Below are 144,179 nucleotides of genomic sequence, written 5' to 3' on the forward strand. Positions count from 1 at the left end.
GTCATACAGCCCACGGCCAAAGTGATATTGGAAAAAAGAAAGGGTACTGATGGTTGAGAAATGCAATATTAGCAGTCAAATGGCACTGCAGTGCAATAGGATAACTGCAATGGTAGCTGTAATGTACTGGGTGTTATTATGTACAACAAACAGCAATAATGAAAGAAAAGATTATATGTTTATATCTCTCTCTCTGCAATAGGAAAAATGCAATATTAGAAGTAAAATGCACTGATATTATTAGAATAACCAATATTATTAATATAATAAATAATACAGTAATAATAGAAAACCAAATCACAATTTTGTTTACATTTTAAAACGTCATAGCTAACAATATCAAAAAGTTGTGATATTTATGTAGATTTTTAGAAAATCTATTTAACAAAACTATTTAGAAAAAAATAATAACAGTAACATATTGCCCAACATCAGTCACTATATACTTTGATCTTGTAAATTCAAATGCTTATTCTTAAAATTGAATCTTATAAAATCGAATAATTATTCTTATAATTAAATATTGTAATAATCTCATAAGAATCGTTAGAAAAAACATCATCGTCATTTCCTTTACTTTCACTGCTTTGGACATCGGTTGGAATACTAAAGTACTCATAAGTCTCTAAAATGTCAGGTACTTTGATATCGGCAAAAAAAACGAACTTTTCAGTACTTCCACGTTAATTACCGAAACCTTCGGCAATTGGACAATGTCATAGACTGGTGAAATGTGCACGTTTCTTTCCGTGAAATGTGCACGACTTAATAGTTCTACTCTCTGTCGCACTACCTTATCAGCGTTTCGTTGGCCGGTCTTAATTTTGATTAAAATAGACTTGGCAAGTTTTTATTTCGATTTAAGGCCGAATTAATCTGTCTATTTATGTATAATCCAATCAGATGGGTTAGTTTTAAGATATTGTGGTAACCTTTCAAAGACTTGGTAACATATTTAAATAGGTTTATATGTGTTTTGTATCATTATTATACTTAAACGAATCTACACAAAAATGGTTAAATTTGTTGAAGAGATTTCGGTACAAGGGTTTGGTCACGGCCGTTAACAGATAATTTTTCGGGAGTTGTGTGCACATATGCATTTAATGTGAATCTCTCAAACAATCGCATAACTCGTGTTTGGTCATGGGAAAACCAACTAAATTCAAAAACAATAATGTTAATGACAAAATATTAAAATAGCTAATGGAAGTTACATCCTTATTCAAATGATCGTTCATGTTTGTTTGCTCAGTCCCATATGGCTGTGAGTATCGACAGTCACACGAGATACGTTACAGTTAATAGGTAGAACGTTTTGGCAGTGGAAATAGTGGCGTAGTGGCTCGGTTGATGAAGGAGAATGAGGCACCACAGGCGCGGTAGAGGCTCCTCAGAAAGGCTCCTCAGGTCATGTTTGACAGGAGTGGCAGATTTGTATATAATTATGTGCATTCATTTAGTCTCTAATGTTTCTTTGGTGGTTTTCTGGTAACACTGGTTGGTAGTTTTATTTGCTACAGCATCTCTTTGGCATGTTCTCCATCTGATGTTGACGCAGTTTCCATGATTAGTTCTTCCAATTTTGAAGTTCCTAATTTGCTTTTGACATTTTTTAATTATTCGATCTTTTGATGTCTTTGGGCGTCTTACTGCTTGTAATATATGCTTATCCTGTGGTCTGGTTTGCATTCTCTGTAGGTATGTTGTTTATGCAATATCTTCATACAACGCTCTACAACGACTTGGGAATTACTCAAGTTTATTGAACGCAGATGAACTGCTTAAGCAATTATTGCTAGCAACTCCTAGACAAGGTCTGACCTTGATTAATGGCTATTTTCAACCGATCTATCTTGTTGATTAATGCAACCACGATCTTTCAGTTAACCCTTCTGGGTGTGATAATCTAGAACTAGAGTCCCAAGGAGAACTTCCGAGGGTAAAGAATGTAAAGGGGTTTTCCCCAGGGTCTTATGTTTATTTTCAACAAGAAAAAGATATAATAGGTTATATCTATAGACCAAATTATAAGAATGGAAAATAATATCTGATACTTAAAATATAATCGTTCTCTCAAAATCGACTCTTTCACTCGATCCGCTGACACATCTGTATGCTATGAAGAAGCTGTATTGGAAGAGTGAAGAATATAGGTGAATATTCATCCTTTTATATTGAGTCAGACCTAGCCTTAGTGTCCAGGAGTGAAACTATATGTTTCAGATCTTTGATTGTAAATCTTGTAGTTTTGGGGGTTTCTGGCTGCTTCTTGTTGTTTTTCGTCTGCAGAGATTTCAACATGTGTAATCTCTAATCATGATATTAGGTCCGGTATAGATTGGTGCCAGATCTTAATATCGCATGACACAAGTTGTCATAGCTTGTGCTATGACTGCAATCTTTTGACTGAGATTTCCTTATGCCAAGTTCCCATTGTCCTAGTATTAAAATGGGTAGGTTGGAACAGGAAATCGATTTGTAATGGTGATCCTCCCATCTCCGGAATTGGTATATGTTGTCTTCGTGAGGATCTGTAAGGAAAATTGGAATAGTGACGTAACTAGTTATTCCCTTTGTATATCTGTAAATGGCTATGTTAAATATAACATTATTGCCAGCTTTGAGAACATTGTCCTCAACGTAGTAGTTCCTAGGTGGTAGATGTGTAAGAGAAAGAAGTATGTATAATGGATTAACAGAGTTATAAAATAATAATAGTGACAAAGCAAGAAAATTAGCTAAATGTCTCGGTAATGCAGTACATAGTCATCGCGAGGCATTCGTCCTATGCATACATATTGATCTGTCGGTGTTTCTAGAATAATGTTAATCTCCTCTCATGAGTAAGAAGTGTGTCCTCATGCTGTAGATAGTTGGTAGGGCAAAGTGATCTTGTTTGCTTCACGACAGTGAAAAAACTAGCCATACGAGTGTTAAGCAGCATGAACATATACCATCACTGATTTATAATAATAAAAAACCTGAGTACTACATAAAACTTCCATGTCTGATTAATTAGTAATCTTATCAGTGTCTTTTTTTGTTTTACTAAAAAAGTTTTATTTCCCATTTACTACCCAAGAGTGTGGTTCTACTCTAATGGTTGTTTTTGTGTAACATTTCTATGAAGAGTTTCAATGATTGAGAGAGCCAGCACCGCACTCATCAAAAGTCGAAAGCGTATGTACAACATATTCAGACAAATACTGTTTTACCATTTTTGGCCCAGAACAGACAGGACATCTGATACCCATCTGGATAATCCTATTAACAACTAATAATGTCTATTTATATAACTTTTAATGATTTTGCAAAACCATAAATGTTTTTGTTGTAATTATGTTCCCACAACTTACACACTCACCATGGGTCTCAGTGAAAAAATATCTAATGAAATCAGTTGGAAACTGTCATTAACTTTGGTAGTAGCAGTGAAAATGTAACACCTCTGCTTACATTGATTATCACAGCTAGCTATTGTGGATGGAAGAATTCAAGGCAACCACCTCCTAATCAGCTGCGAAGCCTCATTAATGGTAGAGAGTGGTAATTTCTGACTACTTGTCAGTATCAAGTAGCTAAGAGTTTTCATATGCAGAATTTTCATTTATGCTCATGTGATAGATGTCTTAACAACTAATGACATAGACAGCGATATGCAATACATTGAATACAACATTAAACATAATTTTTTTCAAATATATTAGACTTCAGCATGCTTGCAAAAAGAATTTTGGATTTTATAGCCGACCTATCAATCTTTTACATTCAACTTGGAATTGGTTGCGCTGTAGCATATGTCCTTGTTGGACTTCAGATGATGCATCAATTTTTAATTTGTTCCAGCTAGACTTGATCATTTTTCAGTGTTTTTTCTAGTTGGTATACGTAGGTATCTACATTATGTTTCCTCAAATAGAGGGCAACTCCAAACTCACCATTCTCAGATAAAAATATCACTTCCCCTGTGTCTGACATGAAGAAACAACCAATGGCAATCAGCTAATGCTATTGATGCTCCTGTTCATCAAATTTACTTATGGAAGGACTGTTCCGAGAACTGCCTCTGTTTGGTTATGTCTGACACTACGACGTGAAAACTACCCAGTATGTAGGGCAGCAGCTATTGTTCAAATTTAGTGTATGTAGTTGTTTTGTTTTTGATCCTTAAACCTATAAAAAATGATCATTCCGTTAGCATCGTAAAAAGCCAGTCAGAAGTAATTGAATTGTAACATTTGAGAGCATTGCTATGCTAAAATGACATTACTGTCAATGACTGCTTGGAGAAAATATTCTCTTTTAAATACTCAATAATCTGGAAGCTGCCAATGATTTTGTGCAGTTTAGGTAAAATGGATACCGAGTATTGCAAAACACCGGAATCTGCTGAATATACTGCTGTAGCAGATTGTTTACAGGTTTACACTGCCCATTTCCTTTTTAATGTCCCCTACAGCTACACACTGATTATACTAGTTTTTGTATCGATATGAATTTAAGCTTAGTTTTTGCCTCTATGCTGGTCTTTGGTTTTTGGTCTGGGATGTAGAAAGTTGGCTTAAATTTTGTCTTTCTTGACTGAATTTCGATTTGAATCAACAACAGCATCAGCAAGGCTACTAATGATAAACAGAGATGACAATTCCCTATAGGTTGTTTTATATATCGTCATTATTTGTTGCACTCTCTCACTACTTAACTAGCTAACCAATATGTAGCAGTAATAAACCATTTTTGTGTACTGATAAAATTTTGACTTACATGCTATATTTTTACATATGATGGGTTTTCCAAAAGTTATGTTTGTAGAAAGCACACAAAGTTTGTATCCTGTTTCTTCAACTGTTCAAGCTCTCATTCGACGCCATACTTATTTTTGAGATCCAACCTTAAATACCCCTTTGCAACTGGACATGTCTCTAGTTGCTGGGGCTCCCTTACCACTGGACTCAGACATGTAAGCCAAGATCGCAGAGTCATTTGTACAACAATGCTTGTGAAACACTCGCACAGCCTTGGCTTGCAGTTGGCTTAACAGACGTACTTGATCTTGGAAGGATTGCTCACACACTTTGTCAAAGCGTGTGTACCCCGTGTTGCCCGGGTATTAAAAATCAGCTCATAAACAATGAGAGCTAATGAGACTTGTCTGCCACTTGCTATTAGCCTGGCACAATGCCAATGGATAATTTGAGTAAGTTTACTAATAAGAGCTACCCTCATAGCTGCCATCACATTACTGCATGATGGAGAGCGGTAGCAAATTTGCTCCCATATAGCAACATATATCGCCCAATGAATACATAAAGCTCATGTGGCTGAATTGATGAAGTGTCGGACTGGTGAAGCGGAGGGTCCGATGTCAAATCTTCGGCGGTACGAGTTCTTTATTCCAAGATTTCATAGCTATAGATGAAACTACACCCATACCCACATACACAAGACCAACTTTGAAAAATATATATATAGATGGAAGAGTTTAACACTTTAGAACGGCTCATTAATAGGACATGTTTACATCACACAAGATATTGAATGTATAATTATAAACATGTAACCTATTAATGTCTGGAAGTGTTATTGATTACTATAAGTAATTGGCTAGTAACTGTAGCCAATTACGTATGCTCCACCACCATTCCTTGACAGTGCTGCATTGAGAAGGCTATTTAGATGGATGAAACCATCTGAATAGCTGGTTTTGTTTCATCCAGTGTGCATGGCTCAACCATCTCAGGCTTTTTTTAATAGGGATGTCAACTGTTGATGATAGGCCGGCTCGTTTTAAGATTTTTAGGTTTGTGATCTTGTCCTGCCCCTCGATTTTCATGATCATCCTTAAGTATCTTATCACCACCACAGCATGTGGTGTCATTGCTTGAGCACCATATAAAGCCTGGTTCCCATATACGCAGTAAGCACCGATGACGGCACCGCAGGGCTATCAGCGGTTAAATGCGAACCTGTGCGACGAGTGCCGCTGGTAGTTGCCGGCTGTCAACGCAAGTGTTCAACACTGTTCAACTTTCATGAAAAGCCGCAGACATAACCTTTCCAAAATGCACTGTACAGGTGAAGGTCAGCACTTTCACGACAGCTTGGCTAGCGGCCATTTTTATGCCATCACCAGCGACGCAGCTTCAGGTAAATATTAGCCGCCAAGCCTAACTAACACCGCAAGTGTTTTGCTGCGTGAGATTATTGCATTCGATATGAGATCCAGGCTTTAGTAAATAAACAGAACCCTTAGTAGTAACAGTAAATAGCCAAGTAATTGGCTACTAATTGTAACAACTCCATTCCATGACTATGCTACATTGAGAGAGCTATTAAGATAGATGAAATCAGACGATGTATGAGATGTTCAAGTGTTACTGTAAATTGCTTGCATTCGCTATGCTGTCTCAAGTCACTGTTTATTCTGGTGGTTGAAACATCTTGCCAGATAGACAAGTGAGATGACGCAGTTGTAGCAGCTTTCTATGACACAGTGCTGTATTGGTGAGAGTGGCACAAGGAGAAAGAGCTACACATGCTTCCCATAATTTCTCCAGTGGTTGGTTGATGATGTTGTAACAGTAGAGCCTCGTGTCTGATCGTCCGCATGACCGATGCCGCAGCCGATCTCTAGTCTCCATGTTTATTTGTTTTAGTTTTTTCAAATATTACCATGCTTTCTAACGCTCTTCACCTACCCCATGGTAAATAAGCATGACAAAATATTGAAAAAAAGACCTATTTTAGCCTGGTTACTATTATTATAACGATTCGTAATGTCATTTTTATAAACTTTGTGTTGTCTACAAGATGTTCACTGTATTGATGACCTACTACTAAATCTGATGTAAAATATTTTTAGCAGAACCGAATGCGTTTGCTATGAAGCAGCAGATTGGTTACGGTGACGTAAAAACGTTGAAACATTTATCAAGACCTTTGACCACAGCATTTGCTGATACATTTGAGTGATTTTACTATTCACTGCCAACACCAACCACGGCAAAACCTAATTGACTATATGTTAAGATTGGTGGTATGACAACTTTATATCGGGTTAATTGAAGGTTTACTTGCAACAAATTCACATTACAGTTGTTTGGCATTAAAAGATTCGTCATGTTTTACTCCGCTGTGTTGTAGGTGCAAAAAATGTGGAAATGAGATTACAAACTTTTAGAAGCTAAAAAATGAACAGTCAATCGCAACCATCACGAAAACGCCGTAGATTGGAGTTCATTTCCAAAATGGCACAAATGGGACATAGTTGAACAAGATGGCTTATGTTTACACTTTCATGCAATCTCATTTGTTGAAATATTTTAACAAATATACTTCACGCATTCAATGAACGCATTCAATGAAACCATGTCTATTGTCCTTACGTGTCTATTTCATCATCATTGTAACGCTGTCACTTCGAGCACTGATACCTCAAAACCTACCGTAAAAATTTGTTTAATTTTTTAACCTTAGTTCGAAGGAATGCATATCATTTTCTGATAAACATAGTCACATGTGATGGTCGAAAAATGCTGCAGAAGTTGTTCGCGCTATTTGGCAAGATATACAGGTCACATGATCAGATTACGACTAGATGATTAGATCAAGCCGAAACAAAACTGTAACATAGCGAGCATCTATATTTGATATGGTTTTTTTGGTAAAACCCGAAGTGTTTGTCATGAACTGGTGCTACGAGACGTTTTATATTGAGCCTTTTACTGGCCTTTCATTTTACGTGATAACATCACGGATCAAAACATTACCCCCGTCGAGTTGAGTACGTCATCGAAATAAAGGGATTTCAACCTACAGCGTTTTCGTGATGGCTGCGATTAACTGTTTGTTTTTGAGCTTTTAAGAGCTTGTATTCACATTTCCACATATTAATCACTTACAACACATCAGAGTAAGACATGGTGAATCTTTTGGTACCAAATAACTGTAATGTGAATTTTGTTGCAAGTAAACCTTTAAACTTGATGAGTTGGAGTGTTAATTTGGTTGTACATATTATAATTCTGTTCCAGGCTTACACTTTGAAACAAAAAATGTATCTATAACATAGCAAAAACACAGTATGTATTACACAGGTCAATCTTGATATCAACAATTGTGATGAATCTGTATATATATATCTCAAACATACCTGCCAACTCTCACGCATTGGGCGTGAGACTCACGCAATCACCCCAAAGAAAAAATGAAAATGCGTGAGATATTTGCCCAATTTCCACAATTTTATATATACTGTCATTGATACATCAATTGCCCCAAAACTAAATCTCACGCATTGCCCCACTCTTGGGTTGGCAGGTCTGATCACAAAGTATGTCCGTGTGTCGTCGTATATCTGTCGGTTTTCCGGCTATAGCTATTATTACAAGAGCGGCGCTGGGCAACAGTGCAGACGCAAAGTCATGAAAGCCTTATTAACTAGCTTAGTGGAATTTTCCATTGGCAATATGCCAGGCTACTAGCTTGAAAGGTACAGTTGTTTGACAAAGTTTTAAAACCTTTACAGTTGTTTTTATTTTCACCTTATTTTATTTCAAATACACAAAACACTTCTCTTATGACATGTAGTTTGAAAGTAAGAATGGGAAACGTTGTTATATGTTAAATACAAATCAATTTTCTGTCCAAAGACTTTTTTATTATCTGGGAAACGCTGAGTGGTACAGCTAGTATATATATAAATCAGGACAAAATAAACACTTACTCTTAGCACCTCGCTAAATATTACGGCGCTTGAAACACAAACGATCTGTATAAACATGACACAAAGTTAATACAAGACTACGAAATCACAACTCCAAATATAAAGTAACAAATAATAAGGAGAACACAATTATTAATTGTATTATATCAACACTACATAAAATTACCGTATATGTAGGACGAGTATCGATTGAACACCAAATATCTCGTGCGTACCGCAATTGCTTAGGGATACAAAATCACAATGAAATCGGGTATACTTTCAGTAAATTCTTATCACCTTAAGGTCGTTGAGTCTTCAGGAATTGAAAAATCTTATTAAATTTAACCATTTAGGTTATCGAGTTCTTCGCGAGTTGAATGCAGTGGTCGCAACCTCGCTCTACAAGCTCTCCTTCTTTTATTGATTTGTTATCAAAGCTATAGCAGATGCATTTCTTCATTTTGATTGAATGTTTTGTATTCTTAGTGAACCAAAACAAGTACACGGAAGCAACTAAGTGCAGGACACTTGGCTTTGTGACAAGTTGCTAGTGTTGTTGCTCAAAATTGCTGTGTTTGTCCTAGTGCTGGGCACGGGTAATGAAATCCGTTGAACTTGAGGGTTTATCTTCTCTCAAGTCTCCGGTAATAGAAATTTTGATCTTACAGGTTTGGGTTTTGACTTGCGAGTTTACGTTTTGGTACACGAATCCGTTGAGTGGAGGGGACAAAAACTCAGTCTATTGCATCCTGCGCTTTAAGCACTGTTAAACAAACCCGTCTGTCAACGCTGCGAGCACGAATATCGGTCAATAGCAAATAGTAAAAATAATAAATTTAATAGTTATAATTGCATTGTAAATTTTAAGATATGGCTGACGTTTGGAAATTTTTGACAGAAAACCCGTATCAACAAACCTCGATACCCGAAAAACCCGGTGGCCAAGATGTACTCGTGCCAAGCACTACTAGCTACCCGATACTCGAAAAGCTCGAACGAAAAGGGGCGGAGTCTAAACTCGGTGGCCAAGAAGTACCTTGCCCAGCACTAGTTTGTACCACTTCCATTTATTATGAGCAAGTTGTATGTAGCAGGTACAAGTTAAAAGTAGTTGAATTTATTAAGCAGTGCATTAAAAAAACAACTAAAGTGTTGATTTTGCGCACTGAGCAAAATAGTAATGGATGGTCGAAATGATGAATAGATGGTAATTGAGGACCACTTGGTGATGATCAGTGGAACCACCAAACATATTTTGACAGCGGAATCAGAGTTGTATATTTGCTTACGAATTTGTAGTTCTTAGCGACCTATGTAAACCTGATTACTAGTAATGTTAAATCAATTCAATCAATTAAAAAATAGGAAATAGGAATTATCAAAGAAAGCGGAATGTTATAAATAATTAAAAAATTATGGTAAAATATTGTCAAGTATAGCTTGCAATAAATCACACCTCTGACAGGAGGCGACTACCATTGAAACAGTTATATAATAAAGTAGTCAATTAATATTAGTATATTAATGTCATATTATTATATAATTAATATATAATAAGGTAGTCAGATTGAGACACAAATCGAGCTGTCTAAGACTTGGCGATATCGATATCCATGCTCAGGATGCCACGACCACAGGCAGCACCAAAAAGCTTGCCTTCGAAGGCAACAAATCCGCAGATATATTCGATATCTTTTGATTTCACTGCCTTGTTGAACAGCTTTTTACTTGTTTGACCTGCAATAACAACAGAATCAAAATTTACTGGTACATTAGAGCTTTGAAATACTCTCAAGACAAGGGTTGATGCAAGAGACATTTTAGCCCTCACCTCTTCACAGTCCTAAACAAACTTAACCAGAAGTTGACAAAGCGGTAAAAATATTATATACTGAAAAGCATATATTACATGACAATGTACATATATATAACGCAATAATATAATTCTATATTATATAATCATAATAAATAATGATAGTATCCAAATATATAATAATATCAATAATATAATTGTATACATTGTTAACACGGAAATCTTTCTCCATGAGCTAGAAAAACTCATAGATGCATTAGAACTCTATGTACCTCTACTGTAGCTTGACAAGCAACTGAATAAAAGACTGGAAGCAATGCCTATAACACAGGAGAGAAAACTTCATATACAGTAGACGCTCTTAAAACGTAAATCCCAGATAACGTAAGGAATTTATGTGAAGTCTTTGATTCGTACTACGTAAAAAACTCCATATGACGTAAAATGACAAGTCAGGCAATTCTCAAATTTCACCCGAGTGTTAATCTATCTCGCAGCACTTGTGCGTATACGGTATACATGTATCTATTATACATTTATATAAAACATTCGCGGCATTCTAGTGGGCCATGATGGATCATCAGATGTGTCAACAAAACAGAGAATAGGGTGGCTGTTGCAATTGTTTCTTTAATATAAAAGCAATTGATCGGTGCAGGAGTTAGTGTCGGTCTACCAATCTGAACATCACGAGTTGAAGTATCGTCGAAAGTTCTCTTTTTTCCTAACCTTGATCCCTGGGTAGAGAAAGACGATGAACAGGTAGCACCGCATTTTTACAGGAAAATATTTTGTTATTTTGCCTTATTGTAGACGTATAAAATACTTGTTATTAGTTTTACTTTGCAGAGTAGACTTTGCTGTTTGGAAAAAATAAGCAAATCGGTGTAAATAAACGTCAAAGATATGCGCTCTCCATCAACTTATTGTAGAATTACCGCAATCATGATCTATAAAACCAGTGAGATTGATCATAAAAAGAAATGTTGTCAATGCAAACTAATAATACTGCAGTTACGGTCCACCCCACAAATTACAAAAATTTAAGTCAAGTTTTTCCTTTTTTTACGCCCGAAAGGGGGAATTTGAAAAGTTCTTGGAACGGGTTAGGCTATTTTCATGTATTTTACTGTTCGTATAACGTAAAATCCCTATAACGCTTACGTTTTTAGAACGGATTATTTACGTTGTTGTAGCGCCTACAGTACAAGTAGCTACACTTAGTTACTAACCATCTGCCGAGCGAAGATACATTGACCGATCCTTTGATGACCAGACCCACCAGTTGCCGAACTTGTCACAGTACACACCCCTCGGTGATGGAACATGAAACTCATCATCGATTGTTTCATTGGTACTGTTGATTTTGAATACTGCTCCAGTTGACCAATCAGCAACCAGTACTCCATGATCAGCAACCGGACACATGTAGACAGGATTTTTGAAGGCAGCATGACTGATCGATTGCAGAAAATCACCATTCAGGCCATAGACATTAACCTTTCGGGCAGCATTGTCGATGACATAGACCTTATCATTACTGACAGCGAGCATGCTCACAAATCCGTATTCGGGTAGATCCCAACGTCGCTTTTCCTGGTATGTACTCTGTAAAAACACGATGACCCGTCGAATCTTGCTCGGTTTTGGTTCCTTGAGCAAAGCATAGACGTGACCTTTGTAAAACTGGATGCTTGTGAAATCTCCCTCTCTTGAAAATATTGTGCGCACAATTTTGCATGTACGATCACAGACATCGAAGCTCCGATTTCCTGCACAGAGGACGTGACCAGAAGGTAGCACATCCATATCATAGCAGGTTTTCCGGCTTGCAATCTCACAGCCAATGATGCTGACATCATCTGGCTCCATGAGGTTCAATTTCTCCTCAAACAGCAGAGCTAAAATGGAACGGAAACAAATTTAAAATATCTGTTTCAGCCATAACAATGACTGTTTCGACATGGAATTCCCTCAACGTGGCCTACAGATGATCGACTATAAATTCATGGTAGTAACTCATGAAAACGAGTCGACTTGCTACTTTTTAATTTGATGACTGTACAGTAACTGTATATAATGTAAAATAATATAATGTGTATAACTTTTATATTATATATTTATTACATTATTAGCAATAATTTCATTTTAAATAGAAATGTTTTTTCAAATGCCATACAACAGTAATATAACAAAAAAGAAAAAATGGCAGCAGTTAGCGACTAAAATCGAATAAATACGGAAAACTTTTCTTTTTTTTATCACTTTCACCATTTTTTTTATCTTTTTTTTCACCATTTTTAGGGTTCATGATTACTAACTCATGGTTCATGGTAACTTTATGTTAACTCTTTCGCTATCACGAGCCGATGTATCGGCTTTCGCTGTAATATAAGTCGATGATAAGTCGATGACTTTAAGATAAGCCGATGTATCGGCTTATCAATAAAGTTTCACTTTTCTTTTTATTACGAAGCCCACACATTAGCTAGACTAATCAATTTTTGTATCCAATGAAACAACCTTGTTGCCAAGCACATGCAACCAATAGAAAAGATTTTGGCTCAACAATTCCATTTATAATTATTTTTTTAAACGGCAAAACCAGATGTTACCGTCATGGGAATAAAAACATACCGCAATAGTTCAACGCAAAAAAGTGTTAAAAAAATTGCGAGAGTGAGAGTAACTAGACAATTTTATACTTATTTCGTAGAGAATTTTTTTGTGAACAAGATGTATTTTACAGTAAAACGATATACATTTTTATTCTCGAGATATCGCTGAAATACTAGCGGTATATCGGTTTTTCGAAAATCTGTTTGAATTAATTTAAGCAGAATGATCGTTCAGTCAGAATTTAATGCGGTAGCGAAAGAGTTAAGTTAAAAGGACACCTTCAACGTCAATTTAAATCTATTATTTCACTTTTTCTAAACATCTATAGTCGTATTGCATACGTCTGAAATAATTTTAAACAAATACATGTATATATACATGTATATATTTGCTGTCGAAAGAGCAGTGTCTGCGCATCCGTTCGCTTTTTCTTGGTTAGAGGTCAGGAAGGGTAAAAGATTGATTTCAATACAACTGCCACTCATGACATTCAGTTTGGTAGAATGACACTCTAACACTCTGGCCTTTCTACATTTGGTGCTTATGCACACTTTATAGAGTTTCCATGAAATTTCCATTCTATTTTCATGTTTGCATTGCTGGAAGACAGAATAAATTTACTAGTAATACTTTAGTCTGTATCTCAGGTTAAATTGTCTGCCTTGGTAATATTTTTGGTGGAATACTAAAGGTGTTATGCATTCTTTCTCTCAGTTGTTAAAATATAACTGTTAGCGCAATTCAATATAAATATTGATCAGACATATTTCTGACATATTGCCCTTGGTCATGGATGGAATCATTATTAATCTCAACTTGTGTTCACATTTTGCAAGCCGATTTGCAAACAGAGTTTTTGCAGCCAACATCTGAACGGATTCATGGGAGCTAGCAGCTCGATTTTTTCCATTCACGTCGGGAAAAACTATATTAAGGCTGGTAATTCATCTGAAACCACGTTTAGATGTTGAGATATAAGAGTGTTATAAACAGGATTTGAACTCGTGACATGCAGCTTGGTAGCTCGTGACATGCAGCTTGGTAGAATGATCCTTTGAATCCTGCACCAATCAATTGCCTTTAATATTTCTGAATAATTGTACAGCTAGTTATTCTGTGTGTTTTAAGGGTACACCTGACTATCTTTCACGGCATTCTCACAACTATCTCTCACATGACTACAGTCAAACATGGATAACTCGAACTTCACGGGACCGAGCGAAAGTGTTCGAATTATCAGAGCGTTCAAGTTATCTGAGCACTGTCACAAGTCCATGTATTTACTTATTTATTAGTAAATACATGTACATATACAAACTATAATATAAATCAAAAGCGCAAATGGCTTGTTTCAAATTAAATGCTTCTAATGTAAAGTTTAAAACCTTTTTATCAAAAAGTATAGATTTTTCTATCACTTGAGATTGGTTTGTTGTTTGAGGTGATGTTATTGCCAGGACTTTTTTAGATTGACATATGCAAAACTTGTTGTTGAAATGCTCAAAAGAAAAGACATCTTTTTCTTTTGAGCGTTTTACCCACGATCAAGTTTGCCGATTTTTCTTGAAGTTTATGCAAAGATTACCTCACTTTACCTTGCCTCCGAAGGGTGATCGCTAAGCGGATGTTTGGTATAAATCAAAATTTATCAAACTTTTAGAAAAGTCGTTGACAAAAATATTTTGCCGATGGTGGTAATAACGACGCTTATGAATTACGAAAAGTTGAGGTTTACCTCTATGGCTTGGAATAAAGTGATTTTCTAAAGCGATAAAAACCGTTTCGGTAGCCGTTGGGCAAAAAACAGTTCGAGTTAACAGTGTTGAGTTCAAGTTATCTATAGCAATTTATCATTACGTGGGAACGGACCAATGAAACCGTTCGAGTTAACCATGTGTTCGAGCTATCCGTGGGCGAGTTATGCATGTTTGACTGTATCTCTCACGGCATGCTCACGACTATCTCTCACCTGACAGTCTTTCACGGCATGCTAGACAGCGAGGGCACTAGCATATATGATAAAGATATCCTTACACGTTGTTTTTTCTCCAAAGTACAGCAAGGGAAAAATATTTTAAGAATAAATTTCCTAAATGCTACTTGTTTAATTTGCAAATTTGCAAATGCACTCACTCAAGCTGTGCTGCTAGTACTTGCTTGCAGATTTCCACCAGTAATGTCGGTGATTTTTTAACACTAAAGTGATCTCTCGAAGGACTAAAAAATGGGTTTATCCTAACTAAAAAAAGACAAGAATTGACATCTCTTCAAATGAAAAATTTATAAACACTTCTAGATCAAAAGACTAAGTCTGTATCACTTAACTAAATAAAACCTTTCTGGAAGGTACTTAAATGAATATGTCAGGATGCAGAAACAGCGGTGAGCCTTACACTCGACGGGTGGTAGAGTATAGGGCTCCAGCACACACGAGCCAAGCTCTTCCCCGAGTTGCTGTCTCATAGCATCTGTGATCTGCTTCCTTTGTCTGATCTTCTCTGTCACACTACCATCTCTCATCAAGCGTCGGGCTCGAGTCCTCATTTCGTCAAGCGCTTCCTTTTTCTTACTCAGCGCAGCAGTGAAAACTTCAACCTTCTCCGTCGGAACATCCTGATCGTACTTGACGCGCTCTACGATCTTCTCGCAGAGCAAATTTTGATATTCAATCTAAAAAGTACCCTCATTAGTAGAGAATATCTCAATGGCTGAATACCAAATAAACAAGCAAAAAGAAGGTGCATATTGTATTTCAACAATTCATATATAGTTTTGATAGAAATATCCCTGATGTAGGACTGGTAGTTTTGATGAACCAATCACATACTGCAAACATTTGAATGGGCCATATAGGCGCCATAATATTCCAGTATATACCAACTATATACTGGTTACACCAACTAGTATATACCAACCCTTAGTACATACTAGTATATGCCAATGGTTATGCCATAAAACATCAATTTTGGGCATACCTATTATTGCCCCGTCAATAATTTTGACATTTTCATTACATTTTATTAAAAATTTGCCATATTTAAAAAAATAGCCAATCATATTGATTCTTTGCTCTGTCATCAACCAATCATCGACCAACACAACCAGAGAGTCCCTCGCTGCCATACAGAACTAGGGAAGGTTTATTAGATAAAGCAACCGTGTCTTTATCTGTATACTGTTATAGTGTCTAATATAAAGCTCAGAAACTGCTGATTACTGTAAAACCTCTATTTTAACGCCATTCTATTGCATCTAAAAAATTTAATATTGCTCCACCTAAAGGAGAGTGCGAAATATAGGCGACATTTACTTTGCCCATGAAAGGGTTAAATTTATCTTCCCAAAATTCTGACAAGCTAATTGAAAACTACAATGCCCCCTTTTATTTGAACGTCACCTTTAATAAAGCGCCACTCTAAAAGAAGGGTTGAAAAATAAAGCTTAAATCATATCTTGTGAACTCTTTATTTGTTGACTATTATCAAGTCTAATACAAAGCTCAAAAGCTGTTGATTACCAAAAAAATCTATTTTAACCTCTATGACCTCAACTGTAGTAAAAAGGGTTGAAAAATAGAGTGTTTAATTGAACGCCACCTTTATTTGACCGCCACTTTGAGATTCTTTGATCTTTATGACGAACCCATAAGAGCAAATGGTGAGTAGGAAAGTGTCCACAAAATCGTACTAATAATGACTGGGTTACATCAGTAACAATTAATTCATTGTTTCTGTTCGGATTGAAGCACATTTTTTTAATCCAAAGCTTTACATTCATCAAATTAAAACTTTGAAAGCTATACCATAAAAATGATTAGCAACTGTATGAGGCTAACGGTAGTTTCTTCTTTGACGCAGTCTTGATACTTCTAAGTATGTGAAAAACGGTTTAACAACTACGATGGAATCCATAGAATTAGCTGTACTACTAAAGTTTACTGTCTATAGTCTACTACTGCCTGCTTAGTGCGCGTGTGCAAGATTACACATCTTTCTCTTTATTTGCGTAAAAACTTTATTCTAAATAACAAAGCGTAAACGATTTGCTCTGCAAAAAAATTGTTTAGATGCAAATGTTGACTAGTTCAGCAGTGCAGAAGTGTTGAGATCAGCAGACACTGTAGAAGGTATTAAACAGCCAGAAGAGGATGAAATAGTTTCAAATGAAAGCGACAATTAGAACGCAACTGGCCGAACTAATGATGAAAATTTCTTTGTTTCAAAAATGTTAATTTTTGTTTTTGTATGTATTATAAATATGGTTTGTTTATGTCACTTGTTCTGGAATATATATTTGTAGCGTTTGATTGATTATTATTATATAACTTATAAATTAGCAAATTTATGGCGTATTATTTGGTAGCATTATTTCAGTTACCTAAACTTGGGTTACAACGGATCAACACTCATAACTCCTTTTCTATTGCGCATAGAAAGCCAGTCTGGGCTGCAAACTGTAGCAAATATATCAATGAGTGCAATGACCTTTAATGACCTTTCAATGACCTGCAATGAGTTTTAAGCAACGTTTTCAAATCTATATATAGAAATCTCAGTCTGCCGTATGCCGGTGTATTTGTTGCTGTAATAATGGTGATTTCAATCTAGCAACAAAAAGCCACATAGCACTGATTATGCAATCTAGATTGCATAATGTAGAATGCAATATAGTGCAATGTAGATTGCTCAGATGCAATCTACATTGCACTGATTAGAACTCATGGCATCCAAATGGCAGTTCTTCAAACACCCACACCTAACAACTAGGCTAAGCCATTCTTATCGTTCTTCATTGTCTCGTCTATTCTTATCACGATTAAAGATAAAGATGTACTTTTTATTATTAATATTACTTTTGCATTTGTTTTGCTTTTGAAAGTTTTTTAAAAACCATTTCAAAATCCATTAACTATTTTTTTTAAATTATAATTTTTAAATACGCTATTTCAATTTAAAATTTCCCGGCACACTCTTTCAATTTTCGGTTCTTCCTTATGGCAATCGCTAAATCTGTAAAAACTACCTAAAGACTTTTAGCGTGGACAGTTGTATTATCTTGAGTAAGAAGTGCCCCATACATTTTCTCTCTGTTGGGTTAGACAAAGTACACTTATGCGCTTCACCGCTATACGTTTGTAGCAGTATCGTCCATCAAAACATTGAATCCAACGAGCTGCAACAGTAACCTTTTTATACACTTCTATGTACTGATAGTTATTATTAATTCTACATATACAGATTTTTATTTTGTTTTCTCAGTTCGTATTATTTGTGTCAGTATCAAATCATTCGCCAATCATCGGTATAATCGGTAATCATTATAGCAAGTCTATTTAGTCATTAGTTGCCAGTTATTCCCATTTACAAACCTTTACAGTTGTTTTATTTTTTCTCTTAAATTATTTGAACTGCACAAAGCTTTTTTCTTATGATACAAAGTTTAAAAGTTAGAATGGCAAATGTTGTTATATGTATGTTAAATACAAATAAATCTTTTGACAAGACTTTTATATTACCCGGGCAACGCCGGGTACTACAGCTAGTGAACGGTAAATGTTGTATATGTTCAATAAAAATAAATGTTCTGTGCAAAAGATTTTTATTACACAGATGGCCCTGCGGGCAACACCGGGCATTCTGCTAGTATAGTTATAAAATGACAATGATAATATGCCTTCAAATTTAGAATGAAATAAAAAATAGAAAGATCCAACCAATTGCAACGCAGGCTAAAAGATCATCGTAGGTTACGTCAAGCAACAAATATCAAAAGATATCTAGCTAGTCAAAAAATGAAGTGCCACCTTCTATTTGAACACCACCTCTAATAGAACGCCACTATAAAGGAAAGGTTGTAAAATACAGCGCCATGGCCCCCAAATATAGGTTTTACGGTAAATGCAGGAATGTTGCAACTAAGTAACCTTCTAAATCGAAAATTATGTGATTCATTTTGTGATACCTTTGCCTTTCTTGCCCTCTCCGCTTCCTCAATCAGATTATTTCTGTTAATTGCATCATCGTCAAGATAGCCCCAAGTCTCCTTCTCCAGCTTACAGATTTCTGTCAGCTTTGCGTCAGCTTCTCTAAGAAGTTTCTTATATTCATCCGTCAGACCTTTCTCCAGTTCATCAAATTTGTGATAGTCGTGCTTCTTGTCACCTGAATTTCATTAATTAACATTGAACTTTCCTCATAAAATATTAGTGCTAGAGTTAACAATCTTTTTCAGCAGAAATCGAAAGCAGTTTGAACAAGCGACCTGATAAGATTCACCGTAGGACTAAAGACCTTTTTAGTTAAATCTTGAAAGAGCTTTGAGAATATTTCTCCCTAAAACTATCTAACCAATGATGTCCATGTAGAGTATGTAATGACAGGTAAGAAAAACCAGAGATACTGAGAACAATTGTAATGAAGGGCACAGTTTTTACTACTGCTACCTCTGATGCTTTAACACGGTTAAAGCACATAAACTACATAATTTTTTATTGTATATATATTATATTTCAATACATCAGAGTCTTGGCTTTCGAATGAGCTATTGTTTGCCATGGTGGGGCAGATATTGGTTGGTGTTCATAGGATTTCCCCAGAGCTTTGCCGCAGAAATGTTTACTGGCATAGGCTAAGAAATTGTGATGTCACAATTTTCATATGCGGTGTTGTGCGCTCTTACCGCATATTTTATTGCTTACCGCTTGCATTTATCAACTACGATAATGACGCTAGTGTCAGGCAAAGATAGGACAACTCCAGAAAACCAATAAAGATGACAAAGGAATCAGTGTCATTAGCTCTCCATGTACAGATTATTTCTATGATAAGTAACTCAGATTCTCAGCACCATACTATGTTTTCCCGATGATATTATGCACTAGCTCTCTCATTTTATTGTGACGTTGAAGGTCGCGACTGAGACTAATTAGTTTCAAACATTGTGTGATATTGCGAAAGTGCGATTGACATATAGTCCTAGGGCCACGCAACCGCAAGTCACAATTTAATCGATGTGATTTCATTACCTTTATCAACAACAGTACATTTATTGAAGTATAATTAATTAACCCAGAACATGTGTTTGTATTGGTCGGCGTTAGCATGATCCCCGGGCATTGTTGATTATCTAGAATCCTAGTTTATTATTAACGCTCTCTGGGTTTAACAGCACCGATAGTCACAGAAAAGCGCAGCCTCAATGGCAGCGAAAGGGATCGACTATCTAAGGCTAAATAATAATTGTGACATCACATTTTGAGAACCTGAACCAAGTGTTTTTTTGCAGTACATACTTTTGACACCCTGTTTTTCATAGTTCTATTATTCTTTGTGGATTGAATATAGGCTCATTCGAAAGCCAAGACTCTGATGTATTGAAATATATAATACTAGAAATTCCACTGTCATACAGCCCAAGACCATTTTCCAGAAAGAACCATCACCAGTGTGATGGGTGATGGGTGAAAAAGGGTGATGGGTCTTCCAGAAATTAAATTCAAAGTCAATTATGCAAAACAAAAGGTTGTAAAAAAATCACACCTAATCCACTACTGTCCCAAAGATATGCTCTACAACCCGATTTTACTGAAAATCGCCACAAAACGTTTAAAAAACCTGGTTTAATACAACAATAAATCACACCTAATCTACTACTATCTCAAACCTGTTTCACAACACTAAAAATATTAATTAAAGCTGTAAGCCTAACCTACTGTAATTTAACAATAAGTAACTTAACAATAACGTAATTTAATAATTAATTTAATAATGTTAATGGAATTTCTAGTTTAATAATGTAACTTAACAACAATTAGCAATAAGGAAATATGTTTATTATACATGTAACTCTGAAATGCAAAATTAGAAGTAAAATGGCAAGCTACTGTGTACTATACACAGTTTGAAAGTTGGTTGTGTTGAATGTAGAATGGTACTGATAGCGATCTTTAACAGAAAGCAAGTATGAGCTTTGACGCGTCTGCAAGTTTTCTGCAAACTGCAGCAAAATGAAAGCTGTTATAAAAGTGTTATAAAGCTGTAGGCCTAATCTACTGTATTGTATGTAATTTAACAACAACAATAAGGAAATATGTTTATTATAACTCTGAAATGCAAAATTAAAAGTAAAATGACAAGCTACTGTGTACTATACACAGTTTGAAAGTTGGTTGCGTTGAATGTAGAATGATTTTGATAGCGATCTTTAACAGAAAGCAAGTATGAGCGTTCACACTTCTGAAAGTTTTCTGCAAACTGCAGCAAAATAAAAAAAATGTTATCGTCATAAACGGGCGTTGTAGTTCGGCCCTAGCTGGTACGTAAGTTGTAAAGAATTTCGGCTAACGTTTTAAATAATGAAACCTTCGGTGATTGGACAAAAAACATAGGCTGATAAACGGTGTACCACAATTTCGTACCTGTAAATCGGTCTACGCCTCAAACGGTCTACGTTTATTACAAAAACCTTCGAATAAATTCGATTACAAGTAAACAACACCATAGACTGGTGAGATGAGCACGGTTTTCTTGTGAAATACGCACTACTAAATAGTTCTACAATCGGTCGCACGGCTTTATTGGCGTTTCAATTTTCGGTCTTAACTTTTATTAAACCGAGCTTTTCAAGCTTTTTGTGGCAATTTTCGTTCAAATTAATCTGTCTATTTGTGTGTAATCCGATCAGATGGGTAAGTTTTAAGATGTTATCGAAGGTTTACAAAGACTTGGTAACATATTTAAATAGGTTTAAATGTGTTTTGTATCGTTATTATACTTTAACGACTTTACATTCCGATGCTTAAATTTGTTGATGAAATTTCTTGACGAGGGTTCGTCTCATTGTTGATGAATAATTTTTGTAAGTTGTGTGCACATGCATTTATCATAAAAACTCCCACACTTTCGCTCCGCTCGTGTGGTCGTGGGAAAATAATTATGTAATTTATGTGCTTTAAAGGTTGACTTGCAACAAAACTCAAATTACAGTTATTTGGTATCAAAAGGTTCACTATGTCTTACTTTGCAGTGTCATAGGTGCAAAATATGTGGAAACGTGATTACAAGCTCTTAAAAGCTCAAAAACGAACAGTTACTCGCAGCCACCACGAAAACGCCATAGGCTGAAATTCCTTTATTTTGGTGATGTACTCCACTCGACGTAGTTATTGTTTTGACACGTGATGTTCTCACGTGAATTGAAATGCCAATAAAAGGCTCAATATAAAAAGTCTCATAGCACTAGTTTATGACAAACACTTCGGGTTTTACCGGAAAACCCTTATCAAATATAGACGCTCGCTACTTTACAGTTTCGTTTCAATTTGGTCTAATCATCTAGTCGTAATCTGATAATGTGACCCATACTTCCTGCCAAATGGCGTGAACAATTTTTGCAGCATTTTTCGACTATCACAGGTGACCAACAGGCTCCTCATGTTTATCATAGGATGATATGCACTCCTTCGAGCTAAGGTTAAAAAATTAAACTAACTTTTAGGCTAGGTTTTGAGATGTCAGTGCTCAATGTGGCAGCATTACAATGATGGTGAAACAGAGGCGTAAGGACAATAGACATGGTTTTATTGAATGCGTGAAGTATATTTGTGAAAGTATTTCGACGAATTAGGTTGCATGAAAGTGTAAACAGAAGCACATCGTGTTCAACTACGTCCCATTTGAGCCGTTTTGGAGAGGGATTCCAACCTACGGCGTTTTCGTGATGGCTGCGATTAACTGTTCGTTTTTGAGCTTTAAAGAGCTTGTAATCACATTTCCACATATTTTGCACCTACAACACAACCGAGTAAGACATGGTGAACCTTTCGATACCATACAAATGTAATGTGAATTTTGTTGCAAGTCAACCTTTAAACCATGCAAGTTTTGAGCGGAGACAAATCAAATAAAGTAATACAATCATGACCATGACGAGGTGTAGTTTTAGCAACAACAAGAGTAGATGAATTAGATAAAGCAGTGTACCCAATACAAGATAGGCCATGAGAAACAACAGAATGAAACAGATTTTATACAACAGTAAAACACTGACCAAGACAGGGCAGGTTGAAGCGGTCACACTCGTTACAGACGAGCTTGTCACAGACACTGCAGGCAAGAATCATTTTCTCAGGGTACTTATGATCATTGCAGATGGGCTTCCTGAAGTTCTCTGGTGACTCATCATAAACACCGATGGGTATCACTCGATGCTTGCTGCCGAAATGCTTCTTATGAGTCTGGAAAAGCAGATATTAAATTGTTAACTGTATTAACACAATTACAACAAAACTCAGCGAGTTATTTGAAATCTTCAAACTAGAACTAAATCTAAAAGCGTAACTATATAAAATAATAATAGAGCTACCTACAAATAATAGAGCTACCCAAAGACAAGTGCCATACATATGCTAACACTAATTGCATCACAACCTATATAGATGATTAAAATATTTGAACATTTTGAACAGAGCAAGAGGGAGAGAGAGAGAGATGGAGAGAGAGAAAGAGAGAGAAGGAGGGAGAGAAAGAAGGAGGGAGAAAGAGAAGGAGAGAAAGAAAGGGAGAGAGAGAAGGGGAGAGAGAGGGGGAGAGAAGGGGAGGGAGACGGAGGGAGAGAAGGAGGAGGGAGGGAAAGTGAGAAGGAAAGAGAGGGTGAAAAAGAGAGTTGAGAGAGAGGGTGAGAGAGAGTGGGTGAGAGAGAGAGAGGGTGAGGAGAGAGGGGGAAAGAGAGAAGGGGGGGGGGGAGAGAGAGAGAGAGGAGAGCGATAAATCCATATAACCTACATTTGAGATGTGAGTAACATTTGCTGCCTAGATAGCCATTGTAAAAGACAGTGGACGGCCATGGAACTGTTGTACAACAGTTGTTGGAGTTTTGTTCTTCTTTATCAATTACAATATAAATAACCTGCCTTACACCGATGTTACGCTTCACTGTAGTGTATTCAACACTGATGATGCAAGAGTCATCAAAGACAATTTACTAAGCAAAACAACGAAACATAAATGAGCAGTCGTACAATTCATAGATATTCGATTCTACAATAAGAATCCCGAATTATTTGGTAGAGCACTTCTTGTCTGAGTTAGATAAGTGCAACATAGAGTTGTCTAATCATGCACCATAAAGCAATTCTAATGATCAATATGTGCACGAGTTAGTGCACAGTCAACTGTTGGATATGTCTATGAGATGTATTTAGTCATGAAAAGAATTGTGCTGCAGTAAAGGCTATAACGAAACCATTTAAAAACCGTAAAACCAAGAACCATCTACAGAATTCCCAGCAGGTGTTAAGGAGAGAAACACTTTCCTACCTCCTCATGCTCGGGGCAGGCCTTCTCTCCGCACTGAACGCAGTAGCTAATAGCCAGTTTTTGCGCACAATCCGCTCCGTCACATTTTGATTGGCTGACGGGAGCAGCCTCCTCAGTATTCTCATCAAGCACTGCCCTTTTCAGGTTGTTGAAGTCAACAGTCGTATATATCTGCCTACAGAAATAGCAGAAAGCTATAAGTTGAACCATAACTGTCACGTATAACTGTTATCGTATTTTCTAGGTAAATCAAACACGCTGATTCCGATTTTGTACTCAAAATAAAAATTGGTCCACTAACTTTCAAAGTATTGAAGGCTTTTTTACAGGGGTTTAATATCGATCTCGAAAATAACACAATCGGCACAACAAGCTACGCCCATAAATATGTGACAAAACCTAGCTTTTTCAGGAACGGAAGTTAGGGATGTTTAATCTGATTTAGAATAATAGAGATGGGTGTCTTAAAACCCGTTATTTACTAAATCCAGCCTGTAAAAATAGTTTCAGTTTTTTATGAAAGGTATATAAACTATTTAAAATTTAAAATACCGGGGAAATCTCAATTTTCGAACATAAACTATCCACGAAGGCCATTTGAAAACAATTGTTTCGAAATCAAAAACTGATTTTCCAACTATAATTAATGTGAATAATTTTAGTCGAAGTGAAAAAAACCACTTTTGAAATCAATTTTTACTATTTCACACCATACACTGGATCCAAATGTAATGTTTTACCATAAATAAAAAGTGTACAAAAAGACTTTTATTTTAAAGGTTGACTTTATTTTTACTTTAGGAACTAATATTGTTGTCCTGTATTGTGCAATATTTTTCATCATTAAAAGTTGACTTGCAACAAAATTCACATTACAGTTATTTGATATGAAAAGATTCACCATGTTTTACTCTGCTGTGTTGTAGGTGCAAAATATGTGGAAATGTGATTACAAGCTCTTAAAAGCTCAAAAACGAATAGTTAATCACACAGCCACACGAGACCGCCGTAGTTTGGATTCGCTTACAAAACGGCTCAAATAGGACGTAGTTGTACAAGATGGCTTCTGTTGACACTTTCATGCAACCTCATTCGTCGAAATATTTTCACAAACATACTTCACGCATTCAATAAAACCATGTCTATTGTTCTTACGCGTCTGTTTTATCGTCATTGTGATGCTGTCACTTTTAGCAGTGATATCTTAAAACTTACCGTAAAAAATCATTTAATTTTTTAACCTTACCTCGAAGGAATACATATCATTGTCTGATAATCATGACGTGCCTGTTGGTCACAAGTGATAATCAAAAAATGCTGCAGAAATTAATCGCGAAGTATGGGTCACATGATCAGATTGCGACTAGACGATTAGACCAAGCTGAAACAAAATTGTCAAGTAGCGAGCATCTATATTTAATACTGGGTCTTCGGTAAAACCCGAAGTGTTTGTCATAAAGTAGTGCTACGAGAAGTTTTACATTGAGCCTTTAATTGGCCTTTCAGTTCACGTGAGAACATCACGTGACAAAACAATAACCAAATGTAATGACTACGTCAGAGAAATAAACTGATTCCAATCTACGCCTGCTTTTCATTTTTGAGCTTTTAAGAGCTTGTAATCACATTTCCACATATTTAGCACCAACAACACAACAAAGTAAGACATGGTGAATCCTTTGATATCAAATAACTGTAATGTGAATTTTGTTGCAAGTCAACCTTTAATAGAAATATATCCTAAGATTATGGAAAAACAAAAAATCTTATGCTGCGGTTTTTATCAATTGTAATGGAAACACTAAAACACTAGCCTATGCCATAGTTGCAATATAAAAAATTTCACATAAAAAAGGACAATAAAATATCCTAAAAAAATTGTATGAAATAACAAAGCGAAACCAAAAAAATTTTCAGTCTTCTAATTTCAGCAAATGTAACAAAATATTGAAGTACAGCAAAAAATTCCTGCAAAGGCGATATTTGATTTTGAAGATATAGAAAGCCAATTAATATCTTTACTGGCCAAAATTGCCTTCCAACAGACAAAGGCTTCGTGAGAGTTTTACATATCACTTATTAAAAGGCGAGGTTTTCAGATCTTACATTTCGTACAAGCTAGTACAAAACTGATAAATTTATTATGTCATTTATGTCCTAGCTGTTTAGGGAAGTAACGGTATTAAATCATAGAGCTATGCTATGATTATGCTATAATCATAGAGCTATGCTATGATTATAGCATAATCATAGAGCTATGCTATAAAAACATGAGTTTAATGAATAATTGAATTCGTGTGAAGATTAATAAATTTCACTGCTTGTTTTATTTAGATTCTAGAACAATAGCTAAATTCAGAATCTGAGGCATGCCATCCGAAGAGTAAATAATAAAAAGAGCAACTTTAGTTTTTTTGCATTTAAAAACTCCATATAGAACGCTGTAGTGTAGTGGTTAGCGCTCAGAACAACCAAGCTGCTGGTCAGAGGTTTAAACCCCACTACAGGATGCCAAAAATGATACAAATTCTTCATTGTTTCTGTCCCAAAGTCGCTTTCCATTGCGTGACAAAACACCGATAAGGTTTTACATAGAACTTCTTTCACCAGTTTTGAAGTTTGGAAAAATTCCCAGAATAAGCTGGTTACAAAATAATTCCTGATCACTTAATAATTTATTCAGAGTTGATGCTTTAAAGATGGACTTACGCAAAATTTTAGTAGAGTTGATCTGTAAATTTCAATAGATTTAGAGATTATTTTTTATGTTTGAAGTGATCTGAACGCCAGGATGTTTCAAGATTGATATCGACAAAACTTGCTTGCGGCTAAAACACTCAGAATAAAAATTTTTGCGAAATGACGTGGCTAGTTGCTATCAACTATTGCGGTCAAGTTGCAGCATTATGAGTCTCTATTCTGTCGGTCTCTTTGTAACTATAGACATCATAATCACACTTTCTCTTGATCTGAGAATTTTAATCGCCAAGTTTTGTCGATTTGTATCTTGAACAATTGCAGTTGATAGAAAATACCGATACTTTTTGATAATATCTAATGAAATTGTGTGTAAGTTTATGTCTAATGTGGTTGAACCATGAAACATTCAAAATAGCCTAACTACCTACTGGCATATAGGACATTCAAGGATGCCGTTCTTGCGGTCACAGTCTTCTTTCAGACAACTCAAACAAAAAACATGGCTACAAGTCAGCTCCCGTGGATCATCGAGATTGTTAAAGTCTTGCCAGCAGAAGCCACATCGAATATCTTCTGTTACAGCAGCTGCCATCGTCAAGCCTAGAATAACCAAGACCATCAAATATATGTAGGTATACATGTAACTGTGAATTTATTCCCAATGTCTCAAGTTTATCAACAACATAAATTTGATCTCTACTGTAAAAAGATGTAGTAAAATTGCATAAAAAAATTATTAGAAATATAATAAATTAAAATAATCTACTATATAAACGGCAATCGTTGTCTGTCTGCGTGTGTATTTGTCCGCCTTATAGAGTACCGTACTTTTCAGAATATTAGCCGCTACTAGGTATCTAGGGCGCATTAACGGGAATCTCCGGTTAGTACGCTCCTCTATACTTAACCTATTCATCATTTGCCGTTTTCACACAAAAATGACGTAATAATTTCAACTCTATGGCTTTCTTTTAGCTTCATGACTCGCGATGCTTTTTTGTCCTCGACGTATTAGGGCCAATTTGTTTTCGGCAAAACGATATCGACAATAGACTCTCTCGATATTAGAATTTGGCAATTAACTTTATTAACTCTATGAAACACGATGCCGTTTTTGTGAACCTCTATTTCTGGCTTTTCTTAAGGTTCAATTGCTAAATCGCTGTCAAGGTCACTACTTTTCACGCGGACAATTGTACTATCTCAAGCAGGAATAGCATCTAGATTCTCTCACCTTCGATCAGACAAAGACACTACAATGTATTATTTTTACATAACGTATTGTCGTACCAGTATCGTTGTATTCAGAGTTTTGATGGATAGCTGTTGGTAGAACAGTAACTTTTTTATACACACACTTCTATGCAAGAATTGTTATTATTAATTCAACATACTCACAAATTTTATTTTGTTTTCTCAGTTCGTATTAATTGTATCATTACCGAATCATTTCATATTGTAATCGTAGCAAAACAGACTCAATTTAGCTATTACTCGCTAATTATTTCACTGTTACATCTAAACCCTTTTATAGTCGTTTTATTTTTTAAATTTATTTGACCTGCACGAAACATTTTTCTCATGGTATGAAGTTTAAAAGTTGTTTGAGAAAGTAAGTTTGGAAACCTTTACAGTTGTTTTAGGTAGAATGGCAAACGTTGTTATATATTAAATACAAATCAATTTTCTGTCCAAAGACTTTTTTACTACCAGGGTAGCACAGCTAGGCTTGGGGCCGTGGCGTCACTCGAGGATGCGCGGGAGACCTTTTTCGCCCTGAGTGCAGTGAGAGTCTCCAGGCGCGGCTTTCCGGATGAATGAGTTGGCGAGTGCGAGGAGATTGAGTGGTAGGCGATTGATCGCGAGGTGATTGATTGCCAGTGCGAGGCTATTGGTTGCGAGATGATTGATTGTGAGGCGATTGAGTGCGAGGCGATTGAGTGCGAGGCGATTGAGTGCTAGGCGAGTGGGAGGTGATTGCAAAGCGAGTGCGAGGCGATTGATTGCCAGTGCGAGGCGATTGGTTGCGAGACGATTGATTGTGAGGCGATTGGTTGCGAGGCGATTGAGTGCGAGGCGAGTGGGAGGTGATTGCAAGGCGAGTGCGAGGGGATTAATTGCGAGGCGATTGATTGCGAGGCGAGTGCAAGGCGATTGATTGCGAAGCGGGTGCGGGCCGATTGATGGCGAGTGCAAAGCGATTGATTGCGAGGCGAGTGCAAGAGCGCGATTGTCAACTGCGAGGCGGGTAAAGACTGGTCAGCCAAGGTGGGGGTTCGGTGGCAGAAGTGCGCGATCGTCAACTGCAAATATAGACGGGTATGAACGGATGCATGAATCTAAAATATTTACTAGATTTTACACGCATCTAGCTGTAAAACACATTGCAGATTTCTATTGTTCTCTCCAACATTATTGACATGTATATGCGTATGCATATTCAGGGCAACAATTTCAGTAGACATTTTCCATAATAATACATCAGGGCAACAATTTCAGTAGACTGCATATTTGGAGTTGGTATACAGTATGAAAGACAACTCTCAATAAACCTTATGCTGCACGTGAATCTGTTTCTGTAGGCGGGTAACGCATCTAGTAAATTATAAAAAAGACTTGACACCCTAAAAGCGAAGGGACAACTCCCTATTAGATGTTATTTACGCTGAAAAGGGCCGACAAGAGGATGGGAGCACAGGCTGAAAATATACTAGCGAACCAATCTGGACTTTTGTACAAGCCAGAGGATTCAAATTATGACATAATGCAGCGGCTAACAGAGACCAAGGCGCTTGCTGGAATAAATACAGGTCAGAATGCGTCCACTAAAAGAATTATAAGGCACCCGCTACCCTGGACTTACAAGCAGAAAATTCTCTGAAAATAGAGAAGGAATATTCATTTTTTTTACTAGCTCTCTTCCCATTTTAATTAATGTATTACAAAAATGTAGCCAAACTTTAATATTGTATATATAATTGTAAATAAATTTATATATTGTAATAAGGTTTGTTCTTTTCAAAATAACTGTCACTTTGACCTAGAAGTTTCAAATACTCGTAGCCACCAAGCATATGTTGACAGCTGTCGATAGCAGACTGCACGAGTTTGTTTCTGCTCACATAAACAGCTGTTTTTGCGTTTGAGAGTCACTCGGAATTGGGTTAGCATGGTGAGACATACTATGATACTATAATAAATTTATAGTATCATAGTATGTAATGTTGCTGTAGTTGCTGGTTGTTAGTAGTTGCTGGGGTTGCGCTGGCATATACCAGCGCAATCCCAGCAAGAGCCGACAATTCAGACTCTATATCACAACTGATAATAAACTACATGTATGTATTAACCAGCGCAATCATGCAAGAGCCGATAGTACATATTCTATAAATCACAGCCAATAGCAGACTGTATATACCAGTGCAACCCTTCGATCCGGGCTGTCAAAGTTACTAAGGAAGAAGTGTTATACTTAAATAAACTTATTATAGTATCATAGTATGTTTTACCATGCTAACCCAAATCCGACTGCTCGGATTTGAGTTAGCATGGTGAAACATAGAAACTCTCAGACGCAAAAACAACTGTTCATGTAAGTCAGCAGAAACAAACTCACACAGTCTGCTAGCGGCTGTGATATGCAGAGTCTGTGTTAACGGTTTTTACGCTGGTAGCGTCAAGATGTGGTTATTTATCGGAGGTGTCTCGGCTACTATAACCCAACGTCAGTTCCTGCGTCAGTTCCTGCTCGGCCAGGTACGAGGGTTGACTTGATTTTACTACAGGAAATATATAAGTTGACTATTTTGTACGGTGATTAGACAAGTTGGCTTTTACATAAAACACAGGTTCGTTATCTATAGCAAGTCATTCACATATTATTGAGATATTTCACATTACAAACATTTTACAAACACAAAAAAACATAGTTATAAAGGAAAGCGTAGGCAAAAAGTATATGAAAAGCAATATTTATTGTTTTGTTGGATATCAAAAACGCCATTTGAAGCGATCACAGGCTGTTACCAATAGCCCTCTTATCTGTGGTTTTGCAATTAGTTATATATCTTTTATTCTCATAGCACATTGAACATGGTGAGAATTACAATCTGGAGAGCGCAAGACATTGATTATATTAACTAAACTCATTTACCTAACGTTCAGAAGTCGACCAAAGCTTCCAAATACCAGTTGTTTTCGGACTGCGTTTAACACCTGTTTATGTTAAATTGGAGTATCAGAGAAAAATAATGCGTGCAGTATACACTTTGCGCGCTACCATTTCAGGTTTTTCCATCACGGCAGTTTCGTTTTTTTACGAAATTACGGTACAACTCCGAAGATGTGTTAGTTATATATGAGCAATCTTTATTGTGGTAATCAATAGTTAGTAATATTTTATTTTGCTGATAACAAAATAATAAAAAGGCTCTATTTGCAGGCATATTATTCAATAAAATGGAAAATGTAGAAATATCCTGAATGCAAGATAGTAGTGAACAATTCATATTTAGTTTGAGATTATTGTGTGAAAATTAAAAGAAAATTTACATGAGAGGATGACTTCAAATGAGTAATGCAGGATAACTTATACAAAAATAAATTGATTGATACTATATTGTTTCTATTAAATAGCTTTCTAAGAAAGCTATTTAATAGAAACAACACAAAGATTGGCTACAGCTGCATGCCTAACATCAAACAAACCATCAACAATCACAATAAGAAGCTCTTGAACAACGCCTCGACGCACCAAGCAAACAACAAAACATGCAACTGTCGCGCACCAAATGAATGCCCTCTCGAAGGAAACTGTCTTAGCAAGTCGCTCATTTACCAAGCTGTAGTCACCGCAGACAACGGTAGCAAACCTACAGAAAGTTATATTGGCCTCACAGAAAATATCTTTAAGACACGACTCAGCGGCCACATATCATCTTTCAGGCACCAGTACAAGCAATCTGCCACAGAGCTTAGTAACTACATCTGGCAGCTAAAAGGCCTGAACACACCGTATACAATTAAATGGAAAATCGTTCAACATGCAAGGCCATACGACCCAGCCACCAAGCCTTGTAGCCTGTGCATATCAGAAAAGTACATCATCCTCACAAAACCAGAAATGAGCTCACTCAACAAGCGTAACGAGCTAGCTTCCACATGCCGACATTCTACTAAATACACACTACGAAATGCAATTACATAGCTATCAGTCGTTATAGTAATTACACCTCTCTTACATATATAACTCAATTGGACCCATGAAACTAATAGTAATGAAGTTGTTTTTTATCTAAGGTTTTACATGAATAAATTTTATATTTAAGCTCTGACCACTCATTGAGCACTATCTGGCAGCTTTAACACACTACATTGGAATATATATATATATATATATATATATATACATATATATATATATACATGTATATACATGTATATACATGTAGATATATATATATCTACATTCATATACATGTATATACATTCATATACATGTATACATATATACACTAGCAGAATGAATGATGTTGCATGGGTATTAAAGATCAGCTTATGAACAGTGACAGTTAATGTAGTAACCTGCCATTAGCTTGACACATTGTAAATAGTTAAATTGAGTAAGCTAGTTATCTTTGGCTCTTACTAATAAGACCTGTGAGAGCTTGCATAACTTAATGTTGCACCGTAACGGACAGCGGTAGCGTATTTTCATCCACATAGCGACCTATATCGCCAAATGAATCCATCAATCTCGTATAGCTTAATTGGTGAGATATTTGCCCGGTGAACGAGAGGTTCCGATATTGAATCCAGCATGAAATGGATATTTTTTTCTCAAATGTTAATAGCTATAGCTAGACAAACGGAACTGCACACATACATACAAACTTTGAGATTTATTAATACACTAGTAAAATGTCCGGCATTGCACAGGTATTAAAATTAGCTTATAAACAGTGACAGGTAAAGTAGTCGCCTGCCATTAGCCTCGCACATTGCCAATAGCTAGTTTGAGCAAGCTAGTAATTCGAACTTACTAATAAGAGCTGTGAGAGCAAGCTTTATTGACATTGAGCCGTAACGTAATGCTATGTGTATTTTAATTGAGATAATCGCTCATCTCACCCCATAAATCCATCAATCTCGCGTAGCTTAATTGGTAAGATAGTTGCCTGGTGAACGGGAGGTTTTGAGATCAAATCCAGTATGAAACAGATGATTAACTCCTAAATTTTAATAGCTATAGCTGGACAAACCAAAGCACACAGACGCACGAACAGACGCACGAACAGACGCACGAACAGACGCACGAACAGACGCACGAACAGACGCACGAACAGACGCACGAACAGACGCACGAACAGACGCACGAACAGACGCACGAACAGACGCACGAACAGACGCACGAACAGACGCACGAACAGACGCACGAACAGACGCACGAACAGACGCACGAACAGACGCACGAACAGACGCACGAACAGACGCACGAACAGACGCACGAACAGACGCACGAACAGACGCACGAACAGACGCACGAACAGACGCACGAACAGACGCACGAACAGACGCACGAACAGACGCACGAACAGACGCACGAACAGACGCACGAACAGACGCACGAACAGACGCACGAACAGACGCACGAACAGACGCACGAACAGACGCACGAACAGACGCACGAACAGACGCACGAACAGACGCACGAACAGACGCACGAACAGACGCACGAACAGACGCACGAACAGACGCACGAACAGACGCACGAACAGACGCACGAACAGACGCACGAACAGACGCACGAACAGACGCACGAACAGACGCACGAACAGACGCACGAACAGACGCACGAACAGACGCACGAACAGACGCACGAACAGACGCACGAACAGACGCACGAACAGACGCACGAACAGACGCACGAACAGACGCACGAACAGACGCACGAACAGACGCACGAACAGACGCACGAACAGACGCACGAACAGACGCACGAACAGACGCACGAACAGACGCACGAACAGACGCACGAACAGACGCACGAACAGACGCACGAACAGACGCACGAACAGACGCACGAACAGACGCACGAACAGACGCACGAACAGACGCACGAACAGACGCACGAACAGACGCACGAACAGACGCACGAACAGACGCACGAACAGACGCACGAACAGACGCACGAACAGACGCACGAACAGACGCACGAACAGACGCACGAACAGACGCACGAACAGACGCACGAACAGACGCACGAACAGACGCACGAACAGACGCACGAACAGACGCACGAACAGACGCACGAACAGACGCACGAACAGACGCACGAACAGACGCACGAACAGACGCACGAACAGACGCACGAACAGACGCACGAACAGACGCACGAACAGACGCACGAACAGACGCACGAACAGACGCACGAACAGACGCACGAACAGACGCACGAACAGACGCACGAACAGACGCACGAACAGACGCACGAACAGACGCACGAACAGACGCACGAACAGACGCACGAACAGACGCACGAACAGACGCACGAACAGACGCACGAACAGACGCACGAACAGACGCACGAACAGACGCACGAACAGACGCACGAACAGACGCACGAACAGACGCACGAACAGACGCACGAACAGACGCACGAACAGACGCACGAACAGACGCACGAACAGACGCACGAACAGACGCACGAACAGACGCACGAACAGACGCACGAACAGACGCACGAACAGACGCACGAACAGACGCACGAACAGACGCACGAACAGACGCACGAACAGACGCACGAACAGACGCACGAACAGACGCACGAACAGACGCACGAACAGACGCACGAACAGACGCACGAACAGACGCACGAACAGACGCACGAACAGACGCACGAACAGACGCACGAACAGACGCACGAACAGACGCACGAACAGACGCACGAACAGACGCACGAACAGACGCACGAACAGACGCACGAACAGACGCACGAACAGACGCACGAACAGACGCACGAACAGACGCACGAACAGACGCACGAACAGACGCACGAACAGACGCACGAACAGACGCACGAACAGACGCACGCACAGACGCACGCACAGACGCACGCACAGACGCACGCACAGACGCACGCACAGACGCACGCACAGACGCACGCACAGACGCACGCACAGACGCACGCACAGACGCACGCACAGACGCACGCACAGACGCACGCACAGACGCACGCACAGACGCACGCACAGACGCACGCACAGACGCACGCACAGACGCACGCACAGACGCACGCACAGACGCACGCACAGACGCACGCACAGACGCACGCACAGACGCACGCACAGACGCACGCACAGACGCACGCACAGACGCACGCACAGACGCACGCACAGACGCACGCACAGACGCACGCACAGACGCACGCACAGACGCACGCACAGACGCACGCACAGACGCACGCACAGACGCACGCACAGACGCACGCACAGACGCACGCACAGACGCACGCACAGACGCACGCACAGACGCACGCACAGACGCACGCACAGACGCACGCACAGACGCACGCACAGACGCACGCACAGACGCACGCACAGACGCACGCACAGACGCACGCACAGACGCACGCACAGACGCACGCACAGACGCACGCACAGACGCACGCACAGACGCACGCACAGACGCACGCACAGACGCACGCACAGACGCACGCACAGACGCACGCACAGACGCACGCACAGACGCACGCACAGACGCACGCACAGACGCACGCACAGACGCACGCACAGACGCACGCACAGACGCACGCACAGACGCACGCACAGACGCACGCACAGACGCACGCACAGACGCACGCACAGACGCACGCACAGACGCACGCACAGACGCACGCACAGACGCACGCACAGACGCACGCACAGACGCACGCACAGACGCACGCACAGACGCACGCACAGACGCACGCACAGACGCACGCACAGACGCACGCACAGACGCACGCACAGACGCACGCACAGACGCACGCACAGACGCACGCACAGACGCACGCACAGACGCACGCACAGACGCACGCACAGACGCACGCACAGACGCACGCACAGACGCACGCACAGACGCACGCACAGACGCACGCACAGACGCACGCACAGACGCACGCACAGACGCACGCACAGACGCACGCACAGACGCACGCACGAACAAACACACGCACGCACACACAAACTTTGAGATTTATATATATAGAGAAGTGAAATATGGACAATAAAATTCAATGTTGAGTTATTAAGTTCATTAAGAATACATTGGCCTAAAATACTTATTTGGTGCAAAAAGAAACTTAGTTTTTCAAAAAGTGACCAAGTGCCATTTTAGTAAAAACATTTAGTTGACAATCTCGAGCCAAATCATAAAGCACCATGTGCCACTATCAAATGCTCTATTTTGCCATTGTTAGGCTAATTGCAGGTGGCAGGCAACTACATTACCTCTCACTGTTTATAAGCTGATTTCTAATACCCGTGCAACGACGGACGTTCCGCTAGTGTTTCTATATTTGTAAACCAAGTGAACAAGGGTCTTTTTATTACTCATGTACTTTTCACCAACTGTCATTTATGTTACATATTCACCAATAGCTATTGCTTACAAGTACTGTCTCTTTTTAGCTTTATCCAGACTCATATAAGAAGTTGCCAGGCTCTAAAGAGAGCAGATTGTTCTATGCTTACATCACAATACAATTGCAAAATTCACTACCAGCTCTTATTTTCTACAAGTAATGTTACAGGCACCAACAATATTCAGCATACATAGTAGATTCATACACTGCATTTGATTGACTTGGCAGATAAGAAATTCGCCAGCATTGATCTATGCAACTGTGCACAAGCTTGTTTTCCAGCGCACTGTGAGTTCACTCAGATCATAGCTGGCTGCACCAACCGATTCATTCTGTACCATTCTTGCGCTGTTCAGTGGTTGCAACAGCAAGAGGCATTACCATGTGGTCGCTTGCTTTTGGTTCCTTCTTCCTTTTATACCCGAGAAATGTGGCATACAGTAGACGCTCCTACAATGTAAATAATCCGCTTCGAGAGCCTTTACTTTATAGAGATTTTACGCTATGCGAACAGTAAAATACATGTAAATAGCCTGATCCATTCTAAGACTCTTCATATAGGAAAAAACTAAACTTAGCTTTTCAATTTAATGACTAAGCAGTAATTGGTATCATTGGTTTGTATCGATAAATTTTCTCCTTTTTCTTATCACCTACGCTTGGCTTAGGATTTATGATAACAGTAATTTTACATTAAGTTACGGGTAGCACACACCTCCAATTCCAATGTGAATCATTTTTTTATATTTATTCAACACAGCAAGATCTATGATGCAAGAAAGTCTGTCTATGTTGTTCATCTTAAGAAGCAGTCATTGACAGTTGTTACAAAATATGATAAAGCAACCGTAGGATACACTAATTCAAAAATCAGCAAAGGTTTCTTCAGCAACTGTGGTCTGTCACATAAGCCTAAAAAGTGCCCAGAGTATGAACAACAATGCTGCAACTGCGATAATTTCAACCACTGCAAGTTTCAGCGCAGATCTAGGAAAGACGTCAAGACAGTTAAAAGAGAGAGTGATGAGTACAAAGATTCTCTACTTTGGGTTCAGGTTGTGTACCAAAACAAAAGGTTTATGGCAAGCCTGACATCAGTTTGGTGATAGTTGCAAACAGATCAAGTTTCAGCTAGATACTGGAGCGTCCTGTAGTATCTGGAAATTTTCAGAATATGTTGATCTTGGCAACCCAGAGCTTAATAACAACTATCGCAAGCTTCAAGAGTTTGATGATTCTGCAATGAGAGCACTGCGCTATATAAGTAGAAAGAAAAGACTTCAGCTTTCTGGTCCGTAAGCACCAAAATCTCAGCCTACTGTTCTTGGATGCCTCTTTAGAGCTTCAATTGATTTTATTGGAAAAACTTTGGGTAAATCTAGTTAGCAGCAGCTGCCGAGAGGACATTTTGAACAGTTACGAAAACGTGTTCTCTGGTATTGAATGTCTGCTAATAGAACATCATGTTAATCAGGACAAAACGGGGGATCTCGCCAGTAGTCCAACAACCACGACACTCCTGTGTTTATGGTCACAGACTTAAAAAAAGGCTTGAGACACACTTTGAAAAGAATATTTACCCCATTGACTACCCAATAGCCTGGATCAGCAACAATATGTCAGTCCATAAATCAAATGGTACCTTGAGGGTATGCTTGGATCTTCCAATCTGAACCAGACCATACAGCGTAATCACTTCCCCCATGCCCAACTTAGATGACATACTCAGCAAGTTGGATGGTGCTGGAGTGTTCTGTCTTTGCAATGTCAAAAATGGCTTCCTCCAAATGAAGCCCAGCAATCTCTCAAGTGATCTGACCACACTCTGGATGTCATTTGACAAACAAAAATGATTGAAAATACGATTTGATAAAATCTTCAAGTGTAGAAGAATTTCAAAAGAGGGTATTCGGTACCCTTTGTGGTCTCAAGTGGCCTCATTGGTCTATATTGTCGCTGTGAACTGGATCTACCACTATATATGTATCTTCTTTTTAACTTTTAACCTTGTGTGTGAGCTATTTTTTGTTGGTGTAGAGCTTGAAGTTGTGTATGACCTACATGTCGTATATATAACGATGCGCAGTAATACAATCATCTAAGTTACTATGTTGCACATGCCCAACTATGAAATAAATAGGTCACCTTTATAGCTTATAAAGGTTTTTGCCGAATCCATTACAAAATTATAATACCTAAATACCTTATTGGCCGCATGCATGAAATTGATTTTGTGATAAGTTTGGAAATGAACAATTATAAAGAGCCATGTAATTTTGTGTATTTATGGTTTCAGGTTGCAACTGAGCAGCATTATGTTGAGCACCAAAAACTATTCAACATGCTTTAAACTGAAGTTGTATAAAATTTTGTAAACTACCATTAAAATGCACTATTTTTATACTGTTTATACCCATGGTACATCAACAAATAAATGCTGTTGCAATTTCAGAAGCATTTACACATGACACCTTACACGTTAAGCCCATGACAACTGTAGTAAACCTAATAATCGTGAACGACATTTTAGCGAGCAAACGCTATGAAATGAGTAATGGTCCTTAAAAGGGTCAACTCTTTCGTGGGTATTCATTTCTGATAGACGGATGAAAAGACAAAGCGATCGAGTTACTGTTTATATACGAAGGACTTTTGGAATTGAGGTTGACACAGGAAAAATGAAAAATGCAATTTGCCGAAATTTATAGATGTGTGTACGCAATTGACAATCTTTAACAATTTTATTCATACTGCTCATATGTTAGTAAAATTTATTTATGTTCATGGTAGCATGTCGGAATAATATAAATATATGTCCGTCCCTATTAGTTGCTAGCTGTTAAAATTTTTGAAGGAATATATTCTCGTTTTGCTTATACGTTTTCTCGTGATAAGATTCTGTATTTGTCACTTTTTGTCTTATGTCTTTCTATAACGTAAGAGTACTTGCTCGTACTGCTCACAACTTATTGTATGCAATATGTTGTGTCTTCATATCGATAATTGTCACTGGTTTTTATTAGTGTTTAGTTTATTGCACCATGATGGTTAGTTGCAGCGGAATAATGTTTTGTTTTTTCAGATGCGAAAACTTTGCAAAGTTAGCAGATAGCCAAGTAACATGATTGGTCGGGTCACCCAAGAACTGTTAAGCTTTAGTCCATCCGCTTAAGCAATATCTAAATACATGTGCCTCTGCAATTTTTAGGCAGGTCAGCTTGTGTTTTGCTCCTATGAGAGACACATGTATAATTGTATATGCTACGTTAATATAATTGTTTAATCGTTGGAGAAATGTTATAAATTTTTGATTGTCAATTAAATAATTGTCAACAAGCTCGGAGAAGTTTTATCCCCTCCTGTTAGTTTCAGCAGGTTGTCTTTTACAAAGCATCGGGTTCAGCGCACTCTGTTGGCTTTAGCAGAGCACAAGTGAGTTGGTTTCAGCTCGCTCCTGTTGTTTTCAACAGGCTGTATTATAGGAATCATTTGGTTCAGCATACTTTGTTGGTTTCCACAAAACACGACTGAGTCGGCCTTAAAAGCATATCAGTAATACGTCAAAAGGGAGAATTGTCTCCACCCCATTTCGAGTTTTCTTTACACCTTACAACATCAAAGCTACATCCACATATTTGTAATATTTTAATTTTTAATGTTTTTTATATTTTATAAAAAACATTTATTTATTATTTTATTTGTAATGTACATGTCATATTTTATAACGCATGTTATTAAAATTTAAATCCTAGTAATATAATCTTATGCAGTGAAGTCAAATATGACATATATACCAGTTGTAAAAATTACCAAAATCAGAAGATACTGTAGTAGCTGCAAACATTGTAATAGTAATAGCCTACTTCAGAGTCATGCTCTCTTTAAGAACTAATACTTTAGGAAAGTGTTCAAATACTTCGGCCAATAGTCTTCTACTTCGTGAAGACTATTATTCATTGACTAATAGTCAATGAATTTGTCTAGTAACCTTCTATTTCGACCGATGGCCTGTCGGAAACAACTGTTTCCACCATCGACTAAACCTCTATATTCTCAATGAACACTATAATTTTGAGCAAGCTTTAAAAATGAAAATGCGTAGGCATCACTAATTTGTATAAAAGTTGTGAATAATGCCTTCGATAATAACTCAAGAAAGCTGTTGAGGACAATGAATAGATGCTATTTCTGACGATTTATGGTGATTTTGCCGAAACTCTATTGATCAAAATACTCATTGGCTGAAAGGCAATTTGTCAGAATAAAAGCCTTTCGTCGAAAATTGTAATTTTGGTCGAAAATATAGGCTATTGGTGGAAAAAGTGATTTAGTCCAAAATAATAACAATGGACAAAATATTATGGAACCTCAATTCCAAACTTTGAGATTTAGTGTATCTAAAAATCTCAAAAGTTTGTGTATACTTTGGTTTGTCCAGTTATAGCTATTAAAATCTTGAAATGAAAAGCTCACTGCCTGCTGGATTTGAACTGAGAGATTGCAACCACAAGTTTCAAATCACGCATTTAACCACTGAGCTATACAGCCCTTAACATTCTATTGCTCTTATCATTTACCGTATACCGTGCGCACATGCTAAATATTCGCTTTTGATTATTAACTAATTTTACTTTTTGCATTTGCGATTTTTTTAAATTGTAAAACTAAGTTTTTGCTACCATTAGCTATTTTTTCAATTTTCATTTTTTAAATGTGCCTTTTTAATTCCAAATGTGCTGTTACAGTTCTATTTTTGGTCTTTTGTAAGGTTCAATTGCTAAATCAGTAAAGGCTAATGCGTGTACTCTTCATGCAGACAATTGCATTATCTTAAGTAGGAATAGCCTCTACATTTTCTATCCGTTTGGTCAGACAAAGTACCAGACAAAGACAATATGATATCTCATTTTTTCATTTGTACCAGTATCAAGAGATACTAGCATCATCGTATTAAAGTTTTGATGGATAGCTTTTGCTGGAACAGTAACCTTATTTATACACACACAGCTCTATGCACAAGATATTATTATTAATTCAAGGTATTTAGGATTTGTACTTTGTTTTTTTTTTCAGTTTATATTAGTTGTTTCATTACCAAATCATCTTTTATCATATTTGTAGCAAAACACACTTATTTTAGCTATTACTTGCTAATTATTTTACATTTAAATACTTTTACAGTCGTTTTATTTTGTCTCCTAATTTATTTAAACTGCACAAAACACTTTTCTCATGATATGAAGTTTGAAAGTTAGAATGGTAACTGTTATTATATGTTAATAAAAATAAATTCTCTGTGCAAATATTTTTATCACTCGGGCATTTAGCTAATGGTCTATTAAAATTATATATGATAAAATTCTGGGTTGTCTTACCTCGCAATATTTTGACTTTGGATGGTTTGGTCTGCATCTCTTTCTCTTATTTCATTGGCCATGCTAATTAAATTCTGTTTTGAAAAGTTGCTGCTGGTTGGTCATTTTGCCATAATTTTTTTAAATTTAAGTTTTTAAATTTTCTATCAATATAGCATTCGCGAAAAGTTTTAGTAATGCTTTTTCTTTAATTTATAATTTTATTTGCAATTTTATTTTAATTTTATTTTCAAATTTGTAATTTATAATTTTCTTCTCTTACCTTTTTATTAAAGTTCTGGTAGGTATTCTTGTGACAGACACGTGTGGAAACCGGATGCCTTGTATGCAGATTCGAAATTGTTGCCCTGAGTAACCATGGCTCTGCATTTTGTTTATTTGCTAAAAATCCATTAGAATGTCTATCTACCATTTATCTTTTTAGGTTTTATTGATGACATACCTGTAACCATTTGATGGTCCAATTATGTATCCTTGTTGCTAGCTCCCAGCGCAATACATCTTATACTTCACCTCATTAAAAAAATAAATTTTAGTTGTGGTTATCTTTATAAACCAATAAACCAACGTCATATTCTCAAGCATGTGAGACGAGGCAGCTATATTACATTACAGCCATGAACATATAACACATGTAAATGGTACTTGATGTTTTTATTTCTGTTTCAGTTCTGCTCTCTGTTGGTTTCTCAGATGTTATTACTACCATCTGATAACACGACGATGTAGATGCTCATCTCAATCGATGCTGATCAATAATTCCATAGTTTAAATCGATTTAGAAACTTTGTGCCTCTAGCCATAAAATTTGTATTTTTTTTTATAAATAATTGATGAGTGAATCCCACAGACATTATCGGATAGTTAGTGTATGAAAACTATTCATTGTTGTAATGATGATTCATTCGAGAAACGATTGAATTTTTCGGCTATATTTATTGTATGGTTATCTCTAATAAAAATTATATTTGTCTAAACTTACTTATCAATGTCACTGTTGTTGAAGTCATCAGGTCCTGGATTAAAATGCATAATTGATGACAATAAATTTAACCCGCTTTAAACAGAATGCTATTATCATATTGTATGCAGTGCTATGTGATATGTCATAAAAAAAACGTATACTTACTACTGTGGTGTACTTCCACTTGTAATAAAAAAAGTGGACGACAAGTACGACACCGAGTTTCCACCATTGTCGTCGCAGAACAAAACCCTTAAAATGGAAATGATAGCCCTGAAAAGGGCTGAGGTGGTTGGTGAGACTACTGGCACTCAAAAATCGATTTTGACTGGTGAGTCCAGTAGCCCGAGAGGGTCACTGTCGTCCCCGATAGGATCTACCGATGGGCGAATGGTCTTGGACCCCACTTCACGCTTGTAAAAGCGAATGAGCTGTCAATCAGTGTATACGACGTGTGTTGTAGACGTCAGAATGCGTAAGAGAGTTAATGACGTCTTTTCTAAGCCTATAATCCGGCAGCTTCAAATTGCTAACTCAACGGATCTATATTACGTTCATCACAATTCAGACAAATTTGAATAGTCATTTATAAGGTGCCCGCTTAACACTTGTCCAATGTAGAGTGTATGTATGTGTGATACTATCTATTTTTTTATGTTAACCATTTATTACCATATTGTTCTAAGATTTGCATGTTACTATACAAACACTAAAAAAACTATTAATACTCGTATTGCGTGATTAGTTAGTGACAAATGTTATTGTTTTTGTATTCGAAATATGTTATTGTGGAATTGGTTGACCTGATTACTGTGCAGCCAATCAATTGTGGATTTTTTTTGGGATTGCTATTTAACCTGCCGGTTTGATCATTGTTGGTGTGTTACTGCTTGGTACTGAGAGATATAACACCAATAAAGATACTGCGTTCTTTACAAATAAGCTCTGCTTGAGTTTCAAAAGCAAATAGTGTATAACATTCTTGTCACTGTTTCTGACTTTAGCATTGTGATATTAGCCAGCGTATCACAGCTGCATTCACTATAAGTGCTATTGACCGAACATCAAGAATTATTGCGCTTGGCTTGCTAGGGTGTAATAGTTGAGAAACGACAACATCGAGTCAGTTTATCGGCTCACCCACGAGTCTGTTATCAGCTCACCCAAGAGTCTGTTTATCGGCTCACCCACGAGTCTGTTTATCAGCTCACTCTCGAGTCTGTTTATCGGCTCACCATCGAGTCTGTTTATTGGCTCACCATTGAGTCTTTTTATCGGCTCACCCACGAGTCTGTTTATCGGCTCACCCACGAGTCTGTTTATCGGCTCACCCACGAGTCTGTTTATCGGCTCACCCACGAGTCTGTTTATCGGCTCACCATCGAGTCTGTTTATCGGCTCACTCTCGAGTCTGTTTATCGGCTCACTCTCGAGTCTGTTTATCGGCTCACTCTCGAGTCTGTTTATCGGCTCACTCTCGAGTCTGTTTATCGGCTCACTCTCGAGTCTGTTTATCGGCTCACTCTCGAGTCTGTTTATCGGCTCACCCACAAGTCTGTTTATTGACTCATCGAGTTTGCGTGAACTCGCTCTTGAGTTGGGAGTTGTCTATCCTTGTTGAGTAAAATTTACTTCACACTCCTAGATCTATAGAGTTGATTTGCCACGAATCTGCTCCTTGATCTATAGCACCGAACTGCACTTTTCAACCAACTTCCACCTATTAGCTGTGATCTATATCTTGTTGATGAAGCATTTTAAACTGTGTATGACTTACATGAAGTGTAGATAGCAATGTGGTACAACCGTTTAAGTTATTACGCACTTGCTCTACCATGAAGTAAATATGTCACCGTTACAATCCAATTGTTGTGCAAAATTTATTATATTATTGTCCACAAATCATAAATAATTTCTTTTTTATTTTAAACAGTATTTATTTTTAAATAAATTGATGAAGTTTAAGTGTACTGTGTGCTTCTACTACTGCAGCATTGAACTTAAAACCCCTGGAATGGCAATCACGTGACTTTTACGTTGATAATAATACGTAAACGTATGCGCCATATTGGAGAGCTAATCGAATGCTAGTTCCGTTTGTAAACAAACGGTGAAAAATGACAGAAATGTACATATTGAATAGTTATTTTCCAGCTGGGTGTTAATGAAAGCTACTCCTACACAACGTTTAGAGTGCCCTGACAGAAGAAAACCTATTTATAACATATGGAGTAGGATATATCAAATGATAAGTAGATGTATAATAGATTTGCGTGGACCATGTTACTCATACAAACTGTTGTATTACAAATGCATAAACCCAGCAAATGATATATTCAGGCAAATAACAACTGTTCCATTATATTAAAATTTATATTACATATGCATAAATGCATATGGAAAAACTTGGCACATGAAGTATTTCGATAAAAACAACACAGAGGTATGCTGCCAAAACAGAAACTGTTTTCAAGATTTAAGTGATAATAGCTTATGAATGCATGATATGTATAATACAGTATTTGTAAAAGATGAAATGAACTACTGCAACAACTAAACGGAAATTAAAAACCGTTGTAATAGAGAATAATCAAAATAATGCAAACAAGGAAATGCAGGAATTAGTGTAATCAGATGATTAAACTTATACATACACGTTACAGAAACTGTGTAAAAGGAGATTTGTATACCACTGAATATTGAGCCAAGGTGCATCAGTTTCTTAGAACTAAATTAGATTAGGAATAACAGCACAACAACAGCTGCAGATGAATATTACAGTGATTATATTGTTACTGGCCTTTAAAAAGTACTACTTTAGTATTGTATGCCACAAAGATGCACCTTGCAGTTTGAGTGTAGGATTTTAGCATAATGATGCTGTCGGAGATCATAAAACGACTCAATAAGGTTTTTGACAATGACGCAGTGGTTGGATATGCCATCTGCCATATCCGTAAGGTGTTTCCCAAAGCATAACACATCACTAGACCTTACACTATTGATAAAATACACCACACAATGGAGTGGATCTGGCTTTGTATGAATACGAAAGTATTGATCTGCAACTAGCAGGATCCTGATGACATCGTCTGATGGAAGCACCAGTCCTCCATTGTTTTGTAGCTTGAGTAGAGTATAGAGATGTCGGTACTGGATATTTGACTTAGTCCGTAACCAGCGACTGACGGCCAATGTCACGACAGCACTTTAGTTAGCTTTTGCACAATGTAGCCAGCTATATAGACTATACTGTTACCTATAACAGAAATTTGACATCTGAAATCATTGAGTTCCACAAACTGATCAACTTCTGGAGTAGCCTGTATGATGAGAATCTCGTTTTGAGCAGTAACATTACCTGTCTTACTAGCATCTGATTCTGCACCACATTTGATGATAAGTTTGTGAAGGTAGCCTTAAACTGAGTAACAGTAGGATTATTATTCTAACCCCCTAAACAAAAGCATCAATTATAACAATTACATAAAATCAACAAAAATGAATGTCTTATTCACATAAACATAGTACCCTTAATAAACAACAATACAACTAATAAAATAAATGAAAATAAAACAGCTCAAAATGCTACCATATCGCTATGTAAAATGAAAATGTAGCAATTTTCACTGGAAGTCATTCACACCCATCTTAGGCATAAAGCTTAATGGTTGACTTGCAACTAAAATTCACATTACCGTTATTTGATATGAAAAGATACACCATGTCTTACCCTGTTGTGTTGTAGGCAGGGTTGTTAAAAATCGATGATTTTTTTTAAATCAAAAAGATCGATTTCTATTGTTTTATTTGATTTTTTTATTTAAATCGATATTTTTGATTTTTTTTGTTCCAAAAAGATGTTTTGTGTTCTAAATTGAAAGTTATTGCTATCAATTTGGAATTAATGATTTGCAGGAGTATTATGTAGTTTTATTACAACTAGGAAATGAAAAAACGTTTACACAGTTAACATTTGATAAAAAGGACAGCATAATTTATGCGTTGGACATTAAATCCCAGAAACGAAGATGAAGAATCACAGAGAACAGATCACACAACTGCTAAGCTGCAGACATATTCATAGGCAATTGCTGTGGCAGCTGTCACTGTTTTGGGTGCTGTTTGAGGTTTCTAAATTTCTTTCAAATATGTATGGCTACTTTAAGTTGAGCAACCTTGCAGCACTGTGCTTGACAATATGGTTTTAAATTCAATCATTGAAAAGTATCATTCAACATTGAAAAATATTACCTTTAAATGGCTTCAGTCGAACGTTTTAACCTGCTGTCAAAACATAGATCATTGAAATGTTCGTTGCAGATAAGTGCTCAAGGATCAGGCTTATTCACTCTTCTGCGGTTGCGATACCATTGTAAATAACGAGAGTTCTCAGTTGCTTTGTTTGGAAATCTAAAAATTAAAATGAAACTGTAGTTAGTTAGCAACAGTAGTAATTACAATAGTATTATTACTCTTATCTCCTTACTGCTAGCTAGATCTAGGTACAACAATAAATAATATTATAAGCACGACAAACACTTCCTTCAAATATAAATATTTAGAAATAACCTAATGGGTTGTAGTTCCAAAATATTAATATAAAAAAATCAAAATTTAAATAATAAAAAACCTTCGTTCTGAAGGAAGAGCATTTCACTCACTAGCTTATAAATTTATCTAGTCACCGACAAAATACAGTCAAACTCGTACAATCAGTAGTGACACTGATCGACTCTCACTCACCCAGTGACTAGTGTAGTAGAACTAACTAGTAGCAGTACTAACTAGTAGTAGCACAACTATTAGTAGTCGTAGACTTGAGCAATAGTAATAGAACTAGTAGTAGAAGTGACTCACTTGTGAAATGTCATGCCTTTTCCTTTGAAAGTCCATTCTTGCGGTTTTTGCAGTTCATGGAATAACAATAGCACTGTGCACCTACACCCTTATCTCTCGTGCATAAATTATTAGTAGCAATCTCAGTAGTCTGTTCCTTTGATTGAGCGGTGTATTCGTGACCTTCCATAGCTGTTAAATCTGAAATTAGATTTCTTTCTCACATTGAACGCAATGAAATTAACTTGAACATTAACTGATAATGGCGTCGACCGGATTTCCGTACTCGCGAGTGACCTCTTGCCATTCCAGGGGTTTTAAGTTCAATGTACTGCAGCATACATGTAGTACAACTACTTATATTTCCTAATGTGCAGTAAGCAGTATTGGAGCATAGCCGGAATCGCCTTCTGCGCATTGTGCAGCTCTAGATTATTGAGAGTGTTGCTAGTATACAATGACAAAGCAAAATTCTTTTAGCCTCAGCCCTGATAACAGTAGCAAATAGCAACTAGGCCTACACCTAGCCTACCAAAGTCAGAAGATATGACAGTTACTGTGAACGGCTTATTTGTACTTTGAGTTGTGCTCTCTTGGATAATGAACATTCCAACGAAAGAATTCAAATACTTCGACCAATAGCCTTAAATTTCGACTATTAGTCTATGAATTTTACGAATAGCCTGTCGCCAACAACTGTTTCGACCATTAGTTTTCAACTAAAGATCCATTTACCTTTCCGATACAGGTTGATGTGTCGGGTTTTGCAAGGTGATAGTTCGGGTTTTTGAAGAAAGCTCGGTGTGTGGCTTTGGTCTAGCCCCATCGAAGTTACCGATCAAAATTTGCTTTACTATATTAAAATGGCGGTGGTTCAGTATAGCACCAGTTACACAGAAACCGTTCAATCAGGATTTTAGAGTTTTTATTCAACGAAATGGCCAATAATCTATTTTATTAACTCAGCGCACGTAAGGTTACACTTATATTAGTTCATATGTTTAAGTTTACGGCAACACCTTTTGCATAGTTGAATAAAAAATTTTTTCAACTTATTGCCTTCGCTTATATCAGTCCAAACAAGCTAAATATTTTTGTTGCTTATAAGTTTTAAAGGTCAGTTGTTAGCTCAGACTAAAATAGGAGCATTTGGCTATATGAGTAAATACCATTACGCAACAGTCCTGTGTCTTCTCGTGGTCAGCTGATTAAAATTCTATGACTTGTTCCTCACCTAATCGTATCGTAATCTTTTCTGCAGCCATATATTTCTCTGTTGCTTTTTAGGTTTTTGTTAATTTGATGGACGCAAAGTTTGCATTTTTTGTAGCCTAGAATAGATTTGTGGGTAGTTTTATTGATAGCAATATACATGGAAATATGTTATAGCTTCTCACAGGTTACAGTAAGGATTGTACCTGAATCCAAGGCCTAAACGAAATCGCAAACGCATTATTGCACATTATGGCCAAAAAAGTGCATGAATACTAGTCCTACAATGAAGTTTTGCGAGCATCCTATTAATGAGCATAAAATTTATCTTGCAGCTCATTTAAACTTTTGTAAATGCTCCATTAGGCAACATTCTAAATCTGAGTATCTGAAACTTTAATAAAATGGGCTTTAGATAGTGTTTGTCATGTCTCTTAAAAATTTTAGTTGCACCTAATAAGATTGGTGTCATTTAGTGACTTTTGGACTTGGGACATTTTGAAAGCATGTAAAATGGCCAAAGCAGCAGCTATCGATTAGTTTCATCAACTCTTCCGCGAACCACGTATTCACAACGAGCCATGTAGTATGGCTTGGCAAAGCTTTTGCATATGGCCAAGAGCAGCATGGTAAGCTTTAGTAAGCGTCGTACAAAACGTTTTCTGTTTAGTAAGTAGTTAATTAATTAGCTTGTCGTGTCTGTACTTAAATGAAGGGAAACAATTATCTGCAGGCGTTGAGCTAATAAAAATATGTTTACAACCCATCCTTAGTGTAGTTTCATTTTACAAAAACTTTTTTTTTAACCTGATTTCTTTTTAGCAATGACCAGTCATGTCAGACGCATCACAGCTACGAAGGCTTCACTAATTTCAGATTTTAGCTGAAGTTTTGAGAAACATCACGACTTAGTAAATAAAACTAGAGTTCATATGTATGGTAGGGCTTTTTAGATTTGTCAGTTTGAAATTGATTTTGATAAGTAATTAATTCTTTAACAAGTTTTTGCTTTAGTAAATTCAGATAATTAGTACTTTTTTTGTTTCTTGTTTTGGGAAATGTTTTTTTGCCTAAAATAGTTTTGTGTTAAAATTAGTTAAAATTGTTTTAATTAAAAAAAAACTGTTAAATGTTTTAATTGTTCGTAGAGCTTAGGGAATGGCGGTCGCAAGAGGAAGCTCTGATTTGGCGGATATTTTAGATGCAGCGACAATCCTAGCCCAAAGAGAGGTTGGTCTCTAGGGATGGCCCTTCTAGGACCATAGTTGTAAAACACTGATGTAGGTGATCGATGTAATCAACTGAAGTTTAGACTTTTTTGTATTGCCGAGATTTGATGGCATTGAAATAGGCTACAAGTCTTGCACCTACATTGAACACAAAGCATCTATAACAAGTTAAAAATGACCCTTGTACGATTGATTAGTTAATATGTTGTTCCCTGTTGATCACGTTCAGCAAACTGTATAGAATCCCAAAGAGGTTCTCAAATCATCCGCAGCATCCCCATTCCCTGATATCTGCTACAAGAAAACAACACCGATGGATATGTATCTATTTTGATACACTTCGTCCACTGTGTCTTTGTCCACTCCACTTTGTCCTTGTACGCGTGTTTGTCTCTGTTAGTATTTGTAAATACATTTCCACATTTTTGCCAATTTTATCTAAATTTCACACACATGCTCTAGATGCCTTCTGCCAGGTCGCTAAAAATTAAAAAAAGAAGGTTGGCTTCAAAACACTGTCTGGTTATTGAGACCAAGCCTCTTACATACCCACCTGCAGGCTGTCTGATTAAAAAACTAAGAAATATCGGGCATTGCTAGGCTTACTGTTAGCTTTCAATAAAATAGCACCTATAAATAAATATATATAGATTTGTATATATATATTTTATAATCACTAATCTAAATAGATGGATTGGTAAGCAATCAAAAACAGTTATTTAAATACAAACATAGATATAATTATTAGATATATCGATATATTATTTGTTATATTTATGGATACAAATTGTATATCTATTTATTATATATATATTTATGGATACAAATCAACAATTATGTCTATAAACTAAGGGTCACTAGGTCAGAGATTGCTATTCAGCGATTGACCAATAGCTGAGAAGACTGACAAGATTATTAAGTAGATCACACATTTCATAGACAACTCATGCCGTATTATGAATCTTGAACGGAAAGACAACTGTTGTATTTCAAGAACGAAAGAAATTTTTTCTATGTAATTCTTCAAAGTCATGATTTTTTTTTAAATCATTTTTATTTATTCGATTTTATAGTAGCAGAGTATTTACTTGACGTATTGCGATTGTTTGTTGAGTTGAACCTTTGTACAAAAATTCCTTGGATAAAATATCATGTCTCATTACAATACTGTGACTGGGTAAAACGCTATGAATGCTTTAGGCATGCGATGAGAAAGAAGTCGTTTTGGAAAGCTCAGTAGATGACTCCGTTATGCTCTCAGACGTTGCAGAAAGTACAGAAGAAACGCTGTTACCAGCAGAAGGCTCGCACCACCGACTCGCGTCAGAATGCGGAATATCTGAATTTGGAGGAGCTGGTGAAATGGTCACCTTGACTATCGGCGCCGAAGCATTCATAGAGGAGAGTGAAATCACTGCTATAGATGAGAGCGAGATTATGACATACTCTGGCGGCACGGATATGACGAGCTTCGCTGCCAAAAATGAGGCCACCCCTTTTATCGGTAGCGCTGAAATATACGGAGATGATTTGCTAGCGGATAAGTATGAGGAGCTAGCAGGTACGCAGGTCGAGGAGCAGGTGATCACCGAGGAAGTGGTTGAAAGTTGTACTGAGCTCATGCTGGAAGAAGGAGGCAACTCCCAAGATGAATGTGAACAGAATGTAATTATGATGGACAGCGATGAAGCACTTATGGGTAAGTGGAAAAAGGAAGGTAATCAGAAAGGTTAGTCACTCGGTGACTAAAGTGGTGGCATCAACAAATCAAAACTACGGTTAAACTTTCTGTCAGCGCTAGGAAGTCAAACCTCTTGAAATCATTCAGCAACGGTCATGCTCAATTGGGATTATTCAGGAGCAGCCATTCTTTGGCAAATCCGTTTTATTTGCTTATTCTAATATTTTTGGGTCTACATTTTTATGCTCTAAAAATGCACTCACAAGAAAATAATGCAGGGGTTGGCGCAATGTTACATATTTGAGATGGAAGCAATACTCAACCTGGCTAATGGAGTCATTTATATTCTGCTTATCTACTATAGGTGGTCACAATTTTCGGTTAAAATTGGTTGTGTCTGTTCAAACAATGCCCTCTACTATTGCCATTTCAAATAGTTGTCGGACTACCCTTCAATGCTGAGCATTAATTTCCTCATCGCAACAGGCCTTGTGATATCACAAGGCCATGACAGCCTTGTGCCCGATGATAAATATTGTACTCTCGGCGCACGCAAAGAGTATAATATAGAGTTCAGCTATTGTAATGCTTGAGCGTGTCACTGGTCAAGAGCAGACAACTCTAATTTAGCTGTTTGCTGATTTTGTAGTTCTTTCACATTATTTTGTTGGAATTTCCTTGTGAGATAAAATTCTATGGTTCAGTTCTGTTTAACTCACGGTAGTAGTAAATCAAAGAAATAAGAAAGCTTTCTGCTAGCTTGACAGCAAGCAGGGTGCTCCCACGAATGCAGGCTGGGTGATCCCATGGATGCAGGTTACGTGATTTGCGTCTATCTTTGATAAGTCAATGGCAGTGATATTTGCTCGGGGTGTTCAGTAAAAGTGTCATAACTGTTGATAAGTACATTGACAAGCACCTGTTAGTTAATGTCGATCTTTTAGCTGAGCACTGTAGAGTATGATTTTAATCACTAACCACGGAATGCTTTTTAGACTTGCACTATCAGATTGTGACAACTGCACCCTGTTATCTTGCAGGAATATTTAACAAAAACTATTAATCTTTTGTGTGCACAAAAAAGGAAGATACAGAAAGCTGCGCAGCATTTACTTTGCAAGTATGTCACTGAAAGTGGGTGCAGTTGTTTGCTATAATATTTTAGTCAATCAAGGTGCTGCCCGAATACTCTTTATGTGACAATACTTTTTTCTAACACAGAACATGCAAACAAATGCATCATTGGCTGCCAACATTGAATTGCAAAACAGCATTGTTTTTAGATCTTTGAATAATAATGCACATTTCTATGGATCTGCTTTTAAGGTTAACACTTCTTTGTAAATAAAACATGCTAATATTTATTTGTTGAACTTAAGTTCTTCTGTGCATCAATCAGTCTTTTATCATAATTTTATGCTATTTAATTTCTCATAGGAAAATCAATAAATCTGAGGTTGACAATTTTTATAGATGTCAGTCATCACTGTTTTCCTAAAAAGTTAAAAAGTACATTATCAGATTTGTTGTCATAGTAACACTATTAAAATCACTTTTTATATATCAATTCTTATTTGTCAGGTAATGAAGAGATTATTGGGGACCCTGAAGTAGCTGCCCATAATGAAGAGGCAGATATTGCAGGTGCGTAATCTCAGACTACATATGTAAGTAAAAACTTGGTCTATTGTCAGAGATAGAAGCGTCGTTTCGCGACTTATTCGGTCATGCTAGTTTATATAATTTTTAAATCTACTCGCGCCTTTTAGACCAAGTACCAAGTGAGAAGGTGTACCAAGTGCACAATTTAAGTTTTTTGCTTTTCCATCGGATGTTTGGTATAGCTGACTTCCCTAGACCTTGCTATCACTCATCTGGTAGCCATGCTGATTGCTGATGAATTTGGCTTTTGCAGTTCGAATTGTTAACAAATTAAACATGTGTAAGGCTGGGAGTATTTAAGGCTATGTTTTAGTCGTTAATCTTAGTTTTAAGACACTTCAATCCTAATCGTTGAAACTTCCATATTCGATGGTTAAATGTGCAGCTAGTATTTATCTGGAAGCCCAGACTTACCTCTCGCTTAATCTTCAGAAATTGATATGTATTGATTTCTGTAGTAAATTTTTTACTTTCAAATCAGATATGCCGATTTCTGTGAAGGATTTTTTGTAGCAAAAGTGACATTTCTATCATACCTCTGTCGTTACCCTACTCTTAACCATGGGTTCTGTTCAAATCTTCAACGTTTTATTGTTAAGAAAGTCGAAATATATTCTGGAGCTAGACTCGTGTGTCAGCATATACTCAAGAATAATTTAAAATTTTTTGGTCATTTGTAGCCCAGTTAGCTAGTGAAGTGCAGGAGGAAGTGTTAAGGGACAGGGCAAAGGATGAAGAGGACAGTGAAGATTCTGAACTTTCAAAGAGCTCTGGTTAGATTTGTTTACTTATTTGGTCTAATTTTCACTCTACCCGATTAAGCTCTTCACTGCAGCATGATTAAATATTCCGTAAAACCTAATATTTGACAATGACGCATATGAGTTGTCATAACCTTTGAACCACTTGGTCTATGAAAGAGATGTTGATACCAAATTAATCAGATTGAAATTTTACATCAGCCGATGTCATAAAAACAAGTCTAAAAATATGTTGTTGAAGGAGCTCAGATTTTTTCTCGGTCCCTCCTAATGCCACCAGTAACAACTAGAGTATCTTCCGAATCCGAAAGGTTATCACTATTACAATGTACTAAGAGTCAGGCCATTCTCGTTGTTGTTGAAAATAAAATAATCGCTGTCACTAATACTATTAGTAAACAAAGAATCATACGAAGTCCATTGATCTATGACATCCGATGCCTCTGTAGCTGTGATGCATCTGACACAGATGGTCATTGCGGAGAAGAAATCGTGAAAGTTTTCAAGCTTTTCAAAGTGAAACTTCGCTTAGGGTTGGCTGTAAACATATTTGCTATTGTAGTTAACAGATATTTTTTTCGTTTAAACACAGATTAATAATTAATCAGTCACCAATCAGAAACGTTTTGTATGAGACCTACTAGAGCCCCACAACACGGTTTTTGGCCCCACACGAACGCTACGCTGTGCTTCTTTACGCTGCTCGTGGTAAGCAATGAGTTAGTTTGTGCAGCCAATTTCTGCAATCTTGATAAGGTGTCTCACTTTGCCTCTTCCAGAATATTTTGTGAGGTGAAAATGTGTGTGATATGCATAAAGTTCTTATGTAGCATTCATGCTTATTAGGTGTACAAAGGGACGAGTTACAGAGCCTTCAGGTGACAACTGCAATTCTGGAGTTGTCTGCTCTTACAATGTGATTTTGCTTTCTCCTAAAAGCCATTGCGCGAACTCTTTGATTAGCTTTAAAACGTGTTTTCAATAGTCTGTGCTAGTTGCCTACAACTACGTATTGTCAGGACATAGGTACATCTTACATCCGCAATATTGAAATTTCCAACCTGCATAGCCTTGTAAATCCCTGCAACAAATTGTTGGTGCAAATTCAACAGTGCCCTGGGCTAACCTCATCTCATTGGTTTGCTGCATACTGTTGAATATTTATGAACAAGGATGGATTACAGGAAAAGCGTATCGTCAAGTGACTATATGACCCCATGTGTAGAAGAATAATACGTTATCCTCCACTACCTAATATATGCGCATTATCAAGGAGCTCTGCCATAAGTAAGCCGCGATGTATACAGGTGTACTAATCACTCAAAAGTGAAACCATCGTTTTAAGAGAAACATGTAATAGACAAAAAAGGTTTAAAATTATTTTATTTTTGCACATAATTTTAGCGACATAATGTGAGATAGCACAACTCCAAATTGCTAATTGGGTCAGTTTATGTTGCTAAGATTCCGTATGAAATAAAAAAAATTTCATGTTTTTGTCCAAGCTCTTTATCGCGTGCCGAACATTCCAGAGTCCACAACTAGCCGATCATATCAATGACTAGCTGTGCCACCCAGCGTTGCCCGTGTAATAGAAGAGTATTTGGACAGAAAATTGATTTGTATTTAACATATTACAACATTTGCCATTCTAACTTTCAAACTAACTTTTCAAAAACTTCAGAAAAGTTTTTTTGTCTTATAAACAATGAGAAGCAGTGAGAGTTTCGCTATTAGGCGGTTTAATAATGTGAGCAAACAGCTTTTCGTGACGTTATGCTATGACCAGCGCCAAACGTAAAGCAGTTAGGTATTGCTCTGATATAATGCCTTATATTGGTGGCTCAGCAATTCGACTTCCATAGTCCAATGGGCTAGGCATAAGACTTGAGAACGGCTTGGTCCGAGATCGAATCCTCTTCGGGTACGCAACATTTATTTCAAGATTTTAAGATCTATAGCCGGATTTTTGATGAACACACGGACTTTGAGAAATATATATATAGATGTATTTCTCAGGTCATTATTTAACCCAGGGCATTATTCAGTCTGCACGAATAATTGGTTGCTTGCATCTGCAAGGTTATGCATGGGAGAAATCTCAAGTGTTATAGCCATAAGGTGTAGCTATGTTTCTTACAATATATGGTTGCTTGGTAGAAAGCAATTACTATTGAAAACATGCTAAAGCCATTCAAAGGTTTACGCAATGGTTTTAGAACAGAAATCACCTCTTAAAAGCAGATTGCACTTGAACAATTGCACTTGTTTGCTAGAAAAGGTGAAGACTGTCTATTTCAGCAAATTACTGTTGGACATGAGCCGGCATTACAATCAAGTTCCAAGCTCGCGCTTGGAAGTCATGAAAATCACTAAAATTGTCTGAAATCTGGTCATGGTTTTCCATAGGTTTTGGCTATAGTTTTTCAGTGATGATTGCTTATCCCATTTAGCTAAGCCATGTTTTGTGCAGTGGAAAGTTGCGATTGAAAAACTAAGTATTTACTAATCTCGCCAAAAAGACCAAGTTGCCATATCTCTGTCTGCTTTGCAAATCTTTTCATCTAGCATACACTGAAATTCTGCAGTTGTCTGCTCTTACACTGATATGACTTTGAAGTGATACAGATGTGTGCTTATGTTTTCGCTCTCCCAGGTCTATCACAGGGAATAACAAGAAGAAACGCAAGTCAGGACTCTGGACCAAGCAAGGTGTTTCCCTGTCCGTATTGCAGTGTCAGTGAGCAAACCTTAGGTAAGCAATTTCTGTTAGACTTAGGCAGGCGTCGGAGACATTCTAGGTAGAAAAGTATCGGTGAAACTTTGCTTGTGGCTGATCATCTCTGTTATACAGTATAGCTCGACATACGAGCCTAATGCATTACGGGACTGAGCTCGTATGTCAATTCTCTCGCATCTCAAATCAATATTTCCTACATAAAATAGCTAAATGCAAATTAATCTGTTCTCATCCTCTAATCGTTCATATCCCCTGAAAAACCACTTAAAACAGGATATTATGATGAAAAAACGTGTTTTAATTGTTTTAATTGTTTTAATTCATTACGTATGATCACAAAGTTATATCTAGTGGTTATGATCTGTAATAAAATGTAACATTACTATGTACAGTATTGTATGGAGTTCTTATCCTTTAGCCATACTTAGGTGCGTATGGTAATGTGAGACTTGATGGCAATACGTTTGCCATTCTACATGCTTTTTATGCTTTTTATACATAAACTTTATATTTAACTTGTTACATGGATTTAGCTTACTAAACACACTCAGAAATAAATTTTAATTTTACACTAAACAATTTTAATTTTGTCTTCATTTTAATTTTTTTTATTGACTTCTTCCGGTTTGGCATATTTTGCCTCGATCCCACTTTCTCTCTTAGCCGGCCCTTTTTCAAACTGATCTGACAAGAAAGACCGACCGAACAATGCTGTTCTCGAAAACGGCTCACGCATACTTGGCCACTTCATGGCTGTACCGACAACCGTCTTGTATGCTCGTATTTCAAATCTGTCTCTATGCAAGATACTTGCTCGGAATTTTACTCGTATCTCAAATATTGGGACACTCATATATCGAAGTGCATGTATGACCGGATTAATATCGGTAAAAATAAGAGTTATCCTTACATTGTTGTAATTTTTATTAAGAGTAGACAACTCTAATATTAGCAATTATACTATGTTCATGTCTTACAATTAACTTGCACTTTCAGTTTAACATGAAATTAAATAAAAAATGATCTTGGTCCTCACTTTTATTAATCCTCTCCATCCGTGTAATACAACAATCTCCACATGTGAATTTACCAACATACAATATAAAGTTTTAGCCAATATTTATCTCTCTTCTTAAAGTAATTTTTAGCCTCTTGACATGCAATGTTTTTCAAGTCTTGCCAAGTGACATGGCAGAGTCTGATGAACAGTAAAAATTCAAAACTTATATTGGTAGTAAATATATAAATCACCTTAATTGTACTTTACCCGTTTTCATTTGGAGTGACGTGTGTTATGCATCTCTATCAGTGTCTTTACCTTTGAACCCACCCATCGGTAAGGTTATCCTTCCATTTTTGTGTTTCAAGGTGAAGTAAACTTTAAACGTTTTTTATTGATTAGTATTACTTAATTAATGTAATTTTCTAGATAAAATGTAGTTTATTATGTTTTGCTTTTCACAGTTTTATATAATACAAATTGTTTAATATGTGTTTGGAGCTACGGAAAAAATTAAATGAACTAGTGCGCTTGGCAGTTTCGTTCAGCGTGAGAGATCGTAATGAGTAATCACCAGCGATGTTTATCAGGGTTTAAAAACTGACTCGATTTATTTCCATTCTCATCAAAAAAGTAACAATTAAATTCCCAATTATTTTGATCATATTGCATCATATGACGTGTAAGAATCGATTCAATTCACAATTCATCGCAAAAACATCACAATTCAATTCTCTAGCTGTCCTAACTTTAATTACTCGGTTGTCCCAAGTAAAAAAATCGATTCCCTATAAACTACAAAAATTGTCCTATGACAATCTATCAAAATAACAATAACCCAGAATTGCTAATTTAGCCACACGCATTAGCTCAGTCTAATGACTGTTTGTATAGCAATAACAACTATTTCACTATGGATTTCATTGGTTTTTCGGGTGGAATGTGTCATGCCTACCATTATATGCTGACACACACTCAGTCTTTTTGCTGTAAAAGCAGAGGTTCCGTCATATAACTTCAATTTAAAGTTTTTTTAGTCAAAATTAAAGAAATATTACACTATGCAAGGCACAAGAGAATGAAAGACAGTACGACATAGCCAGAGGGAACGTGCTGAAATTTTGGACTTTCACAGCCTAGCAAAGTGCTCAAGCTGGGCACCTACGACTGCTTTTCTTTCCTTCTGCAAAGCTATTGCATCTTGAAAAAACGGAGAGCCTTGTAATCTTTAGTAACATGTTGGAATAGTAGCAGTTATCCAGTCTGATTTTCTGTCAAGTTTTGCTTCGTAATTGATATCAAAATTTTTTGTTAGGATTAATTTTTTTTCAAAATTTCTCTGGTTTTGTTGTAGAATCCATTCATAGCCACATAGTAGACCGTCACCCTCAGACAGGTGCTCACAGGTGCAGTCAGTGTCCATATGCTAGTGATTATGACTACGCTCTGGCCATCCACAGCGCGGTGCATAGCACTTCCCCTCCTTATCACTGTTCCATGTGCTCCTTCAAATGTAGCATTGATTTTCAGGTAAGCTTTGCAGTCTCAAAGCTCATCTAAAAAGCTCCAAGTTTTATATTGTCGGCCAATAGACTATGTAGTGTGCGCTTTCTGGCCTACAAATTGTGGCTTGTCTGTGGTAATTTGTGCGGATTTTGTCAGTTGGAGGTACGTATACCAATTGAATCTTAAAACTAATGCTTTTTTTATCTTGTATATTATTCTAGGTCAGCGCTTCTGTATTCGTTTTCAACGCCAAACCTCGTACGACTGACGAGGCAATCACTTCCCCTTGTTTTTAATGAAACTAAAAAGATAAACTAAAACTCATAACATATAGTCTGGTGGCCACAGGGCATTTTTGTGTCATTTTTTTGCCAAGGTGGCACGACAATGGGGTATAACGAATCTTAAACTTAATGGATAGAATAAATCATTTGCTAACTTTATTATTATACCTACCGGAATTATTCTTGTCAAGCAGTGATTATTTGCCATTAAAAGATGGGTAGAAATACATAAATGAGATTTCCCTTGCGCCATGCGCAATTATCCAAATCAGCCAATCAGCTAGGTAAACATAAATCTATGCATTTGTTTAATACGGGGCGTATTTGCTTTCACCGATAACATTTGTGCCCTTAGTCTGTTTCCGCTGTTCCGTGTTAGAAACTGCCGTATACGTCGGTTAGTAGTAGCGCAAATTTAATATCTTCTATTTAAATTGATTACCACAGCTAGCTATTATCGGTTACATAATTCATTATAATCAAGTTTAACATGCTAAGAAGTCAACAAAGTTTTACTAACGGAAAAAAAAGCGATAATCCAAAGTTTTTATGAGATGTAGAGCACCATCTACAAACAGTCAGATCGCAGCTCGCAGTGTTAGTCGTATGTAAATGCCACACTGAATGCTTGAGGAAGATTGCTAGTGAGTCGAAATAACAAAGAGCTTCTCAAGTTGCAAAGAATCTCAAACCCCTGAAAAAGAATAAGGTGAGATGATAGCAAACTCATTTACTTAATATTTATGAATAATTAATCAAAGATTAAATGCATTGCTTTATTGAAAATCTTGCGTTTCCTTCACTGTGTACTGCAGTCAGTTCGATCAATAAGTGATAGGTGTTGATTATAATGAATCAAACTCTCAAGTCAAACTTCTCAGTCCAGATTTTACATATTGGTTACAAACTATACAATAAACTACTCTCTGTCGTAGGTATTGTTGCTGTGTCTTTAGACACTCACTGTTTCATACACTAAATAGCTTAACTCAATTTGTTTAATTTTTAGGCTAAAACGGTAGCACTACATAACATTATAAGCTACTTATATTGTTGGGCTTCATAAATAGAATACCTAGATTGGGTATTTTTTTAATAAACCAGTAATACTGGACTATTTGTAATATAGAATGCCTCTGCTGATTTGTATTAAGACTTAGCTCGCCTATTTACAAAATTGGAGACTGTATTGCTCTTTGAAACGTCAAACCAATATCAAAACAAAATGTAGTACTTTTATGCAAATGTATGATGGTTATTTAACTGATGGTTTGGTTAGTTTTAAGTTACTATATTGTGTCATGCAGAACTTATCAGTACTGTATTATTGTGTTATTACACTATATTCTATTGTATTATAATAGCTGTATTATGTTGTATTGAACTGATTTGAATTGTGTTATAGGATTGATATGTTGCATTATGTTGTGTCATATAATATATATTAATACATATTTTGTTGTATTTTAATCAATTGTATTATATTGTATTGTTATAGCGCTTACATATCAATTATTACCTTACAGAAGTATGCGATGTATGAGTTAACTAATTATTGTTGTGGTTAAAGCTAAAGGGGGTACATCTATTACTTTTATGTAGGGCTATGCACATTGCGTACACGTTCAAATCAGTATTGTTGCTTTTCCTATTTTCAAGTTTTAAATTTATTGCTACATGCTTTGATAGATCGTTTTTCGGGTAGGTTATGATCGATAAATATTGCACCATAAATGTATGTCAGCTCTTATATGTCTATATGATCATTTTGTATTTTGAACTCATTGTCTCTAATGGATGCGATTCTTTACATTGTAGTCGGCCGCCAGGGACTTGATATGACAAACATTTCTCGCCATCACCTTAGCCACTGATCTGCCAGAAACCCTCTTCATACTCGTTACATTGATACCTGTACAACTATTGATTGACAGGCTGTACTGTATACCTCATTGGGTACACTGGTTGTGACGCAGACTAACTAACGAATCTAATGTAAACTTAATCTTTTAAATGAAATTATTATTATTAAAATTATTTCTTTTTTATTTAACTGACATCGTTATGCGAAATTTCTGGCTTAGCTTTAGATTTATTGTACTGGTACCATGTTAAAACCATGCAGTATTTTGAAGCCATGTATGGTTGAAATGTTGAATGTAACCAGTATGACGGAATGTGTGGTGCAGTATGTTCGATGACAACCAACTTTCTGGATGATTAATTAATATCATGTCTTTGTATGGGTATCTTAGTACTTATGATGACTAGTATGACGACTATGAAGACTTATGAAGACTAGTATGATTATTACATAGCATGTTTACCAAAGTACATAGTCTGTTTATCATGATACATCAAAAACTGTTAATTGATTCTAGAAAGCATATTGCAAAGTATTTAATAAAACTATTACATAATTATAATCTTAAAGCTCATCATCACCGTCTAATTGATTACCATCCTCAATCTCATCAGTCATTTCATTACTGCACTCTACACAGCCGCATAGACTTGTGCAAACTCTTTTGGCATGAGCAACTGGTCCATTGGACAAGCTGCCTAGGAATAGCTCTTTGCTCACCAGGAAAGCATTGCCCAGAAATCTCATCATCATCTTTACTCCAGACATGGTTTGTGGGATCTGGGGGCACCATTAATGGTTGAATTTTCCACTGCTGTATTGCTGCTTAGTAATTGACCCTCATTAAATGCCGACGGAGAGAACCCTCTCGGTGGAAGGTTTTTTTTTCATAAGATGTCCTTGATGAGAACAACCTGTATCTGGCGTCGGCTTCACTTGTAGAATCAGACTTGCCATAAAGATGCAGTGTTGAACGTGTTAGATCGTTGAACAACCTTTTATCTATTAGAATGTGGTAGTTGATTATATTGAATTATGTAATCCATGACAGCTAGCTTTGGAAATCGGGATAATTAGTAAATTAAAGTTTTCGATCATTACTCCAAAGGCCGGCGGTCGCTCGATGAGACAGGAAACTGTCAACAAACCTAATTGATATCGGGGTAATTTGATACCCCCGTACTACAACATGACGTAAATGTTGGTCTACGGCTCTGATTGGCTGGTCCGACTGACTGCACACGGCGTAAGAAAAAATTTATTTTTGTATAACTACTCACCATTTAATGGCAAATTACTCTTAGCTTATCAACTAAAATAGCGGTAGGAAACTAAATTAGTAATGAATAAATTAGAAAAATGTTAAAAGTGTCAAGCTACCATAGACCCCATCTTCTGCCACCTGTTGACACGATAATGCCCTGTGGCCACCAGACTAATAATGAAAAGCAGACATTCAGAATAGATGAAAACAATATGTTATGGGAAGGTTTTCTATCGATAATCGAAAACTCATTAAGGATGTATCAAATGATACCTCAAAATGAAGAATGTTATTAATTTATAGTTTGTAATCGTTTTTTGTTAAAAACGCAGTTTGGTAAAAAGTGTCATGATTTTCATTATTTTATCTTGCTGACAGTTTGGGTCTAGTTATGACAAATCTTAACTCAGATTTTTGTGTGACGAGAAATAAACTTTTTCGCCTCCACGATTGATTCTCACAAACAGCTTGCGCCCTAATCGGAAGTCCTGTTTTGGGTCGACACAATATTTTTGGTGTTGCATTGTAATTTGGTAATGGTATTACTGGTTGGCCTATTAAACAATTTTCTACAATTGAAATGTTTTATATTTTTTCTGGTATCTTTAAAAATGGTTAAATATGTAGTTAACTTACACAAAACCTTAGTAGATTTTATCAGCAATTAGTAGAATTTTCTTGTCATTGGCGATTATTTTAGATGCTTAGATGTGATCTGATCGATAAAACTTGATCGCGGTTAAAATGCTCAGAAAAAATGTACATGCTGAAACGATGTGACTAGTTATGCTGCTACCTGTCTTTCGTGATGATGTATATCGGCTGTTGAGTTCAAATTGCAGCATTACGTATCTCTATTCTGTCGACGTCTTTGCTGAAGTGTAACTAATTATAGACATCATAATAGCACTTTCGCTTGAATCTGAACATTTTAACGATGATCAAGTTTTATCGGTTTTAATCTTGAAACATCTTGGCAAGCTAGATCACCTCAAACATTCAAAACAATTGCAAATGATAAAAAATACTGATACTTCCTGATAAAACCTACTAAGTAGTTGTGTAAGGTCATCTTTGAAATTAGATAGAATCTGTCACTGTAATCTATAAGAATCTGTCGATAGTAGGTATTTCTAAGAGTTCCTGATTCTGTGTGATATGTATATTTATTTGTAGGATTTATCACCACTTTGTAAAAGATAAGAATATTCTATCCTAGCCTCTCATTGACATTGATCTCAGGTTGTCTCCTTAACCTTACATCTGCCACCTTGGTGCCATGATTGTTCTCTCATGCATTACGTGTGACACTCATATGCAGGTGTCTGCACTGTTGCAGTTCAACAAGCATATCAAGCACCACACGGAAGAGAAACAGTTCAAATGTGATCAGTGTGGCTATGGCACAGACTACTCTACCAACTACCATAGACATATGGATAGGCATAATAGAAACTTTGGGGTTAGCTGTGAGCTCTGCACCTACTCTTGTGTCAGTGCTCGACAGCTTTTTAAGCATATGGAGTCATCTCACCGTGATGGCTCCGCAGATGGGTAAGTATTTTCCGTGGTTCTTTGTGGCTATCATATAGGCTAATTGGTGAGTCAACAAGGCGATTGGTGTTTTTTGTCTGGTGGGAGACGATTCGTCATGGTGACGGAAAGGTTCTACATAGTTAGACAGAGTCATTTATGGTGTGATGGGAGTGTGAATAGGATAGGCTGGGTCAACCACTATTTTAAGTTGGTAGTGATTCTAAAAGTAGTAAAAGTTGATGCTGACTCGCCTAGATTTGGGTGATGTTTTGGAGCTCTTCCTTTATATGAAATGCTGAAGAAGAGCAGTTTAGCCATCCATTACATCTTGATCTCATAGCGATACCAGATATTAGATGGTCTAGGACTTTTTGGCTCAAACTTTTGGCACCACACCTATTGGCGCGAGACATTTTAGCACTATTTTTACACCAAAGAACTTATTTATGCTTATACGAGCCGAATGCCTGCAGTAGCATGGGTATTAAAAACAGCTTATAAACAGTGGCAGGTACATGTAATGTACCTGCCACTTGCTATTAGCCTGGCACGTCGCTAATGACTAATTTGAGTGAGCTACTATCCGTATTGCTAAGTAAGCTTAGTGATAAGAGCTGTGAGAGCAAGCTTTACTGAGATTGCATAATGTAGAGTGCTATGCATATTTTAATTGACATAACGACTGACTCGTATCTTTTAATGAATTCATTGCATCTTGAGCTGCTTAATTAGTTAGCTTATCACCCAGTAAATGGAAGGTTCTAAGATCAAATCTAGAATGAAGTGAACTTTTCATGACTAGATGTTAATAGATCTAGCTGGATACACCGAATAATGGAATTTGATATTTATATGTATAGATAATAGTAAATAAATAACGTGTTGATAAGAAAATGAAACAAACATTTTATTCAAGAAACTTCACGCATAACACCTTTGTCTTCCAAATACCAAAATAATTGACTGCATCTCTTGTTGCTTTTTCATATCACCAAAATTTTGTCGAAAGATTTCATGAACATGTACATCTTTCATCTACGTAAATGTAGCTGTTACCCTAGGACACTTATGTATTCGCCTCATTTAACTTTCGCGTTTTGGCGGAGTCATCCTCTCGCGAAAAGTTCATGAGCAAAACTAAACTATCATAACGAATGAGCGAAAGCGCGAAATTAAATTGCTTTGTTCATGGATAGTCCAAGAAACAAATGGCAGCAAGCGATCAAATTGCATTATCGATCTCGCCCACACAATTCTACCTGCGGTTCACAATTACAAACTAGTCCCAAATTGAAAATTTTTTTTTCTTACCGGTGAACCGAACCTGAGAAATCTAATTATGTTTGTTCCACTGCATTTATTTTCACATCATGATATTTTCGCACTCTTCAGAGCTGCGAAATTAAGTTGCAGCGAAATTTTACTCTGTATGCTACTCACGAAACTAAATACTAGCGAAATATAAGTGTCCTAGGGTATGTACCATTTTTTCTCTTCCACTTCTAATTCAAATTTGTTGAGCAGTACGTTGCAATAAAAGATGTGCGACTTCAGAACTTCTAACCCGCGCCAAAAACTCCTGCACCAGAAATCGTCATGCCCAAAATTCCTGTGCCAGAACATCTGCTCTAGAAAGTTCCATTTCGGATATTAGAGGTAGCATGGCTGTAAGATTACTCACCCCGAGCCTCTATGAAAACATTCGTAGGGCAAGCGACTTTACCATAGAATAGGTCTCTCGTGTGACAACTATTTGCTCAACTCGCTTGGGCTCGTGCTGTAGCCATGGTCAATAAAAATTCTGTATTATTATTATTATCGCCATTGAGATGAAAATCAGCTCAACTAGTTGAACAACTTTGTTGGTTACAGCAGCTTTATTAGGGAAACCAATCTTACCTCCAACTTACCCGTGGATACTAGGTTATTAAGCTTCTACCTGTCACTGTATGTCACTATGAATCATTATAGCTATCGGTCTTTGAAACATTTTTCAAATCAGCAAGGTACATTTTGGCTCACCTCTAAGTTAAAGAAAAAGATTGGTGTAGTGAGAAGGGGTTGGGGTTTAGTACACCGGAAACTATCATTGCAAAAAAATGTAAAAGATGATTGTCTGTTCAGGCCTGCAAATGATAAACCGGTCAAGGTCGAACTGGTACAAAGCATAGATGTGTCTGTAGTGGAAACAGAGGAGCAGCCTAGCGAAGAGGTGAGTATGGTTTCATTACACCTGCCGTTACATGTCATTTGCCTTAGCAAGTGCTGCTGAATTTCATGTAATTTTCAAAGGAGGTATAACGCAAGACATAAATTTCATAAGCTTTAACTTCTTCATATTTCGTTGTCCAATCAAATTGGATTTCCTCAGTACTGTCGCTGCTGCCTACTTGATACTCCATATAAGCGCAAGCATTGGCAAAATAAGTTTTTGAACACTGCTTCTTATATATAAATCTCATAGTCTGTCATTCGGTCTTTCTAGCAATGGCTATTAAAATCTAAGAGTGAAAAGTCCGCTTTGTGCTGGATTTGATCTCGGAACCTCCTGTTCACCAGGCAATAATCTAACCAATTAAGCAGCTCGAGATGCAATGAATTCATTAGGCGATATGAGTGGTCGTGTCGGTTAAAATACTTGTAGCGCTCCGCATTACGCAATGTCACTAAAGTTTGCTCTCACGGCTCTTATTAGTAAGTTTAGCAATACTGATAGCAGCTTACTCAAATTAGTCATTGGCAATGTGCCAGGCTAATGACAAGTGGCAGGCAACTACGTTACATGTCACTGGTTATTAGCTGTTTTTTAATACCTGTGCAACACCCGCATTTGGCTAATATGCTACTAAAAACAGATACTAAATATCCTGTTTTCTCACCATTTAATAAAAGAGTGATAACAAAATTTGAAATTCACTAGCGATAAACTCTGCTGACTTTGAGAATATTCCAATAGAGTTATATATCGTTTGTAATGATAAACAACAGTCCGCGATAGACTTGAATTTTAAAGCTGTTTTTTTATCACTTTTTTCTTTGTAATCAAATCAGTTACACACTAATTTGGTTAAAATCCAATCACCCATTTATGTCTAATTGTATCTAGCAAATGAAATCAAATCTCAAGTCGCTCAATAACGATTTTACGGTAGGTTTGCCTAAGTTTTCTCTTTTTTTGTTCATCAGTTGATTGAACAATGATGTTATATATTGTACTGCACACAAGTCATATTAGTTAGTGACAAATGAAGTATTTCTTTCTTTCATCATAGGAAAGGATGCATTACAGACAGTTCATGCCTCGTGACTATAGAACAACAGCGAACCGAACATGAAATATTGAGAATAACTATTTCAGGTTGCCATTGGCATGGAGAAATATTTCAAACTCTCATTTTATGACTGACTACTTTTTTGGAAAAATATCAATTAATTCAGTAAATTCAATAACGATGCCGATGCGTGAACTAGTAATTGAGTAAAATCCCTAACGACAATCTTCGAGATCAACGACAACGCGTTTACGATCGATAATATTTAGTATGACCTATTTAAAAATTTTGTGCTGATAATTGGCTAAGGAAGAGATCATATATTTATCGCTCACAAACTCTTTTCATATATGCTCACTATATACGTCACAAATAAAGCGCCTGCTCGAATCTGAGCGTTTAAAAATGATCTCATTCAAACGCCTATATCTCTGGACAGGGCTGGTCTACAAAGACTAAAATGACATCAAATTGTAGCTGATTTAGCCTTGTATTTGTCTTATCAATCTTATCTTATCAATCAGTCTTATTGGTCTTGGTCAATCACATCTTTAACTAGCATTTGTCGTAATTTATACTGTCAGCACAAGGCATAAATCATATGCATGTATAATGTGGTTGTCTTGTTCTACATATAGTGACCCTAAAATTCATTATAGAATAATCATTTATAGATCATTATTATATGAATATTACGTATGTTTTGATTAGTTTCACTATTATTGTTAAATTGGGTTGCTGTAAATCACAAGAAAAATTTCCAAATTAGCAAAAGTTAGGAGATCTGACAGTAAAATTAAGAGACAACTTTCTTTCCTCCTATCATTGCTGTCTGCTATTTTGCAATAGATTTTTAACAGAAAATCGTCTGCTGGTTAAAATATTATTAGATTAACATAGTACATTAATAATATATAGTAATATATAATAATATATTATTAAAACAATGTTATTACTAAAATATTATTGGTAAAGAATGGTAATTAAACAGACAATTCTTAAATGATCTCGTTCTCAAATTGACTGATTTTTATATACATGTACTTATATAACATTTCAGCTGTTTTCGGTTGATATTTATATGTAGACTAGCTCTGCTACCCGGCGTTGCCTGAGTATAAAAAATCAGCTTACAAACAATGAAAAGTGATGAGAATTGCCTGCCACTTGCTATTAGCCTGGCAGATTGCCATTGGAAAATTTTAGTAAGCTAACTAATGATAATGACTTCCGCAATCAACCTGCGTGGTATGCAAAGCTGTTGGGTATCTGCTCCCATATAGCGACTTATATCGGCAAGCTAATAACTCAGTCTCAATGGCCGATTGGGTAGGGCCGAGGGGCTGGTTAATGGTAGAGTCCGAGATCAAACCTTCTGCGGTACGGGTTCTTTTTTCAAAGATTTTAATAGCTATAGCTGAAATGCGGAGACACGACATATAGACATAAAACATACTTTGAAAAATATATATATATATAGATATTTATATTCCCTTATAGCCACTTATATCGGCAAGATATCCACTCATTCTCAGTGGTCTATTGGGTAGGGCGTCAGACTGGTTAATAGGAGGGTCCGAGATCAAATCCTCTGTGGTACGGATTCTTTATTCAAAGATTTTACTGGATTGCTGGAATGCAGACATACGACATACAGACATAAAACATACTTTGAGAAATATAGATATTTATATTATTTATATGTATATTTTTGGTGAAATAAGAAAACACCACAAAGCACGCTTCGACTGTTTCCAATTTCTGAATCCTTATAGCTAGGGTGGTAATTAAGTGTTCTGATTGGATACCTGGCAGCATCATAAGTTGGCAGCCCTTGATAATTGTTAACCCTTTACTAGCTAGCTATTGTCCTAAGTATTGAAGAACTATTGATCACACCAGCCTGACATTCGTTGTCAACTTATTCCAAGTTAGCTTGTGTCTTGACAATTGTTACCTGCTGTAGTCTGGGCCACTCTCCTCTCGCAGTGATGAAATGGATAAGCAGATACAGAGGCCTAGCCATGGTGAAGAACGTATCACCTGTTTACACTGTCCTTACAGCACGGCCATTCGAAGCAACCTCAGAAGACATTGCAAGGTAGGGTCTGCCGTTTTGATTTCTTAGCAGTTGTCACGCATGGTGTGTAAAAAGTCATTTCTGTGAGCTACCGCTGTGAACATATGCACAATGTGTTAACCCTTTCGCGGGCAAAGCAACTTTTTTGTCGCTTTGCGATACTCCTTCAAATGGGCAGAGCGACATTTTTGTCGCTATAGTAACATATTTTATTGCGGCTTTTGGTTTGCTAAAAACCGTTTGTTGTTTACTTTTTTGATCGATAGCAAGTTACGATATATTGGCTTCGGTTAGCCTCTAAAAAAATTTTCTATTTGCACAAAACGACCGCTTTTAGCAGCAATAAATGAATAAAAATTGCGAAAAAAATTAGTAAATCGTTCTAAATAATTTTTAATTATTTCTTTTTGGTTCTGTTTTAACCGTTATTTACTGAAAGCCTTGAGAGTTTTAATTTAGTTTATCGTCATGATGACTTCTAAGAGAATTCTCCGTGATTATTCTAATACAGCAAGTACTAGTACCGGAGTTACTAAGAGAATCACAGCTGACTGTGACTTTTTAGATTTAGTAGCCAAAAATTAAAATGAATCAGGTTCAAGTTGTAATTGTAATTATTTTACATCTGGAAGTGATATTGATGAAGAAGCTGGTAGGAGTAATGATGAGGTGATGCCAGTGCCTGGAAGAATATTACCAATATGAAGAGAGATTAATCTCCTACCATTCATCAGTTTGCAGTAGTGACAGGTCCAGTATTTACTCCAGTAGATGCTGTGTGATTGGTGCAAAAAGACAAGAATAAGCACATGGTGCAAAGACTGTGATGTAGGCCTTTGTAAAAGATAATGCTTTTGGATATATAATACAGAAATCGTGCTTATTAAAGTGAACACTTGTATCATAAAAATATGTACAATATATATATTTATCTTGGTAGATCTACATTTATAAATATTTTTGTTATTCATTTTTATTCATTTATAATATATAGATATATGTACATCTGGACATATACCTGTATACATATGCATGATTATACATAGATACATGCACACAATAACATACAAAAGAGTGTATAAACTTTTTAAAAGAAATTGATTTTCTGGAAAATTAATTCGCCAAGGGGAGTCTGATATAATCCCGAAAATTCGTCTGTGAAAGGGTTAAGTTATGGAGGGGTTACAGTAATGCTGCACGATATCTTTGCATGTACATTCGATTATTTGGTCCCAAAATATATCGAATATCGAAAAATATCGAACATTGGAGTTGTCTTCTTTCGATATATAGTGTTAGGCGTTAACATGAACGACATGAGAAGATATTGGTTAACATCGGTTGAAAAACAGGAGTTTTCACCTCGTTACAATAAAGAGAATAGACAACTCCAGTTTTGAAAAATAAAATCAGCCGATATTTTGATAAAATATCGGCTTCGATATTCATATCGACTTGAAAACTGACCAAATAAAAAATCGTCCATTGAAATATATCGTCATGTCGAATTATGTCGCGTTATCGTGCAGCACTAGGTTACAGACACTTAATGTGTCAAGTCTTGGAGAAGTTGCAATACACCTGCCATGGTGTAATGGTTAGTGCGCAGGAGTGTCACCCAGCAGTGCAGGGGTTTAATTCCTACTGCAGGATGTCAGGAAGAGCATTTGGTATTACGTTGTTCCTGTGGCTACATATGGCTGAAACATGTTGGTCTATTCCATGAGTAACAGCACACATCAGAAACTATTTAAAAGCTGGTACAATAAAATAATGTATTGCATGGGATTTGAACACGTATTCAGCTTCACTGCTCTGCACACTAGCACCCGTCCCAATCGCTCACCTGATAGCATTTAAGGGTAATTGTAAAGATAGTCATGTTATTACCTACTTAAGGCAAGTAAAACTTACCTTGATAACTTAGCTTTTTAATTTATCATGCAGATTTGTCACGCAGTAGCTAACATCATCAGTGGTGGCTGAATCCTCAACAAATATGGCATTTCTTACAAATGATAACATGTCGTATCTAATCAGTGATCTGTCATGCATCTCTCCAGACATATGTATATTATATCTTACATGTTTTTCCGTTTATTACTGTTTTAATTATGTCAAAAAGCTTTACGTGGCATTTGGTAGACTTGATTACTTCTTGAATTCATTGTTTCTTGTTTTTTTTTTCAAGCGATTCAGCCAGTAATTTATTATCATTCTACTGACAAACTTTTTGACTGGGCGGTATTGTCTCTTTTTCAGGCGGCTCACCCTGGTCTGAGGATGGAAGAGCGGGAAGACACATCTGCTAGGCCGTTGTCATCAATGAAGAAGAAGGTGGCCCAGCAGGTGAGATCGAAAACATACCATAATAGGAATAGCAGTCCTTTTTTAAACTTGAAACGTATCTTCCTAGTATACATGTGTAGATATTGTAGATACACGGAACAAATAAACCAGTTACACAATAACCAGTAAACACATCTATTAATGGTTGGAGTCACATCACTGTACAGGCCAAATCAGAGCTGCTCTCAAATCATGGTGATTTGAATATTTGAAGCAAATCATTTTGTACTGATTTGACACAAATGATGATTTGATTTGAAAAGTTTTGGAAGTAACTTGAATTGATTTGAAGTTTCGGGCTGATTTGAAGACTTGATTTGAAAAATAATTCAAATCACATCGCTATTGATAGCCTTGTCTTCTGTAACCGATCGAAACATTTTCACGACATTTGCGAAGTTAGCCCAAACTTTGGCAAGAAATGCACACCATCAGTACCGAGGCTAAGCAACCGCGTGTGTGTGTCCCTCTACAAAAAAAAGAAAAGGATCGCGTGTCGTGTGTGTAAAAGAAATCAACATGAGCAGCTCTGGTAAGTTGTGGAAAAGGCATGTTTGTAGTTGCGGTGCTGGCATTGAATACTTTGATGTCAATTATTTGATTGCTAGTAATTGGTTGTGACTATCCCACTCTAACCTCACAATCACTAGCCAAAATAAAAATTACTTGTGCTGTGCCTGCAGCATGAATGAATGAATATAGTATTATAATATATAATATTCTATACAATACTATTCCATGCTGCCGACACATTCAATATTCACAGTAATGACAATGTTCATGAATATAAATATGCATTATATTATAATTGGGTAGGATTTAATTAATAAAATAAATTAAAATTTTATTTGTTATATCAAATTTATTAGAATAATATTAAATAACATTTTGATTTAATTTATTATTTTAAATTATAAAAGAATAGCATAACAATAACATTCTATCCAAGTAAGTATAATAAATGTAATATTTATATATCATACATAGTTTTAACATTACCATTTATCTATACATTATTATTATATAATTAATTATATTATATGTACAATAATATAAATATTCAGAGCTGCTCTCAAATCATGGTGATTCGAATATTCGAATATTTGAAACAAATCATATTGTACTGATTTGACACAAATGGTGATTTGATTTGATTCGACTTGAAAAATTTTGGAAGTAACTTGATTCGATTTGAAGTTTCGGGCTGATTTGAAGACCTGATTTGAAAAATAAGTCAAATCACATCGCTATCGATAGCCTTGTCTTCTGCAACCGATCAAAACATTTTTACGACGTTTGCGAATTTAGCCCGAACTTTGGCAAGAAATGCGCACCATCGATACCGAGGCTAAGCAATCGCCCGCGTGTCCCTTTGCAGAAAAAAGAAAAGGACCGCGTGTCGTGTGTGTAGAAGAAATCAACATGAGCAGCTCTGGTAAGTTGTGGAAAAAGCATGTTTGTAGTTGTGGTGATGGCATTGAATACTTTGATGTCAATTACTTGATTGCTAGAAATTGGTTGTGACTATCCCATTCTAACCTCACAGTCACTAATCAAAATAAAAATTACTTGTGCTGTGCTTACGGCATGAATGAATGAATAGAGTATTATAATATATAATATTCTATACAATACTATTCCATGCCGCGAACACATTAAATATTCACAGTAATGACAATGTTCATGATTATAAATATGCATTGTATTATAACTGGGTAAAATTTAATTAATAAAATAATTAAAATTTTATTTGTTATATCAAATTCATTAGAATAATATTAACCCTTTAGCGACTGCAGGCTTACGGCTGGAAATTCCCCAGCGCACCAGAGCATTTACTATGGCGATTTTAGCCTTCGATACCACTGCGTAAAAACTGCATCAACTTTTATCAAAATTAAGGTAGATACATAAATTAACATGCATAGGAATGCTGAGAAATTTCTCTACAAGCTGATACCTTTTTTACAGTCACAGCCATGACCATAAAATGTTACATAACCCTCCAATTATTCCTTGATGTATCGAGCCAATGGTAGGATGTGCTCTGCAATGATGTTTTAACCTACCTCGTAGAACAAAGAACAAAACCGTATCTAGTGATGAATTTAGCATACATAATATATATAGTGGTACAGAGATACAGCTATACTATTCCTATCCATAAAACCCAGAATGGGCAGGGGGGGGCAACCCCTACCCTTTTCCCCCTAGTTCAGGTCCTATGGAATGGAGAACAGGCTTCGCCGCTACAGCTATACTGTGGATTGATCATACTATGCAACAATTGAGCGAACAATTTGAAAGAGTATTTCAAATCATTCTCAAATGATTCAGGATTTGAATTCGTTATTGGGCTGATTCAATTTGATTTGATTTGCTTCGAATCTGCTAACAAGGATGGGGGATTTGATTTGATTTGTAGTTCGCCGGATATGATTTGATTTGAGTCATAAAAAGGTGATTTGAAAGCAGCTCTGTAAATAATAATAATTTATACACAGTCACTTACTTACTAAGTGAAGTATAATACTTAAAACGGGATTTCGATTAAAAAGGACGATGTACAGAAAGAGGAAGTCACATGCACTCAGCAAATACAAACATGTGTTAATGAAGATATGTTCGCTGATTTTTGAATAGAGCACCTTTAGCTAGTACCAGTAACCTAGATTCAGTACATCAGGAGATTGAAAAGTATATGGCGAAAAGCAGATCTTCTTGTAACACTCTAAGCTATTTGCAAGGTGAGACACAGTTACTGAGGCTTAGCAAGCTGGCGCTGAAGGTCCTTTCAGTACCAGCTTCATCAGCTCCCATAGAACGGGTTTTTAGTAAAATTGGCTTCATCATGAGGCCACACAGGAGCTCCTTGACATCTGAAAACTTGCGCAAGCTAGTTTTTCTAAAATGCAACAAGTGTATTTAAGTAAATGTGTCAATATAATGTAACTGTTGATTATAGGCTCAATGCTTAGTTTCATTTCCTTCAAGTTCAAGCCTCAGTAACTGTGTTTCACTTGCCAATATTTTCAGGTTTTATCTTATATTTGTATCTTATATTTTGTAACTTTAAACAAGTATCTAAAGTTTTTTTTTTTACATTTGTACATTCTTGCTTAAAAGCTTCAATAAAAGCAGTCACAGCCATGACCATTAACTGTTACATAACCCTCCACTCATTCATTGATGTATCCAGCCAATGGTATGATGTGCTTTGCCATGATTTTTTAATATACCTCGTAGAACAAAGAAAAAACCTTATCTAGTGATGATTTTAGCATACATAACACATATAGAGGTACAAAGATACAGCTATACTATTCCTATCCATAGAACCCAAAACGGGCACGGGGGCAAACCCCCTACCCTTTCCCCCTGGTTCAGGTCCTATGGATAGGAGTACAGGCTATGCCGCTACAGCTACACTGTAGATTGATCATACTATGCAATAACTGAGCAAACAATTTGAAAGAGTATTTCAAATCATTCTCAAATGATTCAGGATTTGAATTCGTTATTGAGCTGATTTGATTTGCTTTGCTTCGAATCTGCTGACAACGGTAGGGGATTTGATTTGATTTGTAGTTTGCCGGATATGATTTGATTTGAGTCATAAAAAAGTCATTTGAAAGCAGCTCTGGGCCAAATAGTAGAGAATGTATTGGGTTTCAGTTATTTTTTTCGTTATTATTATTTTCATTTATTCCATGAAAGATTACCATAAAACATCGGATTGAACGCTATGGCATTCTATTTTTCAACCCTTCTATAATGGCGGTCAAATAGAGGTTGCATTCTATTAGAGGTTTTACGGTATATTGATACAATACTACCATTGCTTGCTGAAAGTCGCACAACTCAATACATCGTTTTATCAATAGAAAATTGTTCAAGCTAGTATAAAAGTCGCCCAGAACGCCTGACCCGCAAACAACAGATTAGAGTTCAATTCCTAGATAAGGCCACAGGTGACAGGTGGTAACAGGTGGTGACATTAATGACAACTTTAAATTGCTTCCTGTAGCTGAGCATATCTCCAGGTTCCTTCGCCACTAGGCTTATACATGGCCAGTTGAGATGTTTTTAAACACATGCTGTGAGGAATTGCTCACAGGTGAAAGGATTGTCAACTAGCTACGTATCGTTTCTTTCTAAATGCTATCACTAGTGTAACCTCACCTCATGTAGTCATAAACTCTATTGAAGTTTAACAGGGTTATCCCATTCCGCTCATCGATGGGTCTACCTTCCGCAAGGCAAGACCTTTCAAGGAGTTGTTCTTGCTTGAAAGGTTCTCGTTGCACTTTTTTTCGATGTTTTAAGTATCTTAATTAAAATTGTAGCGTGCTTATGGTTTTAGAATAATTTAACCATTTAGTTCTATGCATAGAATTTTCACCCATGCCCTTAGATGACATGGTTAAACGAGTCGAACATGTTATTCCAGGAGTTGACTGGTGCCTTAAGACTTATTGGTTTGATTGATATGGAATGGCAAAGTCTGTGTGTTTCATAAAAATCGTTTTGCTGTAAACAAATGTACACGGTAGCCGAGCGGGATTTTTGGTCAATTTAAAAGCATTCAGTGCATTCGCGATCAGTAACACAGATAAATGACCATCTCGAAGTCTTGCTGCTATAGTTACATATCAGACTATTTTCTCCTTCTGGCTTGGAGATATATGACCTCGTTATTGTCTGCTGTTCGCAGCTTACAAAAAAACTTGGTTTAAAATCGCTTCGTATTTGAAAATAAATACTATGCCACTACAATGATAATGGGAGGTTGTCATTCTGTCTAATTTTTAGATAAGTATTGCGAAGAGGTCGTGTGCCCCTATCTATTAGTATGAGTATTAATGGGTTGCTATTGCAATAGCTCAAAATCCAGCAACATTTAGTATTAAGGGAATTTTTGTTTTTTGTCTTCTATTTGTGACTGTGCTTAAAATACTACATGAGGCAAATATTAGAAGTTTTGCACTATATATGCTTATACGCTGCTCAGTCAGCAAAGGGAGTTTGTGATAGTCAGCATTTCAGCAGCCCATAATACAAAGGGTAGACCAAGGGTGGCAAATATGTAATTTGTTTTGACATTAATCCAAGCATGGTTATTACTCTACAAAGTTGTTAGAATTTTCAGGTCAATCTATTTTAGTTTGAACTTAATGAGGTTCATGTTCCTGGTGCTACCGGTAGGTGCTGTCGGTAGGTGCTGCCGGTAAATATAGTCAGTGATTTGATGACAGTATTGGAGATGGCCTTCTACATATTATATGATAGAGATGTGGGTAGGAATAATTCAGCTTTTAATATTTTTTTCATATCATATTTTAAATACAGTCACAAATAGAAGACAAAAGCAAAACAAAAATCCATCTCGTACTAAACTTTGCTGGCTTTTGAGTTATTGCAATAGCAATCCATTAATGCTCATATTGACAGACAGGGGCACACAACTTTGTAGCATCGCTTATCTGAAGAAGTAGGCAGCATGACAACCTCCTATTAACAGTGCAGCTTCATATTGTAAATGGTGTTACTAGGATTAATGACCCTATTAAAGCACCTTCATGGGTCATTGTAATCTGGAGCCGTTCCAAGCACTTCACAACATCCCTCTGTTTATAGCGTTGCAGTTAAAATCTGTATTTTTTAGAAATTGGTAATCTCCGAATTGATCCACCCAAGTGACACTGCAAGTATTTGCCCCATCAAAATATGTAAATCCATTTGAGCATTCAGAATGTATTTCAGTTTGTTACAGCCTTTTATTCGCTGACATAGTCGTAAGCAAGCTATCATTGATTGACTTCATGATTATTTTGTGCATCCTTGTAGTTTGCTGGACAGTCTCAGAAACGGGACAGCGACGGGATGCTCCGGTGTGCAGAGTGTGACTACAGAACTGCTGTGAGTGTAGTATATTCACTTTGTTCTTTTTAGTTTCTTGTTAGGCGATCTACAGTGATGGTGTGGCACTGATCTCACAAAAGGTTTTGTGCAAGCTATGGCTTGAAGCAATACAAGCCAAGCTCCTCGAAAAAACTTGAAAATTCTAACTGTGGTTACAGTGAAACTCGGATAACGCGGACACATGGTTAACTCGAACGGATTTGTTTGGTTCGTTCCCACGCAATGATAAATTGCTTTGGATAACTCGACCTTAACTTCGTTAACTCGAACAGTTTTTTTGCCCAACGGTTACTGAGACGGTTGTTATCACTTTAGAATATCACTCTATTCCAAGCCATAGAGATAAACCTCAACTTTTAGTAGTTCTTAGGCGTCATTATTACGACTATCGGAAAATTATTTTTGTTAACGACTTTTCTAAAGGTTTGAAAAAAATTACATTTTACCAAACATATATTAAGGGGATATTGGGATATCCCCTTGAAAGCAAGGAGAAGCGCGGTAACCTTCGGATAAACTTGAAGAAAAATTGGCAAAATTGTTTTATGTTAAAGCGCTCAAAAGAAAAGTATGTCTTTTTTCTGAGCGTTTCAACCGCGATCAAGTTTTGCCTATTTTAATTTGCAAACGTCCTGGCAGTCACATCACCTAAAACAAACAAATCTCAAGTAATAGGAAAATATTTATACTTTCCGATAAAAAATGTTAAATTGTTATATGAGAGGCCCCTTAACTTGCAACGAGCAATCAATGCTTTTGATTTATATATAGCTTGTATATGTACTGATAAGTACATGCACTTGTGACAGTGTTCTCATAACTTGGATGCCCTAATAACTCGAACACTTTCTCTCGGTCCCGTAAAGTTCGAGTTAGCCGAGTTTCACAGTACTCGGACTTGTCTTCTTTTTATCTCCTGATACGCTCTGGTTTGATTTACAGTGGCAGACAAATCTAAAGAGGCACTATGCGACTCATGAACCTAAAGTTTGTTCTGTTTGCGCCTTCTCTACCATGAATCGTTCCCTTTTTATTCGTCACCAGCGCTCTCATGACCCCAACAATTCCGATAGCGACGCAGAGACCACTGATCTTTCATCCAGTCAACAACCAGAACAGTATTTCTGTGAACAAGCATCATGTGAATTTACAACAACATCCAGCAAAGTATGGTATAGTCAAGCTTTCAAAAAGGCTGTAATTCTATGAAATTTTTCTTATTCATAATTTGTTTGAGTGGAGATGGCAGCCGAGGTTGTTTTGTTAATTCACCAATAGGCTGATCTGCGTGGAACTGAAGTAAAATGCAGGATGTCATGTAATACAGTAATGCTGTTGCGCCGTTGTGTTAATTTGGTATTGGCATAACGATCTATTGAAAAATGCCCCAAAGTTTCTCTCTATCCCATGAAATATAAGTGCAGTAGACGCTCCTATAATGTATACCTTTTATGACATAAATTCTAGATAACGTAAAATATTTATGTTCAGTTTTTGCTTTGTACTACGTAAAAAATTCCATATAACATAAAGTGTCAAGGCGAGTTCTCATATTCGATTCAAATGTTAAACTATCTCGCTGCACTCGCAAGAGAGAAAAAAACGATGTGCGATGGCGTTATATCTGCTATATATACAACTTTTGCGACATTTTAGTTCATCGTGATCGATCATCAGATGTGTCGACAAAATAGAGAATAGGTAGCTGTGCAATCGTTCATAAATACCTTAAGGCGCTCGATTGGTACGGGTGTTGAATGTCACGGGTTGGAGTATCATCAAAAGTTATTTTTTAGCTTAACCTTGACCCCTGGATACAGACAGACGGCGAACAGGGAGAACTGTTTTTTTTTAGTAGAAGTATTTCGTTGTTTTGCTTTATTGTAGATGTATAAAATATTTTATACAGCAGAATAGACCTTGTTGTTTAAAAAAATAAGGAAATTGATCGTTGTAGATGAACGTCGAAGATATGCGCGCCCTATCAACCTCTTGTAAAATTACCGCAATCATGGTCTGTAAAACCAGTGAAATTGATCAGAAAAACTAGAAAAGTTGTCAATGCAAACCAATAAAATTACAGTTACGATACAGCCCACAAATTAACAAGTCAAGTTTTTCCTTTTTGTATGGCCAAATAGGTGAGTTTAAAAAGATCTCTGAACGAATTAGGTAATTTACATGTATTTTATGGTTGTTATAATGTAAATTCCCTATGACGTAAATATTTCTAGAACAAGTTATATACGTTGTAGAAGTGTCTATAACTGTAGGTGAATGAATAACTCAGACTCACAAGTATTTCCTTTCCCTTTTCATTTGCGTGATAATTCTGTCTTAAAATCAACAGCTGTTCCTTTGCATAGATATTCATCTTTTCATACACACTAGACTACAGAAGAGGTAGCTGAAAGTTTATGTCCGAACAAATAATTTGTTTGCAAGCATAGATCGCTCTGGTTTCCTGCTCTCTATTTTATATATTAGCCATGCTGTGGTGCTCTTTTGTATATATAGGGAATTACATAGTGGGCATGTATTGCTAACACCGACTGGCGTGTGTGACAATGTTGGGAATGGCATAGTTAGCAGGTGTTGATGTCATTTTTTGGCATATGCGCATATGTTGAGAATAAAATGGTCGGCAGGTGTTGATGTCATCTTTTGGCGGCATGTGTACATATGTTGGATAATGACACAGTTAGCAGGTGTTTTTGTCATCTTTTGGGATGTTTATATGTTGGATAATGACACGGTTGTCAGGTTTTGATGTTATCTTTTGGCACGTGTGACAATATTGGATAATTACATAGTTAGCAGGTGTTGCTGTCATCTTTTGGCATATCTGCATATGTTGGGATTAACAAAGTTAGCAGGTGTTGGTGCCATCTTTTTGCATGTGTGACAATGTTGGGAATGACATAGTTAGCAGGTGTGGATGTCATCTGTTGGCAGGATCGGAAACTGCATCAGTCGAGTCACGCTTCTGAAACTACCGACCTTGAGAGGGATATAAATGCTGAAACGGACACTGAAGAGGTATGACTTCTTGCTAATAAGTATTTGGGATCCTCACATTTGATTTGAAATTATAAATGTTCAAAACCGTTGTGCGCCCTTTCGGCTGCGATGTCACTGAGCAATGAGTTACTGAATGGCCATAGGTGATGGCCAGTGGTATCTAAGTCTTTTGGAGTTGTCGGCACTTTAAGTTGTATCAGTTATTCTTCTTGACTTAACAATCCTCTCGGTATAGAAGATAGAACGTACCAGCAGTTACTAATGTGCAAAATTGTGTTTATGTAACTTAAAAACCTTTCTATTGTGTGTGATAATCTGCAAGACTAACTATATTTCTAAAGACTGCCTAACGGGATCTAGTAGGTTACCCGTAGCACTAGTACTCAAGGTCTATTGGAGTGACCGTAGCTGAGAGTTCATCAAGTTCGACATGTATAGCATAAGTTCAAAGGTGGAAAACTGTACATTAGAAAAGGAAATTATTTTTTGTTACACTTGGAATGTTGTTTTGTTATTTTTGTCTGACATTCATCATTGCTCCCTTTTAAGGTTTTAAATTTCTGCACAAGTTTGCAAAAGCAGCCGCAGAAAGTACGTGTTGCATAAATTTCAGCAAAACTTATATTTGGAACGTTTTATGTCCAGACATCATTCGCACACTTTATATGCTTAACTTTCTGTGTCTATGGAATCTGACATCACCTAAGTTCCTTAAATGATTGCGTGTTCATGCTGTAGTCCGTGTTACAGCTGGAAGGAGTTAGCCTTGGGTCAGACAGCCGCAGTTCCCTCAGCAGCTCAAAGATTCAAGACAAGCTGCAGTGTACTCAGTGTGACTTTTCATGTAACCACGAGACCTGGCTTGAAACCCACATGAAACAGCACGCTGTCGGCAAGACTAGTCATCGATGTCAGTGCTGTGCATATACTGCACCCAACCCTCATAGATTGAAGGTTGGCTCTAAGGCTTGCTAGTTACTGACTTTTTATATTTTTTAGCCATGTCAGATGATTTGCATCTAGTGTAGAAAGTGGTACGGTTTTAAATGCAGTTCAGAAAGATGATTCTTATTACATTCCTCTGGGCCTAATAGTTAAAGGACAAGTAAAGGAATTGATTAGCGATTAATTATAACAAACGAGAGTTGTGTTCTCATTGAAAAGTAACCTGTTATTCTATTGGTCGATTAGCATCATATAGCCACCTTATTTAAGCAGCAATGGCTTTCTGCCAAGCAGTCAGTGTGGCTTGTGTTTAAAAATGCGTTCTAGTCGACATAGCTAAGTTAAATATTTCAAAATGTACATATGTCCATTTCAAAAATAATTATATTTTTTTAAAGGTATATTTATTTCAGTCAGTTTACCAAATTCGATATACGGTATCCATGATATCTTCGGTATAGTCTGTCTTCACATCAAGCTAGCTCCAGAGACTCGGCTATCAGTCTATTTTGGCTTAGTTAGTGGCATAACGTGTAGAAGCTGCCCAATTTCTCTCACAATATATTTCTAATTTCTCTTATTACATCTCAAGGTGCTTTATGTTATATCTAGTCGTTTTTTTATAGTAGACAGTTCCAGGTTTAAATGTAATCAATAACAGTTTTAGTTTCTAATTCTTTATTTAAGCGCAGACGAGGAACAAAACTTTCCGATCAGAGGTCAATAAGCATGGTCATGTGACCGTAACAAGAGAATAACTCCAACAAATGATATATATATAAATCTTAGTGTTTTTTTGTCCACCATATCTCCAGTTATAGCGGCTAAAATCTAGCAATGGAAAATCCGTATCACAGAGGATTTGATCTCGGAACCTCCTGTTCACAAGGCGACAAGCTAACCTATTAAGCGACACGGGATCCAATGAATTCATTGGGCAGATAGTCATTATCTGGGTTATCATACACATAGCGACTCTGTGTTATGTGCAGCGTCACTAAAGCTTGCTCTCACGGTTCTTGTTAGTAAGTTTAGCAGAATGCATGCTAGCTTACTCAAATTAGCCAATAGCAACCACATTACCTGCCACTGTTAATAAGCTGTTTTTAATACCCGTGCAACACCAACATTTGGTGAGTTGAATTATATAATTCGTATTAGAGTTACTTTATTGAGCACTATACTATACTTGACAGGCTCACATGATGACCCACACAGGCTTTAAGCCCTACAAGTGTCCCAAGTGTGACTTTGCCTCCAGCAACTCCAGCAACCTTTATAGGCACATTAGAAAGAAGCACAGTCCTGAGGATGTTGAACTCGCCAAAAACCAAAAGGTCTTGAGTTTTATCTCATCGTTCGCTGTTTAACAGTTCCTTGTTCACGCCTGGACAGGCTGGTTGACCTACGCTCTACTGTTCCTTGTGTCGCAGAAGACACCGCAGTAAGCTGTTATCAAGAGCAGAGTATAACACCAAGTCGATATCGCGTGTTTAAATCTTGTGTTGCAGGTGGATGCTCCACCATCTGACGAGGAAGAAGAAATGGGGGATGAAGATCTTTCTGAAGATGAGAGGAGGACAGACGACGGAGTCTCTCCACGCATTCCTCTTATTATATTGAGGTAACATCGTGTCTGTCTCAGTAGATGGCGCCCTCAGTATTGAATTTTTGGGCAGGTTTAGCAAAGGCTGTCTGGCTTTTATTTAATGCTTGAAAGGAACCCTCATTGGAGTTGTCATCTCTTCAAAGTGTTTGATAGGAGATGCATAATTCAAACTACATTTGCTTGTATAAGTAATATTTTTGTTGATCAAGATAACTGAAAAAATCCTTTATTATATAAACCATAGTTGCTGGATGAATATGACAAATCACATGACTCATTTAAGTTCTGTAATTGGTTGACTGCTAAATATGACAAGTCGCATGGCTCATTTAAGTTCTGTGATTGGTTGACTCTTGAATATGAAAAGTCACATGACTTTTGAAGTTCTGTAATTGGTTGACTGCTAAATATGACAAATCAAATGACTCATTTCAGTTCTGTCATTGGTTGACTGGATAAATATGACAAGCATGTAAATTCCTCATGCCACTCACCTGTTGTTGATTAATACCAAGTGCGCAACCTCCCCCTTTATGTCAGTCAGTCTGTAAGCACCTGACATGCCACCTCAGCACAATTCAAAGTATTTTTTGTGTGCTCATTTCCATCATCATCATAAGAAATTACTTTTACAATATAAATATAAGCTTATTGCTCCTTGCTTTCCTTATATATCTAGAAACATGAATACGGTAGGCACTCCTACAACGTAAGTAATCCATTACAAAGACGTTTACGTAATAGTGGTTTATGCTGGATGACCAGTAACATACATGTAAATTGCCTAATCCATTCCAAGATCTTCTCAAATAAGAAAAAATAAACCTAACTTTATAATTTAATAACTGTACAGTAACTGTGGTATTATTGGTTTGTATCACAGCTTCTCTCCTGTCTCATCACTTTTTACTTGGATTACAGTACTTTTATGTTAAATTAAGGGGAGCGCACGCCTTTGATGTCAATTTAAATGAATTTTTTTACTTTTTTTTTAGAGCAAGGCGCATGCAGCAAAAATGAAAAGTATTGTGTCTAAAATAAAGTAAAATGAAAATATATATTAAAGGTCGTAAGATCGGACTGTGTCTGTCCAGTTTTCGAAGCCGATTTGTTAAAAGTTAAGGTATAAGATCGATTTTAATGAGACTCCGATTTGTGACATTCAGATTAACAGACGGACACTCTTAAGCATTTCTGACTAATTTTGCAGCTCCATATTCTCTCTGCTTTATGGGCACACTTGACGATCTTTCACGCCATGCTATGCTGTGCAGTTACTAGAATATATAAAAGAGATACATCTATAGGTCATTTTTCTCGCAAGTGAGAGAAATGAGACTCGTCATTTAACTGGAGTTTGAGAACTTTTGTTTAAGAACATCTTAAGAATCTCTTACGTAGTACGAAGCAAAAACTTTACATGAGCTCTTTACGCTATCATTACATTATGAAATGTGCGCCATAGTAGCGTCTGCCGCACTAGTAGCGATGACTGATATTACTAGCTGATTTACTGAATTTAGGTGCAAGGAGTGTGACTACACGACTGTGTCTCGAGAGGCCTTGGCGGAACACCGAGAGGTGCATCTTATTGCAGATCTTGTCGAGGAAAACTTCTCTGACGAAGGTATACAATCATAAACTGTTCTGTCATTTACTCCGTTGTAAAAGGAGATAACTCCAATAATAAACTGATTTTGCAATGTCAATTCCCTTTCATAAACATGTGGCATATGTTCAATTTTTTCCTCTAGTAAGAGCGTCCGTTTGTCTGTCTAAATCCATGGCTGGATATGGGGGAAAGGATAAAACGTTTTAGTTGTAATATGGCTTCTGCAAGCCCCTCCCGTGTTCGAGACCGAATAGCTTTTGTTGATGACATTATAGCCGATTCAGAATTAGAAGTAATTAAGTACGGTACTCAGACAATGAAAGTAACAGCACCGACTCTGATGGTGGTGAAAGTAATAGTTTTGTAAAAGTAAGGAATATTGTAGAGGATCGTTACTATAGCTTCATAGCGGTGGTAGCTTCACATAGGTTTAGCAATGCACATAGTATAGATACATTGAATTTTTTGCATAGCAGTATTTGTTAACATGTTGACACCGTAAAAGATATAACAAAAATGTTCAAGATGGGGTTTAAAATTTTAAAAAGTGGTAAACGTATCATGCAGCCAACTCAGCAGTTTTCAGTAAAATGGCTGGCAGTAGGCTGAAAGCTGAATTTGTACATGGATGGCAGTGAAAGGGTTTCTGCATTGTAGAATAATTATGTGCATACTTATTACAAAGGATGATCTCCTACAGCTTACACGGCTACCAGAGCACTAGTTTTTTATAATGGTAGATGGCTCCATGGAATTGAAATTTTAATGCTTTAATAGTGGTTGTCATGCACTTATGTTAACTCTGTGTAATGATGTTAACTCTATGAAAACTCATCGATAAATATTGATTTCATATTTCTTTGAATGAGTGTTTGATAGATTATGGTTTTCTCTTTAATCACATTAATATCAAATACTCATAGATGTCCAAACCGAACCACCGAGTCCAGCCACCGAGTCATCTCCTCTTCCAGAGTCAGCTTTTCTGCCAGAGTCATCTTCTCCGGATATAAAGACGGAGCCTGCGTGTAAAGACGAGGAACCTTGGCCCTCTAGCAGAACCCCAACTACGTCTCCTAGCAAGGCTTTAGCCGATCGGAGAGGAAAGCTCCCAGTGTGGAAGGTGAAGTTGGAGGAAGAGAAGGCAAAGTCTCTCAAGGTCAGTCAGAGATTATTTGCTCAGCTGGTCGCAGTCAATGCTTGACATTCAGATATTGGCTTCATATGTTAAAGCGGTTGTATGCTGGATCGAGCATTCTTGTAAGAGTACATTGTGTTTTGGCTAATTGGTTACACAGCTCATTAACTGGACAAGAGGTGCCTTAAACTAAATGCATATAGCATTCAAACAGATGCATTATATAAAGTTATGTGAAATGTAGAGTGTGAAAAACCAAATTATATGGGTCATGATCACAGAAACCATGGTTAAGTCGGGATTGTAAGATTTGGAGTTATCTACATTAGCAGAAGGAGAAAATTCTCACAGTTATTTTGCAAAAAGAATTTTGATTCTAGCTTCATTACAACAGATTTTATGGTCACTAAATTGAATGCACGTTTACCATTAGTGCGAAAACATAGTTCTGAGAAAACTGGTGTTAAAGTTGGAGAAACGAAAACCAAGGCACAATTTTGTTTACATTTCAAAACATCATAGCAACCAATATCAAGAAGCTGTGATATTTATCTAGATTTCTGTACAGTAATACTTCAACTTACGAGTGCTCTAACATACGAGAAACTTGAGACACGAGCCAGCTTTTAAGCAAGTGTTAGCACTAACATACGAGCCATATTTGAGATACGAGCACGTGAGTCACTTGCCAAGTATGCCGGAGGTGTTTTATGAGAACAGCATCACTCTGTATTTTTCAACTGCTCAGGTTATACTTTTGTATCGTGTTTTTTTGTGCGCGATTTTCAGTGCAGAATTATGTGAATTAAAAGTACTGTGCGTTGACTGAAAGTTTGCCAGTAAAATGAAAAATAATGCAAAGAAAAAGCGAATGATAACAGTTGATATTAAACGGGAAATTATTGAAAAATATGCGAAATACATATGCGTGATTGAGCTAGCTCAGCAATTTGATAGAAATACATCCACAATTATCAAACAGAAGGATAATATTCAGGGCATTTAGTTTGCAAAAGGACTAACGATAGTTTATAAACGGCGCAGCGATCTTCACGACTGCTTATGGAGAGACTGCTCAGACATTGGTTAAAAGATAAACAATTGGCCGGTGACGGCGTACTGAAACGATGCTATGTGAAAAGGCCGGGTGCTATCTATCAAAACTATAAAAATAGACATTCGGACAAGTTGGCTAGTGGTCGTGCATTAACCCTTTGTGGCGACACCTGTGTTCGTCCTAATGGCAACATGTTGAAAGGGCGACAAAGGCAAACGTCCTTAGTTAGGTTTATCTTAAAACGGCTGGCTGGTCGTGAAAGCGAAACAAAGGAAAAATTAGCTAACCAGCGAGAAACTTCAAACTATGAACGCCGAAGAAATTTTAATTACGTTAAGTTGAAAATGAAAGTTTGCTTTTAGGTTTGCTTCTGAGTTTGTCTGTTAAGACATTGATAAAATTCAGATTTATCAAAGTCAACTGTCGTAATGAAGGATAACTTATATCTCCCTCCCTGGCAAATGCTAGCGTTAGCTGCTATTGTATGTATTTAATTTTACATTTTAATTAATCACATTTCCTTGCATTATTTTTTAATTGTTGCTTTTTGAAATCATGTGGTAAGTTAGGACAATAGCCGACATGTTCTTTCTGTTACAATATCTTGTTTTGAGTGTTTTATTTGCATTTTTAGAGTATGGAAACCAATCAATATATATTTAATTGTTCTATATATAAATAAATTGCACCAACATGCGAGCAAATTAACATACGAGCTCAGTCTCGGAACGCATTAAGCTCGTAAGTTGAAGTATGACTGTATTTAGATCTAAAAATTATGCTGAATTTAAAAATCTAAACATATTTTAGCTGGTTGTCATAGAAATAGCTGTATATTTATAAGAAAATGTATTACTTAATTTTGCACATATTAAAAACGGCTTGGCAGTACAGACGATTCCCTACTTACGAACATTCGAGTTACGAACAATGGTACATACGAACGTATGTACAGTTGTTTGTAACTCGAATAACTTTCGAGTTATTTGTTTGAACTTTACATACGTATTGTAAAGGGATTTGCCGGCCTTTACTTGGCACGTTCTATACTACTAAATAAAGAGAAGAGAGTGCAAGTAATTTCATTCAGCTTTTAATTAGCGAAGGAAATTTCACTAGCCGAGGCGCGTACGTCTATCTGCTCTGCTCAACTAAATGAGCGCACTCATTTATATAGAATAATATCAACCGTTCCGGCTAACGGCAAACGGTAAGAACACCGGCAAACAAGGTGAATAAATAGGACCGCTAGCGCGTTGGTATGACAACAATATAAGTGACGATAAATGATAGTGTTATGACGGTATATCAGATATAACAATAGCATAACGAGTGAAACAACGATATAATAAACGGACAACACATACAAAAAATTAGACAACAACGATAAGTGATAGCATAACGATTAAAACAACAATATAATAAAAAGGACAAGACATACGATAAATAAGAAATGCAGTGTCATGGCCCGGCGTCCACCAAAGTATTATCTCCATTTTATTAAATATTTTTTTCAGTACAAACCAATACAGGTTACTTATACAAGCCTTAAACATACTTATATAAACCTTCAATATACTTATATAGGCCTTAAACATAAATTATAATACAAAATATAGCACTGAAGCAACTTATGTACAAATTCACCTTACGAACAATCGTTCGGAACGTAACTTGTTCGTAGGTTGGGAACTGTCTGTACCGCGATATTTGGCACAGCCAAATCATCAACAAAATCTTTAGAAAAATAACAACAGTAACATATTGCGCACCATCAGTCACTATATACTTCGATCTTAGAATTCGAATAATTATTTTTATAATTAAATCTTATAAAAATCTTATAAAATTGAATAATTATTCTTATACTTAAATATTGTAATAATCTTGTAAGAATCATTAGAAAAATATCATCGTAATTCCCTTTACTTTCACTGCTTTTGACATCAGTTGGAATACCGAAGTACTCATTTTAAGTGTTCAAAATGTCAGAGTTAACTTTAAAATCGGCAAAAAAGAAATGATTATATTTATCGGATGCCATTTTTCAGTACTTACTGTTTAGCATAGCAACGGTTTTAAGGTTTTTTTTTAGGGTTAACTCATTCGCACCCGACTAATTTCTAGGCAATTAGCCCCAGAAACCGATAATTTTTCAGGAAGTTGCCGTAATTCAAATTACTACTACAGGAGACAGACTTGAGATAATTTACTCATTCAAATTTCACAAGAACCAGCAAAGTCTCTTCTTTCAGATTATTATTTTTTAATATGATATATCATATTAATATAGACAACTCATATCTCTTTCATGTAAATTCGTGCCTCAAAGAAGGTAGTTTCAGGAAATCTCCAACTTTGAAAAAATTGTCATTTGCTGAAACAAAGTTAGATTTGCACCATAAAAGTTGCAAAATATACAAAGTTTGACTGAAATTACTTTTTTATTACACACAATACATAGTTATGAGTATTATTGATACATATGCAGTTAGTCATGAACATGAAAACCATGAAACTCTAACTTTTCCTCACGAGTATCATCCTTTAAACAAAAGCATAGCAAATCTATATGCAATTATAACTCAAATAAAACGTCATGAAAATGTTTCAAATAATAAAAATATGTTCAACAACTCTGTTCTTGACTTTTCAAAATTCATAAACAGCTCTGAGAATCAATATGATCCCATCGAAACTGAAGGATAACGTTAGTCTGACTGCGGCTGGCAGCCTGAAGATTGCATTTTTATTTAAGCATAACGATTCAATTTGCAAAATTAAAAGTTAATAAAAACTTTAAAACATTAAAAATAATGTTTTAATTTAACTTATGCAGTCTTTCAATGTCTTACCACTTCTGAATCTGCATATTTACTTTTCGAGTTGAAAAAAAGTTATCGCGAACGATAGAATTTCAAGTTGGCATGGTGATTTCCGGTTTTGGCAGATATTGAGATGGGTGTACTAATTTGGTTATAACTTTTGCCAGGGACGTCATAGAGGCATAAATTAAAGTTTCTCTGATTGGCCAGATATTTTTCTTTATAACTAATTAGAAACTATGTTTGATAATTTGAAAATAACGATGCAAGGAGTCGGTAGATTTCAGACGCAATTTAACTCGCGTTGGGTGCTTAGCAACGTTATAAATAGGCGAGTTAACTTGCGCCTTGGTGCGAATCAGTTAAATACTTCTATTGGCTAAACTGACTTCAGATTCAGAAAGATCACTCTTTGATTTGTCCAGATGCACGTGTTACAAAATTCGTTACCATTATTATAAATTCAGTTGGTGCAACTTCAAAGTCGGATATCTCAACTTCGTGATTTGCGACTTAACCATGGTTTCTGTGACCGCGACACATATGTTCGAGGCGAAATAATTTTAATCTTTACTACAATAAGAGCCGTGACTGTCCAAGGGCATGCAAAGAATGTTGGAAAAAGGTCGTATCGCACAGGAATTGAACTCCAATATTTGGTATGATGAGCGGACGCACTAAACACTGAGCCACTCAACCACTTTCTCACATTGTGGAATAACTATTCACATAGTTATTCTCATGGCTCACCGGGCTGCCAGCATACTAGTAATTAATAGAGCGGTTTCTAGAGTTTTTTTAGCTTTTAGGAGCTTGTAGTCACATTTCCACATATTTTGCACTTACAACACAACATAGTAAGACATGGTGAATCTTTTGATACCAAATAACTGTAATGTGAATTTTGTTGCAAGTCAACCTTTAAGAATGTCGTATGTTAGAAATTACTCTGTTTTTGTAGAGAAATATCTACTTTAATTATATGTTGTTTGCTAGAAACTTCACTAGTTTGAAGGGATCATAAGTCAATTGTCATGTGTATATTGGATACATTGTACACTTTCACGGAATGAATCTTTGTAGGCAGGCATTTTGTCCAGCTGTGGTTCAGTTGTTAGGAGGCCAACTTATGATCAGTGGGTCATTAGTTCGAATCACACAAGGACCAGGATTTTGTTAAGACGGGCTTTCAACCATTATTGCCCGTGCTCAAACTAACTATTGTGCCAGTATCAGTATAAGACATGACTGGCAGCAGTGATCCCACAATGAGTACTAAAAGATAATAGAATCAGCAAAAATTTGATTTGCACAAGGCTTTACTCTTGTCTCGTACCAAATGGGGATCTTGCAATTTAACTTGTTTATTGCAATGTATTTTTTCAACCTTTATCCTGGGTCTCTGTGCTGTAGAAAGAAGAGGTGGAAGTCGGAGAGGGCAGCAGGTCTCCACCCAAGTTTACGTACACCAAATACAGCAAGTTCTTCTGTACACTATGTCCCTACACTCACACGCTCAACGCAAATGTTGCCCGGCATCGCAGCAGAGTGCACTATGGAGACCATCCGTATCGATGTCGTTTTTGTATTCTCAGAACTCAGTCTCTATATCAGTTTAATAGACACAGGTGGCTGTATCATAACGTTAGACCGTGGAATCTACTTCCTAACCGCAAAGATAAGGGACGGGTTAAACGATTAAGATTTAGAGCGAAAGCAAAGCTTGTTGTGACGTTCTCATGCGGGCGTTGTGGATTTGACACACAGAATGTTGACGACTGGGGCAAGCATTTGAACAATCACGCGAGGGAGCAGATCACAAGTTTGCAAGAACGATCTCCAAAATCTGTCAGTCGTAAAAAGGAAGCGAATTCCGCTGCTCCCATTGACAACATATTTAGTTGCAGTGAATGCGACTTTACGTGTCGACGAAAAGACATGTACACAGCGCATGTGAAGCAGCACAGTCGAAAGGCTATAGTCTCCAAGTGCGATCAATGTCCATACACAACGAGTAATCCGTACAACCTCATGAAACACAAACGGACCCACACCGGTGAAAAGCCGTTTAAGTGCAGCTACTGTACGTATCGATCTGCTGACTCAGGGAACCTCAACAAGCATATTCATTCGCATCACGGAGCTGAAGGTGTAAAGAAACGAGCGATGCTCATGCTGAAGAAAAAACCACCAAAAAAACCGACTAGTCCAACCGCGGATCTGGCGAAGCCAGTCATGAAAGCTCCATCGACTATAAACGTTCGCCCGCCTACGGTGAAGTTGTCGTGCGAACCATCGCAATCGTCGACGCTTTTTAAGTGCACGGAATGCGAGTACAGGTGTGGCAATGAGGAGTTTCTCATCGCCCATCTTAGTATTCATAAGAAGCAGGGCGACCAATACGTCTGCTCCCTCTGCGAGTATTCCTCGAGGAACCAACAGAATCTCGCTAAGCACATCCGAACGCATACCGGGGAAAAGCCATATCAATGCCAACACTGTAGTTATTCGGCTGCCGACAAAGGAAATCTGAACAAGCATGTCAAGACGCATCACAAGAGAGATGAGGGCGACAAACTCACAATTGAACAAACTGTTTCAACCCCAATCACAGACATTAAACCTGTGTTGGACTTCTCTATGAATCAATGAAGTTATCCAATATGTACTGCTTCTGCAGCGTTTGATCTACTTGTAACATAATAAAACATTACATTTATCATATGCAAATTAGTTCGGAATGGATCAAGTCAAACCTCATTTAGCCTAATGATTTTTTTACCGTAGCATAACTTTTTGACTTGCTGCTAAATCTTGAAGTAGCGATCGCATAGTGTGTGACAGATTATGGATTCTAGCGCTATTATTTTGGTTATGTAGTGCTAATAAAAGTATGTGGTAGGGTGTGTAGATTACGCATGGATATTGTCTGTCCTTTTGCAGGCGATTTATTTATGTTTTTATATTATAATGATATTTATGAATTTTTTAATAAAAAAGCTATTATATTAACAGAATCACTGTAATGATAGATTTTGTTCATATTTTAATAGCCACAAACTATATTTAGTAATTATTGCTGAATTTCAAAAGTAGCTCTAAATCATCAGAAATCCAGCTACCAGTAACTCGTAATACAATTCTGTTGAACTATTCCTGGCTCGTTTTCTGTAAGGCAAGTGAGCACATATGAGAATGAACGCCGCAATGCATATTGCAAATTCATTGCATTTTCAATGTGCAATATGCAGTGCATTTGTAATATGCATTGCATTTGCAACATTTTCCTCATCACATTGCAGTGAAGAAAATTCATATGCACTTTCCTCACTGCATCGCTTCGTTTGTGGTACTAGCTTTGCGGTTATGTTGCTCTAGTAACCAAAATCTTTTGCAAGTGTTCAATATCTCCTGTTAAATTTGTAAATACAGACTTCTTGTCTCTGGCCAATATTTTTTTATGTTTGTCAAATAAAAAAAACTCACAATTGAAAATATGTAGCTTGGTCAAAGAGCAAAAAATATATTATTTGTAACAAAAAGTAATGAAAGTCTATCATCAAACTCTGTCTATATCTTCTACATGTTCTCCTGTCCGGTTTCGTCCTAAATGGTCAAGATATGTAAAGCATCTCGTATCTTCACTGAAGTGCTGGTATACATCGAGAGTTTTTCGCTCTTTTTCATGTGCTTTATCACAAATGTCACATAGCCAGTTTCTATTTATAGTGAATGTTTTATAATTTGTGTTGTACTTTATCCGCCATTCGTGATACTTATGAAAAAGAGTAGAATTTGATGCGACCTCTTTCAGGTAGTCGGCTAACTGCTTGGCGTTTAAAAAAGAATCAGCATGAATATAGGAATTGGGAGGAGCGAACTTCTCATAGCGAGCTCGGCGACCTCTGACAATTGGAATCATGCCTAACCTCAGGTTCCGCCAAAGCTTCTCAGTAATATATTCATCGCAGTCTGAATTTTCAAAGGCAATATAGAATTTATATTGCATTGATAAAACTCTTCGGAATTTATCCGCATGCGTATTGTCGGCAGCTGATTTATTGCCACATCCTCCAAAAATATCGACATCGATATGCCTTTTGAGCTCGTTAACATATTCCTCGCGTCTGCTGCTAGTAATACAGTTGCTAACTAACCATACAACTGTCTTGTTTTTACCTTTCATATGATCGACCTTCTCCCTTTCCATCTTAGCCACTTCGGAGGGTGTATTTTTCCAGTACCATCCATAGGGTATAACGATGTCCGAGTCCGATTGGTACGTCATGGATAAGTTGAAAGTGTTATTGAGGAGCTTCAGTTGCTCAGGATAGTAAAATGCTGGAGGTTCCCGTATAATGAGTATCCATTTCTGATCGTCTTTGTATCGTTTTGGCAATTGGCGTAAAATAAAATCTTTGTTTTTCAAGTTGTTATAGAGATGAAAGAGCACTACATCGCTACGGTAGTAATCCGCTCTGTCAGTACTCCATTCACAGCTGTGGTCGCATTCTGATAGCGGATTTTCTATAACCTTTTGACCTTTCTTTCCAAACTTTGCATATTTTGTTATTTCAAAATCGGTACCGTAAAATTGTGTATATGCCAAAATCAATTTGGTGTTTTTGCCAGTGCGTAGGTCTGTCAGACGACTCGTCATTTGGCGAATGGCTGCTGAAGAGCCAGAACGTAAAGCATCGATCGTATAATCGGAGCTCCATAGCATATATCCCTGTAGCATGACTACTAAAACAGTACTGGCCGCTATGAGCCTACGAGTACGCCATGCGCTCACTACTTTCATGGCCGCTTCAACTAGTAGAGAGTAGAGTCTATCGATTAATGACTGAAGCAGTCTGCATGTGTACACCGTTCTCTATTGTTGACTGGGAATAGCTTGAAGAGAATTTCTATTATTCACTTTATACCTGGATTTAAGTGAAGCCTAGTTACATAAACAACAGTTATAAAACAATCGATCAGATTCAAAGGTTGCTTTACATTATTAGTATTGTGTTTAAGCTGTGTTTGAAAGCGTTTAGTTACAAGCGTATTGCAAGGCATCATGGGAGTTAATCATTTGATTTTTATTGTTAATGAACTATTAGTTTAACTGCAAATGTCTTTCTCTCGACATAAGATGGCTATTGTCTCGATTGTTTCGACAATAGCCGTCTTATGGTTTAGGTTTTATCATTCACTTTTACGCAGCTCGGTTTTCCCCCCTTCTCTTACCATCTGTTCGTGTCGTTTCTTTAATTTCACGCTACATCTTTGTATCTCAGTCTGAGTCTACCCTGATTCCTCTTTCCTTCGAGGGTTGCGAATATGATATTTGTTTTAGCACTAGCTCATGACCCATCATGTGTGCATGTCTCTGACATCTTAGGCTGGGACATTTGAACTATTTTCTACAATTATGCACTGATGAATATAAGTTGAATTTAATGAAGGAATGCTTATTAGCTACCCTGATTTGTTGAACTACAAATAATGGCTGCAAATCGCCTCAGCAAGCTACTCTATACCAGAAAATGACTGTTTATTCACTTTGAATGGCTGCAACTGGTTAATTTGACTGGAATATTAATAAATCAGAAATTCGGCTAAAAGAAGAAAGTGGTATCTTCAAATCCTCTTCTGTGTGTTTGTTGTTTATAAAGTTTTTGTTGTAAATTTGTGCCTAATTTATTACATAAATTTGTTAGTATTTATCTAATTTTATATTATAATGTGCTACTTCATTATATTATACTATACTTTGCATTATAGTAATAGATTGATATAATATATTATTATTAATATTATACATTAATATAATACTAGTATTTGTATCAATGTAATATCAATATAGTAATGTTATACATGTATATAAATATACTAATATTATTTTAATATATAATGTTATATATTGCTTATATAACATTAATATATTGCTTTACATTAACAAAACATATTAATGATTTGCTTTGTTGCTTTATACCACCTTGCGTTATGCTAATATAAATTATTGTACATTGTATATTATGCTGTAGAAAGTGGTATCGTTAATTCCTCCTCCATGTGTATTTTTGGAGAGAGTTTTTTGTAAATTGTTGATCAATTTATTGCATAAACTTGTTGTTATTAATGTTACTGATGTTATTTGATGTTATTGTTATTATTAATGCAATGTTATATTACACTGCGCTAATGGATTGTATTATTATAATATAAAATATAAGAATTATATTAATGATTTTAATTTACCCATTATATTAATGCTTTGTTATAATGCTTTATACAACATTATGTTATGTTAATGTATATTATTGCATATGATGTTGCAATATCTATTATATTAGGTTTAATAAAGATATTATTTCGCAGTCTTATGCAAAATAACGCTGTAACTGTAATAATTTGGATTACAGTTACTCTTACACGCCAACACTTCTCAAACTCCTCTCCGAGAGAAGGTTATTTTTCCACTTTTTCCTTTTTTGCTAGCTATGTTGCAGTGCTTTGGTAATGCTACATCTATTATAATAACTCTATTGCTCTCCTTGTCTACAACCACGATATCGGGCAATGCCAAGACTTGTTTGTCTGGGTGTAAAAGTTCCAGAAGAGCTTAGTACGATTGAGCTCATTGACCTTATCAGGAGTTTTCCACCAGTGTTGGGGTATATTGAAACCATACTCATTGAATCGGCTCTTGTCACACCCCCCTCCTCCCATCTAGACATTTAAACACATCAGTCTTCATAAATGCTTTTGCTTAGAAAATCATTTATCTATCCAGTTTTCTAGCCTGACCTTTTAAAATCTGTTACAGTTGCGGACTCAATATGATATGCACCGATATATCTGTAGCTAGATTTTAGGTGCCAATCAGGATGACTCCAAATTGATTTGTATTAAAATTATAAATTATCTAGTAAATTATACAGTAGTAAGTAAATACCTTAGCAACATCTTGTTCCCATTTCATTTTCAACTTACCATCGTTGAAATAATTTTTTTTATCTGAAATTTTTTCTATTTCTAACCAATCTCGGTTTTCAACTCTCGTCCAATTTATTCTTCATCTGCATGTAGATGGTACATATACATTGATTCAGTAATAACCATAATGCGGACATTTTAATTTGTGTTTTCTTCTGCGATGAACCGAGTGTGTTTTGAAATACCTAAATACGAAGCAGGCTTTTTAGGCAACAGCTAGAGTGATAGAAGTAGAATTTTAATATTTGAAATAATATTCACCAAAAATATAGTTAAAGACAGCTGTAGTAGTTGGATTATTAGTAAGTAACATTTTCTATATTTGATTAAAAATGATAAACGGAGAAACCTAAAACATTGTCGAAGATTTAATGAAAAAACTTGATGCAGTTTTGAACATATCTATTTCAAGATTCTCCACCCACATGTCATTGATGAGATGGCAAGCACTTGCCAGTGTTTGTGGCTTTATTTCAAGAGGAAACAACTCTCAATTACTAAACATGTCTGCAACTCAGTTGCGCTATTCTTATACAAAAATTATCTGTTAAATCTACTTTTACAACAATACGCTACATAACAATTAAATAAAGATTCTCATCACCATGTCATAGATGAAACGATTTTATTTCAAGGGAACACAAGTCATAATTACTATTTTGGGAACCTTTCTGTAACTCAGTTGCGCTATTCTTACACTGTAAAATGTATTTTCACAGCCTGGTAACATGATAGACTATGCGCTGCTCATAAGCAAGTAGGTTGCTAATAATAGACACTCATAATCTCTGTTTCTGCTGAAAATGGCCTTGACAGGATCACTGAAGGCAGAATCGCCCTTTTACTCCAGTTGACAGAATAAGACCTGTTTAGACAGCCATTTTGCAGTAATCAAGGTAGTGTCAGCAACACTCAAACTACAGAAATATCCATGACTCAGACTCACTGCGTTTGTCAACTCCGACATGTTTTCACCTGCAAGAAAATCAAATATATATCTTTAAATATGCTAATTGATTATCAAAAACAGTTCAAGATGCTCATGAATAAATGTAGCAGGGAATGCTAGGAAGATTCTCGCCAGTAAAGAAATTAACAAGAAGAGCCTTAAGGTTGGTTCACACTATATCGCAGTAAATCGGCGTTGATGCCACAATACTTTGGTGATCGTCGATGATAACCATGTTCACACTATCACAAACCCAACTGAATTTGCATCAGGAAATACTGAATGACGTACTGTTTTCATTTTTCTTTTTAAATTTTCACGAAAAAACCTTTTTGTTTTTGTGCACTTGAATCAAATACTAGTCCTGCAGCAACTATCATAAACAAAAATAAATAACTCACGCTATTCGCAACCGCGAATTACTATCGCTGAAATGGTTCACATTAGAAAGTAGTCGTCGATGCTTGGCGAAACATCAGGAAAGTTTGACAGCTGCAAATTTTACCGACGTATCCACGTTGCTTCGTCGATGCTATCGGTTTACAGTTCACATAATCGACGATGAACACCAAACGAAAAACACCATCATACGGCGATATAGCGTGTAGCAGCCTTTATTTGGAAGATCAGCCACCGCTACATGTCCTGCTGCAACAGCGAGCAAGTTGCAAGAACATGAAGGATAGAGTGCTGCCATAAAGTAATATTCTTTCTGATAGGTCATAAGCAGCTACAATACACGATACCAAATAAGGTGTTAAGTTTGCATTTGCTGACATGGTTAGATTCTACAGGGCAATTCACATTGATAGAAGTAATATTAAGTAATTATATAAATCCTCTACGTTCACAGTATGCTAAAGCACTTCATACTTTTGTGAACTCACCATGTTATATGTTTATGTAAGACAGCAGTTCTGAACAGCCAAACTTCAATAATACAGAAAAACTACTATTCTGGAACGGAATTTGTGTCTGCCTACAGAAAGGTTTGATTCTATGAGTTCTGACTTGGGAAGAGGAGCACAACTCTTATAAAATGAGTAGCCCTCGAAAAGCCTTAGGGATGATGCAGGGTATCGTGAGGATATTTATACCAGTAAGTGCGAAAGAAGCGACAGCCATATTGATGATGCATGAGGAAAAGGAGACTCCAGATGTACAGTGACTGTTTATTATATTCTAGCTTAGGTTTAAAAGCTTAGCTTAGGTGCCGAGTCTAAGGTATTTGAAGTGTGTGTAGATTTATTAATTGTTATGAGCCTTTTGTAAAATTGAATTACAACTTGGTTATATTCTGCGCACTATTACACATATGTATTATATGTATGTTACATAATACATTCACATATATTACTAATGAGATCGCCAGAATTTGAAGTAATCTTATCAACAAAGGATATTTAAGGAGGCAGATTTCCATTGCCCAATAGAACATGCCTGTCCTGCCAATCGGCATCATATTGGTTAAAGTTGTACTCCCTGCTATGGTGACAACTATAAGCCCTAAAACTGGTGGAGCCCTGTATATCAGCTTTCTCTCTAGCCAAAACTGGTGGACTAACAGCATGAAAAACTGTACACGCAGAATCAAAAAAAATTACAAGTCCAATTGAATGTTTTTTCAAGTTATACTAAAGGACTCGCTATTGTGAACACCGCTTTTACTTATATGGTGATACTGTAAATATAAACTGATCTATTTAACCGCGATGACCTGTGCCACTGTTGAAGTTGATAAATAGACTTGCTTGTATTATTACTAAAAACTAAACTAACTTGGCTGTAGCCGGCAATAAAGCAATGTAACACTATAACAGCTGTTTACAGAAAAAAACATTATAATCAATATAACAGATATTTAAACTACAAGCTGTTGATAGAGAAAAGTACACAATCCATCGTTTTTTTATGTCATCAAGCCGTTTGCACATGCGCTCGTTTACGAAAGAGCTGCCATATTTGTAGAAAACGATCATAATTCTCTTAATTTAGTAGTATTTTTTGGTGTTTTTTTAGCACTAAATCGAAAAAATTGCAAACAAAAGCATCGTTTTCAAAAATTCATTGCAGAAGTTTTGAGTTTTTAACAATAAAAGTTTTCTAAGAAGATGGCCGACAACGATAGAATGACATCACAAAGAAGGAAGGACTATGAAATTTCTACAGGAACAGTGAGAAAAAGCCCACAGAAACTATTATGTAACCAACAGTCACCTCTAAGTGTTATCTATATTTATTTATTTATCTATATTTATTAAATTATCACATTATGCTCACTTGTTGGATAACATGGTAATAGAATATGCGAACCTTTTACTATCATCAGTTAAATTGCTGGGTGAAAATAACTGCTACCATTGCTAAATGTTACTGCGCTGGAATGGAAATTGCGTTTCTTAACAAGCTCTTCTCAATAAATACCGTACACAAAAAACTGTTGGCAAAAACAGTTTTAAGTTTTTGTACAATTTGTAGCAATTATTCATACAAAAGTCTAGCGTATTACAAAAAAGATAAACTTTCTGGTAGTTGGAGTTGTTCTTCCTAATAATAACTGACACGCTTCAACATTGCATTTATATATACTGTAGAGAAAACTGTCGGTTCCCTTTACTCTCTACAAGACAGTCAAACAGCAACACCCGAGTGTTAACCACTAATTATATATATATATATATATATACATATATATATATATATATATATATATATATATATTTAACAAATAAATATACATAAGCACACATGCATGATAGGCAATGAACTAAATTCAAACATGCAGAGAGTGTGAATGTACAGATATGCCAAAACGAATGAGTTTTGCTCTTTATATATGCTCTCTTCTTTTTTAGGCTCCGCCCAATTTTCTTTCTATTGTACCTTCGGTTTTCTAATCGGTCTCCTCGATTGTCCTGGCACCATCAATGGTGGCCGAGCCTTCTACTGTGACCGGAAGACTTGGCCCAGTGACTATGATGACCAGGAGGTTGATCACCACGGCCTTGGTCATGGCGCTCAGCTGTAGCAATATATCGTAACGGACTGATTAGCAGGCTACGTGCAAGCTTATAGATAATCCTACTGATAAACTAAACCCTGAGCTTTATAAAAACAAGCTATCAAGCAATAGACAGTATTGTATTTACTGTCTATGGTTCATGGTTACAGTAATTTATCACGGAGGGGAGCGCACTTCTTTAATGTGAGTTTTATAAAACAAGTTCACTATTTATGCACGATTCTTTATACGCTTTACTATATAAACATCTCAGTTATGTTAGAAGTTGTTAGTTTATATCTTTAGTTTGTTTTCTACACACCTTTCATAAGTGGAGTTGTCTTTTTTACAGAAAAAGATATACAATGCATGCAAACCATTGAACTAGGCCTACATCTTCATTGTCTTTACGCCTACCGAGTGTACAGATATACAAAGACAACAGTAAGTGCTCTCTGAAAGCTAGTTTTACAAGATGTGTTGCATCTCTGATTAACTCGGTAGTGTTTTAGACACTTGCAGATTCTTCGGTAACAAGTTTCTATCATGGCAGCATTAAAAAGCGTTGATTAATTGCAGTGTCAAGAAAGTCAATAGGAATGTTGTCCTTAGTGACTTTTGACAGCTACCATAGCCTGTAGGAAGGCGATGGCGTAGTACTGTATTTACTGAATTTAATTTAATTTTAGCACATTGAAAAACTTAAACACTGGAAACACACGGCGAATGTTGTTTTTATGGTAATTTGCAAGTGATTACAAAACTATTCTAATCTACAGTTAACGTCTTTACGCTGTACAGTAAACACCTGTACAACGTAAATAATCTCTCCCGAAAAAGGTTAAACTACATATAGGAATTTTACATCATACGAAAATTAAAAAACTTGTTCATAATCAATCCGTTTCAAAATCTTCTGCTACTCACTCTTTTGCCTCTTCAAAATAAACAAAACTAGATTAAACTTGTTAATTTAATGACTATATGGCAACTCTAGCATTGGTTTGCGCTGTCAACTTTCCCTTTCATTTATCACTTACGGCTTATGAGAAGTTAGAGTCAATGAACATCATGTTATCTGCTCAGTACCTGTGTCCAATGTAAAAATTTGCTTTTCTGTGAAATTTCCTATTATGACATCACTTCCAGTTTCAGCGCATACCGTGACTCCAATTTTACTCATAAGAGACCATGCAATGCTACAGAGATTCCTTATTGCAAATGCCTATTTGAAAACTCGGAACAAATGCCTTATTCGGAACAAATGCCTTATTCGGAACAAATGCCTTATTCGGAACAAATGCCTTATTCGGAACAAATGCCTTATTCGGAACGAATGCCTTATTCGGAACGAATGCCTTACTCGGAACGAATGCCTTACTCGGAACGAATGCCTTACTCGGAACGAATGCCTTACTCGGAACGAATGCCTTATTCGGAACGAATGCCTTATTCGGAACGAATGCCTTATTCGGAACGAATGCCTTATTCGGAACGAATGCCTTATTCGGAACGAATGCCTTATTCGGAACGAATGCCTTATTCGGAACGAATGCCTTATTCGGAACGAATGCCTTATTCGGAACGAATGCCTTATTCGGAACGAATGCCTTATTCGGAACGAATGCCTTATTTGAAGGATCGGCGACTACTACATGTTCCGCAATGACAGTCAACAAGTTGCAGGAATATAAATGATTAGAGTGCTGCCAGGAAGTGATACTTCTTTTTGATAGGTCATGAACTGCTACAATACACGAGTGCCCAATGATGCTTGATGGAATGCAAAATCTGTCTTCATAGATGCAAACAGACTCAACAGGGCCATTCGAAGGAAAGTTGTTGTGTAGCTGATTGTTGCTAACAATTCTATTGACTGTACCTTATCTAATCCTAGATATGTAACTCCTTTATGCTGACACACTGATGCAGGGTAGAACGGCAGTTTTATTACCTGCTGCTACGCTCAACATGTTACAGTAACTGCCATGATAAGGGTGCTGCCAAGTTGTGATCACTCGCCCTGACAGATCATAGACACTGACAGTGAAAGGTTTACTATGAGACAATATGTATAGTCTGTTCTCTTGGAAGCTGATAGACTCAGCAGTACCAGAAGTTGAGATGAAGGGGTCATGCAGCTTGTAGTTGCTATCAATTCTACTGACTGTACCATTATCATCCATTCCTACATATATAACTCCTCCATGTTGACATACTGATGCACGGTAAAGTGGCAGTTTCATCGAATTACACAGAGTCAGCAATTTTGGAAATGGAGGTGATGACTCATCATCAATGCTCTGCTGTGTAATAAAAAAAGATTATTAATACGATTATTAATAATCATCAATATTTAAAAGTTATTATATAGCTAAAATAGATATAAAAGTTTTATGAAACTCATACACAGAAACATGTGAGAAAATGTTCTTAATTTTTGCAGTATCTTAGAATAAAGCATTCCCAACATTTGAATTGAACAGTAGGTTGTAATATTTTGGTTATTATATTCCAAATTACTATTTGAAATATAGTAAATTACTATAGCAAATTACTATTTCGAGTGAAAACACTATTTCACTCGAAAATCTAAATTCAACTTACCTCTACCTAAATCATCTTCCGCTGCTGGTCACAAAAGAAAAATTTATTAAGAAGCTGTTTTATGAAACACGCTGCATATTTCTATCTGCAGTATACAGAACACGTTAGGTTTAAAAGGAGCTTAAGGGCATGGCTATTGAGATAATTATTTTTGGCTATGTTTAATTAATTTTTGCCTGTAATCTGCCACTTAGGTCCACGATAAATATTAGCTTTTGATATCGCACACATGACCTCATCATCACCTTCTCTGGATGCTCGTTGTTTAGTTTTCATTTCTTTTGTACATGTTCATTTAATAATGATGAAATAAAGCAAACAAACAAATTATAAAAGTGACATATGTCTGAAGCCTCAAATAATTGATAATTTTTAATAATTTACATGTATGAGCTATAGTAGTGGTCAGAAACTATACTGCTATATATATACTGTATACTTCTATATACTACTATATACTACTATAGGTCTGACTACAGCAACGGTTCAAGTTGATGAAGTATTTTTAAATGTTTTAAAATATAATTTCAATATTATCACAACTCAGAAGTCAAAGCAAACTAAGAGGGTAAAAAACCTACATGTTTTCTTCTAGAGGATATACATAGTTTTTATTTACCAGACATGTGTTTACTCCTTTTCTAAGAAATAATTATTAATTTATAAAACAATTTAACACACACAGTCATGGTTTCGATTTCACTTGATTGCGATTTTGCCTTCTTTCAAAAGTAAAACCTGGTTGCGGCCCATCAAATATGAATTCAGTTGTATTTAGAATCCTTTTACAGCAAGTAGAATGTTCAGCTTCTTGTAGTTCTAGTTCTTAGGTCATCACTTGCCGCTTTAATACTGACTGTGGTGAATCGAGGAGTTGAACATTGTGCAATTTATTACCTAGTATGTAAATTATTATTGTTATTATTAATATTGTTATAAATAATATATTCACAGTCGTGTGTGACTGTTTTAGTTCGTGATAACAAAACTGTTAGCCTACACTGCGACTAGACAAAAAAGGAACCACTACTACCAAGAAAGGTATGCAAGGCTTATATAAAAATAAAACAAATTTATAACCTAGAGAAAAAAAAGAGCAATGATAGGGTATATCTATAAATATCAAGTAGATATATGTCACCATTTTGCTGTTTTCAATACTGTGGTTTGTTTTAGATTGTTTTGTGCGTTTGTGTACTTAACTTGCTTTGCATTCATAAATGTTTGGGATGAGATAATTTGTTCTTTAGGCTCTGAAGCATACTGCTACACCTGGCATAATTGCAGCGGGAGAATCTTATTAGCTAATGTACGTCCAGAAACAACCAGTTGTAAGTCTAATTATCTGCTCATTTCATACATATAGTTTACACCGATACCGCTTTAAAATCATTTATTGTTATGAATGACAACATCAAAAATACAAAACTAAGTTTGTTCTAAAAACATGTGAGAATTGATGATCAACGGCAGTTTTCAAAACTATTTAAACGTGAATAACCTTTGCTTTTAAAACCTTTTGCGTTGTATGTTTTTTAAGGAATTTGCATATCTAAGCCTCCAAAACCGTCGATTAGTCAAGTGTGATCATTCTGGAACAGCTGAAGACGATGATGTTTAGCATCAAAATTCACTAATATGCTGTCTCGCATAGTTGCAAGCGCGTCTGGCCATCCAGGAAAAACGATAACTGCATTATTATTGCTATAAACAAGGATGTTTCTCTACAATAATAAAAATTACATACCGCTTGCCTAATAGAAAGAAAAAAGGTGTTCAAAAACACTTTTTGTCCCGATCACAACTGTGTTTTTGTATGAGTTTGTACTCTTCATCCATGAACATGCTTTTTAAAACTCCCAGAAAGCAGTTTTGGTCTAGTAGTCTGCGCTGTGGACAGTAAGTCAGCAGATCAGGGGTTCGGTCTTTAATTTTCCCTTATCTAAGAGAACACTTTTTTAAAGGCACCAAAGTGAAATGATCAAAACATTTGAAATGAAGTCTTTGTTACATGCATTGATATGTGTAAGAAAATATTAAGACTTAATTCATTGAATGTTGTGAGATAAGCGTATCTCGACATAACAATCTATAATTCTATATATATATTTCTCAAAGTATGTACATGTGTTGTATGTCTGTCTGCATTCTGGCTATAGCTATTGTTAGAATAGCCTAACTGGGCAACAATGCTGACACAATGTCATTGCCTATTGGCATTTGAAGCTTACTAACTAGGTTAATGGAATTTTCCATTGGTGATGTGACAGGCAACTTGGCAATGGCCTGCCACTTGCTGGAGAAATGCCTGCCAGCAAGTGGTAAGCAAATCTCATCACTTCTCATTGTTTATAAGCTGATTTTTAGTACCCGGGCAAAGCCGAGAGGCACAGCTAGTCACGCATAAATTTATAACCAGAAATAAGTTCATAACCAGGATTTATTATAAATCTGATTTACTTACCTACATAATAATCTACAACACAATTACATAGAATAGTTCCCTGTGGTGGTTGGACATCGCTGCTGCATACTGATTTATACTATTGATAGCAGCACCAGAATAACCATCACTGTCATCCTGCTGACTATTTATGTAATGGCTTTGTCTTTATGCCAATCCATGCTATTGTTAGACAACTGATCTGTTCCGTTTGACTTTTGCAATCTCTGACTATTCCTGCCTGTAACAAAATTATTATAATATTATATTTTACATGTTAGCTTTTTGTACCTTGCACAATGGATATTATTACTTCCTATTAATTAAGCGTATGAACAGAGTTTATAATAACTGTTCTTGGAGGTTCATTGAAGTGTGCTTTTAACTGAGGGAGTATCTTAGCTTGTAAGCTCATTAAGAAGCTGCTAATAAAGTTAAAAAGAAACTGTCAACTCTCATTAGCTTATATAGATAAGCCCCCTAAAAACAGCAAGTCCACGAGGACCCCGCTGTTACAATGTAAGCTACAATTATAATTGGTTCGATACAACTTCTACAAATGTTCGATATTGTAGCTATCCGCAAAAAATGTTTAAAATTAAGGTAAAGATTAAAGCTTAAAAATGTATTTGTAAAAAAAATTTATATTTTAAAAATACTTTAAATGACAAACTATCTTTTTGGCGGCCATTAATTTTTCAAGGCAGCCTGAAGAGAAGGACTCAGTCGGTTTCCAGGCTTTTCACATACATGTATATAAAGACTCACCAGTCAGCTCATAGCTGATTCATGCACATCTGAAGCTCTGATACGATAGTTACCTTTGCTGTCAATACTTTTACTGTGATCTTACATTAAATTGTATAAATATCTACTATATAAACGGCAATCGTTGTGTGTGTGTGTGAGTGTCCGCCTTATAGAGTACCGTACTTTTCCGACTATTAGCCGCTACTAGGTATCTAGGGCGCGTTAACAGGATTCTCCGGTTATTGCGCCTCATAACCTATTCATCGTTTGCCGTTTTCACCCCAAAATGACGTAATAATGACAACTCTACGGCTTTCTTTTAGCTACATGACACGCGATGCTTTTTTTGTCCTCGACGTATTAGGGCTAATTTGTTTTCGGCAAAACGATATCGACAATAGACTCTCTCGATATTAGAATTTGGCGACTAAATTTTATTAATTCTATGAAACACGATGCCGTTTTTGTGAACCTCTATTTCTGGCTTTTCTTAAGGTTCAATTGCTAAATCGCTGTTAAGGTCACTACTTTTCACGCGGACAATAATGTATTATCTCGAGTAGGAGTAATATCTATATTCTCTCACCTTCGATCAGACAAAGACAGTACAATAGTTTACTTTTAAATAACATATCGTTGTAGCAGTATCGTCGTATTCAGAGTTTTGGTGGATATCTGTTGGTGGAACAGTAACTTTTTTATACACACTTATTATGCAAGAATTGTTATTATTAATTCAACATATTCACGAATGTTATTTTGTTTTCTCAGTTTGTATTAATTGTATCATTACCGAATCATCTCATATTGTAATCGTAGCAAAACAGACTCGATTTAGCTATTACTTGCTAATTATTTTGCTGTTACATCTAAACCCTTTATAGTCGTTTTATTTTTAAAGATTATTTGACCTGCACGAAACCTTTTTTGTCATTATATGAAGTTTAAAAGTAGTTTGACAAAGTAAATTTGAAACCCTTCACAGTTGTTTTAGGTAAAATGGCAAATGTTGTTATATGTTAAATACAAATCAATTTTCTGTTCAGTGTTTTTTTTATTACCCGGGCAACGCTGGGTTGTACAGCTAGATGTATTAGCTTACACACCTTTCCTGTTAAATCTAACCAGTTGGTTTTTCGTAATTATTTTCACATTTTACAACAAACATTTGTAAGATTGCTGTAAGATTTATCGTGTAAGATTGCAAGTATCAGTTATTCTCCACTATCTTATATTTACATACATTTACATATAGTAGATATTTAAATTCTCTTATCTCCACTACTTAATAACGTTGGATTTGCCGCTGTTCGTGATAGTGGGTCATGTTCATTTCCTTCAGCAGCCGAGTTACTAATTTTTTTCCAGCTACGAGTAGGCCTACTGTAACTTACTATTACAGAACTTTCACGAGTACTCCGAGCGTTGTGATACGCTATTGTGAAAAGAGAGCAGCTGCTATCGACTTACTGTCACCCTGCATCAGCCATGACCAGCTATACGTCGCCTGCTCAAAAGTAGGCACACGCCGAAAACTGTTTCTTCATACGCCCGACAGAAAAACCAAAAATGTTGTCTATCAGCATGTGTTGCGTTGAACTAAGGGAGAGAGAGAGGGAGAGAAAGGGAGAGAGAGAGAGGGAGAGCGAGGAGGAGAGAGAGAGAGGGGAGAGAGAGAGAGGGAGAGAGAGGGGAGAGACGGAGAGAGGGAGAGAGAGGGAGGGAGGGAGAGAGGGGAGAGACGGAGAGAGGGGAAAGAGGGAGAGAAGGAGAGAGAGAGGGAGAGCGAGGAGGAGAGAGGGGGGAGAGAGAGAGGGAGGGAGAGAGAGGTGAGAGAGGGAGAAGGAGAGAGGGGAAAGAGGAAGAGATGGAGATGTAACTGCATATTTGGAGTTGTTTTACAGTATGAAAGACAACTCTCAATAAACCTTATGCTGCGCGTGAATCTATTCCTGTAGACGGGTAATGCAGCTAGTCTACTATATAAACGGCAATCGTTGTGTGTGTGTGTGAGTGTCCGCCTTATAGAGTACCGTACTTTTCCGACTATTAGCCGCTACTAGGTATCTAGGGCGCGTTAACGGGATTCTCCGGTTATTGCGCCTCATAACCTATTCATCGTTTGCCGTTTTCACCCCAAAATGACGTAATAATGACAACTCTACGGCTTTCTTTTAGCTACATGACACGCGATGCTTTTTTTGTCCTCGACGTATTAGGGCTAATTTGTTTTCGGCAAAACGATATCGACAATAGACTCTCTCGATATTAGAATTTGGCGACTAAATTTTATTAATTCTATGAAACACGATGCCGTTTTTGTGAACCTCTATTTCTGGCTTTTCTTAAAGTTCAATTGCTAAATCGCTGTTAAGGTCACTACTTTTCACGCGGACAATAATGTATTATCTCGAGTAGGAGTAACATCTATATTCTCTCACCTTCGATCAGACAAAGACACTACAATAATTTACTTTTAAATAACATATCGTTGTAGCAGTATCGTCGTATTCAGAGTTTTGGTGGATATCTGTTGGTGGAACAGTAACTTTTTTATACACACTTATTATGCAAGAATTGTTATTATTAATTCAACATATTCACGAATGTTATTTTGTTTTCTCAGTTTGTATTAATTGTATCATTACCGAATCATGTCATATTGTAATCGTAGCAAAACAGACTCGATTTAGCTATTACTTGCTAATTATTTTGCTGTTACATCTAAACCCTTTATAGTCGTTTTATTTTTAAAGATTATTTGACCTGCACGAAACCTTTTTTGTCATTATATGAAGTTTAAAAGTAGTTTGACAAAGTAAATTTGAAACCCTTCACAGTTGTTTTAGGTAAAGTGGCAAATGTTGTTATATGTTAAATACAAATCAATTTTCTGTTCAGTGTTTTTTTTATTACCCGGGCAACGCTGGGTTGTACAGCTAGATGTATAAGCTTACACACCTTTCCTGTTAAATCTAACCAGTTGGTTTTTCGTAATTATTTTCACATTTTACAACAAACATTTGTAAGATTGCTGTAAGATTTATCGTGTAAGATTGCAAGTATCAGTTATTCTCCACTATCTTATATTTACATACATTTACATATAGTAGATATTTAAATTCTCTTATCTCCACTACTTAATAACGTTGGATTTGCCGCTGTTCGTGATAGTGGGTCATGTTCATTTCCTTCAGCAGCCGAGTTACTACTTTTTTTTCCAGCTACGAGTAGGCCTACTGTAACTTACTATTACAGAACTTTCACGAGTACTCCGAGCGTTGTGATACGCTATTGTGAAAAGAGAGCAGCTGCTATCGACTTACTGTCACCCTGCATCAGCCATGACCAGCTATACGTCGCCTGCTCAAAAGTAGGCACACGCCGAAAACTGTTTCTTCATACGCCCGACAGAAAAACCAAAAATGTTGTCTATCAGCATGTGTTGCGTTGAACTAAGGGAGAGAGAGAGGGAGAGAAAGGGAGAGAGAGAGAGGGAGAGCGAGGAGGAGAGGGGGGGAGAGAGAGGGGGGGAGAGGGAGAGAAGGAGAGGGGGGGAAAGAGAGAGAGAGGGAGAGAGAGGGAGAGAAAGAGGGAGAGAGGGGAGGGAGGGAGAGAGAGAGAGGGGAGGGAGAGACGGAGAGGAGAGAGGGAGGGGGGAGAGAGAGAGGGGAGAGGGAGAGAGAGAGAGAGAGGGGAGAGACGGAGAGAGAGGCGGAAGAGGGAAGGAGAGAGAGGGGAGAGAGGGAGAGAAGGAAAGCGAGGAGGAGAGGGGAGAGAGAGAGGGAGGGAGAGAGGGGAGGAGAGGGAGAGAGAGAGAGGGGAGGGAGAGACGGAGAGAGAGAGGAAGAGGGAGGGGGGAGAGAGAGAGGGGAGAGAGAGAGAGAGAGGGGAGAGAGAGAGAGAGGGGAGAGAGAGAGGGAGAGAGAGGGGAGAGACGGAGAGAGGGAGAGAGAGGGAGGGAGAGAGGGGAGAGATGGAGAGCGAGGAGGGGAGGGGGGGAGAGAGAGAGAGGGAGAGAAGGAGAGCGAGGAGGAGAGGGGGAGGGAGAGAAAGAGGGAGAGAAAAAGGGAGAGAGAGAGAGAGAGGGGAGAGAGAGAGGGGAGAGACGGAGAGAGGGAGAGAGAGGGAGGGAGGGAGAGAGGGGAGAGACGGAGAGAGGGGAAAGAAGGAGAGAGAGAGGGAGAGCGAGGAGGAGAGAGGGGGGAGAGAGAGAGGGAAGGAGAGAGAGGAGAGAGAGGGAGAAGGAGAGAGGGGAAAGAGGGAGAGATGGAGATGTAACTGCATATTTGGAGTTGTTTTACAGTATGAAAGACAACTCTCAATAAACCTTATGCTGCGCGTGAATCTATTCCTGTAGACGGGTAATGCAGCTAGTGTATATATAAATCTCAAAGTTGGTGTATTTGTATGTGTGTCTTTCGGTATATCCAGCTATGGCTATTAAAATCTTGAAATTAATATCTCGCATCACATATTAAACTCACACGGATTGCAGTCACAGGTTTGTAATCCATTTGTCTAACCACTAGGTTATGGAGGCTCTTATGATTTATAGCTCTTGCTATATACTTAATACACCCTTTCCCCAATTTCACACACTAAATGACATCAATTGAGGTTCTATGAACTCAATTAACTGTGGGAAACAGGATGTTTTTTGTGTTTTTGTCAACTTCTATTTTTCCAGTTTTCTGTAATGTTCAATTGCTGAATCGTTAAGGCTAATACTTTTCACGTGGCAGTTGTATTATCTCGAGTAGCAATATCCTTTACATTCTCCCTTCATCCGGTCAGACAAAGACATTATGATATTTTATTTTCACATTTTTACCAGTATTGAGAGGTACCAGTACCGCCGTATTCAAAGCTTCTGCTGGAACAGTAACCTTTTTTATACGAACTCACACTTCGATGCACGAATTATTATTATTAATACAACATATTCAAAACTTTTATTTTGTTTTCTCAGTTTGTAGTAATTGTATCATTACCGAATCAACTTTTATTGTAATCATAGCAACGCAGACTCAATTTAGCGATTAATTGCTAATTATTTTACATGTACATTTAAATACTCTCATAGTTGTTTTATTTTGTTTCTCAATTTATTTGACCTGCACAAAAGGTTTTTCTCATAATATGTAGTTTGAAAATTACACTTGTTTGACAAAGTTTGAAAACCTTAGGAGTTGTTTTCTTTTTTTCTCTTAATTTATTTTAATTGCTTAAAACACTTCTCTCATGATATGTAGTTTGAAAGTTGGAATGGCAAATGTTGTTATATATTAAATACAAACCAATTTTCTGCGCAAAAGCTTTAATTACCCATGCTGGGCAATCATCTAGTTTATTATATGTGTGTATTTGTAAACATATTCAAATCGTAAACGAAGTTGGATGCTTATTTTGAAATTCTTTCTGACATCATGTAAATTCGATAAGATTTAACCTTAACATGTGATATTGAACAAAAGAGGCTTAAGTGAATTTCATAGACGGTGGGTGATTCATTTTTTTGACATTTTGTCATGCCTTTTTGGATGATGCGATCACAAGAATTTGTTTACTTGATTGATTGTATTGTGATTTACTGAATCGTCAACCATTACTTTATTGTTGCAGGGTTCACCATCTACTAGGATTAATAAAAATGAACAGACAACTCTCAGTGTGCTCACCTGTAACCATTCCCTTTCTGACCCTTTAAAGAGGTTTACAAATGTGTATAAAACTGTGCGCTAAAGTTTTTTCTCACATTTCTTTTCATAAATTTTTTTTTCAGTTTATCATACTGCTAGGCTATGCCTACTCACAGAAATAGCTAACACACATTTATGTAGACTTTCCAATTTTGACTGTGATCAACTACCATAAGAGTCTAACTTTTTATCATGTATTAAATTCTCATCATCGTACTATTCTTATCATCAATACGTATAATTGACACAGATAGCTTCATTTACTGTTATATTTGATAAAAATAGAAATAATACAAAAGTAGCGTGTTTTTATAAAATGGTTTTTAAAATAAATAGATTGATCAAAATTTCTGCATTTAACTTTAAAAAAGGTTTTGTGTTATAGTCTACGTTTTGTGAGGAACCTTTATATCTAATTCTTCGAACTCTCCCAATAGTCTCGCGTGATCATTCCCGAGGAGTGGAAGAAGATAATTTGTAGCAATATTTATCAACGAGTGGATAGGAGGAAGGAAACATCCCTTAAAAGATTCGCTATGAAAACTGATATACTCTCTTTGAGCTTCTGTTCTACCGTTTCATCAAAGTTTGTTACGCGAGGCTGTACAGGGTAACGAAAACTTGACCATCGAGCAATTTCGGTATTTTCGTTATTGTTCCTATGAAAAGGGATGTTTCTCTACAATAATATAAATTGCATGACGCTTAATTAAAAAAGAAAAAAGTGTTCAAAAATACTTTCTTTTGCAATCACAAATCTGTTATGTTTACGTTTATGTTCAATCCAAGCTTTGGGATAGTATGAGTTGCTGGTTGTTATTTGCTCCTACGCCCTGAGATATACTGGTCACGTTGACAAAGTAAAGTATGCGCTCCAACAACATAAATAACTTGTTCCAGTAACATTTGCATTATAGGGATTTTAAATTATAAGCAAAATACATGTAACTTGTATCTTGTAACTAATTCGTTCCAAGATCTTTTTGAACTCATCCCTCTGTGGTGATTTTTTTCTAGCCTACCCTTTTTGGCATACAAAAATAAAAGACTTGTTTAACTCTTTTTAATCAGTAGACTTTCTCATAACTGCAGCATTACTAGTTTGCATAACCAACTTTTCTCCTTTTTATGATCAGTCTTAGTGGTTTTATAGACTCTGCTTGCGGTGATTCTATGATATGTTGATCAGGAGCGCACATCTTTGACATTCATTTACAATGATTTGCTTATTTTTAAACAGAAAATTCTACTCTGCAAAGTAAAAACTAATAATAAATATTTTATATTTCTACAACAAAGAAAAACAACAAAATATCTTACAAAAAGTGGTACTATCTGTTCATCTTCTATCTGCATCAAAGGGTCAAGGTTAGGATAAAAAATAACTTCGACGATACTCCAACTGGTGACATTTGGATTGATGAACGGGCGCTGTAACACCTGCACCAATCGATAGCATTGATTAATGATTAATAATGCGCAGCTACACTATTTTTCAAATTCATTGTGTCCATACATCTGGCAATCTATCATGACAAACTAGATTGTTGCAAAAGTCTTATATATAATAAGTACAATGCTATACTCAAAGTTATTCTTTTCACGAGTTCTGCGAGATAGATTAACGTTGAAATCAAATTTGAGAATTTGTGTTATAATTTGTGTTGAATGTGAGAACTTTATGTTATATGAAACTTTTTACAGAGTAGAAAACAAAAACTTCGCATTAGTTTTTTTCGTTATCTGGAATTTACGTTATAGGAGGGTATATGTTATAGGAGTTTCTACTGTAGTTGGAAACTACCTCCACTACTATGCAGTTGACTCTAATAACTCTCATAGTTCACTCTGTTTCCTGATAGTCTTTAGAGACGATAGAATATGCTGGACAAAAATAATAAATTTAGTTATTTGAAAGTGTAAATATTAAATGCTAAATTGTTTTAAATTTAAAATTTATTCATTTTGAATATTTTTAAAATAAAATAAATTTTAAAATATTCATTTTTTATATTAACGTACAAACAGCTAAACGAGCTTTTAATCTTAAAACTGACAACAATCTTTATAATAAGTTTTAAGCTAAGCATAATAGAAATATAATAGTTGTTACTGTAAACGGAGGCTTTGTAAAAGTTAAACTACTTTAATAAGATATAGTTACCATTTTTAACAAGAACCAAACATAATAATTTTAGCTTCAATTAATTTTAAACTAATTTTGGCACTAATTTATTTCAAAGTAACTTTAATACCAATTAATTTAAAAGTAGTTTTAGCACCGTTTAATGATACTAAATATTACACATTTTTGCAGCTGCTATTTTTTAACAGAAGTTGGACAATTGGCCATCAGCGCTTGGCAGAAGTTTTTAGTGTATTTTGCTTTTGTCAGTTGGAACACCAAATTATTTCGCAGAACACAAATTGTTATTTTTGATTTAAGCTCGCTATTGTTGTACTGAAAGTTTTCTAAAATATTACCAAGTTTGTTGCAGTCATGTGAACATTTTTTAACCTGCGGTTTTCTCTGATAGACTCAATGTTGTTGGTGTTTTGTCCTCTTTTTAAAAATTTCAACCAGCAAACTAATAACTAACTTAAAGTGGTAAACAGACCTTTGAACAGCTTTGCAATAATTATATTTATCATAACTAGCTAAATGATTTACTCTAACAATTTTCAAATCAAATAATCACACCCAATTAGTTGTCTTTAGAAATGTATTACTAAACCGTGTATCCAACTGATCAACCGTCGCTTCAACGATCCTCTGAAATCTCCAACCAAGACTGTCTTCCAGGTCATTTGTCACAAGACATTGACAAATTATGTGAGCTGTGAATATCATCATCTGCAAGCGTGAACACGGAATATTTAGTTTGTAAAATATTTTGCATTAATATAAATACATTATTTTATTGCTTTAAAAAGTTATTTTGTTGTTAAATAACTAGATAAACAGGTATAAACTTTATTTATTCAGGTCAGCGCTGTTTAGAGTAAATAAAAAATTAAAACAAAAACAAAAAAAACAAAAATTAGTAAAGTAGATGTTTATTGAAAGAAAAAGCTCCTTTTGCATAACGCTGTTCTGCAATGTGAATTCGCATGATGCTGAAGCCTGATTTTGTGACTTTTTAGGAAAGTATCATGTTGGTGGAAGATCAAGAATATCGGAGATAAGATTAAATTATTTTAAACAAGAAATATTAAAAACGAAAGTTAGCTCTGCAGCATTAAAGGCAATAAAATGCTGGTCATAGCTTCCCATATCAAGCAGCATAACCCTTAAGCTTGATTTTTGAAATTTTTCTAATTTTTCCTTACCAGTTTTCGATACAAAAAGATATCAGCTTGGAGCAGTGTTGCACTAAATGGGAACTATGCAATTTTGGTAAAAGAGTCATAGGCCTTTTTGTTCTACACCTGTCTTGTTGAGCTGAGTTAGAGCATGCGTTGATGGTCTATCTTTAAAAAAAAAGGTTGGCATGGTTTGAGAACTGCAAATGATTGTCAATTTGGATGCCTAGAAGCTTGACACTGTCAGTATATTTACGATTACCTTGTTTATGGTAATAGAAAGGGGTGCATATACATGTAGTTTGTCTGAAGGCAAATTGATGGCTTGTGACTTGGTAGTATTCAGGGACATGAAGGTCTGTTTAAAACACAGTGATGCATAACCTGCTGTATGCTGTAGTGAGTTTTAACAAATAAATGATAGTATTGATTTAGTTTTGGTTAATTCAGTGTCTGACACTCCATATTGCTTCACATATGTTATACAAGGTAGTATCATCAGCATACTTATTATGCTTTGTAACGACAGAGCCTCATGATCAGAGTCAACTGCAGACTAGCCAACCCCAAAACGAACACCACAGGTAGACCGAGTCTGGGCTAAACAGGAAAATCAGCCAACATGAAAACAGCTGAGGCCGACATGACTAATAGGTGGAAACCAGCTAGATAACATGTGTACATTAGGAGGCCAGAAAAACGACCAGATCAGAGACCATTGGCAGTCTCTAACCATGTGGTTTTGACGTATGCACACACACTGAATCATCTGTATACTTTCATATACTTTCATATACATTTATAAAATACATTTGTCTTTTTGCTTTGCACGCTAGTGCTTCTTGGAATCTTGGGGAATAGCAAAAGGAACCGGCAGTTCCCTTTATAGTTTGACACATGGCTTGATGTCATGCACAAAAACATTCTATAACAGAGAAACCAAAATGGTTCCTTAGGGACTTTGATCTTGCAGTGTTGGTACCATCATGGTGCCTGTGTCGCCTGTTGACAAACTTTGTCAATATAAAATTCTCTTGATAGCTCATTCAAAATTTTATTCAAGTAATGATAAAACCAAAAAGGATTCACACTTTAACACCAGATTTTTAGAAACCAACCTACCTTTACCATTATTTTATACTGCTTCAGGTCAAAAAGGCAATCGAATACAGCATACTATCAAAATGGAACAGTCTTTCAATGGACTTACGCATAACCTCTGTATTTACTAGTTTTAAAGTTAATATGAAAAGCCATTTGTTAAACCTACATTCCTAGAAAGAAGACCTGCTGTTCAAGTTTGCCAATTCTTGTGGGCCGAGGCTCTTGACGAGCTGCAGTGCTACTGCGCATGAAGGCTTCGTCACGTCTCAAAAATAGGAACTGAGCTTTTTTATTTTGTTCAACCTAATCAATGTTATAACTATATCTTTATTTTTGCTTAATGTTATATTTCTACTAATTGATGAAATAAAACACACACGCACGCAGAATTGGGTCATTCATAAGTTTGCAGCCAAAAAATCTGCAAAAATGCTGTGACAAGAACTGAAAATGCCAGCAAAAAAGACAAAGGATGTCAAAAATTTCAAAAAATTACTTTTCTTATTAACTGATTAAAATGGGAAGTTAGGTAGATACTAAATATTTAAAACTGATTTTACCAAACTAGCTGAATTGCCGCAAGTAGAGTATAAAATTTGGCATAAAATACTAAACCCATTTTGAGTACATTATAGCAAAGTAGATTTTAAACTTTACTCTAACTTAGCTTGGCTTTTTGAAGGTTTTATTTAGTATCTATTATACATACAACTATAAAAAGCTGGTGACATAATGTTTCAGAGATAATAAACTTGCCTGTTGGTTTGTTGACATGAATGCAAATACTGTTTTACCAAGTCTTACAGAACCGTTAAATCGTTTTGTACATTATTTATTTAGTCAAAAGTGTGTAGAACTTTATGGTTAAATTAAATTATGTGCAAAGAAGAAAGCACGGAAATAGAAAACATTCAGAAAATTAACTAGTGCCAGAAACAAGTTGTTAAAATGGTTGCGATTCAAGTTGCAATTGCAATGCTAATTTTAGTATCATTTTACTGCTCAAATATCCACTATCTGTTTTTTATTTACTTAGCTTTAAAAAAAAAATCTGGCTATTAGCAGAGTTGAACGTTAATATTTTTCCCTAATTGCTGTTTTGAGAAATGAATGCTCAAACTGTCAAAATGACAGATTTTATGCTGCTAAGAAGTAGAACTGTCAAGCAATTGAAAAACCAAAGACTCCAACACAATCTCTTGCTAGAATAACAAAAAACCCAACTACTTTTGCCAACATTTTATTATTATAGAGCAATTCTAAGTGAGCGAAAATATTATGTAATTAAAAAGATTAAGCTCTTAACTTGCAGACGTTACAACAATATCACAAAAAACACGTTTTGAAGATTGAAATGGTATATAACTTGATATATCGATAATTAAATTTGGCTTATTAAATTCTTAAGTTAAAGTGTATGAAAATATGCAAATTATATTGGACACACTTATTGTTATATGTCTACTTTTGTGTGTGTCTCTATATTTTAAGCCCTATATAAAATATTTCATGCAGAAGTACTTCCTTGGATATCTTAGATGAGTATAAGCAACAAAAACCTTTTGGATACACTTGAAAATCTTTCAAGTCTGTTTCAATATGTTTTTCTAGATTTGCTGGCAAAATATCAAACATGTCTTTAAATAACATACTTCACAGAATTAAAAAAAAACTATGAGAACTCTGTGTAACAGCTAACTATCCGGAGTTACTCAAATAACAAAAAACTTTTGCAAATAAAATTTGTTCTACATGTATTTAACTCAGACAACATTTAATATTTTGAACTTTCAAAATCAAACTTAAAATAAAATACACATAATCAGCTAAACAGGTTAATTTTTGTCAGAATGTGAAAGAAATTGAGAAACTGTTACAACAGCTGCTCCTCCATTCAAATGGCTTTTTCTTGCCAGACCGACGAATAATAGATTATAACAAATCACTTGACTCTAGCAATCTGAGAGAAGACAACTAACAAATGTTTTTCTGCATAATTTTGATTGCAAGAAGCTTATTGCAACCTTTGCGTGATCTGAATTATAAAGATGGCATGCTAAAATTATGATTTTTCTCATGCATGTAAATAATAGTATATGTATTCGTATAATCACAATAAATCTCTATGCCTATCACATGAGTAAGCTTTTTGTGTGTCTTGCTAAACATCTACAATATGTTTTGTTGTGCATCACTGCAAAACAATATAAGATAATATGAACATGCTCACAGTTGGTTTCTTAAAATGAATGTAAAAACAGTTTTGCATTAAACTAAATTATTCTAACATTGACAACAGATTTTTGCACAGTTACATCTGCCAAAATTGAAAAGCATTTGCATTGGAAAGATGTAAAAATGCAAAAGCAAGAATCTGGTCATTCATAAAATTTCGATCAAAAAATCTGCAAAGATATTGTGAAAAGAACTAAAAATGGTAGCAAAAAAGACAAAGGAAATCAAAAATTCAAAAAAGTACTTTTCTTATTAACTGATGAAAAGGGAAAGTTAAGAGAATACTAGATATTTAAAACTAGTTCTACCACACTAGCTGAATTGCAGCAAGTAGGGTATAAAATTTGACACATATTACTAAACCCATTTTGAGTACATTATAGCAAAACAGATTTTAAACTTTAACTTAACTTGACTTTGTGTAGGTCTTCTTTAGTACCTATTATACATACAAGTATAAAAAGTTGGAGTCATGTTTCAGAGATAATAAACTTGTTTGTTGTTTTGTTGACATGAATGCTAATATTGTTTTAACAAGTCTTAAAAAACCAAGTCTGAATAAACCATAAATGGTTTATTCAGTCAAAAGTGTGTAGAACGGGTATGGTTAAATTATGTGCAAGGAAGAAAGCAATGGAAATAGAAAAAAATAATAAATTTAACTAGTTCCAAAAGCACGTAATTAAAATACTTGCAATTCAAGGGCATAGCTGCCTGCCTTGTGTTTCCTCTATATGGATTAGCAGTCAAAAAGTTTTAACTTGGTTTTATATATAAACAATACAAAATTTGTAAGATCTCTGCAGCTGCAATTGATTATAAAAACTCTGAAGAAAGTTCATGCAGTTTATTGCACCTCTTCATATTAATATATTTAATATCTCTGTCTTGATTAGCTGAGATGATAAACAATGCCAAGTCTCTCCATCTAAATATTTTTTTCTAAGCTGATACAAGAAGAGTTCGTCTTGCTGAGAAAGAACATGTGCAAAAAATCACCTTTTTCATTTTATCAACACACGTTGGTTTTGTTTGTTATTAAAAACAACTGAGATTAATATGTATGTTGCATTCATAGCTGGTTCTGATATTTGATTAATTAGTCAATTAATCGATTGATTCCTCAATAATGTGGAAACAGAAATTTCGCACTTCATAGAATTTGCAGTGAATGAATTTGCAAGGAAGCTGGAACTGAAACTAAAAAAGTCAGTGAAAAGGACCAAAAATGACTCGGTATGTCTTGCAATGTTAAAATGATAAACCGTGTAATGCTTTGATACAAAAATAATTTTCTTTTAAAATGATACAAACAGTTTTAGTGTTTTAATACTCACATCATTTTTATGTCCACTACATGCAGATTTGGTTGTTTGCTTCTTAACAAAAATAATATATTTGAATAATGCAACTAATTCTACTAGCATGACATTGAGTCCTGGAGCATCAACAGGGTTGATATTGAAAATCATTGGTAAAATTTATACTATTTTGTGGTATATTTGATCAATCAACCAACCTAATTATTCATCACACATTTTAAATAGTTTGTATATTATTGATGAAAATTTTTTGGAGCTATTCAATATACTAGTTGCTCAGGCTACAAGGTTAATACCTTTCTTAAATGCAAATAATGAAATCAGGCATTTCAATCTATTTATGTACAATTCATTGCATCCACTCTCATGAAAAAACATTTTTATCCTTAAAACTGTGACAAAGTAAACAGATCAAAAGCTGGTATTAATTGCCTGAAATTTTCAATCAGATTTTAAAATCTGTTAACAGTCAAATATAAAATAATCATGCATGTCAATACTTTCTCTGAACTTGCAACTAAATGAAAATTTTTAATTTGTTCTTCTCGTTTTAGGAATTTTTTTGCAAAGTTTTTTCTCAAGGATAAAGAATAAGAACATGCAAGTTATTATTTTATAATAGCCTTTAACAGTATAAAAACTTTATGATAGTGTTTTGTAAATTCTTAAATATTCAAACCTCTGGATCTGCATTAAATTAAAATATACACAATTTTTGACAAAAAACTGTGTATAATATTCAGTGAACAAAACATGCAACTGCTAGTGGAATTTTTAAAATTTAGCAACTAAAGGTTTGTCTGAACCTCTGCCTAAAGGTTTGAAAGAAATAAAATTGCAATTCTTTTAATAAAACTTTTTATAAGAGAGTGCAGACAAATGTGGTAATGAATAAATCAGTCTCCAATGACTAGGAAATCAATAATGCAAGAAATGAAGATTGGTTTAATGCTCAAAGAACCGTCTCAGTCTAATAACATTCTGCAGATTGTAAGATTTAATCAAAGTGTCATGTAAATCAGTAAACAGTGCTTCGAATTGACTGCATAGTAATGAGTGATAACTAGCAACAGTTTACCAACTAATAGATGGTAGGAATGTTGGTATAGCTAATCATGATTAATATTTTATATCTCATAGAGACATAATAACACTGACACTGAAACATATAAACAGCAAGAATATCTTGCTCAATATCTCACTCAAACCCATTTTTTATACATGAACTTGATATGCTCCATTCATGGTGCTTGTGCAAATTAATTTCTATGTGTAATGAAAATACCTACACTTAAACCTTTGGAAGATAGCCTCAATAGCTCAAATGTATATTAATTTAATAAGCCAGCATATATTGCTTGTATTTGTATCTCGGCTCAAATATAAACTGCTAATAGTAACAAACCTTCTCAGCTTATGTTTTCAGTAGTTAAACCAGATTTCATTCTAAAAAGTTCATGCATAAAATATTACATAACACTGCAAAGAATTATCAAAGCAAAAAAATGACAAACATGCAGCAACGCATTATTGCAATTGACAAACGCGAAATTGAGAAAAATGCAATGATATACTCTTTCAGCAACGGTTGGTGCAGCAGAATGCTGGCTGTTAACAACCGTAAGAAGAGAGTGCCTTAAGACACTAAATGCATGTCCTCTTTCTCAGCAAACAAAAAAACTGACACCTGCTGTTAGATAACTGCTAGTGTTGGAGTGTATTGTTTAACTATGTACATGGAATTTAATAATACATAATCTGCTCAAATCAGAGTTTATTGGGATTAACCAAAAAGCTTAAGGTAGCTATATTCAAATTAAAATGAAGCACTACTGGAGCTATGTGGTTTATTGTCAAAATGTAACCTTTTTTGTAGAAAAATAATGATTCTTTAGCCATATAAATAAAGATAAGAGTTTTATCTAGTCTTGGTTGATTGGAAGGAATCAGAAACTTTAATACATGAGCATCAAAGACTACTCAAGTGATGTAGGTCATCATCAAAGTGTAACTGAGTTACAGAGTTTGCAGAGTTAATCAAACCATTTTACTAACTATAGTCAAATAATACTGTTGTGTTCTCTCTGTAATGTTCTTTATTCCAGTACTGAGTTTACATCATATAATTGGCGATAAGGAAACTATTCAGCTGGACATTATACACTTCAACTCTACTCTAGATTTTCCCTACAATGTCTATTCAAACTGATCAACTGATTCAACTGCTGACTCAACAGATGGCTCTTCAAAAAGAACAAATGGAGCAGCAGAAGGAGCACATGGAATAGCAGGGAGAGCAGCTAGAGCAGCAGAAAGAAGAAAATAAACGGCTGATCGAATTTTTAACGCAAAAGACCAAAATAAAAGCAGGAGGGACTACTCCTAAATTTACTGCTTTTGATCCAAATACAGAGCTGTGGATAGAATCGTATTCAAAAAATAGATAAAAAGTGGATAAAATAGATAGCAAAAAAATCAGAACAAAATGTTCTGATTTTTTTTGCTTAGAACACTATGTTGTCTTTATTACAAATCTCATCTATTAACTCAGGCTCTACACCTTGAACAGCTAAGCTCTAAGGAATATCTTTAATATATTCTAGAGAGACTAGCAAGTACTGCTTCAAAGCAGCCCTAAAACCATCATGACTATCAATTTTTCTTAGCCAAATGAGCAAGGAATTCTATGCTGATGACCCACAATAGGCAACCCGTCTATGGTCACCAGTAGAAGAGGAGGGTGGAAGAGGTAATGGAAATAAGGAATGACGAGTGTAATAATGTGCTGACAAATTATTTTGAGATTTAAATTTTGCGAAGGCTAAAAGTCATATTCTTAGTTGTTACAGCTGTTGTATAGATAGAAAACAAGATTTTTTAAACAAAAGAGTTGAAACGCGTGGACATTGGGATATACTTCAAACAAGAACAAAAGACATAATTAAAAACAACCTAAATGAGTGATAAGCCAACATCTGAATTGTGTGACGGGTCAGTGATTGTCATAATCAACTGCAACCCCCCCTAACAACCAAATGAGTATGCTTTATGTCAAGGTCATAAAATTGATTGACTGAAAACAGGTAAAACTCACAACTTGTTTTACCAGCATAAAAACGTTCAAATAAAACCCTGATAAAAAGTCAACAAATCATTTGCTGTATATTTTGCTTCTGACACACTACGAAAACAAAAAAGTTAGTGTTACCTGACCAACATTGTTACTAACATTGCAAATGTCTGAGTGCTAACAATTCATCCTTCTACTCAAGTAAAATAAATCTCAAGCAAACATTTTGATTGTCTCATCAACTGATATTTGTTACCACATATATATTATATATATTTTTTATATATATTATAATATATGTAGATTTGCTTCTTTCTATTTAAAATTGTTGGTATTGCACAGGGATTTATAACCGCTGAAGCAATCAGACTAAGTGCTTTTTTCTTATGTTGTATGTAAGCTTTTTTTAGCTGTTTTGTTGTTTTTACTGTTTGTTGCTGTCTTTATCAGTTGTTAATACATTACCGATATGAATTAAGCGACTACTCACGCTATTTTGATAAACAACGATATTTATGTAAAGCTAGCATTTTGTAAAAAAAGGAAAAGCAGAAACCACAACCAAATAAAGTCTAACATTAAAACTAGAAGTCTATGATACTAAGTAATCAGGAACTCTGAAGTAACAACCAAATTTCCTGTTTAGATTAGTGCATTTGAAAATAAAAATTGCTCAGTGTTTATCCATGTAGATATTTTACTCAATTCTGATAAATATGCATCAGCATTTGTAAGTGTAAGCACTGTTGTTATAATAACTTGTAATGACATGTGATTTCATTTGTCCTTTTATGTCCTTGTCCTGTTTATCCTTTGCCTGTACTTATTGACCTATGAGTTAGGCCTTACTGTCTGAGTTCCCTTCGTGACGTTACGTTATGCCTTATGTTATGCTAGTCAGTCAGTTGTTCAGAATATATGCAAGCAGCAACAACACAGTGCACTGAATTCATGTTATAACAGGTTATGGGCCCAGAGCCTCCTGATAATATCATTACATAAGAAACTTTTGATTAGATTATCATGGCAGCAACAGATAAAAAGTGGACTATAAACAAGCTCGATGGACAGAACTGGAACACATGGAAATTTCAGATGAAGCATATGCTGCTGGCGAAGGGGCTGTGGGGTTATTTGAATGGCAGTATAACCTTAGCTAAAGATGCCTGAGCAGATGCGAAACAGAAATTTCAGACAGAATCCCAGAGAGCATTTTCATCTATTGTAATGGCTGTAAGCACATCACAAATTTATCTCATCACATCACATGAGACACCAGATAAAGCATGAGACGCCCTGTGCAAACATTTTGAGCGCAACTCTCTCGCGAACAGACTTTTTAAAAAAAAACAATATTTTCGATTGCAAATGACTGAAGGAACACCACTTGTAGAACATATGAAGACCATGAAGGAGATGACTGACAGACTAGCAGCTATAGGATTTGCCGTTGATCTTGAGGACCAAGTTGTGACACTTTTGGGGAGCCTGCCAGAGAGCTATGCCACTATTGTCACTGTGTTAGAAGCTCGAGTTGATGATATAGACATAAGCTTTGTTCAACAAGCTTTACTTAATGAGGAATTGAAGCGAAATGCTAGTGGCAACAAACTTGAACAAAATACTGCTTTAGTGGGAGAACGGAAGTCAGCACATGAGTACAAAAGCCAGAAACAACGCAGGTGCTTTGTATGTGATTCCCCACTTCATCTAAAGCGTAACTGTCCTCAACGAAATGCTGAATATAGAAGCAACCACCAAGCTAAGTTTGCAGGAAATTATGAAAACAGTGGTCAGGATGATTGGCTATTCGTTGCTAGTAATAGCATTGTCAATGATAATCGGTGGCTGACAGACTCGGGAGCCTCATCACACATGACTAATCAGATGACCATGATGATCGAATATACCAACTTTGAGAAACCACAACTAGTGAGACTGGGAGATGGCAGATCGGTAGAAGCTGTAGGATGTGGTAAAGTGCATCTCCAAATGCTGTTCAATGTAAGTGATGCCAAACCCGCGGTGTTGACAGATGTATTGCATGTTCCAAAACTGTCATGTAACCTTTTCTCTGTACGTGCAGCTGTAAAAAGGGGAAACACTGACAAGTTTGGAAATGAAAGATGCTGGATCCGCAGCAGAGATGGGCGATTGTGTGGTATGGGTAAAGTGTGGGACAAACTTTACGAACTGAAGTGTAGACTTGCTACCACTACAAATAAAGAGGAAGTACACCTCACAACAACGTCTTCTAATAGCAACATAGATCTCTGGTATCGACGCCTTGGACACTTAAATGATCGGCAGATTCATTCCCTTATACAAGAGCAATCAGTTACTGGACTAAATAGTACCCTGACTGGAAAAGATACACTCTCCTTCTGCGAGAGCTGCGTAAAAGGTAAGATCACGTGTAAACCTTTTCTCCATTTACAAGTCGGAAAGTCTAGTCATAGGCTACAGTTGATACATAGCGATGTCTGCGGACGAAGGCAAACACAATCACTTGGTGGAGCTAAATACTTCGTAACTTTTATAGACGACTAGTCTCGTTGTTGTGCTGTCTACTTTATTAAACACAAGTATGAAGTGTTTCAGAAATTCAAAGAGTTTGAGGCAGCTGCAGTTAATAGCACAGGCAACCGCATTGCAACGCTTAAGTCCGACAATGGGGGTGAGTACGTGTCATCTGAATTTGAACAATATCTGCTGCACAGAGGTATTAAGCACGAACTGAGTGTACCGTATTCACCTGAACAAAATGGCACTGCAGAAAGGCAAAATCGAACACTTGTAGAAGCAGGCCATACAATGTTGCAGCATGCTGGAGTGACTAACACTTATTGGGCAGAGGCCGTTGCCTCTGCTGCCTATGTGCGTAATCATGTTGTAACATCAGCCTTGAGCAAAGGCATTACACCGTATGAACTCTGGTATGGCAAAAAACCCGATGTGAGCAATCTCAAAGTATTTGGTTGTATTGCATATGCACATGTGAACGATAGATCTAGACAAAAGCTAGATAGTAAGGCATTAAAAGTAAGGTTTGTTGGCTACAGTACTAGATCAAAGGGCTATAGAGTGTTAGATGAGAATTCTGGTAGACTTTCTATTAGTCATGACCTGGTGTTCAATGAATGTATGTTTCAATTCGATCATACTAATGTTTGTTGTAGCAACACAGTTGTCCCTGCGAATAATGAAACCTGCAAACTTGATGTAAGCATGGAAACCACTAGCACCCAACCTGCGACTACGGAGCCGACAGCAGCGCACCCACGTCGGTCACACCGGGAGAGGCAGCCGACAGTTAGATATGGTATCGATGAACACATTAGCTCTACCGTAGTAAGACACACTGCCTGCTTTGCAAATGACATCACTGAACCAAAAAGTTTTGCCGAAGCTATGGGTAGTGAGCACGCAAATGAGTGGAGAGCAGCAGCTGATGCGGAGTTTCGCTCGTTAACGACCAACCAAACTTGGAAGTTAGTGGAGCTACCCGAGGGAGAAAAAGCTATAGGATGCAAAATGGGTCTTCAAAGTAAAAAGTAAAAGCGATGGAACAGTTGAGAGTTTTAAAGAAAGACTGGTGGCTAAAGGTTACGCACAAAGGTATGGAATAGATTACTGTGAAACATTTGCGCCAGTAGTTCGATACTCCTCAATCCGTACAATTCTAGCTAATGCTGTACAAAAGAACATGCATGTACATCAAATGGATGTTGAAACAGCCTTTTTAAATGGAAACCTGGACAAAGACATATACATGCTTCAACCTGAGGGGTATGAGCAACCTGACAAAGAAAAGTTGGTTTGTAAACTAAGGAAATCGCTTTATGGATTGAAGCAATGCCCTCGATGCTGGAATAAAGCTTTTCGATCAGTTGTTGAATCTATAGGATTCAAGCAATGCGATGCTGACCACTGTGTATATATCCATCCAGATACGCATGCAGTAATAGCTGTGTATGTGGATGACCTCGTTTTGGCCAGCAAGGCAGACAAGGAAATGTCCCAGCTCAAAAACAATTTCAAGAATAAATTCAAAATGAAAGACATGGGAGAAATACACCATTGCCTTGGGATATCGATAGCAAAGAAAGAGGGAAATATAGAGATACATCAGAAACAGTACATACAACAAATACTGACTAAATATGGACTCTCTGATGCACATACAGCCTCAACACCTGCTGATGTCAATGTAACACTGTGTAAAGATGATGGCGTCAGCCAGGAAGTAGATGCAAAGATGTATCAATCCATGACAGGAAGTCTACTTTACCTAGCAATTGGCACAAGACCTGATATTGCGCAAGCAGTGGGAGCTGTAACCAAATTTAATGCCAAGCCTAACAGCACACATCTTACAGCAGTAAAAAGGATTTTTCGCTACTTAAAAGGGGACTGCAGACAAAACATTACAATACAATGCTGTAGGTAACAATGAACTCATTGGATACGCAGATGCTGACTATGCCGGTGACATAGATGATAGACACTCTACTACAGGTCAGGTTTTTATGTTAGCAGGGGGAGCTATTAGCTGGCTTAACAAGAAGCAGCCTGTAGTGGCATTATCTACGACAGAGGCTGAATACATAGCGCTCTGCTCAGCTAGCCAAGAAGCCATCTGGCTCAAACGACTACTGAACGAACTCCACCCAAAGGAATATTTGCATTCTGTAGTATTATATGAAGACAATCAAGGAGCTATTGCTGTATCGAGTAACCCTGTGGAACATGCAAGAACGAAACATATCGATATAAAATTTTACTTTGTCGAGAGGCTAAAGAGAGTGGTCAAATCGAAATTCGGTATTGCCCTAGTGGCAGTATGATCGCAGACATATTGACTAAACCCTTACCACGCGTGAAATATGAAAAACTAAGACTGGTGATGGGTGTTGTCTGATGGCTTCATGCTGCAGTTGCAAGTGCTCAGTGGTACACATGTACATTAAATTTAGTGGGAGTGTTGTTATAATAACTTGTAATGACATGTGATTTCATTTGTCCTTTTGTGTCCTTGTCCTGTTTATCCTTTGCCTGTACTTATTGACCTATGAGTTAGGCCTTACTGTCTGAGTTACCTTCGTGACATTATGTTATGCCTTATGTTATGCTAGTCAGTCAGTTGTTCAGAATATATGCAAGCAGCAACAACACAGTGCACTGAATTCATGTTATAACAAGCACTTGAGTGCCTTTAAAACATGCCTACTTCGATATACCAATTTTGGAATTCTTTACATACTTATGAACGACGCTACATGCTTAGCCAGAGAAAAATAAAAAAGAGCCAACAAACAACCAAGGAGAAAACTAAAATTTTCACCTATGACGTGACATTTTTATAAAAAAGCAGTCTGTAGCTTTCAATGTCTAGATAGCGCAAAATATAAAAAAATATGATGATCAGAATATCACCTTATCACATGCGCAGACAAAATTCTAAATATTTACCAAGCAAATAAGCCAATTTTTGTAACTCAACACGCTTTACCAGACAAAAACCTAAAAAAATAATCAAATTATGAGTTTCCTACATGCACTAACAAAGTGTTCAAAGAAGTCCTAAAGCAACTATCTGTAATTTTGCTTCTTTACTAAAAATTTTTTATGCTCAGAAATTGAACACCCGATGAAGCATGATGAAATAACAAAATAACAGGTAAAATTACATGTATACTTTATCTATGTGCAAAATATGACACAATTTACATAAAATTTTATAGATGTACAAAAACAGCACAACTGAAAACCAGCAACCCTTAAAGCCGTAAAACTCAAACAAGCTGTGAAAGAGCAAAAATCTTAGCCTTTTCACTTCAAAGAGATACGAAAAAATTTCATCAGATGCTTTGTTACGCTAAGTTGTCCAACGAGAGAAAAAAACATACTTTGTATTTAATACAAAGGTTAAAGGTTAGGAGAAGAGATGTATGTAAAGTGTTTACACACCGATGTAACTTCTAAAACATCAACTTATAAAATCTATAAAACAAAAAACTTTAAGATCTGTTCCCTGAACTGCCTCAGATTAGAACTCTGTTTGTAAAGGTACTTTTCTAAAACAGTGACAAACTGTAATTAGCAAAGGTTATTAAGAAGATTTCATCAAACTACTAAACTATCTTACAGCAATTTCAAATCTCTCTGATACTTGCACCTTGAACTATTCACTTCTGACTATAAAATTACGTCCATGCAGACAAAACCATCTTTAAACATATTAACAATGATTATAATAATGATTATTAAACAAGAAAACTCCAATACAACCTACCCTTGTTAGTTACTATATCATAATTGAAATTAAATATAACACACATTTAGTAAAATATTACAATATCAGTATAAGTACTAGTAGCGTACTATGAAGGGCACAAATCTCTCCAAAATATCCCCAATAGATGTACTTATGTAATGCTTTACGGCCAACACTCAATATTCTACATTCTTATATTGCATGATAAAATTTTAAATGAGCCAGTGTTTAACTAGATGAAAATATGACTTTTTAATCATTGTGCCGCTGCATTGTCCATAGTGCCAAGCACTATGATGCCACATTTTTTTCCCTAAAAACACAGCATATTGTTTAGCTTTTTGCTATGTTATTACTTGATCTATTTAACCCAAATTAACAATATATTATTAGACCTATGTAAACAACAGATTATAATTAATAGCATCTGTTTTGAGTGACCCTATAATAGGCCAGATGATGACAAATACAAAAGCTTGTTTTATGCAATAAAAATACAACTGTCTGAGCTCTAGTTAATATTTAATAAATGCTGCTGTTTTATGCTGCTGCTAGAAGTGTTAAAATAATAAGAAAGGCAATTTTAAATAGCTAACACAAAGTAATGCAAAGTTATACAGGGTAATATAAATATAATACAGACCGGAATTGGAACACTAAAACGCAAAAAAATGAATAAGAAATAAATTTGCATTTTTCAAAATATGGTTATCAATAGCAAACACTTCCTAAAATTAGAGACAATGACAACTTGTATAAAAAAGGTTTTGAAATTAAACTGAAAGACATTGCAGCAACGTTAAATATAAAACACCATACGAATACATGTCTTTTTTTGTAGAAACAAACAGTGTTCGAAAATTAATTTGTTCAAAAATTTGTTTTTTCTATTGGTGAGTAAAGCAAGTGCAACGTAATATGGCGTTTTTTCTTAATATTTTGTAAATTTCCAAAGGTTTATACTATTTTTGAACTTGGGTTAAGTGGCTGTCATTGTAGTTTTAAAAGTAGATACATTTTTAAAATATTATATTTTGCCATTATTAATTTTTTTCTACCGCTAACAGTTAAATAATCGTTTTAACTGTATAAAACTGCTTTATACATGTTACAAGTGACAGGTGTTACAAGTGACAGGTGTTACAAGTGACAGGTGTTACAAGTGACTGGTTGCAAACTTTTTAAACAGAAAAGTCAGTAATATTACTTTCTAATAATATTTTTATAGAATATACAATGTAGTTTTAATTTCAGTTTATCAAAAAGCCAACATTGTGACGATTCAAATGATATATAATTTTTTATAGTTATGTAAAATTTTGATTGTAGAAAAAATAAACACAACTCAGAATTCATTGCTATGTAACGAAAATTATAGGTGGTTCCATAATTTGTATTACCACTGTATGTCTAGACTTGTATAGACATTAAATGACTATTATAAGCATAATAAAAGCAAATATGAGATGAAACGCATTACCTATGCCATATATTGGTAGCTCTGGCTTCAGTATAAAAATGAACCATTAACACTGATAAGTAAAGCGTTTCAAGCACATCCTACCACAATGCCTAGAGGTGATGAGAATGGAGCTGTAAGAAGTAGACACCTAATGAGAATTGACTCACCTGGTGCTATTACTGTATGCAGTCGTTTAAACCACTTTGAAGCATTTTGAAAAATCAAGATCTAAGACAACACATCAGGTGAACAGTAGAAGTGGAACTGAGTCAATTGAGCAGATAACAACAAAGGTCCAAAATGATTTATGCCGCTGTCCTTATACTTGACAATTGCAAGCGCATGAATTTTCATATTGATACAAGTTTATTTGTAAACAACCTATCTATACAGTTTGCTCCATGCCATATATAATTGCAGACTACTGAAACTACACTTACCTAATGGGCTGGCAATTAGGTGGAGCCAGAAAGTAAGGTGAAGCTGAATATCAAAAACTTGAAGAACTTTAAGAAGTACATCTGTCTTCAATGACGGTGTATGCGGCTTATCAGTGATACCTTTATCGCAGACTCAGCAACAGCAGATTTGAGGTTTTAAGAAACTGGTAGGTTTCAGTATCAGGGTCTTTTAGTGCCTATTGGTCTGCAACAGTGCAAAGGTCCCGTTGATTTTGTTTCAAACTCTACCCATAGCCATGCAGCAAGTATAACCTACCATCAAGCTTCTTCAGCACAGCTCCTTCCTACCACACCTTTTCACCAAAAGCAGTTGACCTGATTTGCATGGCGCCGCCTTTTGTAGAGGTTGTAAGTCTTGGCTCCTTGGTCATACGGCCTTGTCTGACTGCTTATTTCGAATTTGATATAGTTATCTGTTAGTAGATAGTTTTCAAGGTTTGATAGTACATTGTACCTCAGTTGTGGGCAGAGAGTTGTACCCCTTTCTGCTCAAAAATCTCTAGAAAGGGCTGCTTCCAATACTTTTTTGGTCAGCGTTTCTGTAAGTTAGTAGTGCCTTATAGGGGTTGTCACTAGCTCGTTTTGCCTTTTTCAATAAACTTTTGAGTGATTTGACAGAGGTTTCAGCATGACCATTACCTCTGAGATATCTACTATCTGCCATTACCGGCTTGATTTCATTACTGTAGATATGTTATATATCAGAATCACAGTCAGCTTTGGTGCAAGAGAAATACATATGATTAAGGGGAGATCTATTCTGTGCTGAATAACAAAGTTAGGATGTTTTACTCAAAACTTGCCAAGTCTTTCCTTACGTATTTTTCTAAAGAAGAAAATAATTAATTTTCAGAAACTTTGCTACTCCTGATTTGGGCCAGCATTTTTTACCACAAAAGTATTTATCCGATGACCAGAGAAAACAAGAGTCATCAGTACATTTTTTTTACCACATGGACTAGCTCAACTAATATAATTAGTAGTAATAATATTTAAAAAATATTTTAAAATTCGAGAAATGATAAACTAAACTTGCTGGAAAATCTTTCTCTTCATGGCACATTTCCTCGAAAAATTAGCTACTACAAAATTTACATGTATTTTACAGTTTTTATAATGTAAAACCCCTATATAACCTAAATATTCCTGGAACGAACCATCTACTGTATGTATACACTATTGCAAAAGCAGTGTACGCCTGTTCATCCATGTTTTTCAAAGCCAGGCTAAGGTTAAGATGAAAGAATGATTTTAACGAAGTTAAATTCTTGACATTCAAATTTGTAGGCTATGTAAAATTTGTAGGCTACTTCAAATGAAGGCCTACTATGTGGACATTCAAACTCTAACATCTGCGCCAATCGACCGTCTTTAGGTTTCTCTGAATAATTGTCCAGCTACTTATTCTCTTTCCTTTATCTATATGCCTGAGAGTAGATTAGACTAGACTACCAGGGTACTAGTATTAATAATAACAATCATCTTGTTACATTGTGGAATAATTGTATACATAGTTATTACACATGATGATCTCTCACTAGACTACCAGGTACTATTATTAACAATAACAACCATCTTGTTACACCGTGGAATAATTGTGCGCATAGTTATTACACATGATGATACTTTACAGCACACTAGACTACCAGGGTACTATTATTAATAATAACAACCATCTTGTTACATAGTGGAATAATTGTATACATAGTTATGACGCATGATGATCTTTCACAGTACATGAGACTACCAGGGTAATAGCATATATACCGCAAAACCTCTAATTGAACGCTACTTCTATTTGACTGCCACTACGAGAGAAAGGTTACAAAATAAAGCGCCACCTTTTTTTTGAACGCCACCTCCATCTGACCACCACTCTGACTTTGATCTTTGTGAATCCAAAATATCAAGTGATCAGTAAAAAAGTGTCCACAAAATCGTAATAATAATGAAATGTTTACATTAACAACAATCAATTCTCTCGTTGTCCAACTCCAAAGCTTTTTGCTTTTTCTGTTAAAAATTTGAAAGTAACACAATAGAATAGTTATTGATTAATAGAAATAATCAATAACGATCTCAAGCTAATAATGGTTCTTTATTTAACGCAGTCTAGACAATTCGAAGAACATGCTTATAAAAAAGGTTTCCAAGTTTTGGGCCAAAGGTTACGTTTAGCGAGCAAACTTTTACGCATTGCATTTGTGCTAAGTTTTGCTCTGCCAAAATATTGTTTAGACGCTAATATCAGCTAGTTCAGCAGTGCCAAAAAAGATTTAAAGCTAAAAGATATTGTGGAAGATATTGGACAACTAGAAGATGTTCGTTCCATCGAAAGCAACAATCAGAACGCAGCTATCCGAGCAAACGATGCAAATGCTTTTGTTTTAAAAATGTAAACTTTTGTTTCTGTATGTTACATAAGTAGAGTTTCTTTATGTAACTTGTTCATGAATATATGTTCGTCTCATTTGATAGATTATCATAATATAACTTACAAATATGCAGATTCATAGCATGTTATTTAATAGCATCCTAGCAGCTATCTAACATGGCTTAGAATGGATCGATGCTCATAACTCCACTTCTATTGCACATAAAAAGCTAGTTTTGGATGCAAACTGTAGCAAACATATCAATGAGCGCAATGGGCTTTTATACAAAATTTTTAAATATAGATGTAAAATAAAATTATGTGTTCAAATTTAAAATGAAATAAAAGTTGAAAATACCATACAACTGCAGCAAAGGACACAGGCTATAATATCATTGCGAGTCAATTGCAAGCAATAGATATCAACTGGTAGATATATTTCTCGGTTTCTCGATGCATTTTTACTAAGAGATCTTTGACAAGTTGGAGGTAAATTAGTAGATTTATTGCATCCTAAAGGTTTAATATCGCTGCATCAGAAAAAGAGACCAAAATATAGGTGACATTTGCTTCGCCCGAAATAAGGCTAAACTTATCTTCCGAAATTTTTGGTGAACAATTTGAAAAATATACTGTCAGCCTCCATTTGAACACCACCTTCAATTGACCGCCACCATAAAAAAAGGTTGAAGAATAGAGCGCCATGGTGTTCAATTAGAGGTTTTACGGTAATAGAGATACCCCTAAACGTCGTTTTTTTGTCACACAAACGCAGCAAGAGAGAAAATAATATTTCAAGGCTAACTAAAATACTCTCGTTATTCAGATAGTATTTGAGTACTTACAACGACTTCACGTTTAACGTTTTAAGGCTTCTTTTGTGTAATACAAAGCAAAAAGTTTACCTAAATTTTTTATATTTGTAGAATTTAATTTATAGAAGATATACGTTATAAGAACATCTACTGCATTTTTGTTATGATTAAACGATTTCATTAAAATAAAATATTCTTGCGTCTCTCGCCGGATCAAAACTCAAAACTGATCGGGCCTAACAAATGCAGCAATATTTTGTTACATAAGCAGGTGGACTAGAGCTTGACAGCAATTGTTTTAAATGATCAATCACATCAGTTTGCTTACTGCTGACTTTCCAACATTTCCTTCTACACAACAATAAAAAGTAATTGTGTCGCAACTAGTTATCATGGTGCAATAAATGAGACATTAGCAAAAAAGTTGCATATCGTATTGTGGTCGATCGTGTCCACCTACTGAACCAAGCCAAGCCGAGCTAAACCAAGCCGAGCCAAAGCAGAGCCAAGCCAAGCCAAGCCGAATCAAGTCCAACCAAGTAGAACAAGAGGTGGGGCCTACCCGCTATATAAGCTTGAACATTTGGGTTAGAGAACAGAGCTGTTTATGGCCTGTTCATTGCATGTGCTTGATTATTCTTGTACTCTTATGAACAAAGCAGAAATACATATATAAACTTATGCATCGAGTCTTATACTGGTGGAGTAAGTAAAAGTGGCACAAAGCTTTTACACTCTCCTTTACACCAGTTCGAAAGTTCGTGGGACCGTATCAAGTCCTAAAGGCCTGAGGTAACTACACTTATCTAGTAGAGAGACAGGGCCAGTCTTCAATTCAGAGCCAAGTGAGACTGAAGCCCTACCACGTCGTCTAGAGAGGCTGGGACAAACCTCAGCTACCCTGGAGCCAAGAAGGGGCACTAAAATGAAGGGAGCCCGGCCCAGCAGACTGGAGAAAAATCTGAAGGAAATCAGAAACGACCCCTTACCTGTAACGCCACCCCAGCTGGGAAAACCTGCTGATGGAGGCCACAAAAACCCAAGGACAGGAAACAACTCTCGTAGAAAACTTGGTCGGACCAGAAGGAGGGGATCAGCAAAGACCGAGCTCGGTAATAATCGATACGGTGCCACTTGAAGAAGTTCCAGGAGTACCGGAATCAAACCCGGAGGAGGCCAGAGCAATGGCAAAGCCAGAAATCCCATCAGCTCTGGTTCAGCATAATCCGAGGCCAACCCAAACTACTACAAAGCTAGAACGATACGGAGTGGAGTGTGTTACTCCATGGAATTGCCGGTAAATGGCCCGGAGGTCGAACGGGAAAGTAGTAAAACGGTTCTCACGAACGCGACCAAAGCTTTCCTTTTAAAGCACTCGTTTTCTCTGAACGGCATTGGAGCACTCGAAAAAATGGACAGCAAAGGTAACACCTTTCTACAAGATTTATTGACCTTGGTCACAATTAGCTTGAAAGAAGCTGGAGAAGCAGTGGATAGGCCAACAACGGTGAATGTTATGGCCTACGAAGGAAATAACGAAGGGTTAAACGCGACATGAAGACCAGGATATTCAGGCTCAGCCACGCTAGAGATGACGGACGAAGAAGTAGAGGCATTATTGAATGAGACCCTGATGAATGAGGAAGAATGAGTGTGCCGGGTGGCTGCAGTACAGACCAAGAGGAAACGGATCAGCCTCCTCACCACAGTTGCCATCTTCTCTTATGTCTGTGGCAATCCAGGAGAGCACGCCCATCAGGGAACCGGAGCCAAAGGAGAATACCAAAACAATGAAGCCAATAGTAAAAACCATCAAGTATCTGTCTGCCCGGACTGTCGCACGAGTGGAAGATCAAGTGAAATAAGGGAGCTGCCGGATTTGTCAATTCACTACCAGCACCTGGCGAATCCGTTTCCATGTGTTGCAGCACTATGCGATATGTGTGTGCCCTTGCAACTGGCAACATGTGTCGCGGGATCAAATGTTGATTCACCATGCTACTCACTGACAAGGAGAAGTCAAACTGATTGTTTACCTAGTCGATCAGGACACCTAGGAGTAGTTCTGTCACAAAATATGCGGGATCCCTAACCATGGCTGCATGTACCACCATTACCCAAAAGAAGAGATGACGAAGCCCACGCAGAGGAGTTTAGCAGACCGCGACACAGCCCCGCTCCCCAACCTGGACTCGTCCGTCCTTGACAAGGAGGAGCCAGATGACCCTAGACGGGCTTGAACATCGTACTCTGATTGAGATAGTGGGCAGACCCCTGTTAGCCAGGTGCTGCTGCAAACCCAGTGTAGCAGGGCCTGGCTGCTGTCCCAAGATGCACGGGACTGGGAAAAGGCCGTGGAGACCGTGCAGAACTTACTAAGACAAGCAAACTTGGAGGGCCAAGAACGCCAGCTGCTACTGGACGAAGCGAAGCGCTTCTGCAAGAGAGCTCGCCAGCATGAAGCCCTGGCGCAGTTAGTACTTCCTCAAGATGTTAATTGGAGACCCTAGTCACCAATGGGGAGAATGTGTGGTGGATAATGTCCACCTACTAAACCGAGCCAAGCTAAGCCGAACCAAAGCCGGGCCAAGCCGGGCCAAGCCGGCCGAGTTAAGTCCAATCAAGTAGAACGAGAGGTGGAGCCTACCCGCTATAAAAGCTTGAACACTTGAGTTAGAGAGCAGAGCTGTTCTGGGCTTGTTCATTGCATGCGCTTGACTATTCTTGTACTCTTATGAACAAAGCAGAAATACATGTATAAACTTATGCATCAAGTCTTGTACTAGTAGAGGAAAGTAAGGGTGGTACAAAACCTTTACAATATGTAAGGAACACCCCTCTTATGTAACAGTAAGTCAAATCCTGATTATGAAAAGTAATATATACAGAATTTAGTCTCGAGAAAAAGTGTAAACAAAATAGAAATTTATCACTTAAGAAATTCTCAGCAACTAATGGATAACTGAAATAGACACTTCCATTCATCCAGCAGGCAGCCATGGACGCAGAAAAAGTTTACTAAGAAGTGAAAAGCTTGCATACATTCTTTGAAGATTGTCAATTGCATAAAAATTCTCATCAATCTCTTCAAATGGCGCCTTTTTACCTTTTTGGTAAAGGTCTATAAGACCAAATCTATCAAATCCATAACAAATCCATTAGACAAAATACTCATTGACTAAACATTGACTCATCTAACTTTTTTCTGTTGTAGGTAGATACAATGCTAGACGCCATGAACTCTGTTACAGTCAGAGGCAAACCCCCTTCTCTCTTGCAGTGCCAACTCAAAGTATTCAACCGATGATTGCATACAAGGATTGGTATTAATAAGCAGATGTTATATGACTTATGGACTCACTAAAGCTGACCCAGCTTTCACGGCTCTTTTGAATGAATCTGCTTCTTTCAGTCAACTCAAATATTTTAATTTGTGTTTTGTTAGTTATGAGATATTGACAGTGTAACCTTAGGTCAATCAGCTCAATATATGCTGACGGTTTTACCAAAAAGTGAAGTTATGCGCTGAATGTGCTTGTTAATTAGCATTTTAAGTCAGGACTCACTGTTACCTGGACTAAATGCATTTTCATGTAAAAAGGTTTTCGAGCGTGCCACTCACATGACTCCTTATTGAAATAGTACTCATTGAAATAAACCAGCATCTCTTATAAATATACCAGTTTGTTTGAATGCATGGTTTTGTCTCACGTGTTACATCATGAAGTTTATTTCTTTTTTCGGAGTTTAATATCATATTGCCCTCATGTTGTTTTAAGGGCATCTCTATTTGACCAAACTGAATTTTTATATTTGTCCAGTTGAGTCAAGTCAAATTGTTGATATATAACGTACAAAAAAAGCATAACAATATGTCATAGCTTTAATTTATAGATAAAGTCAAACAAAACGTAAACAGTCGCAACAACGTAAACAAAATGAAATAACTTTATCCTCCCACTCAGATGTAAGAGCAAGTTAGAGCTTAAAGGAATCTGCTAGGAATGTATAGTTTCATGTTTGGGGTTGATTTGTTCCCATAAAAGTAGTTTATACAATGCCCTCTACCAACTGCATGTTCTCATGTAAAAAACAGCACAACTAGAAGTTAGTGTGTATCCACGCCCAAGTCTTTAATTTGTGGCTTTCTATTTTTATACTGCTACAAAGGTTTGCAAAATCGTTTTCCTAATATTCTAATGATGTTTGAAGCTACTGGTACATTTATGTTAAAAGCTTTTTATCATCAGTGTAATAGATCTCTACCAAGTTTACATAAATGACCATGATGATGTACACACTAACATATGCTATATTTGCTTTTCCCTTTGACTTACTGTGCTTCTCAAATCAATAACTACTCTTGTTTAAGTATTTTTCAAAAGAGGATATGTTTAAAGCTCCAAGTAGTGCTTTACTCGCAATGACCTTTATAGATTTAGATAATAAATTTTTACTACATTTTTAGTTCATGGATACTGCAAGTGCTAAGATAGTCAGTAAACTTGTGATGAGGTATTGAAGCTGAATGAATTTGTTTTCTAGCTCAGACAGTGGGAGATTGTTTCCATGTGTCATCAAAAAAACATGTTTTTTTGGCTAAATATACATTTAATGATACATTTCACTGCAGTGTTTAGACTCTCACAGCAACTAATATTATGATTATTCATACCTGCTAATTTTACGAATTATAGTTAAGAAGTTTTTCCATCATCACATGAACTAAATTGCAAAACTGGTTTGAGGCTTTTTCCATTGCTTTGCTCAATTGTTCTTACGTTTAGAGTATTTAGTTTACTGAGACAATTTTATTACATATCACATTTTTTATAGTTAGACATTTTGAATAACTTTGTGACCATTAAAAATAAGACTATATTATTTTTTCCGGCGATGGCCTAAAGCTCTGTTGATGTTCCAAACTTTCAGGACATTTTAAGAAAGCTTCTCATGAACCAAGTTTTTTCTCAGAGCCAAGCAAACTGTTTTAAAAAGTAAAGGAGCAAGTTTTCTAAAAAGATTGCAGATTTAAATCTTTAACAAGATGTTGGAGACTTTGGTTGCTATTGAAACTGTCCATGATTCTGAAGTAAACATGATTCAGCAGTTTAAAGATACTTTAGAACTCATAGCTCGGGTTATGGACATATATCCTAAAAACACATAAAGTATAATATCACTATAGACATATTTATTTTAAGTAATTGTGTTCACAAGTTGAAAGTTGCAAAGTTGGAAAATATTGTTGATGTAGGACACGAATAAACTAATAACTAGTCTGAGTATCTAATTGACACATTACTGAGTTCTACACAGAAAGTTAATAAAGCTGTCACACTTTCACATAGGAACAATGAGACGAACACCATAAAATATATAATCACTGTGACTATCTATCAGAGCGACAAAGATATACACCATATGATTACAACTCCATCGAAATTGTAAGTAAAATAGATTCTTACTCGATGGAAGGAACTTAATTAGTGCAAAATGACTGAAGCCTACTCAAAACCTTCTGTACATATCCTTGATTTACATATGCATACAGAGAGATGTTTGCAATGCCATATGCGGTTTGAAGAATGTCCGTGACGTACCCTTGATAATGAAAAAACTCATCAAGCTTCTTTTCATCCTTGAATGCCAAAAAGGCAAGTAATTTTGCAAAAGCAGTAGAAAACGTTGTGTAAAACAGAATGCTTGTTCCTCTAATATACTGAGAAGCTTTAATCAAAACTTGATCATCTTCCTTTAGGTTACTTCTTGCTTTCATTCTTTTTAACTCTCGTGTGATTCTGATCAGCAGGACAGTAGTAGAAACTGTTATTATAACACAGATCAATGCATATATTGCTCTCACCATATTCTTAGCTAAATTGATGCTGCCACTTTTGCCATTAAAGTCCATAGAGTACAGCAGATTTAATGGCGTCGACAAACCGATCACGATGATCAGAGCAAGAAATGACAGTTTGCCCAAGTTCTCCACAATTTTAGAAGTTGGGTACTGAAATGGCTTGCACACTGAATAGAACCTGTCTATACAAGCAAGCAAAATCTGCAAATATCGAAAGAGCATTGCACCGTCTGTTAGGCTGTCCACCACAATCGTAATTTGCACAACTTTATGAGAAGATTGAAACTTTGTGAGAAGCAAGAGAGAACCAAAGATATAGAAGCCGCTGTAAAGAATATCAGCTAGGCCCAAGTAGACAAGAACCCAAAAGAAACTTAACTTCCGCACTTCAGGCAGTCTGCTCACCACGTATATATGTAAAGCGTTCAGTCCTACTGAAAAAATGTTGAGAAAGACTAGAAAGATGATAAACACTTCATTTTTCTCCCATTTTTTAGCTACTTCATTGATATGTTCGTCAATGTTCTGAGAATTGTTCATCGTGCCGCGCGATCGTTACGGCGACAACCTTTCTCTTATGTTACTTCTGCTTCAACTGAGAATAAGACTAAATCTCACTTGTTATAAATTACATTGATTATTTTCATTCGTTGTCCATGATTTGGACGTTGAACTTGTTTGAAGTAAAAGGTAGCATGTCTCATGAGAAAATTTGTCTGGTCCAAATTGAATGATAACTACTTTTTGCTTAAAAGCTTGCTTTAATCTTAGATTCAAAAGCATCAAGAAAGTATGACCTATGTCCAGTTCAAATAATCATTTGTAGTCGTGACAGATTTATTACAACTACAAATGATCAAATCTGCAAATGGATCATCAGCTGATTTATCACAACTTCAAATAGTCATTTGTAGTTGTGATAAATTTATCACAGACTAGCAGATAGCACTTGAGCAGTTTTGATCCTTTTCCTTGTAATACACCAAACGCCAAAACTAACGGATTTTTCTAACAAATTGTAAAATAAAAAACGCATAAAAACAGCCATACAGCACTTCATGAACATATTTTTCGTACATTCTTGTGATGATTTATTAACCATTTAAGAAAAAAATCAGAAAGACTCATGTATTATGCACAACACTAGATCTTGATCAACAACCAAGTTTTGTTCATTTACATGCAGATATATATGTTTATCTACATAAAATAATACATGATATGCCACACATAAAAGCAAGGCGCTAATTCTTTCTAGATGATTTTCTGTATTAGCCTCTTTATATATAGACACCATCATTAGTCTCCGCCTGACACCTAATTAGGTCTGAGTTTGGACAAACGTGCCAAAAGTCCAGCTGCCCGGATTTGGTCAAGCTGAGTTGAGAGTTGGCCTGAGCCTATTGCTGACTGGCTTGCACGACTCAATTTTTTTAATTTTAATAAAATCTACTTTGAGCTAAGGTTACCAATCTCATTTAACGCTAACAGTACCAAAACCAACTATAGCAAATTTAGAGCCTTTCCAGCGTACCAATCCCGTAAAATCCAAACAGAATTCAGTCTTTGAGAGATCGTGTTACAATACATTTATTTATGTAGTGAATTTCATCATAAATGTTTTATAAAGTGTTTATATAAACCTATGAAATATAATAAGTTTATACATTTCATTATAGTGTTTCGTTGTGCGTTTCATCGCGCGTCTCTTCGCGCGTTTCGTCGCGCGTTTTTTGGTGCGCGTTTTGTAGTGCATGTTTTTTAGTGCATGTTTTTGGGTGTGTGTTTCGGTTTGCCTTTTTCTGTGAGCATTTTTGGTGCTAGTTTTTTAGTGGGCATTTTTTGGTGCATCATTTGCGGTACGTGTTTGTTGGTGCGCGTTTTTCAGTGCCTGTTCATCGGTGCGTGTTTTTCGGCGTGTTTTTTTCGTTGAGCGTCTGCGTGAATCTGTTTGTGTCCAGCTGTAGTTGTATGATCAGCAATAGCTATTAAAATCTTAGATTAAAAACTCGCTGCTTGCTGTTTTTGAACTTTTGTGATTGCATTTGCAATGACAATAATTGTTATTGTGATTACACTTAACTACTGAGCTATTCAGACCTTACATATATGTTGTAGTTATCCTATTGTGTATATCGTATGGACCCGCATACGGTGCAAAAGTGCATGCCAGATATGCACTTTGAATTATTAATAAATATTGCTTTTTGCATTTGCTTTATTTTTACATTTATACTAGTTTTGAGGAGTACCAGTATTGTCGTATTCCAAGTTTGGATGGATAGCGTCTGCTGAAACAGTAACCTTTTTTATACCAACAGACTTCTATGCAAGAACTTTTATTATTATTTTAACATATTCAGGGTTTTTATTTTGTTGCTTTCAGTTCGTATAAATTGTATCATAGCTAAATCATCTTTCATGTTATTGTAGCTAAACCGACGTAAATTAGCTATTACTTGCTAATTATTCCACATTTAAATTTAAACACTTTTATAGTTGTATGATGTTGTTTCTTAATTTATTTGATCTACAGGAAACATTTTCCTCATGATATGAAATTTGAAAATTACAATTGTTTGACAAAGTTTGAAAACCTTCACAGTCGTTTTATGGCTTTGAAGTAGCCTTTTGTTATGGTATTCTATTTTGTTTTTAATGTTAGGCATAGTAGAATAGCTCAATTATAGAGTATTTTTGTTAAAAGGTTCATGTTGGGGTTTATGCCTTTTGAAAGCATTTATTGATCAAAGTCAGCAATTTCTTTCCTATGTTAGTTTTTACATTTGAGTCAAATAGTGGATTATACCAAGTTATGGTTCATCGTCTAATTTGTCTTTTTCCTTTGTCAGCTTGGTTTGTATTGTCAAAAGTAAGCATATGGTTATATCTGCTGTTTGTCAGTGCCATCTGGTATGGTTGTTTTGC

General features: G+C 36.4%; 4 protein-coding genes and 1 long non-coding RNA gene across 5 annotated transcripts; 2 read left to right on the plus strand and 3 right to left on the minus strand.

Annotated features, from left to right (window-relative positions):
* Positions 1 to 9,825: 9,825 nt before the first annotated feature.
* Positions 9,826 to 30,809, minus strand: LOC137401667 (uncharacterized). Its single transcript, XM_068088123.1, has 8 exons — positions 30,774 to 30,809; positions 27,586 to 27,757; positions 24,458 to 24,632; positions 23,190 to 23,376; positions 19,104 to 19,303; positions 15,536 to 15,812; positions 11,756 to 12,424; positions 9,826 to 10,447 (listed from the first exon to the last, which is right to left on the minus strand). The coding sequence occupies exons 2-8, from the start codon at positions 27,747 to 27,749 to the stop codon at positions 10,299 to 10,301; spliced, it is 1,821 nt and encodes a 606-aa protein (XP_067944224.1). The 5' UTR covers positions 27,750 to 27,757; positions 30,774 to 30,809; the 3' UTR covers positions 9,826 to 10,298.
* Positions 30,810 to 30,838: 29 nt separating this feature from the next.
* On the plus strand, positions 30,839 to 36,425 carry LOC137402328 (serine-aspartate repeat-containing protein I-like). The gene is made up of 3 exons (XM_068088827.1): positions 30,839 to 30,913; positions 31,240 to 31,252; positions 35,182 to 36,425. The coding sequence occupies exons 1-3, from the start codon at positions 30,839 to 30,841 to the stop codon at positions 36,423 to 36,425; spliced, it is 1,332 nt and encodes a 443-aa protein (XP_067944928.1).
* Positions 36,426 to 45,285: 8,860 nt separating this feature from the next.
* On the minus strand, positions 45,286 to 48,115 carry LOC137401764 (uncharacterized). The gene is made up of 3 exons (XR_010979389.1): positions 47,979 to 48,115; positions 47,373 to 47,531; positions 45,286 to 46,377 (listed from the first exon to the last, which is right to left on the minus strand). It is a non-coding gene; the product is annotated as an uncharacterized lncRNA (long non-coding RNA).
* Positions 48,116 to 48,822: 707 nt separating this feature from the next.
* LOC137402329 (zinc finger protein 721-like) lies at positions 48,823 to 93,989 on the plus strand. The gene is made up of 20 exons (XM_068088828.1): positions 48,823 to 48,928; positions 50,318 to 50,399; positions 51,599 to 52,097; positions 53,661 to 53,723; positions 54,422 to 54,514; positions 57,159 to 57,257; positions 59,597 to 59,772; positions 64,500 to 64,714; positions 66,821 to 66,908; positions 69,935 to 70,069; positions 72,311 to 72,397; positions 78,245 to 78,316; positions 79,262 to 79,486; positions 81,275 to 81,358; positions 82,091 to 82,294; positions 83,482 to 83,622; positions 83,797 to 83,909; positions 85,418 to 85,521; positions 86,430 to 86,665; positions 91,940 to 93,989. Exons 2-20 carry the CDS (start codon positions 50,328 to 50,330, stop codon positions 93,176 to 93,178), a joined length of 3,945 nt encoding a protein of 1,314 aa, XP_067944929.1. The 5' UTR covers positions 48,823 to 48,928; positions 50,318 to 50,327; the 3' UTR covers positions 93,179 to 93,989.
* Positions 93,990 to 94,085: 96 nt separating this feature from the next.
* LOC137402330 (4-galactosyl-N-acetylglucosaminide 3-alpha-L-fucosyltransferase FUT6-like) lies at positions 94,086 to 95,330 on the minus strand. Its single transcript, XM_068088829.1, has one exon. The coding sequence runs from the start codon at positions 95,328 to 95,330 to the stop codon at positions 94,086 to 94,088; it is 1,245 nt and encodes a 414-aa protein (XP_067944930.1).
* Between the last annotated feature and the right edge of the window lie 48,849 nt (positions 95,331 to 144,179).

This window comes from Watersipora subatra, chromosome 8 (assembly GCF_963576615.1).
Source record: "Watersipora subatra chromosome 8, tzWatSuba1.1, whole genome shotgun sequence".
NCBI lineage: Eukaryota > Metazoa > Bryozoa > Gymnolaemata > Cheilostomatida > Watersiporidae > Watersipora > Watersipora subatra.

Coding starts and splice junctions, on each gene's coding strand:
- LOC137402328 (XM_068088827.1), top strand. CDS start 30,839: ATGTGGTTATTTATCGGAGGTGTCTCGGCTACTATAACCCAACGTCAG.
- LOC137402329 (XM_068088828.1), top strand. CDS start 50,328: ATGGCGGTCGCAAGAGGAAGCTCTGATTTGGCGGATATTTTAGATGCA. Junction 59,773..64,499: donor AATGTAGCATTGATTTTCAG/GTAAGCTTTGCA, acceptor GCACTGTTGCAG/TTCAACAAGCATATCAAGCA. Junction 79,487..81,274: donor TTACAACAACATCCAGCAAA/GTATGGTATAGT, acceptor ATCTGTTGGCAG/GATCGGAAACTGCATCAGTC.
- LOC137401667 (XM_068088123.1), bottom strand. CDS start 27,749: ATGGCAGCTGCTGTAACAGAAGATATTCGATGTGGCTTCTGCTGGCAA. Junction 15,813..19,103: donor AGAGGGCAAGAAAGGCAAAG/GTATCACAAAAT, acceptor GGTACTTTTTAG/ATTGAATATCAAAATTTGCT. Junction 12,425..15,535: donor TACTCTACCACCCGTCGAGT/GTAAGGCTCACC, acceptor GTTCCATTTTAG/CTCTGCTGTTTGAGGAGAAA.
- LOC137402330 (XM_068088829.1), bottom strand. CDS start 95,330: ATGAAAGTAGTGAGCGCATGGCGTACTCGTAGGCTCATAGCGGCCAGT.